The sequence below is a fragment of the Oxyura jamaicensis genome, chromosome 5 (genome assembly GCF_011077185.1).
Source record: "Oxyura jamaicensis isolate SHBP4307 breed ruddy duck chromosome 5, BPBGC_Ojam_1.0, whole genome shotgun sequence".
NCBI classification, from domain to species: Eukaryota; Metazoa; Chordata; class Aves; order Anseriformes; family Anatidae; genus Oxyura; species Oxyura jamaicensis.
The window spans coordinates 44,703,013-44,847,191 of record NC_048897.1 but is presented as its reverse complement, the minus strand read 5'-3'; the positions used below and the strand labels follow the sequence as shown (position 1 = coordinate 44,847,191).

General features: G+C 39.1%; 4 protein-coding genes and 1 long non-coding RNA gene across 6 annotated transcripts; 2 read left to right on the top strand and 3 right to left on the bottom strand.

Moving 5' to 3' along the window:
• Positions 1–3,600: 3,600 nt before the first annotated feature.
• Positions 3,601–49,037, bottom strand: ASPG (asparaginase). The gene is made up of 16 exons (XM_035326833.1): positions 48,841–49,037; positions 42,848–42,977; positions 39,018–39,129; positions 36,029–36,154; positions 34,471–34,554; positions 33,265–33,391; positions 26,500–26,612; positions 24,835–25,020; positions 21,810–21,923; positions 18,749–18,868; positions 17,551–17,646; positions 16,551–16,714; positions 10,127–10,213; positions 6,130–6,229; positions 5,748–5,807; positions 3,601–4,055 (listed from the first exon to the last, which is right to left on the bottom strand). Exons 1-15 carry the CDS (start codon positions 48,986–48,988, stop codon positions 5,754–5,756), a joined length of 1,761 nt encoding a protein of 586 aa, XP_035182724.1. The 5' UTR covers positions 48,989–49,037; the 3' UTR covers positions 3,601–4,055; positions 5,748–5,753.
• Positions 49,038–58,508: 9,471 nt separating this feature from the next.
• Positions 58,509–132,156, bottom strand: TDRD9 (tudor domain containing 9). Of its 2 annotated transcripts, XM_035326831.1 has the most exons (36): positions 131,902–132,156; positions 114,281–114,387; positions 110,512–110,609; positions 109,890–110,111; positions 108,282–108,404; positions 107,163–107,243; positions 101,919–102,083; positions 98,953–99,056; positions 97,237–97,295; positions 95,320–95,374; positions 95,081–95,165; positions 94,378–94,435; positions 93,651–93,755; positions 92,115–92,212; positions 91,525–91,656; positions 90,658–90,820; positions 90,511–90,574; positions 89,963–90,026; positions 88,044–88,088; positions 87,165–87,218; positions 86,006–86,122; positions 85,039–85,146; positions 83,169–83,269; positions 82,215–82,388; positions 80,842–80,953; positions 79,232–79,444; positions 77,476–77,565; positions 75,370–75,630; positions 74,796–74,945; positions 73,645–73,715; positions 73,154–73,263; positions 72,912–73,008; positions 72,102–72,240; positions 70,883–70,992; positions 67,763–67,835; positions 65,761–66,561 (listed from the first exon to the last, which is right to left on the bottom strand). In XM_035326831.1, the coding sequence occupies exons 1-36, from the start codon at positions 132,057–132,059 to the stop codon at positions 66,466–66,468; spliced, it is 4,062 nt and encodes a 1,353-aa protein (XP_035182722.1). In that variant the 5' UTR covers positions 132,060–132,156; the 3' UTR covers positions 65,761–66,465. The 2 variants fall into 2 exon arrangements, with proteins under 2 accessions (XP_035182723.1, XP_035182722.1); XM_035326832.1 differs by lacking the exons at positions 65,761–66,561; positions 67,763–67,835; positions 70,883–70,992; ... (2 more) ...; positions 73,154–73,263; positions 73,645–73,715 and adding an exon at positions 58,509–58,518 and having other exon boundaries at positions 74,787–74,945; positions 131,902–132,154.
• On the top strand, positions 126,686–128,885 carry RD3L (retinal degeneration 3 like). The gene is made up of 3 exons (XM_035326834.1): positions 126,686–126,753; positions 127,313–127,618; positions 128,382–128,885. The coding sequence occupies exons 2-3, from the start codon at positions 127,320–127,322 to the stop codon at positions 128,677–128,679; spliced, it is 597 nt and encodes a 198-aa protein (XP_035182725.1). The 5' UTR covers positions 126,686–126,753; positions 127,313–127,319; the 3' UTR covers positions 128,680–128,885.
• A 356-nt stretch (positions 132,157–132,512) lies between the features above and the next one.
• Positions 132,513–137,745, top strand: ATP5MPL (ATP synthase membrane subunit 6.8PL). The gene is made up of 4 exons (XM_035326835.1): positions 132,513–132,646; positions 134,810–134,933; positions 136,347–136,367; positions 137,563–137,745. Exons 2-4 carry the CDS (start codon positions 134,810–134,812, stop codon positions 137,580–137,582), a joined length of 165 nt encoding a protein of 54 aa, XP_035182726.1. The 5' UTR covers positions 132,513–132,646; the 3' UTR covers positions 137,583–137,745.
• Positions 137,746–141,482: 3,737 nt separating this feature from the next.
• Positions 141,483–143,611, bottom strand: LOC118167456. The gene is made up of 2 exons (XR_004751145.1): positions 143,210–143,611; positions 141,483–142,724 (listed from the first exon to the last, which is right to left on the bottom strand). It is a non-coding gene; the product is annotated as an uncharacterized LOC118167456 (long non-coding RNA).
• Positions 143,612–144,179: the final 568 nt, after the last annotated feature.

Sequence of the window (144,179 nt, the reverse complement as noted above, 5' to 3'; positions counted from 1 at the left end):
TGTCACTGCTGAACGCCCAAATCAGTTGTATGAGACAACTGGGGTGTGCAATTGTAAAGTAATTCCGAGTTAAGATGTGCAGAACTGGAGTTATTTGGGAATGTAAGAAGAAGAATGAGCAGATAGTGAAGCCTTGCTGAAGAGCTGATTGAATTCAGCAAGTAGTGATCAGACACAGCTAGTCAATCTGTCAGTGGGTCAGCCGGCCTTGACAGATGTCAACAGCTTACCAAGACAATGTGCAATGAGAGACGAAGCACATGCTGATTTTGCAAATAATTAAGAATACCCTTCCGTCACAGGCATTTTATAAGAGAAGCTCCAAACAGAAACTTAATGTTTTCAGACATCAATAGAAAAGAAAGCGGTTGCATTCAGGAAAGGAAAGCTGTAACTCAAATCAGACAGGAACTTGGACATACTAATTGTGCAAATAAGCTGCTTTTTACAGTGTTAGGGTAGTGCTGACATAGGGCGAGTAGTCCCTATTCCTTGGCAGCATTAGTTGGATCATTAGGAAAAAGAAACAAAGTGGAAGCTGGGTGTTGTCTTCCCAGTGAAGAAAGCTGTAGAATTGATGTCATGTTTGACTTTTACAGGAGGCATTCAGAGCGTCTCCTCCGTGGAGGAGAGGCAGCAGAGGTTCCAGCACCAGCATTCATCTCAAGAACATCTCTGCCACTTCAAAGATCCAGAGCTAGAAACAAATCTAACATTTGAACAGCACCTATGAGTCTCAGATTACTGATTATTCCTTTTTTTTTTTTTTTTCTGTTCGACAGTCACTGCTGAAATCGTGCACACACCCGTGCTGTTCAACAGGACACAGCAGCAGCCTCACTGACAGTAACACGCCAGCATGCTCTGTCAGGAGCCTGAGCACTTCCCTGGTAAGGCATTTCACCTGACGTGCTTCTGTAGGGCTGGGCAAGCTATAGCCCTAACCTCTGTGTTATTAGACAGCTTGGAAAAGGATGGCAGCAGCTGCTATTTTCTATCAGAAATGGAAATGTCATCTTTATGTTGTATTGAAAACTGATACTGAAAAATATCATGAGCTCTTCTGTGCCAAAAGACCGCAAAACTAACTTCTCTGGCCTCTACCCAGCCCTTCCAGCATGTACTGTGGTCAAAACACCAAGCAAGGATCTGCAGATGTTCCTGGCAGTACGTATTTGATCTAGCAGACCATAATGGGATGTAGACATGAAAGGGTGTATGGACAGCATTGGTGACTGGAGTTAAAGCTGTTAGAGAAGTTAGGAAATGGCCCCGCAGCTGGTCATGGCAACAGAATGGGCACATTGGCATTAGTAATGGCCCTGTACAGCTGCTTCACCTACAAACCTTTTCCAAGCATTAAAAAAAAAAAAAAAAAAAAAAAAAAAAAAAAAAGGACTGCATTTGATCTTTTCAGTGATGACCTGAAGGATAACAATTAGGAAGTCTGAAAAACTAAAGCTGCCCCTAGAATATCTGGCATATTTTAAATAATGAAAGACACTGGGCTGCTTACAGTAACTGAAGCAAATAGGTAAAACAAACAGGTACAATTTTCATTCCTTACTAATATTAAGATTTTGCTTTTGACCAGTAACTATGTAAAGCTGAAGTGTTACCATACGTAAATAGATTCGTCACAAGACTGGGAGTTACCACAGAGTATAATTATGATTATTAAATTCACTGCACTGAGCAAAGGGTATAATAGACAAACAGAACAAACACAGCATTTTGAAAGGTTGCCCCTGACAGGAATCAAGAGCTGAATTTTCTGACCCAGACTGGGCATTTGTTGCCACATTTTAAATCACAGCACCCTATACACAGTTTCTCTTAAAAACCATAGGCTACTACAGTTCCTGAATTAAATTTTAACGTACATTTAAAAGATTCAGTTCTTTCTCAGATAAATGATCAATTTGCGTTCATGAATTTGCCATTTAAACATTTTTTAGATATTGGTCTCTTTATAGGGCAAATTGCAAATTTCCTAGAAAGTTGTAAGAATATTGTGTTAAGGAAGATAATATATTAATGGGACATATATTTTTTGCAAAGATTTGTCAGCCAGAATCTAATGCAGCTTTATTCTCAGTGTAAACATGGCCCAAGCCATTTCATTTTAGCCTTACAAGCTTCTAAATCTTCTTGGATCACACTTCTAAATGTTGTCCTTACTGTCCTTCCTTGGCTCATATGCATGAAGAAAACGGTTGTCTGTTTTCTTAAAAAAACAACTTTTCTACTTCAGTGGCATGTTAGAAATGTAGGAACATTATTGTTTAGAAAGTTTTCTGTAGATCAAATCAGCCCTTATTAAAAGGTATAAGGACAATACCGATGCTTCTGTAGATATTGCAGTTCTGGTACACAAATAAAGAGTGAACGCTGATATAGACAAATTATTGCATCTGAGAATCCAATCCCAAATTGGTCACTTCCAGAGAAATTTATCAAGGGATTTCCTATTTCACTGCATCACCCTTAGGCTATTGACTAGCAAGAGTTAAGGTACTAAGTCTAAATACTGTAGGAAGAAGACTCTGTGCGTACTTTTTCTTCTGATTGTAAAAATTTCTGCAAACACGATTTTGTTACATGCATTCTATTCATGCATGTATAAATGAAGCATGAAAAAGATGTTGAATTTGAAGTCTGATTTTTGAAGTTTATCTTAGATCTCATTTACTTAATTCAGTATTAGTTTTATTCAATCTCAAGCATGTTTATTGCTATGTAACATCTATTTTTTAATAATGAGACAGCATAGTTGTAATATCTGTGACCATCGTGAAGAGGTGCACTACTTTTCACATTAAAATATCAATTCTTTTTTTTTTTTTTTTTTTTTTTAAGCCAAGGCACGTACGATGTTTTCTCAGACTTCACGCACAGTTACCCTGTTTTAGGGGAATCTGATATGCAGCATACCTTGGGAATCTTTTAATGCTAGCCAGCTCAGCAAGTAGTCCATGCAGCTTTTCTCCATGATAAGAAAAGCTGTGGGAAGGCTGAACAGTATAAAGAGGAAAAAGAAAAAAACTATCTGCACTTCAAAGATTCCCTTCAGATGAAGTAGATATAAAATCCACATAGATTACTGCAGAAGCTGTAGGTGAAATTAAAAGTTGCCATCTCCAACATATGCATTTGCCTGGAGTATTCTCCGTGTTTACATATTCTAGGGCGGACATGGCAGGAAAGACACATACTGCTTTTTGGTTTTTGTTTCTTGAGTCTGAAAGGGCTGTGACTTTAAACTTTGGGTCTGTTAACACCGAGATCACATTTACAGTCCAAAGAATTAAGTGTCCAGCATGTAGCAATCTTGATTATATTCCGGTCAGGATGTGGGAAAGATGCTATTAGAAACAAAACAATCAATTCACTTAGACAGTCCCACAAATATGCTTTATGGCATCTGCCTCCTACTCATTTTAAATGGGGTTTTATAGCGACACATTGGTGAAGATTAGTACACAACTGCAGGCAGATGCCCATGACTGATTCAATTGTTTGCACTGACACTCAAAATTGCTGTAATTGCAACTGAAGTGATACAAGCCATTGCAAAAATCAGACAAAGTGAAACCAACATTGTTCCTCAGAGATTTTTATTAGTTGAAACACAGAAACCTACAATGCACTGTTTTCTATTGGTAGGAATTCAGCACATCATATCCTTTTGCTATGCCTGCAATACTGTCCACAGTGATTCAATGTAAGATTTAACTGTCCACAGTGATTTAACAATGATGCAAAGATGTGAAGAAGATTCATGAGGTCTAAAAACAGAAGTTGCACAGTAAAGACAATACATTCCAGCCTCAATTGGTTATATTTTTCTTAAAAAAATAAAAACATAAAGCAGAAAATCATTTTTATAAAATCAGAACGTAACATGTTCCTAAAAAAATAGTATTTCTAAGCCCTGTAAGCTCCGTGTGCCACTAGCAATGTTTCTTTCCATTTTTTTTTCTCCCTGTAACTGCTTAACACCATTTCTGGTTCAAAGCTGGTATTTCTGAAGAGGAGTGACCATCTTCTGCAGCCTATGGATAAAGAGAAAACGGATGTGTAAGACTAGGCAGTATCCAAAACCCTCCTGGGACGACGTTACCTTGTAGCCTGTCAAACAAGTTCTCATGCAGTACTGAAGACTTCCTTCAGACTGCCTACACTACTGGTGGCTCAGTCCAAAGGAACTGGGATGATGCAAGTAGGAGTTGAAGATTTAACACATTCACTCCCCATCTGCACAAGAAAAGTGACTTTTGCAGACATACTTCACTGAAAACCAAAATCTCTTTGCAACATAACCCATATTGTAAAGGCATTTTTAGTGTCCTCATCCTGGCCGCTGGAGAGCTTCCATTTAAAAGCTTGAGAGTGTGATTATATCTAATCCTGCCATATCAGCTTAAAAGAAAGAACACCTCAAACCTTTACAGGAAAGGAAAAATGCCTGATTCTATCCTACGTTCTCCTTTAGACTGCCATATAGCGATGGAAAAAAAAAAACAACAATTGTTTCACATGCAACTTCCCACCTATATACATGAATTCACTTATATTTGATCAAATGGGACAGGGAAGAGGCAATGCAGCCATGCCTGCAGCCAAACCTTTAACTAAATTTTGTGTTAATTTTATTAAATAAAGGACATCATCTCCTCCCAATATTTAAATTGTTATTAGACTTGCCAATATATTGGAGGAGAGATACCTAAATACATATAGCATCAGAAAGGAGCACAGAGAAATTAAAGGCAAGTGATTTACATGTCTCCAGTTACAGCACAGCGCTTGAGAAGGTCAAACGCCCAGACAAGTTTACTATGGAGAGACTTGTCAGCTCTGATGCTTTGAACACGAGACTCACACCCCTGTCATACACACATAGCTAGGGAAACACACCTTGTGCATTAGCAGCACAAAAGAGACTCTCACTGGGAGCCAGAGACAAGCAGGCAGCTGGATGTAAGGTCTGAGTAAGAGAGAGGCCATGGCACTGCCCAGTCCTGTGCTCAGGGAGGGAGCGTGCCCTGGGCAGAGCTCTGTGTGGAAAGGGAGCCTTCTGCACCCTGTGCATGCAGCCCAGCTACTTGTGCCTCTTAAGAACCTGTCCCATGATTCTGGTGGTGGTTGTCTGCATTACACCAGGCAGAGGGTGGGCTGGTACAAGGTGCTCAGTGAAAAAGCTAGAGGGAGAGCACTCTTGCAAATGCCGTAGGTGCCAAGCAGTCCCTCCTGAGTGGGAGGCTGTGCAACCAACTGGCTGCGGTCACACCACAGCGCTGCTGGAGAAGGGGACGCGCCTGTGCTGTAGGAATGGCACCCTAAAAAACAGGCCTGGCACCCTAAAAGACAGGCCTGGCAAAGTGCCCAAGAAAAGGCACTTCCTCTCTAACTCAGGGAAGACGGGGGAACAATTTATTGCAAAAGGCCAACAAAACAAGACACTACTGCCCTCAATGGATTGATTATAGTGTTTGGATACCCAACCAAGTTCAGAACCATCCTACAGAAGGCACCATAAAAATCACTTATAGTTTCAGGCCAAATGAGGAATAAACTTTAGTCCCATTCGACAGACTAAGGCAGGGACAGCAGCTGAACCCAGATGTCATACAGTGAGCTAGGGCTTAAACACAAAGTCCCTCTTCATACATGTATCCCCCTTCATACATGTATAGGCTGACCCATACATTTCAGAAATCTGGCATCTGAAATCTGGATCTTACCTTCTTTTACGGAAGCCGTCTGAAGAACTCAAGAACCTCATTACGCCCTGTATCCTCTGCCTGTGAATAGAAACATGAATAAATCCTGCCATGCTGTGCACCAGGACATGCAAATACTTACTTGTGGGAAGTAAGAATATGTTACCACAATATAATTAAAATCCAATTTAAATTTTAATTCCTCCGACATAGATGAGAAAGTTCTGGCTCCAATGATTTATTACTTCAGAACAGCACCAGACTTGAGTTCGCAACATGCTCGAATCCGGTTTACAGTCTCCAAAGCAGCATTTACTTTTCCCAAACTAATATTATCTGACAGCATGCGTTATTACCCACAAAGCTGGAGCACCAGATGGAGTACAGCCATATGTACACTTACTACTTGTTGGGGATTTTTGCCATCATAGCCAGTTTGCTTCAGGTCTGCACCAGCTAGGTACCAGGCATGCAGCCCATCCACGTCACCTTTAGCTGCAAGACTGGAAAAAAAAGAGCAATTAACTTGGTTCTGAGTCTTTCATTCCATTTCATGGTACACCTGTGTCCTGTCAGGAAGCTCAGGGAGCAAATGCTGAACTAGAACAGTCTCAACATGGCTGCCAGGATAGAGAGGTGAGTAAAGGAACACTATTACAACAGCTTTGAATAGCTGAGCAAGCAACTCCGCTTGATGAATCAGTTCCTTAAATTAATAGGGCTGTGCTATAAGTACTTACAACAGGCCAGTTTCACATAGTGGGTGTGACTATGACCAAAGGGGAAAAAAAGTCATGCAGTTTCATATTTCACAACACAATATTTATCTCAAGAAATGAGTTGGGGGGAGGGCAATGGCTACATCCAGATGCAGCTGAAGAAGTGAGAGCACAGGCTGATGTGCTAGCAATTGGTGTGCCTTATTTAAAGCCACTAAGACCCCTTCACAAGTACACACTGCTATCAGAAGTTACGACAGCACATTTATGTGCTATCGCTTGGACAGTAACACAGCTATGCCTTTTGAGTGAAGGTAATCTGTGTGATTTAAATGGGCAGCAAGCAAAAAAAGGGTGGTTAAAGAGAATCTCTATTTGGCCATGTATAACACATGATAGAAGAGATAAAAAATAATATACAAATTAGTGAATTCAAGTTTTCTGAATGTACACTAAAATGTTTCTTTGCACATCTGCTAGTAGCCTTACCCATAATGCTTAAGGTTCATTTTAAATTTTTTTTTTTTTTGGCAAAAGAAGTGCTAAGAGCCTGCACATACACAAAAGCATGGCTGTCCGTACCAAACCTGTGGAGCTAGAGTCTAGCTGAACTGGCAGCACAGCTGCAAGAGCTACGTTCAGTTTTCTCAACATATGAGCACGTCAGGCTTCAGAACTGCGTGCAACTCCTTGCTCTGTACAAGTCGATTGTTTGAGCTGAAGTACCCTGATAATCATCAAGTGAGCCTGCATCTCATTATGAAAAGGAAAGCGCCCGCAGACTTACAAAGTTCACCATTTGCTGCCTTAAACACTCCTTGCCGTGGAGGAATGGCTTGTTTCTGGCAGCAAGAGGATGGTGACAGGCTCTGGATATGACAAACGAGCGAGGCAGACCTGATGGAGAGCAGCAGAGGAAGGAAGATGCAAGGGGCAGTCAGTCAGGTACGCCTACGGAAGAAAGCCTGAAAGCAAGTCTGCAACACTCATTTCTCTGCTAGACTGAAATCACTTCTGCTGTTGATTAAATCTCTTAAGTACCTGAAAAAAAATATTTCAGGGGAGTGGAAGCCTCTAATTGCAGCAGCCTGAGGAGAAAGTCAGAGAGAGGCTTTTGCTCACAGCAGTCCCAGAGGTTGGGCAGAAAAAGGGAACGCCAATGGTCTTCTTATTCTTCCATGCAACCCTACCAGTCCTAAGGCAGGGCCACAGACCCACAGCTGGGGCTGTGGGGGACAGGGACATGGCAGTGGGCTTTTAGTGAGGTTTAACAGTGGATCAGTCTGGTATCTTGAAGAAAAGGGTCAATAAATCATTAATGAAAAATACCATTACAAAAAAGGCCCCTCAGACGCCAAAAGAAAACAGAGGAAGCAAAGGCAGTCTAAGAGGAAGCTCAGTGGGAAGCCCTTAAGGAAACTGCAGGAAAAAGTAAGTGTTCGTAAAGAAGTATAAGCATTAGTAAAGCAGGGAAGAAATTGCTTAGCAGCCACTTCTGAACACAGAGAAGAGTCTCCTGATGTTGAAAGTGGAATGTCCCAGAATTAGGGAACAAATAAACATAAAGCTGAGCAAGTGAGTTACAAATATCTCAAGCACTGGACAGGAAAACTGTATTTACCAAACAGAACCTCACTCTTCAGCTATGTGCAAAGTGGAAACCACTCTGGACAAAGACAGGAACATTTAGAAATATTACTAACCTACATACTCAGGGCAATTCAGCTAGCATCACTGTAAGCAACAAACAAGGACTACTGCACTTGAAAATTAAACGCCTAGTAGAACCTGTTCAGAAAGAGCAATTTAACTCACAATGCCAGTGGTCAAAAACATGAAGTGGTCTCTTTCTGTGACATGAGAGCAACCCAAATATGCAGACTTGACTTCAATTTTGCAGCAGCCATTCACTGATAAAGTTAAAAACGTATTCTCTGGGGACTGCGGTGCAGAGATCAAATAATGGTCTCTGCCATTTGTTTAGATTAATTTAGACAAATTTAGATTGTAAATAGAAGGTACCTACTATTCACTAAGTTGATTACACTCAATAACACCATGAAACATTTTCTCCAACTCCAGATCTCCACAGCCAAGCTAAATGCATCTGTATTTCCTTCACACTCCGTAAGTATACTTCGTATAGCCAAACATACATATATTTGAAGCAGCTGCTTCACAGCTCCTAAGGTGACCAGGGAAGTGCCACTGCCCTGGCTCCTGCTCTGCATCTACATGGGAGACTGTTCCCCTCTCACCCCAAATACACAACGCCATGCCAAGTCTTCATTAAAGCCCCTGTACACGCATGTACTCCACCCCTCTGTTTGGAAGATGCATGTTGTTTTTATATTAAAATTATTATCATTAATACAAGTTTAAAATATTCCAAAACCTCAAATGTTTATCATCAAAATATTACAGCTTTGAACAACAAGAAATCATACAATACAGACACAGTGTACGATGGTCCCTCAAATGCTGTAACAAACTGCATCAGAACCACTTTTTGGTTAAAGCCCCCATGTTCTCTTTTCGGACAGCCCACTCTGTCAGCCAGCCAAACAGGTTCTGCACAGGGCATGACAGCTAAGAAAGGGGGCAATTTATTTGCAGGGGAATGTAATTCTCTAAGCCACTCCTCTCATCTTCTTGACAGATGGAAACAATGCAAACTAAAGGTTTAGTTTTGTTCTATTACCTGCAGTGCCCTGGGAAGCACATATTTTAATTGAGTGGTATTATCCAGTCTCCTCTGAGCATATTACGGCATCTGAAACAGAACAGCTAGTATCGCTCCATTTCAGAAGTACTGAAGGGACAGAGTCCAGTTCCTATGCAGAATCATCAGCTTTACGTAGACCTTACAGCTTTGAGAACAATCTGCAGCACGGGCTGGCCCTGTAATGTTGTCATGGTTTCCTGACAACTCCTGAAATAGAGGCTGGGATTTGGGGATTTTTTGTTGTTGTTTGTATTTGAGAGGAAAAGAAGAAATGAAGTAAAAACAACCAGTAATTTTAGGATATTACTACAAATTTCTCACAATTTTCAGAGTATCCTGTAATTCAGGACCATTAAGTAAAAACACAAAATCAGGCACCTTATCTATTAAAAGCAACTGTATGGAAAAACACCTTAATAGAGGATAATATCCTCTTACAATTAACTATAGAGATGGTGAGCACTTTTTCAACAGTCTTGGGGTTAAGCCTATTTGTGTATTTGATTTACATATTTTTGAGAAAGGTGCTAGAGTAGAAAATGTTCCCATATAAGTGAAAAGAGGATTTTCATAAAATAAAAATTATGCACTATGTGCAGCTTTATTCTCAAATAAAAAAAGACCTTGTTCTATTTCCTCTTTGCCCTTCCTCAGTGAAAGTGATTGGAAAAAACAGCGTGTTTTCTTCTGGTTCACTTATTCCCACAATATTAACTTACTTTGGAGCCCTCTTGAGTTACTGGTGCTGTGGCACAGAGTTGATACTTAATTTTTATCATTTCACTCATTTCCTCATTGTTAGTCTAGCACAGAAAGACTTGCATATCATGTGCCAGGGACCCAGCTATTTCTTGGAAGTTATTTCCACACTCTTCTTCATTCTGAGAGTCTCTTTGGAAAAATCATTCCCCTTCAACTCAATTTTAGGGCCCCACCTTACCGTGGATCACATTTACCTGCAGAGTGTTGCTCCAGTATTCTCCAAGTCATGTTTTGAAAGGTGTGCTCCCGTTTCTCGTAATAAACTGATCACTTGTATGTGCCTTTATGAAAGAAATACAAAACAAAGAGAACTATCTTGAGATAACGTGGTTTTTTTTCTCCCTTAAATCCAATATTACTCATGTACACAAACAGCCAGTGGAAGTTCTCATATGGTATTTGCCACCACCACAGAAGCAATGAGTCTTCTCCAAGGTGATGGATGTAGTAAGCAGATTTGCCGTCACTCGCAAAAACCACTCACATACTGAGTTCACAGAAGTGCTAAATTCAGCTCTAAAATGGAAAGGGATGCACCCCCGTCTCTTCAAAATTATTATTATTTAACTCTTAACACCAGCTTAATCTAACACTTGAAATACTGGTGATTGAAACCCAAACAAATAGTGAAAACATTCATTCAGTAACACCATTCCTGTACTTTACAAAATGCAATACCCATATATATTAGTGTTTTAAATGAACTGTAAATCTTGCGGGCAAGCAACAAATCTTTAGGTTACTGTGGAAGCTAATCGTGTTTTTATGGCTTCAGTATTGTGGACAATATTCTTACAAACCTCCCACAGAAGCACATTTTTCCCTAGCCCCCTTCTCCCACTAACTTTATTAGTTGTTTTGACCTATAGTCTTTAGGATGTCTGCTTTCTTTCCTTTCCTTTGAGATTGAAGGGACAGATAATTAAGCACTACCAGCCAACTTGTATTTCTTACATGATTAGGATAGAAAATAACATGATAAAAAAACTATTTTCAAAATACATTTTTCACAAGGGACCCAGTGAAAGGTTTAGAACTAGGTTCTAAAAGGACTTGACAGCCTGCTCCTCTGCTAAACAAATACCTAGTTCACAAATTCCAAAGCGTATTTTTTTTTCTCCAGAAAGAGCATGATGACATCAGTAGATCAGGAATAGTTTCACATTTCCTCTTTCTATTAAGTTGCCATACTGTAACACTTGAAAATGAAGAATGAGGCATAGCAGCCTAGTAGGAAATAATCGGAGCTTCACGAGCAACTACCTAAAAACTCATCTGTGTTAATTCAAAATAAATATAAAAAAAGCTCACCTACACATTCAGCTTCATCACTTGCATTTTCTTTTCATTTTAGAACTGAGCTAAACTACTTATCTAATCCCACTGCTTCTCTTTAGGAAGCTCCATCTTGAATGAGAAGTTACTTTAAAGTTACCCAGATTAAGCCTACGTAAGCTTCTACATCTAATGTAAGATCTTACTTTATGAATTAAAAACCCAGAACTGTACAGGTGCTGTAATAATCATTTTGCTTTTCCAAAGATAGGTTATCTACTCTGCCAGACATATTTTTTTAAATGTACTTCATTTCAATTGACAGCAATAAATAAATAAATGTATCTTTGTTTCATGCCAAAGCATTGCTGGAACAGCACACGCTACAAGTTTGTTCAGTTATCTAAAATATTTTCTCAGGAGGGTCCCGAGAAACGTGTCTAGTCATCCACAAGTATCTCCTTGAGAAAGCAAATAATGGCACTGCATCCTATTTTTCAGTTTGCAGTGGAGAATGAATTCTACATACATGAATTTTTTAGAACAATAATTAGCTGAAAATGAATCTGACTAAAATAGATTAAAGTAGAACATATTTGTTCACTCAAGCTCTTATTCAGTTCAGAACTGAGCATGGATAGCATCTGCTTGCTCTCCAGTGACTGCCACAGATTATCCCTCATTTCCCACCTTATACTTGAAATCTCAGCAAGCAACTAGTGCTTCTTTAAATAAAAGCTATGCTCCCTTTTATCTTTCAGTCCTGTCCCACAGCAAGACATGTAATGTTTAGAGGTATCTTCCCTCAATTCCAGCAAAGAGTCAGGATTTTATTTTCCATTACTGTAACCATTTACTCCTCACTGCCAGCAAGACAACCTCCAGAATGCACTTTGTGTCCCCTCTGTGCTCCAGAGCCACTACTGCTCTGAATGGAACTCCGTAAGTTTATGATACAGGCAGACCCGGGGGCATTTTTAAAGAATGTTTAAAGAAGCAAATTTTAAAAAGAAGTGGTTTAAAGTAAAATAAATCTTTAAGGACTGAAAATACCTGTTTACAATAAATGCTTACAAGACAACATTTATAAATAGAAGTATAATGTCTTGAGGACTGGGAATCATTTCAAATCCTGCTTCTTGGTACGGTGGGAAAAAGAGGAAGTGTTGTATATCACTGCTGGTTAAGAGGAGGGTAAAGGAGATCTTGTTTAAGGGAAAGAATTAACAGATACATTAGTAATGGGAACTTAAAGTGTTAAATTTAGCACTGTGACTAGGAAGAGCAGATCTGTCCGAGAAAGCAAGCGGACCACCTCTCACACTCCCATCACTCAGTGTGAAAGCTATGCAGAAGGTAAGCTGTGCAAGAGCTTGCTCCTCCTTGCATCCAAACGGTATCTAAACGGTAACCAAACAGAATCATTCACAAAAGACTTAAGCCCTATCCAGAGTACCACTTCTTCTGTCTTGCTCCTACCCACAAGAGCATTATTCATATTTTGAGAGGCTGGCTGTGAATTTTCTCATACGTCTTATGCACATGAGAGATTTGCCTTCAGATGTTGTTTCTTCAGGTGCTGCTCCACTCTGGCTTTACCAAAGCCTCAGACAGACCAGTTTAGCTGATCTGTAGTTCAGCTGATGTCATGAGACATAAACTTCTTGGGAACAGTTCAAATGCAATTCCCTTTCTACCATGACGACACATAACCAACAGCAGAGCAGCTGCTGAATAATCAGAGCTCACGGTCAGAGGAAAGGCCCATGTCACCACGTTAACCTGGGGTGCACAGCTGCCTGTCCAGTCTAGCCCCATCTGATAAGCAAAGCCACGAGGACACATGTCACCTGCAAGCTATTCCTGACTCTTCCTTTTCTTAGCTCCTTCTGTTACCTAACCATGGTTCTTGGCTAGACATAGCCTATAGAAACAATGCTATTTTGCGTATGTTACTTAAAAGTTAGCCTTTTGATACTACCGCTGACATTTTTTTGCTGTTTAAAGGACAAAGCAAATAGAGAACAAGTATTTCTAGTGTCTTCCCCTCCTCTGATTGTATTACTGATAACACTGGAGATTAAATAAAAGAAAAATGTGAACTAGTATCTTAATGGCTCAAGAACAAGATAAATGTTTTGGTGCGGTCTTCAAACATCCATTCCTATGGCTCAAACTTGAGTTCCAGACAAAGACATCAGAACTTCTACCATTTCATGAGCGCTCTGGATTTACAGCGACCATGGTGCTGTACAGTACAGATCATCTTAGGCCTTGACTTGGCAGACACTTAGAAAAGTGAATCAACTTCAAAAGGGATGAATCACACATGTGAAATGAGCACACATGTAAGAGTCTGTAGGACTGGGGCCTTAGGGTGTACACCTTCCACCAACTCTCTTTAAAGAAATGCAGGTGTAATGTATATCCAAACTTGACGGGCTTCATTCTTCTTAACGCTTGCTTCCCTAGCAACTGCAAGGGTTACAGCAGGATGAGCTCAGTTTCACTTGTTCACTTTTCTGCATGGTATCAGTAGGAACTGTATGCTCTAATAACGTCAGGACAAACTTCAGCGTACTTCTGGAATCATTAATGTTTAGATTTTCACTCTGCCTTATATTTCCTGAAGTAATGTAAATGTAACCTTGCAAAATATCAAGTATTTAAATTCTTATTTATGTGGGAGGTAATTTTACTACCTCTAATCTGATGTTCTCACAGCAGTACACCAGCAACTCCCCTTTTTCAACCTTTTACCACTGTACCGTAAGTAAATGGAAGTGCTTTTACTACATAAAATATACACGATTTTTATTCAAGACATTTACCTGCTTAGAAGAGTTTCTGTTATTAAAAAAATATTATTCTATTGTTTTGAAAATGAATTATCCCTTGGGGGTACTCTAAGAAGTTAAAGGAATGCTACTAATTTTGATATGTCAAGCAACTGGTCTAAATTAACAGTGGTCTGTTTAACTTCATGCACAAAGTGAATGAGACTACACACAAATTGCATAGTTACAAATGAAAAGGCGGAAACATACTTTATTTCCTATTTACAAAGGGACTCCACATTTTACGATCTAAAGAAATAAAGAGTCACTTAGAGTCAAAAATATTAAGAGACTGCCATTGGTATAGATCAAGTTGCTGGTCTGCAAGTGACAGTGCTATGTTAAGAAGCTTTTAAGAAGACATAACTCCTGATCATCTTTACAAATTATTAAATGGAAAACAGAAATCAGTCATCGTTATACAAATTTGCATGCTAGGTTAAAAAGCAAATCACTGAGCAATGTCACATGGAAAATTGAAAGAAACTATGTTTAAGATGAGTGGATTCTGTGCTGCAATTATATTCCAATTAAACAAATATTAATTCTCAGAAAATGGGATTAACCTGATGCAATATTCAGTAAAATTGAGAAAGTCACAATATGAAACAATTTATAACATTGACTTCTCATTAAGGTCAGTTTTCCTCCCTTCCTTCTCTGCCACACAGTACATTGCATCAGGATAATCTCTTCACTTTCAGTACGCAACTGTTTAATAAACAAAATTTAAATATTTCTGTAGCTTAAATCTTTTAGTGGGTATCTAATTACACTCACATAATGCTGTCTGATCTTTACCAATCCCCTTTGTGTGCTTATCAGGGTGAAAATGCAGTGTGAGTACATAGCAGATCATAAATTCAAATTTATGAGATGAGTTCTAAGTCAACTCTTCCTCTCATTCCAACAGTAGAAACAAAAAGAGAAACTGAAAATGGTTATGGTGCAGTTTCCTTTTACAATTCCCCATATCAAAATGTGCGTGCAGTTTTAAAGAGCTTAAGAGTCATAGTAGGAGTCTAATATAGGAGTGGCAATGCTAAGGAATCCAAACAACAAGCTCATGTGAAATTCCTCAGGCAGTAGTTGGGTGCGGTAAAAAAAAAAAAAAAAAAAAAGAGTAGGTGCTTGATTTGCAGGAACATCTAATGGTATCTAATGCTTTAGCATTTTCTCACATTGGACTAGAGCCACCTCTATTCAGCTATGAGGTTATTTGTTTGATTTGCTGTTGGGCTTGTTTTTGCTCTAAGACTTTCAGAGTTTGCTATTGAAGGGCTTATATGCTGATAAGATAAAGCAACAACTGTAAAGCCATAGGGGACCATGCAGTAGGTATGGCAGTAGCACAGTTTGGCCAGTCAGGACTTCAAATCCCAAGTTAATAGGACATGTTGAATTTTCTACATTTGGTGTTTGAGACAGGAAAAATAAATATATATTTCTGCAGCCAACGCAAAAACAGGCTTGTCAGACCTCCCAGGTATCAAACTCCAGCCTGAAAGACCAGGTGAACTTGTCAACATTAGAAAGCTGAAGAAATATCTGGGGACAGACACCCATGAAGTCCATTATAATTCTACCATTCCAAGCTCCTTTATGGAAAAAAGCTTCTCTCCTGCCATCACACAGACTGAACGTGAGATAAGGAGCTGAAAGTGGATCAAAGAAACAAGGAGAGGCTAGAGCACGCAGCTTCTAACATGTTGGAAGACCAATGGCTCTACGAATCCCCAGGCTATATAAAGTGTTTTAAAATTAAACTTTTGTTAACTGATAACTTTTATATTCTGTGCCATGACCATTCCCTAAGACTACACAACATGGAAAAGACCAGTAAATTGCATGTCCACGACTACCATTCAAGAGTTGTTGACATTCTGAACAACAGGAAGAGGAAATCCACAAAACAGGCAGAGCCACACAGCCATCCCGTATAATTATGAGTGGGTGGAAGAGAAAAATCAAAAAAGTAGTCACCCAACAAGAGAGTCAGGCAAGCATAGGTGGAAGGGAAAGATTAAAACATGTCAACCTACCAGTATATTTTCTGCCAATTGAAACAGTCTGGTTTCCCCTTGATGGGAAAGGGGAGGGCACAAAGAAAACAGACAGCCCTGGATCCTACACTTACACTTCTAACAGTCAAAATGAGTATTCATTTTGGCTCTGTTTTGTAAGGAACCCTCATAACAAAGTGTGGAGTCCTGAAATTATGGACAAAGACATGGTGGGAAGGCAGCAATAAGTCACCTTATGCTAAATTTTTGCATGTGTAAAAAGTTATTTTGCTTTCATTTCATGTTATTTCAAATATACTTTTAATTTAGGCTAGTCACATCCTTTGAAATAAAGCTGTTTTGTGTTTTTGTGTTTTGTGTTCTCTCATTTATATATGACTGCTGAGATAAAACAAGACCAAAAAACAGGGATGGACTTCAAATCAAAACTGATATAAGGTCTATAAACTTTACATGAAGTGGTATATAAATTATTTTGTTACCTGAACTTGATTGCATTCATCAGTGGCGTAGATCCATATCTGTCTCTAGCATAAACAGTTGCACCAGATGTCAACAAATACTCAACTAATGGCAAATGACCTTCAGAGGCTGCAATATGAAGTGGAGTTCGACCATCGTAGTCTTCACAACTCAAGTTTCCACCCTACAAAAGGACAGATATTTCACAAAAAGATACTGGCTGCACATTTGATTGTTGGTACAACAAACCACAAATTGTTGTACCACCAAAATATTAAGCTTGTCAAGCTTACAGTATTGATTTTACCACCAATAATGATACTTATTTTGCCTTCCATATGTTCCCCCCCAACATATTATCCCATTACAGCCCCTTCAGATAGGCTCTTCACTGCAGTATACCATACAGTGGCTTTGTGCCTAGAGTCTGCTAATTTTACTTGTCTTAGTTTATTGTTATTTTAAAGATACATTTATCCTTTTTCTAGGCCCATTATCAAAGCCTCAAGAGTAGAGTTAAAGCTAGGAAAAGAAAAAACAAAGAGGTGTAGAAGCTGATACAGGGAAATAACTATTTATTTTTTCAGGTATAAGGCAAGCTATCAGTAGAGCCAAAATCCTGATTTAGCACTGCACTATGTTTCACTTAAACATAATTTTCAAATTATTTTTTTTAATCATGACAAATTTACATCCAAAAGCTGGATACTATGAATATGCATAAAGAAAGTTAAATGAAAGAAAGCAGCATAAACCATTTTAAAGTGTTCCAAAGTTAGCAGATAAGAACTTGCATATTAATCCACCCGTATTTTCACAGTTCAAAAGAAAATGTAAACAGCTGAGAACCAGATAGGGGAAAGAACATACCAGTTTTGAAAGGCAGAGACTGAGATGCCTAGAAACCTATTCTATTAGTCAAAGTACCTTGACTTAGATAGTTGCTTCCCAGCTTCCTCCTATCATTTACAGCTGTATTTAAAAATTAAAGTTTTGTACAAACAGTTAATTTTACATTACCATTTCTGCTATGGCTCTTATTGCATCTATGTCACCCAGTTTCGCTGCAGCACAAGCCAGAAGTGGAATTAATGCATCTCTTACAGCTTCTAACTCCTGAGAAACAAATAAAAGTAAACATTTAAAATCAGCCTTGCCTCTAATATAATTGATGTCCAAGTTAAACAACACTGCCTTTGCACTTCCAGGTGAAGTTTCCAAGTAACTCATTTGTATATTTAAAACTGGTAGCATTAATTCTTGGAAGGAAAGAAGTCTCATGCTTATTTTACATTTTGTAGGTCTCCTATCCACAAAGATTTATCTTCCTCACTAGCAACACTACAATTAGCTGGTATCAATGTATACCGGTTAAGTGCACGTACTAATTACCATCTCTGCAGTGCCAAAGTTATACATCAGTACAGGATGAGAAACAAGGCTGGTAGAAGTTGGAGAAGATCCTATCGTTCCATTCTCCTCAAGACTGCAACAACTTTATTCATGTGAATCCTTGTATATTTGTGTAATCTGCACTTTCAAACCTCTGCTGCCAAGCCCCACAGACCCACTACATAACCTCACAGTTCTCATACTGAAGAACCATGAATTCAGTATTCATACAGCTAGTAAAAATCCCATCTTCCCTGACACTGAGTCAAGAGAAAGGCAAATTCTTTTATCTTAAAACCAGTACTATAGTTTCTGATTTTCCATCTAGGAGAGACTAATATTAAAAAGCACAAATTATCCTTCTGTAATGCTTCCCTAGTACCATCCTTCTATGTCTGCATGTACAATTAAGCTGTTTCACCCCTTATTATTTGGCTTGCTACAAACTGTCAATACATTTGACCACAAAAACACACAGCACTTTTTCATATCATTGATACCCTGAATTACAGCAACTGTCTGAGGCTTGCTATTGCAGCCAGCCAGCCAAGAAAATAAACTCAAGATGGGTCTACAAAGAAAAAAAAAAAAAACAACAAAGTTAATATGTTTTTAATTAAAAACATTTTAATGCTATGCTTGTCATTGTGTCCTTTCTTTTTACCCCAATTGCTTAGCTGGGACGCTGAGTACTAAAAAAAAGTAATAATAAAAAAGGTTTAATGTTTCATTTTTCTTTCAGCTTTGTTGCTCATCTTTAAGCTAGGTTCATTTAACTGAGTTTACAGATTTACATGAGTTTGGTTTTAAATATTTAAGTATATACCTCCTTGCAGCTCATACTTAGAGATCTGGCAATCGCTTGAATAAACTTGCTATCTCTCAGAGAGATCTTGGTTCCTGTGGGTACAACAGTCATTTCTCCTCTTAGATTCTCACTCAGCATCTGAAAAGCAAGCAATCAAATCCTTTGTTAGCAGAGGAAAAATATGGTAGCAGTCTAATAAAAAATCTTAGGATCAAGTTAGAAAATTGTTCAGAGGAATTATGGAAACTAACTGAACACAGACAAAAGATTAAAGAAATAGTTACTGTGCCATGAAGACTGCAAGTTTAAAAAGACAAAGGGAAGAAAAAGGGACAGGGAAATATAACTTTATTCTAAAGCAATGAAACCAAAATAAGCACATAACAAAACTCCCCCAATTTTTAGAGTGTGCAGACAAAAGTTCCCTAGTGGGGTATGCTGCAACCTACTTAATATCAGGAAGATAGTGAGTAATTAGCAGAGTAAGGCTGAAGAACAGAGTATTTTGAAATGCTGCCTTTTGCCAGCATTCCTGATACTCAGTACTCTGACAGACTGTATATTTAGGCCTCAAAGAGCCTAGTGCTGCCTGTGGACAGTCATCTATTTCATCTGATTTTCAAATAGCTCCATTAGCTCTGATTTTGTTAAAATTTGGCCATAGAACCTGTTTTAAAAGCAGAGGGTTTACTGTATTATTTGATATTAAAGCAGGTGTGTAACAGGGTGGGTGCATCCAATACAACCAGGAAAACAAAAAAAAAAGACAGCTAATTAATTTGTAGAAATTGCTTGAACACAGCAATAAAGAAATGAAAATACTCTAAAAGTCAGGTTCTGTGAAATCTGGAGAACAGAGAGAGAAGCCATGCGTTAAGAAAAAGCAACTGGTTTCCTCAGTTTTGACAATTTTACATACTGGCCCTCTTTCACTACAGGTTGCTGATGCAGCTATAAAGCACAGTTATTTCAATTAGAATTTTAAAAAGCAGGATTGGGAAAGTTTGCAAGAAACAGATGTGATGTTGGAAGGAGGAATGCCCGAGGTTTACTTATGTCTAGGCATGCCCGTTATTACAAAAAAAAAAAACACCTCCCAAGCGCTGACACCACTGTAGCTGTCTGCTGGAAGAGTCCCATCACATACGTGTAACTCGCTCAGAGGATACCAACTGCTTTCAGAGTTTGACAGGTTGAGATCATCGCTTTGCACAGGTAACCTTAGCAATTGGCACCTGTGCTAAATGAGCCCAGTGCAGAAACCATATGTGCCTTACTCAGCCCTACCAGCTCTGCAGCCATTTGCATGTGTCTGGGGGCAAATTCCTTGCTTCTTCGTATTGAAAGAGAATCCTAAAATAACCACGCCAGCTTCAGGAAAGCTTCCGTCTCTTGGGAGACTATTGTTCGGTGATATGCTTAGCTGAAGATATTGCCACAGACAACATGTTTCCAGGCTTTCTTCTTCTCCTGCTCTCTACCACTCATTCCTGCCCAAGCAATGTAGCATGCTGCTCCCTTAGTTGTGCCAACACAATGGTTGGTGGGTCTGTACCGTGTCAAATGAGGAAATCTATCCTGCTTAATCTAAAGAAATTGTAGAAGGGATTTTGTTTTTTATGCCATACACAGGAGCTGCCAGCACTGCCTCACAACACTGTGTAGCACATTACAATGGACAGCATGTGAAGATACAGGTATACCTTGTGCCAGTGGTACATAAAATGTAATGTCACCAAGTCCTCATCTGAGTAATTCAGCTACCTCACCTTGGCAAACTGGATCTCAAATTTAGTTTTAACCCATAGTCTAGGCAGGAAGCCAGCCGGAAAGTTTATCCGGTCCCAGGTCAAATGTTCCTCTGTGCAAGAAGATTAAAGTCTGCGTTAAAAAAGAGGCTAGTATATGTATATTCCAGGGTCAGTGAGTGCACCAATGGGGCACCAGTAAAGAGCCCGGGTTTCTGAAGTGTATATACACAAACACAAGCAATACCACAACTCGTAACATTATGCCGCCTATTAAGCGTGTTCTTGCACAGAGCATGTTCTTGCCATCCTCACAAAAAACACATAGCCCCTCCTCCTCTCATTTTTCAGAGCAAGGGCTTTAGCAAACAATTGCAAGCTCAGAGTCTGAAACTGCCTGTAACCACAGTAAGTGGTACTTCCAGCCACCCCACTTAGGATCACAGGTATCCTAACATGTTTGTCTCAGAGCTCCTACTGGTTGGAAGCTATTGAGCATGAAATTAAGATCAAATTTGTCTCAATTTTAATAAAAACAAAACACCATCATAAGATACACATGTGCATGCAGTGCTTAAGTCTAGAGAGTGACTCATCACGATGTCATCTCCCAAAGTGTCAGGGTTATGATTTCACTGCATACAAACACAGAAACACATGCATTCCTGCAGACTGCTGTTCCTCTAATTCGAAGTTGCATGCTCTTTGTATAAAGGAACTGTATCAGTTTGAGGGAAAATGCCGTTATTGAACACCAATAAACAGAGCACTGTTAAAGGAATTAAGATTTTAAAACCAGTTACAATTGGCTCTTAAAATAATCCTCTATTTTTAATGCATTTATAAAATATCTCTCTCACACTGACACAAGTAGTGCTGTAAAGGAGGAGGCTGCAGGTACCATTTATTTTCAGAATTAGCTTTCTGTGAATGGGTCCTGGGTCGTTACCACACTAAGATCAATGGCAAGATCTTTGCTGACATCAGTAGGGTTAGGATTCTGCCTCCCTTATGGATTTCCACAGATGTGCTTTTAGTACGGAAATGCCCAGGGTTGACTACTGCATTTTTGTGGCTTGGTCATGGTCTTCAACTGATTTATGCAGAGAATTCCTTTCTTTACCAATCTACGTATGTTTATTTGCCTAACGCTATTTTCCATAAGGAAAACAAAACAAAACTAAACAAAACAAACATGTGACATTCACTTTATGGCTCTGGAACCAATTGCTTTTAAATGCAAGGAAAAAGCTCAAGGCATTCAGCTGAGCAGAAGTTAGCTCAGTAGATGAGAAAGTTAAAGGCTTTCAAGGTCACACTGACATATTTACCTGCCTCTTCTCCTCCCAGCTAAGCTTATGCTTGCTAAGCGTGTATGACAGTTTAGTTAAGGCAGCCTCTGGTGTCATATCACCTCCAGGAATTACTCCAACATCAGCGAGAGTCTGAATAAAAAGGAATAATGATTCCAGTTACCATAGCATTCAAAAATACCCGTGTGTACAAAAAACATACATGAGTGATACATAGCAACACAGAACACAGTACGCAGTCATGCCTCCGCTCCCTTATTTGTACTCCCACCTGTGATTTCTGTAATTTTAGCTATCAAATACTGGGCAAATACTAGGGCCAGATGAGTAAGGCTGACTTGTATTTTAAATTCCTCTTCATGCAGGAACATGGAAGAATTCAACCAAACACTTGCCATGGTCACTCGCTGTGCACAAAGGGAAAGGTTACCGGTCTGTATCCAGCTGTCTGCAGAGCTGTCAGGTTACCTGTACTGAAAAGCTGCAGTTACTCCATTTTAACCCAGTGGCGTTTTGAACATTGCCAAGTAGGCTGTTCTCACTCAGACATATTTACCATTCTTTTATGGGGCATAACTTTGGATGAACTCCAGCACTACTGCGTGCTCACAGCAGGAGTATTTTCATATCCTTTCAGGCTGCAGTAGTAGTATATGATGGAGAACATAAAACTTAAATACGCACTTTACACAGTTCTGACGAGAAAAGCTAAGAAAGATGATCCAATATTTTAAACTGATCTTTCTGGTAGTAAAAAGCAGAAGCATCTTTGCTATGGTCAGCAAGCTTTGTAAGTGTATAGCACAGACAAAGGAGATTTCAGATCTTCAGATAAATTGTACCTGGGCAAACATTCAGACTTCCCTAAACTAGACCATCATCTTAGTTATTATGTGAGGCCTCACAGTTAAGCATCTTTCAGTAGGTTCTTTACACTGATTTACTTTTAAATGCTTTGTACATAATATTCAGCTTTGAAACTTGTTGTAACAACTAATATTTTTAGCAAAATACAGAGATTTAATCAGCATGTTAAACACCTCTGAGAGCCCCAGACTACATTTTTAAAAGTCAAACAAAAAAAAAAAACATATATAGAAAAGGTGAGAAATACTTAGGGCTTTTTCAGTGGGCTTGGGAAAGAAAAGGAGGAAAGGATTTCCCAGCTTCCTTCCCATGCATGAAGTCCCCTCAATTACAAGTTTCTGCTATGCAGATGGCTCAGAGGCCACACATTCAGTTAATTAAAACAAATACTTCAAGGGAAACCAGGGACTTAGCTCACCCACTGGACTAGCATGAATGGGTAAAAAATGGCCTAGCCACATGCAAAGACCCATGAAAGACTTTATTTAAAGTATATATACATATATATATAGTTAACATTCAGCAAGTTTCCAGCATTGATCCAAACTTCCTCCATTGAGCATTTCCTTATTAAAAGGAGAAGGCAATGAAAGAACAAGAATGAAGTAATTTTGCAGGACTTGGCTCTGTCAATGGCATCTCAAAAGATGCCAAGAAAACAGGACAGCCTCCATCAAAGGATGCTGAAGCAACGCAGTACATGCTCCACAGAAAAGATGGATGCCAGAAGCAAACGCATTTCAACACAGCATTACAGCGGTTCACTAAGACAAATGCTAGTGACCTGAGTAGAACAACAGTCTGGATTAAAGTGCAAAAAGCCATTTTTAGAGTTGTCCACTTGGAGAATCTTTTAACCAGAGACAAGTTGTTTGTTTTTTTTTTCCTCCCATACACTTCAATAGTTCATTTGAAGCAGAAGATCACATAAAGGCTAGGCTTCATTTTCATGTTTTCAAATACAAGCTTGGTGTCTTGTATTGACTTAACTGTTTTCTTTAATCCATGTATTCCTATTTTTATTTGCTACAGAGCATGAGATCTCTGCAAAGGTAGATACTTCTCAAAACACCCCCATTAAGTTAGGCAAAATTTTAGCAACACTCAAATGACTGCTCATTTCACAATACATCAGGTTAGAATACTGAACAGGAGAACAAAACATGAAAATCACCTTTGCTTTCTGCTCAAAACAGACTATATATTCTGGAAACAAATATAATCTAAAGCTGTGTCAAAACCAATGTTAAAATAGGCAGGCTTCAGCACCAATTTAGAGGATCTATGTTTGTCTTGCAATCGATGGCAAGACCAACCAACAACAAGAGCAGTCAATTAAGAAGCTCTGCCAGACGGGTGGTTGCTCCAAACACAAACAGGTGTCTAAAAGAGGGGGATGAGTCACCCTCTGGCAGTGCTTCTTGGATGTTTAATGGCTGGCCTTTTTATAAAGGCCAGTTAAACCAGCTTCCTTCACACCACCAGATGCAATACATACTCTCATATGGCTTTGAGCTCTTATTAGTCTTAGTGATGTCATGTCTTAATACACAATTAAGAAACTCACTACAAAATGTCCCGAATATTAAGAGCATTTACACAAAGTCTGCTTTAATCTGGCTGGGTTAAATACAACTGATTTCCATTCTGCAAGACAGATGCTTCCTTACATACTGTTCTCCCGGTTTCTCTATAAATTCAGTTGCACTTCCAGACAAATAAAACACTGATATTTGGAATATTGCTTGGAAGTGCAGGCTTTCCTGATGTTCTTACGTTGTAACTAAGTAACTGCTAGCCTATCAAATACTACTGTATTTGATCGTCTGATCCATCAAAGCTAGATTCTAGCTTGGTGAATGCCTTCAGGAGGGACTCTAATAATCTCATGCAAGGTATCCTGGAGAGCTACACGCCACAAGAGCAAGTAGTGATTTGGGATTTGAGTGGACTATTTAGACCATTCAGACTAGGAGTAACAATATTATGCTTGCAGACATGTATTTAAATGCTTCCAGCCTAAGATTTTTCTGGTATGGTTATTTTATGAACAATATCTTCAGTTTAACAATTTTGGTTTTACACACTGGGACTACTGACATACACAATCAAGTTGTATCAGTGAAATGTTTCTTTTAGATAGCAGTAGAGTCTGAAATCATTGCACAACCCTCACCTGCCCTGTTGCGTAGACTGTTGTAACAGACCCTCGTAAGCACTGGGTGCAGTTTAGAATCACTACTTTTCGTCCGGTTGCTTTCTTGAGTTCCTCTAGCAAGTCTTCTCTGTTATTTGGGGCATTGCCAGTTCCATATGTTTCAAGTACAATGCCCTCAATTGGAGGCTGAAGAAATGCTTTTACCTGTTTAAAAACAAGACAGGAAACAGAGACAAAGGATGCATTCATGTCACATTAAGATTTTCACATACGGCTCACTTTTAAAAAATGGGCTATTCCTGTTATAAGGATCTCATGTCTTACAGTCTTCTCATGCTCTTCTGTACATCCCATTTACAGTAACAGATTATAGAATAACTTTTGAGAGTTATTGAGAAATTGAGAATTTCACTCTTTAGTTTCCTTTAAATTCCTGGAGGGCTAGGCTTTAAAATAAACTATTTTCCACAGTCATGACCTTAGTGTGAGAAAGGATGCTATTGTTTAAGTGCCATTAACAGGCTATATGATTGCACCATGGAGGAACAAAAGGGTAGATTTACACTTACAAAATAAATACAGAATTATTAATTCAGATTAGAACACCCACCCCTGCCCAGATTTGTTACTTCAGCAAAGAGTTTTGCAAACAAACGTCTGCCTAACTAAGAGACTGTCTCACCTTTCAGGAAAGAACATTCTAATGAAACATGGAGTTTTTTAACTCAAAAAATAATTGGTTTAACTGAAAGTATTAAGGAAAAAAAAAAAAAAGGAGGCAATAATTCATTCTGGGACAGTCGTTAACAAAGTAGCTTTGTGCCTCAATGTAAGAAAATGCCTTGCAAATTTCTCTTTCTAGAAAGATGCATTTTAAACAACCTAGATGTTTCATTGCTGATTACATATGCTAAATGCAATACGCTGTAAGCCCCCATGAGACTAACTATGCAGTTGGAGTTTTATTGCAAATATACCACCCCTCTGCTTTCCCATCTGTTCATATTCACCTAAAAAGAATAGTAATATAATTGAGGAGTGCTGCTTAAACTACTGGATTCAATTTAAGATGGCAACAGCCATGAAAGACCTGTCAATTTAATGAAACTGGTATTAGAGAAAAATTTAAGGACAAATCTACCTAAAACCACAGTTCTGTGAAACTATTTGTAAAGGCTCAGAGCAGCAAAATCTCACTTCGCATCTTCAACTCTGTATGAATACTGAGGATCACGCATCAGTGTGAGATAAAACGAACCTTGAAAAAGAAGCTTGAGCTATAGGTCACCTCCACCCATCATATTATGTATTCTTTGGCAAGTTATCTAATAATATGCCTTTATATGCAGCAAGAAAGCATTTCTACAGTCATTGTAGCCTCTACCTCTGTAGAAAAGTACACTTGAGCTATTTATGAGACCTTATAAGAAATTAATTTTAAGTTCCAAAGCCCATACAATTTAGATAAAAGATATTTTAAAAGCTTTTATCAATAGTTTATGGTGTATGAAAATTGTCTTTGAATGCTCTGATACTACAGAAAACGTTTATCCCTTATACTTTGCCTTCCCTACAAAAACTCAACCACTGGCACTACTACAATGTAGCTTCCCTGCTTCAGTTTACTTATCAAGTATTTGAGCATCACTTCATCCACTTCCAAAATTAAGTGGTGACACTTACAGCAGCAGCAGTGATTCCTGGGAAGATTCGCAGAAGCCCAACGTTCCTGTTCATATTGGTGTGAACTCGAAATTTCTTTTTGGTATTGGCTCTCCACACCGTTTCCCAGTTTACTGTTAAAGAGAAATTGTATTTTAAATGTAATATTAAAGACATAATATTAAGTACCTTTGTAGCACCTTGTACTTAGAGCATTATTTTTAAAAATGTTTCTATATAGGGGACTCATGAAAGATGATGATGATGATGATTTTTTCTTTGTTTTTTGTTTCTTTTTAAGAGGAAATGAAGGCCCATTTAAGACGGCAGCTGTAGCAGCTGATCTAACACACTTTATTTACTAGGTGCCACAAAATACTTCAAGGCCGTATTCAGGTCAAACTCAACTGTGTTATATTTTAGCTTTTTTATTCCAGAATAGTATACATTCTGAGATAAATCAGTATTACTCATTGATATTTCTAAGTTAGTGCCCTTCAAAGAGATATTTAACAAATACACTTGTTTTAATGTAATAGTATTTTATAGCTAAGACTTCCAAAATGGGTATTTTAGTTCAATAACCATTAGTGAACATGTACTACAACCTCTTCAAAAGAAAATTCTTATAGGAGTAAAAACCGTTGCAGTTCATGACCCAACTGGTTCACAATGCTGACCATGTCCCGTTAGTGTCAAACTCCCACTCCAAAGTGCTCAGCAGGTCTCCACCACCAGGCTGTTATGCATACCTGGCATGGGTGAGACACAGACTTGTCACACATGGATCAGAACTTCCCTGTTACGTAGCTGGACTGATATCAGCCTGGATTAACGTTTAAAAAGCAGACCTTCGTCTTCTTAGACAAGAAATATGACAAATGCAGTTACTGTTGCTGCTAATCACCTCCTGAGTTTATTATGTAGTTACTAATGATTAAATAAAATAGCAAGGATTCAATTAACTCTGATTATACATTTAGAGCCAGAAGCCAGCTGTTTAACTAATAGTTTGTTTGTGCTGCATTATTAGAAGCCAAGTCATGCATTATTGATTTCAGAATTTTACTACTTCAGTGTAGGAGCCCCGTGTTGGTAGCGCAGGCAGCTGTTAGAAGTCCATGAAAGAAGTTTTACAAACAGCAGCCAACAGCTCAGAGCATCATGTTTCAATGGAAGTAGACCTTACTGTATAGCTCATCATGATCTAAGCTTTTTAGATTTTGGAGAAACCCCCAAGCAGCAAGTCAGATAAAAGACCTGGGTGCATACTACTGACGTGTTCTCAGCCATGTAGAGTTACTCTTGCCAATTACTGCTGCAATCTCTTGCCATCAGCAGACAGACATTTGCAAGAAAATTCGAAGTACATTTAAAAGCCTGCACTGAAGCCTACTCCATTGTTCCATTACCAGAGATACTAAAAACAATCAAATCCATTAAGTCAGGACAGACACTATCAGTCACCTGTAAGACTTTATGAACTTTCCCTTCTCGTGGTGCCTGTAAACATCTATAGCCTCTGTATGTTCCTTCTAAAAACTATTGAGCATAACAGTTGGCTTGGCACCCTGTTTACCCTATCCACCTGAGTTCAGCACATGGATTCCTAATGCCCAGGCAGTGAGAGAGTAGAAATATAGACAGCTTCCACCATTTATTTGTGAGAAGCATGGTTCTGAAATCACCTGGCTGGATTTAGTAGTTGCCCAAGTAGGTCTAAAAGCCCTCTAAGAGCTTCCCAGAGCATGTTAAGAGACCTGCAGGAGACAAATGGGCAAGTGCACAAAGCCATGCGTTTGTTCTACTTGAGGTTCATAGGACTGGCTAAGCACATTCACCCACGAGCATTGTGCTTTAAGAAGCAACAGTGTCTGGCAATACATTCAATCCTTTCAACTTTCCAACAGATTAATTCTTTAAAAGCAGAGAAGGGATGGCAATAAAACTATCAGTTTCTTTATCCTCCATAACCTAGGAGTCCCTGCCAAAACTTCATAAATGCGTACTAAGTTTGGCAACTGCTAGCATCCCTAAGTCTTTAACATACTTGAAGAATGAACTGAGGAAACCTGCCTTGGCATGGTTGACTAAGATACTGCCAAAAGTAGAAGACCAAGGCGAGAGATCAGAGGATAGTTTCAGAAATCCAGGCCTGTACCTGTACGCTTGGAGTACACTCTACCAAATAACACATCATCTTCAAGATAAATATAATGCATTCAGACACAGTACAGTGATGCAATTCCAAACTATATTAAAAAAAAAAAAAAAAAAAAAGAGAGAGAGATCATCCCTGAGTTAATATTCTCTTGGTCATGAATCTCCTCAGCCTGCATAATGTGCTCAGTACTGCAGACTCATTGCACTGAATAGACCAGTTGTTCTGCAGCCTTTGGCTGTAGTGCACAGCAATCTTTTTTGTTAAATCAAAGAAAAAATCATCTTAGGAATCACTAGCAGTTCTTAAGAAACTCATACAAACAAGTGAAGTACAGAAAGTTCTACGTGTTGGTGTTTAACATTTTTTCCTCCTGTGGATAAGAGTGACTAATTAGGGATATACAGGTTTGGCACAACAGCAAACAGTCACCTGTCCTGACTTGGATGGGCTGTGCTTGTGAAGAGTTTAACTCATATAGTGTGCTGCCTTATGCAAACAGGGATACAAAGCTAGGGAACAAACCTAAGTTAGCAACTGGTCCTGCACAACAGAGAGAAAGTTCCTAAAGCAATGTTGCATTAAACAGAAAGGTAATAGCTATTTAGATAGTGTATTGAGAGTGGCTTGGGGTAGAAAAGATTGCATTATTCAAGGACACTGTATTCAAGATATTAAGGCCTTTTGTTTATTTTCCCAAACAAAACAATCACCTAAACAATACTCTGCTATTCCCAATCTCTCCCTCCCTCCCAAGCAATACAGTTTTTCAAATTACAGGTCAAAACAACAAATTTGAAAGGGAGGTATATACCCAAGTCACAAAGTAAACTCTTTCAGGTTTGAATCCTCTGAAGCCTGACTAGCTTTTGTTCTCCTCCTGAGCCTCACAGAAGCGACTTTGCAATCACTGGAGAGGCAGCTTTAGTCTCCTCAGGATACTGGGCAAACTAGAGCTAAGAAAAAACACTGTCTTCCTTCACATCCCAGGGTTAAACAGGGAGGCAGGAGGGAAACAACCCAAAGTATTTTTCATTCAAGAAAAAAAAAAATAGTACAACTGTCCAGAGTCCTTATCTTATTCAGCTATGGTGATAGGGTTAGTATGGAAAGAAAATACCAACCTAACAGAAAAATAAAATAGAAAAGAGAAGAAGAAACTCTAAACAGTCTAGAAAGCAGCAAAGGAGGTTTCTTTTCTTTCTTTCTTTCTTTTTTTTTTTTTAAAGAGTGCCTATGCCACAATGCAGGTTTCAACTTATAATGGGAGAGCTATAACTAAGAGCGACACCTCCCTTAGGAGTGGTGACTGAGCTCCAAGTTATGAAATCAAACAAGAAATACAGCTTTTCTTGATTGCAGAGCTCCACAAACAGCAACACTTTCTTCTCATCTCTCTCTGCTGGGCTGCTGGCGAGCCGTACCATTATATAAGCTGCCCCAGCATTCATTAGAATTCATGGCGACAGCCAAGGGGTGGGGAGCAGAGGCCAACCTATGGGTGCAAATTTCTGAAGGAGGCAAGCAAACATAGACCCCCTTTTTTGGCAGTTTATTATAAAACAATTGACACACGCCTTTTGAAATGAATATTTAAATTGAATGGTATCACTGCAAGAACCGACATGCCTGTGTACTAGGGGGAAAACAAACCAAGAGCACTTCAGTGAGTGGAGCTGACATTTGCCTTAATGCTTAAATGACTTGGGCTTTTTACTATAAATAAGCAGAACTGCCAACCAAGACACAGACTTGGCCAGTGACAAATAGCTTCTCTTTAATAGGACTGGTGGACAGATGAGATCTAAAGGGCCTTCTAACCTGCTACTGCTGTACCATGTTTGCATATACAGTCACACGGGCTCTTTTCATCCCATACACAAGTTATGTTTCTAATCATATGGTTCTGTACATATGCACCACTCCCAGAAGTTACATACATGCATGTGTGATGAAGAAAGTCCAGCCGAGGAAACAAAGCAAGTTTCTTATTTGCTTCATTAAGAAGACAACAGAGAAGAGATTATAGTAATCAGTTATGAAATATACTGAGACTATTTACACATTTCAAGTGAAAGAGACCTCCTTGTCTCTCCTTTTTTCAAAACGTGAGAGAAACACAATAAAGTATTTTAATTCATAAGCTTTATGATTTTAGAAATCTTTTCATTCCTATATTGTCCACTTCATTCAGAGTTTTCTGATCCTGCTGCAAAAGCCCTTCCCATCAGCACTGGGTTTCCTATTCATCTGAGGAGTCTGCTAGAATTTTCACTTCTTACAAGAGTTTTATGTGCTAAATTTAAAGTCTTAAGGAAGCTGCCACACTTGCCAGTCTAAAACTGGAAAACAGGACTCCTAGGTGCTGGCAACACAGTTAAGGTCTGGCAGAGAACACAGCCAGTTGATGGGATCAGTGATCCTCTGGGAGTTTCACCTGAAGCAGGAAGATGGTAAAAAAAGGAATGGAAATCAAGAATGAAGAAGTGAGCTGTAGCTGGGGAAGGGAGGGGAAGAGAACTAAGCCTTTCTCTCTTCTCTCTGGCTCTGAAGTAGACTGTTGCTTTTATATGGTACTTCTAACCTCAAGGAGCATCTCCACTCCTCATTTCTGTGTACCAACCCAAGATCACAAGCTCCTATCCCATCACATTCCTCGCTCTCTCTATTTTGCCACCTCTCTTCTTCTCTGGAATTTTCATTCCCAGCTTTGTTACAACTAGGAAGCCCAAGGAAGAGTTTCTGCACATGGCCTATCCCTTCTGGCACTGTCAGACTGCTCTACATAATGCTGAAGCAGCAAGAGTCAGCCCTGTCTACAAGAAGATTAAGACATTATACAAAAGTCATTTGGAAAAAAAAATAATTAAAAGATGGTACATTTGTTTGGTTTATTTTTTCAAAGCCCTGAGTGATCCCTTGTCTCCAAGAAAGCTTAATAGTTTCATACTAGGATTGTATGAGCAAACTCAAGGAAGACAGCTATGTTTCATACAATTACTTTGGACAAAATAAAGCAGCACTAGTAGATTGCCCATACAATAAACTATGTTTTTCAAAATGAAACGATCCTTCAGTACTGACACTGTCATCTTGGATAAATGATGCCACCCTAACTGGGTAATCAACTGAAACAAATAAAAATAGAGCCTATCACACCTTCAGTTTTTAAATGAGAAATCCTCACTGACCTCAGTTGGGCATTCCACAGAAAAGATAATGGGACACAAAATGGGCCAAGGGAAGTACTTAGTAACTTTCTCATTTTTCTCCTATAGACAAGGAATCACAAAACAGGTCATTCAAATCCAAGAGAGAAGCAGTATGCAATTTGCAGCCTGATTTCATTATTGATCAGTCAGTAAACTGAATTTATTTATATCCTATTTGATGCAGCCCATAAAAACCCAAAAAAGATTTTCCCCAATTTACTACAACAATCCTCGAATAGCATTTCTGTTGATTTCAGGTACACAGGATTTGACACAGCATAGTAATACAGTAGTGGCACGCTCCCAACCAGAGAGATGTCTTAAAGACCACTACAGCATTTTACAGGCTTCCTCAGTTTGTCTGCCTGATACATACATAGGCCTTTGATCCTGTAACTTTGTTAAGTGACTCCCACTCATTAGGTTGAAGGCTAAGTTTATTTTTCCGTATTATAAACTGTCTCTCCTTACTAGTAGAAACCATTCAGAATGCCATGCTGCATGGCAATGACCTAGAGCTCCTAGTAAAGTAATTTGTGAACCCCCTCCTGTTTCCTATTTAATGGAGATTGTCACCAAGGCCTACTCCTTTTGAATATACCTGGACGATCCAAAAGCAGCTTGCACAACTTGTTACATTTTTGAAAACTGTGCTTTAGTATGTTATTTTCACAACAACGCATTTGGCTAGATTCCTAATGTGTCTCTCTTCTCCACTCTCCAAAGAAAGATTGACATTTATCCAAGAACAGACATCAGAACGTTAATGACTTTACACAAGGATACTGAAATCTTCATGTAGTTTTTCTCCTCCTTATAAAGCAGACACAAAAAATTATAGGGAATCTCAGTAAGTTAGGGGGAAAAAACTTCACACAGAGCATATTCCAAGTTTGCTATTTTTGGTGTGCTTGCAGCCTAGATGAGTCCTAAATATCCAGTAAAACGTTCTACAAAATGTCGTGGATCTAACAGACGATCTGTTGAAGCTGCAAGTATTCTGCAATGACTCTTTTGCCTGATCTCAAAGCCCAGCACGGTTGTTAATGAGATTAAGCTCTTTGTTCTTTCAGTCCTCACTCCTTCATTTTTATCTTCACAGCAAGCTTTTTCATGACACAGGGGCAGCATTCCCTTTGGTTAGTGTAGCTCTTAAGTCACAGTCAGTCTAGCTCACATTCGTATTCAACAGATAAATACAGTAGAGTCACAAATTCTCAGTCTTACTAAAATTTAAAGACTTTCAGGGCATAGAATGAGGAGTCAAGTGTTTCAGGTCATATAAAGTGGAGTGTTTTCAAATAAAATTGAGGTTAAAAACAGCATTTCAACTACATAAGCACATACTCTTTTCAGCTAGAGTTCTATTACATGTGGCATAAATTACAAGGCTTAAGAGATGATGTTGCTTACTTGTAATATCAACCTCAGCATTTGCAAGTGGAGGCAGGTTAGGTGAGGAAAAGGCATTGAAACTCCCAGCATCCACCTTAGTCACCCTATTTCCCCTGTACAGTTTATTATAAAAATACAGGCACACCTGCAAGACAAGTAAAGAAACAGGTCTATGAATAAGCCAGTAATTAAAAGATTCAGTAGATAAATACTATAGTCTGTCCTTTATAAAGTGTTTTCTAAATCTTTAAAGCAACTCAGAAGCTAGTAGATGTTTACAATTCTTCCCCTTTCAAAAAGAGTTGGCACATCTGTCACACATTGGTTTAAGAATTTAAGAACAAAACAAGTTAAGAACTAACTAGTTTCGTAATCCTCTCATGAGGCATAGTCCAGAAGACAGCAAATATGCCTGAGTCCACTTCAGAGACAGAGGAAAGGAAGAGCATGGACTTTTTAATAAGTGCATCAGTTAAATTCAGAATCCAAAATCTTAACAAAAGGCCTAGTGAATATGGAGGATAACTCTCAGAAAAGTCCCCAAATATAAATAATTAGACTCCTTTTGAAGTTCCTTAAAGTATGTCAATTGAAATTTGAAGGAAAACAGATACCTCAAAGTAGCTGTTAGTTATGAAGATCTTAGCCAGTCACCTATTGCTGTGATCCCACAAGGACTGGCTGTGTGAGCATGGCAGAAGTGAAATAACGTACAACCTGATCAGTTTTCTCTCAGACTTCTGGATTGCACAGCACTGGCATCTTTAAAGGCTGGGTGCTAAAACTATAGAAATGCTTCCTTATTTATTATTTATATCATCCTTGACACTTCAGTCGTCAGGTACTAGAACTAGAAGATATTGCAAATCAGTTCCAGACCAACTTGAGAATTTCAAAGCAACTTTCAGTTCAAAAACTGACTTAAGTACTTCAAATCCCACACATTTGCAAGGGAACCTCTGATTTCAAGTCTGCTGTGAGCTACATTTCAGACCTGATAGTCTTTATAGAAGACACAGGCAAAACGTGGTATTAATCCTGAGAAAACAGCATACGCTGCTGCTGGCAAACCATGGAAGGGTTGGTTACCTCCATGGAACCCATTTTTTTTTTCCTTTTCAAGTGCAATTCCCTACTGCCTACAGATATTTTGAGTATGTAAGCATGTGTCCTAGCTAGAAGGAGAAGAGCAGCTTCTGAGACAGTCTTCACAGGCAAACAGACCTCAGGAATCACAAACTGCCCAGCGAAGAGCAGCGCCCCCAGAAGGTTGGCTCGGCCGTCATTCTGCAACTCATATATGGGCACCTGAAGAACAGAAACTGAAATTAAACACTCTCCCTTCTGTAAAGCCTACACAGCAGAAAAAAATAGTCCAACTTATGAAACAGAGATACATGAATAATTTATGTAACAATGATTTATGATAAAGTTTCCTTCTTCATCCAAACTATTTTAGGCTGCAGCAGATGGTGGGATTTCCCTCTGTGCTATCAGACTTCTTTAAATTAAGTGCTTAAGCCTAATGTTGAGATGATTCTACTATGACTAAGCAACTGTTTTTAGAAAGAGAGTCTGATTCAGGAGAAATATCAAGAACAGAAAGCAGGTGTACTCAGTTTACGTGACTGAGCATCGGAGAAATGACTACAAAGAGAAAAAGCAACAGCCTCAGTTCTTACAGAACTGCCGCTATGGGCTTCAGAATGGCTCTCTTGCACCATCTTTCCTCACAGTAGACAAGAACTGATCCAGGAGGTTATTACCAACAGAAAAGGAAAAGATTAAGAACAGAAATCTGATCTGTTGAGTGTGATAGTGATGACTTCCATGCCTTTTCCGATTGCCTCTGCATTAACAGAGTCAGAGCTCCTTTCAGCAAAAAAATAACATGCTCTATTGCTGGATCATATAATAATAAAGAAAGTAAAACACTGAATATGATGTACCACAACTAGACTGCTCCATGTCAAGGCAGTAAGTGGGAGTCTGCTCCTTTCTAGACTTTTGTATTTTGACTTCAAATAGACCACATGTGAAAGGGAAGTTATGAAATGGGGGAGGGAAATTTTACAGTGTTATGTTTCATCTCTCTTTTGTGATTAGAGCTGTATTTTGCACTCAAGCAAGCTATTCTAGAAAGACAACCCCTCCCCCTCAGACAATATGCAAAGGTCTGATCTCTAGCTAAGAGAATGAGAATTAGTAAATTTAGCCTTTAGAGGAAACGAAACAGGCTATGTTGGTGCTCTGTGGAACAGAAATGATCAAAAATGCATACAATGGTTAGAGATTATTTCACTAATTATTTCACTAAAAAAATGAGAAATAATGCAACAATGAGTAACATAAAATGGGATAACAACTGATGAAGTAAAAATAATAAGCTTGAGGGCTTTAAAACAACAACAAAAAAAGACAACTAACAGCCAGCAGCCACCTGAGGCTGGAAAGATCCTCGTCATATAAACCGATTATTATACAATGGCCAGTGACAGGCTCTTACATCTTTCTCTGAAGCATCTGGTCCCAGCCACAATGAACTACTGGTCTGATGTGGTACAGAGTTGTAAAGTCACTAATGATAGAATTATGGGGCAGATCCTCAGCTGGTAAACTCATCAATTCCCACTAATTTCTATCAGCACTGCGACCACTCACCCTGGGTAGAGGCCTGCCCCGCACTACTAAATTAGATAGTGATGATGAGGATACTACATAGTTTTGCATACAAAACCAGTAAATGGGGCTTTTGACTTCAACTGCAAATTAAGTCCATTACCTGTGATCCTGTCAGAACAACGGTTTTACCCAGATTCTCACACATGAAGGATAAGGCTGAAGCTGTATATGCCATCGTATCGGTGCCATGAAGGATCACAAAACCATCATACTTTTCATAGTGCTCCTGGAGATGGAGAGACATTTTTTGTATTGTTAGAAAAGTGCACTAGCATCATCAAGTGAGGTACAAACTGCATGACTTTCACTAATGCAAGCAACACTACAGTACTTTAAATGGTACTACACTTGTAGTTCTTCCTAAAGTTATCCGCATTTTCAGTTTAATTATAATTAAGGGTTAATAGGACAATAAGCACTAGAGCTAGTGATTCTAATTATGGAACAGTCAAAGTGATTTGTCTATGTATACATATTAATGCAGCATTTTTAAACCAGAAGACAGCTAATTAAGAAAAGCTTAGCAATGGCTTTAAACAGGAATGTTAACATATTCAAATTAGTCACATAGTCTGATTTCTTGTTGCTGCTTTTACTTTAGGGATTATACCATTTACAGGAACAGATTAGGCAAACCAAGGCTATCATAATGTATAGAAAAAACAGTCCAGTTAATCCGGCCGGCAGACAGGCAAATTGCCAGGGTAAGAGTGCCCCCTTCTGTTCAGAAGCCATAATTTCTCAAGCAGTGTGTGACTTCTGTAGATTAGAGTTGAAGACGCTTGCTACTGGTCATAGCTAAGGTAGATATGCTTGCTGTTTTCTGAGAAGTCCCTTAGACTATCAGACATGTATGGAAGCAAAAAGGAATTTTATAATTATTTAAATCTACATACAATTCGACAGAGGAAGTTTTTCTTAATGCAAAGCCATGAACTGTACTGTTTGTCATAGAATGGCTCAGGTTGGAAGGGACCTTAAAGATCATCTAGTTCCAATCCCCTGCCATAGGCAAGGACACCACTTACTAGATCAGTGAGGTTGCACCTTGATATAATAAAGTCATCTACTGCCTTTCAGAAGAAAAAATAATTGGTTCCTCTATTTTAAGAATGATGCACATAGTAATCACTTCAGTGAGAGACATTGAGCTCTTTAATGTAATTTGGTCACATGGACATCATTACATAGAAGTGTGAGCAAATTAAAGAAGTGCCAGCAAGGGGAGGAAAGTTTGTTTGTTTGTTTCCATAGAATTAAATGAGATTTCTTTTTAATTCCTTTTATATTAGGCACACACACTTGACATCTCCTGATAATACAGTCATCTTCCAAATCCACCTGCACATTTCTACTTGCCCTTCTGTTTCTTCACTGATACTCATCCCTGCACGTTGCTATCTGCTGAAAGTTTTGATGGAGTTCTGATTATTTCTCACCAGTCAGCCAGCAGAATAACAGCCAGTGTTGCAAGACTTTTCCGTAGGCCAAACTACACTGCGATGCAAAAAGTGCGCTGAGTATTCACCAATGCAACAAGATAAGCAGATTTCAAGGGCTAAGAGCACAGAAATAGACATTGGTCCTGTCTAACTCAATCAAGACATTTCACAAATCTTGTCAGCCTTATGAACCTTATTAAATGATAAAGAACATAGCTTGGTGTAAGCTTCATAATATAAAAAATCTGCTTGGCGATTAAGAAATCCCACAGAAACATCTTAAAATGTTGCAGTCTGAGAAATCTCCAGCACATTACAGCTGTGCCAAGTAAGTGTTCACATACTCAGTGAACACAAAGTGGCAGTGTCTATACACAAGCTGGAGAATTGACAAATTTTTTTTTCCTTCTCAGCACTTTTCACTAGGATTACATGTACTAGGTATGTACATATAGAGAAGCCAGATATTGTGTACAAGAAAGAAGCATTTTTTTGAGATAAGAAGTTGTAATAAAACTCATATGCTGTTTTTGAAGAAAGGTAAGCTCTCTCCTGTTCAGCATGACATTCCATTTTTTGCCCTGGGCTTTTCTCAGCTGCATCCCTGCTCCATTCTAGAGGCTCCACACCCAGGCACTGCCTCTGTCTCTTTCTCTGCCCTGGCCAGATGCATTCCATAGGAGGAGCATCATCCCTAGTTTGGTGGTTTCAGGATTAAAGGACCTGAAGGTGAAAGCCTGTTACATAATCTTCAGCAGCATTCCCAGCACTATTACACTGTCCATGTAAAATTGTACAGCTTGGTTTAAGGAGATTTACTCTACAAAGCCCACTGTTGCAGAGCGAGCAGGAATGAGAGAGCAGTATCTTAGTAGGCCCATGATTTATTTATACCAGCTATGCATGAATTCCTGGTGTGAAGTATTTAAAATGTTTCCTCTTTCTACTTTCCCAAAAGCACATAGTTAAGCTCAGAAATGGGAACAGGAGCAGAGAAATGCTGATTTTTAATCTAGAGGAGGATGTAATTAGTTTATCTACCAATACAAAAATATCTAGGGCTTTAAACATTTCCCAGTGTGTGGAAGCTAACCAGGATGGCATTTTTTTCTATCAACTGCAAAGCCAAAGCTAGTCAAGTCAGTGTGTCCAGAGTAAGAAAGGTATAAGCATATGAAATTATTTTTTATGCTAATAGCCAGCCATTACACTACTAAAACATTAAAATGTTGTGTAGCTGACGTAACTTTCTGCTAAGTCACCTACCCCTGATTTTATTTACCAGTTTTGGACAGTGAATTTAAGCCAACATTTTAGAACATACCAATCTACATATTACATATCATATTTGATCACAGCTGCATTTTTTTTTACTTATTCTTTTATAGAATTATGACGGCTTATCATTGGAAGAACTGTAACTTTAATGAGTCTGCAACATTTTCGAAAGGAAAAAAAGTTTGCAAGCCTTGCAAGTGCAATACTTGTTACTTTGCAAGTAACTAAGGAAGATGCATAGCATTTAAACTTTAAATGAACAAATACTTAGGTATAGCACTCCTGCATTGTTACCCCTTGCTAAGTACACTGAATATACTACTGTTTTTGTTTAAGCAACAAATGAAATCTTATCCCACACTTCAGTACCTCAAGTTTCTTTGCAATTTTGGCCCAGTCTTCTGGTGTCATGTTCGAAGAATCAAGTAGTGGTGACAGCTCCAGAATTGTGTAGAAAATTCTTTTGTTTTGCTTAGAGACACTGTGGAGAAAGACAATTGGAGGGAAAAAAAATCACTCTTAGAGCTAATACCAGCTCATCACTTCTGATTTTTTTCACTAAATCAATAGTTCTGTTCCGAATCCAACCCCCCTAAAGTCTATGGAAAAAAAAAGTCTTACATTTGAAACATTAAGTTCCAAGTTTAGAAGTGCATGACTTGATGTGGTTTAAAGCACAAATGCTTTAATCTACTAACCTTAGAATTCAGGAGGCAGGGGAGAGGTTGGCTAAACCTAAGACAGGAATAACCCAGACTCACTTTGTTTAGAACTGAGTTCTACCAAAGTTGATACCAAGACTTAAGGTTTAAAAACACTTCATAAGCTACTGAGAGGAATCTGTAAAGCTCCCAAGGTATATAGGGGGTCAACAAAAGAATTGCAGAAATTTGTTAGTGCTTTGGTAACTGAATTCCCTGGCATGAAAGGCATCTTCTCTTCAGAGTCTTAAGACTGACCTTCATTTCTGTGGCCTTTAGAAAGCCCACTCTTCTCAGTTTCTAGGAAAGATTCTCGCATGGTTAGCCAATACCTTCAAGTAAACTATGGCCAAATGGCCCAGTAAAAACAGTATTGTCTTCTAGTTAGAGGCAAACTTCCTAAAGCCCCAGTCCTAGCCTACTAGGCCTATTAACACTTTGCTATGGAAGTTTCCTGTTTGAACTGAAACTTCGTGCCAGCTATCTCTGGTGTATGATGTGGAGTTTAAGCATGTAATAATATCAAAGATCTTAAAATACTGGCATAGATTGGAAAAAGAGACCCAGGTCTGTAAAATAAAACAAAACCCACAACTGACAGGCAGTCTGTTACCGACCGCTGAACAAGCACAACCTTGAAAGGTGGAAAAGGCTACCCTCAGTACAATGCAGACAAGACAAAGCAACTGTGCAAGAAAAAATAAAAAATAAAAAACAAGCAGTATGATGATGTACCCGTGAGGCTGAGGAATGTATCACATAGCATATAGACCAGCAGAAGACGACCAAAGATGAAGAATTGTCTAGACACTCAAATATCTTACAGAAGTGCAAAATCCCAACTTTGGAGGGGAATTTTCAATATCAAATGAGATGATGGCTGTGGAATCACTGTGGGATTGTCATAGCTGTCTGCTTTCCCTACCTCCAAGGACCACTGGTCTCCTTTACCCTGCCTGAAATCTGACCGTTCAAAGGCCTTTGAACTGCCAGCCAAATGGACTACATACAGAGCATCTGTTTTACCCCACAAAATATGCCCATTTCTCCACTCTTACTTTGTAAGCCCTCCATATAGTCAACTGCATATAAATTGAACTTTGCTAGTTAAGATTTTGGGTTTAAAAAAAAGAAAAAAGAATCCTACTACTATTTTCTGCTACCTTTCTGAAGATTTGAAAAGAACAGAATATCCAATATTTTCATCCATTCTTAAGTTAGCATTTTAAAGGAAATTCTCAAACTAGGAGTGAAGGAACTTTTGCTACAGTAAGACTAAGACTCATGTCACTAAAGTTAACTTAAAGGCATATGGTCTGTTACAAGGTTCAAATGACAAGGAAAATAAAACATCTTAAGAACCCTGAGACACAGACATTTACTTAATAGTTGGAATATATTCCTACTTAGCAATGCAGCTGCAAACAAGCAGCTAACAAACAAGAACTAGTAGCAGGCCAGCTCTGCCCTTCCTTTTTACTTTTTCTTCCAAGCAAAGCCACCCAGGAACATGGTTAATAGCATCGCTTTCAAAGCATTCTCAGTGCTCTTCCACTGCCAGAGGATGATGGAAAGTTTGCTGACAGCTGTAATTGTGACAAATACTTCAACATTTACTTTTTTCCACTGCAAGACAGTCAAAGGCTATAGCAAACACCAGGAGACTCCAAGATGTATGGATGTGTACAATAAAGTTCCTGAATGATATGCTCAGAGCAGAGAGTTGATTACCTTCCCTTCTCATCTTCAACAGTGTGTTTTTTCCCCCACTCGCTATTCTTGTATGTATGTGTGACAAAGTAAAACACGCAAGAGTCAATTCATCACCTTATAAAATCTGCACAACCACTCCTCTTATAAGGCCTCAGTGAGAGCTGCTTACAGCAGAAATAGCATTTAAACATTGTTTTTATTATTATTATTATTATTATTATTATTCAAAAGCAACTAACATACTGTAGCTACGTTGCTAGTTTTCATACAAAAATTTGCCTTGTTAGATAACACATTTACACAGACTAAGAGTAACTTTGGAAGTCAGTGGAAAATGAATGAAAAGAAAGCTCCCCTAGCGATGAGCTCTTCAAACAAAATACAACATACCGAAACCGAGACCAGCTTAGTCTCCTGCTTTTGATCTCTCTCTCTAAGAAAAAAGATCATTAGATTATATCTTTGTTCATTACAGAGAGGTTTTTAAACAGATATACACGGTTCACAAAATACTCCGATTTCCTCTCCTCAGAAACTTGCCTTATTTCTCAACTGCCTAGTTAAAATATCACCCAACTAGCACAAAAGAGAAAATGGCAAATTGCCATGACTGACCTCCATAAATGGCACACAGTAGTGCCAGAAAAAGAAGACAGGATTTTTTTTAAACTTCAGTTCTTGATCTGAATTATTGTTTCAAGGTTTTCTGCTTCTCATGGAAAACAGAGACCAGGAGAAGTGTATTTAGGAGTCGAATGTGTATATTAGTGCAGTTTTGTTACATTTTAAATCCCCTAAATATTTAAAAGGCATTCAGCTATAACACAGCATTGTAACAGTTCTACTTTTTTTTTTTGTATAGCCATCATATTTACCCTAAACTGTATGTTCACATCAATATTTTTCCACTAGAAATCCTTTTTTTCCCTCACCCCTGTTCCTGCCACCTGACTTTTAAGTAGGTACTTTTAAAAGCTTAACACCTCAAGACAAAATAGAAAGAAATTAATGAGCCTTGTATTTTGTTCATATGTCCTGATTTTCTCCTTTAAGATTGAAGAATATCCGTTTTCACTCTTTTAACAAAACAGCAATAGTCCCATTTATTTTTGAACAATTGTAAAATCATCCTTTGTGCAAAGTTAACATGTTTACAGGGGTAGTCATTCATCACAGCTGGGGAATATCTCAAATTAGCATACTGCCCTCTAAATAAAACCTATAAGCTTATTAATCATTGCCTAACGGTTAAGAAGCAATGCAGGTTAATTATAAACCCATCACTTATTACCATAACATTGCATAAATTTGGGGAAGACAAACAGCATTTAGGGTTTTTAGAAAAACAGAAGGCCTGCAGAATTAAAGCATGAGGCCTACTCATGGACGAATTAATTTGATGCTACTTTTTCTGATGTGCTGAAGATAACACACAGAGCTTTATTATCAGTTTTCTTAGTTGCTCTAGAATATTTGTGTGCTTGCACAGTAACAAATGAATGTCAAAACCTGGAAAAAATACAGGACTAAGCTGCACAGAATGTTTGCTTGTTGTCAAATTTAGAAGTTATTTCTCAAGTAGTTGTACAACACTTCACTGCAAATATAGGAAAACAGACATTTTCTATAGTAAAAGACAGGGTAGGCGTTTTCTGTTTAAGTCAACGTAAGCATTTTTGCTAATCTAATAGTGGATTCTTCAAATTAAATGTTTGGAGATATAATTACTTGAAAATTAACATGACACTTCCTAACCCTCCGTCTCCCCAAGGAAAAGGTACTTACGGGAGCACCAATGTGTTTTCAGGAAATTCGTGGAAGTTGTCTAATTTTGCTTCCTGGGCATATTCTTCGTCATGCAGCATTGGCATGGTCTTCAAGCTGCTCACTAACTTATTGGCCTCTGGAGCAAGTCCTTAAAAATAAAGGATAAAAGAAAGAAATAAAGGAGCGGGGATGGAAGGAAGTGAGTGGCACAATAAGGAGGGAAGAAATCAAGTTATGCACGTTTGCCTGCCCTTCCACGTGAAATTTAAACTATCGCCAGAATGTGAAAGCGATATAATCAATACATCTCTGTGCAGCTACTCTTTTCCTGGCTTTAAATAAATAAAACCTTCTTCTGGGAGAAATAATGTTACTAATCTCCCCCATATCAAATATTTATGTGTTACCTATTTTAAATTGATGTTTGTGTAGAAATACTGATAGCAAAAAGTTAGAAATCTCTTTTACATTTGCCACAGCTATTCGCTACCCAGCGGCATGGTATTTACAAAACCCTGAACATTAGTTGGTACTAGGGAGCTGTGATATTTTTGCCTAAGCTTCTTAGCCTACCGATGTGTTGACACAAGCAGCGAGGTACTAGCATGACTATACTGGAAAGCTGTGTGTTATGTCGGACTGTCAACAGCACTAGTATTTGCATAGAGGGGAAAAAAATAAAACAGAAAGCTAAAACAAACCTCACAGGAGGTACTGAGTATTGACAGGTACAGAGAAAGATCAGTATTTATAAAGACAGAGAAACCTTAGCTTCCCAGAAGGGTCTTCAGTGCAAAGTTATCTACCACTGTCTGGGACAGGTGCTCTCCACCAGCAAGTTTAGGACTGAACAGGCAGAGGAGGTGCATAAATTGCTGAAGAAAGTAAGTGGAAGCATGAATGCATCTTAATCTCTGTTCACCTGCTCCTGATGTTGTCTTTTGCTCTGTGGCAGTAGCCCTGAAGATGGCTGGGGCTTAAATCAGCCTAAACCCATTTAGGGTTTGCTGGATCTGCAGGTGTTCTGGCTGCAAACAACTATGTCAAACAGAAGCCAGATGCTGCTCTCCAGTAGACAGAAAGGCACCTACATTTTTCACGTTACAATTAGTATCATAGAACCACGTTCCTTTGTGAACCTCACTCGTGAGTGCTCTGATATTGATAGGATAAACAAGATGTTTGCATTTTAGCTCCTGGGGTTAGCTGAGAAGAGGGATGCTCATTTATAGTTCAAATGTTGTGGGGGAGAACTTTGCCTATCTCAGGCTTTAGTAACTCCCATGTCTTTAAGTGACAATAGAACATCACAAGTTTCAATATTACAATTACATTATAATATTTCAATTATACATTATATTGTAATGTTCCAGGTATTTTCTTATTTGCAGTTGCTTTTCCTTCACCGGAGCCAAGATCTCCTCTCCCAGTATCCTGCTTGATGCAGGACAGCCACAGCTCTAGAGTCCTGAGCACAAAGTCACCCTATATTTCTTAAGTCTGACTCTCAGAGACACACTTCATTCAGGTAGTTTTCACCAAAGGCATTTCTCTCCAACTTCAAGATTTCACAGGCACTACTGTCCCATTCTGTTTAATCTCAGTGAATGCTTTATACCACCCGTTCAGACAGGAAACAAATTCTCAAACCTCATTATTCAGCTTTTGCTATTTCTAGTTATTCATAATTTGAGGCTAGGTAATTCTCCTCTACTGCCTAGTGCTTCCACCTGTTTAAACGTGGTTGTCACACAAGTTCACAACTATTTTTGTTTGTTTGCTTCACCTTCAAACAGGTTTGTTATTTAAAATACTCCAAAATATGGAGAAACAGTGATAGCATTAGCTGAAGTGCACACACAGCCGCTTTACTTGGGGTCTGTTTACTTTCCACAAAGTGATGGAAAATCCTTAAGAGCTCCTTAATCTCTTTCCTGGCTTGCCCTAAATGAAGCAGCAAGCCTTTTCATAGCCAACTTCCTCACAGAATGGCAGCAGCACTTGAGTGGCTTCGGTTGGATTCCTGACAGAACACTTTGTTTTACAAAATATACTTAACATGCTTTACGCTTTGGATGTTTTGTTCCTTCACTTTTAATCCCTGCTTATTCCTATTAAAGATGTTCCTAGCTTATTCACCAATGGCCGCTGCACTTGGACGCAGAGTCATTCTGGCTCTGCAGCGCAGCCCACACAGTTTCACAGTGTTTTCTGTGTGTTTCCTGATCATTTTTCTGTTTGTCCAATACTCGTCTTGCTTGGACTATCGACAACGGATTAGATGGTTTAGTATTTGGTATTTGCTCCAAGCAGTGGAGAACTGATGTATGTTATTCTTAAGTCCTTTCCCTATTAATGGCAGTTCCTCATCTCTCAATCACAAACCTGACCAGATTTTTCTCTACCTGCTTTGGCTTTGCACTGTACTTAAACCTTTTTTTTAAGACATTCTGCAAATGTATCCAAGATGTCCCGCTTACAACCTACAAAGTCCCCTAGAAGTGCCCATGTTTAACAGTGCTTTCTGCTTCAAAAAGCAAAGGCAGGGAAACCCAAATACAACTGTTTTAAGAACACTTCGACTTGATTAGGCATGGAAAACATCTCCTGTGAGCCAAACTCATTAACCGAGTACTTAAAGCAACTTCACCCTTGCAGAGAAAAGGCAGAATGTGCAATTTTTCCGAGTACCTCTCATCAGCTTCTGTCCTTCCCTCTTTAGCTGGCCAACCCTTGCATCACAAAGCGGATGCACGAAGGCAGAACAGCAAACACTTAACTGGCTGAGGCGAGTAAGCATGGTTCTGTCTCACCTACAGCCAAGGACTCTGCTTTTCACTCCAGTGCTAAAGGTAATACAGCCATAGCTACTTACTGAACAAGATATCCTACGGCCTGTGCTGCAGCAGAGAATGGGGAGCTGAAAAATCCCGATGCAACTGTGTCTGTGGGGCTCTGCGTGCAAGAAACCACAGCAGTTGAGGGTGGGAGTGTACTGTACTCCAGATTACAGGGCATCACCCTGAAGCCTAACAAATTCTCCAACAGGAGGCACACAAAGGACTTCATCAAACCAGTTCTATTCCTATAGGAATATCAAGACAAAGAGCATATGAATCTATGGTGCTAGATCCCCAAAGCAGTGACATTTCTAAAAACGTACTTTGTAAAATCAGAGCAGCAGAGTGTTCTCCAACAAATTTATTTATTTTTTATTCTGTAGTGCCAGTCACTTTCAGAAGCAATGCCTACAGGTTTCAATTAGAAAGGGTTGCATGCTGCCCATTTGGACAACAGCAGTCAGTCCTTTGGCAGTCTCCTATGTCTAGAAAAGGCAAATAATTAACTGAGAGACTATTCCACGCACTCCTTCTAAGGGGATTTAACTTAGCTCTGCTTGAGTTGGTTGGGTGTTTTTCCCCCCCTCAATATTTCAGATAAAAGCTATGAAACAGAGCCCACACATGAGCCTGAAGAAAACACCTTCCTGAAGGTGTTGAGGCAGGGATTAGCATCACAATAACCTCGCTGAAGAGCACAGTACCATTCTTTCTGAACTAAACTATCAATAACCCAGAAGAAGCTATTGTAGGAGAAAAGAAGTAGAAGGAAGATATGTAAAACATGCACTGAAAGGGCTTATTTGACAGCTAAACATGAATGCTGGGAGAGTCTGCAAACGAGCTGTCACCTCACTGAGACGGAAAGAGACCATGTATTGCCTGAGAAAGACTCCTGCAGAGGTAGGCTCTAGATGTACAGTAAGTTCAACAACTCCAAGACATTGTCAGACGTCTTCTCCAGCAAGTGGAAAGAAAAGCTTGTAAGCCTAGATGGAAATTAGTTAGGTAGAACCAGCTTACATCATACTGTTCAAGAAGTTGCAGCTATAAAAGGTTTCATCATGCTCAAGGAAGCCACTCCTGTTTACCTTTCTTGAAATAAAACACTTACAGTTTAAGGTATGGTTGTAAACAGGTGCTTTCTGTCCATTGGTTAATAAAAGAAACAAGCATTGCTTTTTATTTATTTTTTAACTTGTTAAGCATGCTGCCTTTCCCAGGCCCTTTCACCAGTTTCTGCCTGGACACTAAGGACTGCCAAATATTCTTAAAGAGGTACTCCAGCTGCTCTGCTGCTCGATCTGTGTACAAAAAGCAGGGTGAAAAACTCATCAGCATGTAGCCCGTCATTGGATCACAACTGCTACGTTGTTTGCACATGCTTTAATGATTGACACTTGTTAAGCAAAATCAAAAAAAGTACACAAGATCAGAAGAGGTTATGGAGGTCGTTTATAACAGAATGAGACGTCATTTTTATTTTCTTTAAAGAGAAGTCTGGGGAACAGACAATAGAAATAGGAAATGATTTCAGTGTATGCAACTCAGACGGAGGAAAGTTACCACACGTCATTTGAAATGCAGACATTTTTCTTTGAATTGTCATACTCCAGGCTCGTTTGATAGATTAAATGCAATTATAACAGCCATAAAAAAACAAAGCAGAACAACCCCTTAACACATCTTTATACAAAAAAGATCAGCCAACCACCATCTTCAGGCAGGATATGCATTAGAAACAAATTTAGTGTAGAAAACTCTGAAGTGAAGCCCTAATGTTTTAATCTTACAAATGAGTAACCAAAATGTTATTTCAACCAATGGCTTGAAATTCCATAGCAGTTAAGAGAAGCACCCCCGTTTCTGAAACTAGAAACTTACAGACTCTGTAAGCTCTGGGATGCTCCACTGCCCGTGAAGAAAACTGAATGGATGCTCACCCAAATCAAACTGCTTCCATTCTCTCCGCCCTCATCTCTCCCAACTGTACATCACCCCCTTTCACTTTATGCCTGTGTTGGTAAATACGCAGCCCTGCAGGGGGTCAGATCTGGCTGAAAGCTGTTCTTTTCCCCAGACAAGTTACTCAGCTGATCCTTCTGGTATCCCCTGGGATCTGTGCCTACTGACTAAGGTTCTAGCAGTACTTAGATGCCACTCGCGGGGGGGGGGGGGGGGAAGTGTTTGTCAGGTGAATTCACGCACCTGCCCATTTATACATAGGGGCACCTGAAAACATAAAGCATATACTTATGAAGCCTTCAGATAAAATCCTGGCAATGTGTCTATCAAGACATCTCAGGCTTCAGTTGTGGATTCAAGCATTTCTCAGCTGGGGGAGGGGAGCTGGCATGCCTAACCTTTTCTTCAAGAAAAAGTCTGTCTGCTTTGGTAAAGTAGAGCAGAACCCTTCTATGAGTTCTTGAAGGAAATCAAGAGCTGGAAGGAGAGCAGCAGGAGCCTGCCCAGGGGCAGGTAAGCACAGATGCTGTGCCTAATCTTACTTGGCATGACACTTGGCAGGATGCTGGCTGCCGCACTCGCATCAGCAGTACGTTTCAGGTCACCACTTGAAAATCCTTGACGTGGCTGCCACCCACAACAGGCCACGCTCTTCCTGGTAGGAACGCGAGGCACATGCTCACCAGGTAGCCTGGGACGGTTACCCTCCTGGGACTAAAAAAAGGCCGTGTGCCTAGTAAAATCATGTTGGTTTCATTTTCAGTGCATGAGGAGAGAAGAGAAAGGACTCATGCTTCAGGAGACACACTGCTCTCTGCCAAAACCTGCTGTAGCCAGCTGTGAGGCTTGCTTGTCAGGACACCTACCAGCCGGGCTGCTGAAATAACCCGCTGATATGAAGATGGAATTAGCATAAGGAGAACATCCTTCTGATGCTGCTCTGAGCAGCCACGAGACAACACGGGATGCTGAACTATAACGCGTACCAGGAAGAGCAGCTGAAAGCAAAGCTGTCTGGTACAAAAGCGGCAGCCTCAGCCCCCCGCTTGCAGACCATTACACCCAAAGGGGCAGCAGGGGCACCCCACCGAGCCCGGCTGGTTCCACCACACACCCCAAAACCTCCATCCCCTCCCGGTGGGCGGCACCCACCGACCTCCCCGGTACCCAGGGTTCCGCCGCCCCGCTCCCCCCCGGCCCCCTCACCCTTGATGTCCTGCACCATGCCGATGGTGCCGCCCGTGTTGATGACCAGCACCCGCGCCTCGGTGGAGGCCTTACAGCCGCCGGCGGGGGGCGGGGGGCGCTCCTGGGGCTGGGGGGCGGTCAGGGCTTTGCCTAGGGTTCGCTGCATCCCGGCTGTGAGGAACCGCTACCTCCCGGGCCGGCCGGCCACAAGCGGAGTTATAGGGCGGTGCGGGGGCCGCCCCTTCCCGCCCCCGGCGGCCGGGCAGGCAGCGGGGTGGGGCGTCCGGGGAGGCGGGGAGAGCCCCGCTGAGGGGCCGGGAGAGCGGCCGGCGGGCCACGTCGAGCTCCCAGGGGATGGGGGGGGGGGGGGGGGGGGGACAGCGCCGGGGTTCTGCGGAAGGGCGGGGGGCGGGCCCCGAGGGGAGCGGGGCTGGGAGTCGCCCCCGCGGGGAGAAGACCTGGGTCTTCCCCTTCTTTGTACAGAAGGAGGAAGGGAACCTCGTGTGCTTACTTGTGTGAAGTGACGGGTTCCTAGCGTGTTTCCAGCAGCAGAGGGCCTGGTTCAAGCACCCACTCACACCTTCACTTTGAAAGAATAATTAACATTGTAAAAGAACTCCAAGATCCTCTGGCCCAACCATTCCCTTACTACCAACATCACTCACTAAACCATGTCCCTAAGCACAAAGTCCAACCTTTACTTAAACACTCCAAGGGACGGTGACTCCATCGCAAACCCGGGCAACCCATTCCAATGCCTGACTGCTCCTTCTGAGAAGAAATGTCTCCTCATTTCCAACCTCAACCTCCCCTGGCATAACTGGAGGCCATTCCCTCTAGTCCCATCACTGGTTACCTGTGAGAAGAGGCTGACCCCCAGCTCCCCACACCTTCCTTTCAGGTAGTTGCAGAGAGCCATGAGGTGTCCCCTGAGCCTCCTCTTCTCCAGACTAAACAGGCCCAGCTCCCTCAGACGCTCCTCACAGGACTTGAGCTACAGGCCCTCCACCAGCTTCACAGCCCCTCTCCGGATACGTCCTTCTGGTACTGAGGGGCCCAAAGCTGAATACAGTACTCAGGGTGCCATTGGCCTTCTTGGGCACCTGGGCACACTGCCAGCTCGCGTCCAGGGGAGCATCAACCAGCACCCCTAGATCCTTTTCCTCTGCACAGCTTTCCAGCCACTCTGCCCCAAGCCTGTAGCACTGCATGGGGTTGTTGTGACCAGAGTGCAGGACCCAGCACTTAGCCATGTTGAACCTCATCCCATTGGCCTCTGCCCATCGACCCATTCTGTCCAGGTCTCTCCACAGGGCCCTCCTGCCCTCCGGCAGATCGACACTACCCCCCCCCCCCCCAACTTGACGTTGTCTGCAAACTTACAGAGGGTGCACTCAATTCCCTCATCCAAATCATCAATAAAGATATTATTGATACACGTGTCTTGGGACAAACAAGGACAGTCTGGGACCATACTGCCTGCTAATGGCTTCATTAAAGATAAGGGTTCTTTGGAATGGTCTCCCTGGACCATTCCAAGAGCAGTGGAACAAGTAACACATCAGAAGCCTGCAAAACCACAGCTTTTCCAGATTTCTCAATTAAATCTAGCACTCATAAATATTCCACTCATGCAGTTCAGTTTTGAGGTATGCCCTGGTAATAGCAGCCCACAAACTCCTTGATCTGAGCTCATGCCCTTTAGCAAACATTCACTAGATTGTTCACTAGAGTACTAGGATCTGTTCATAGAATTGCCTGGTTTGGACCTCAAAGATGATCTAGTTCCAACCCCCCTGCCATAGGCAGGGATGCCACCCACTAGATCAGGTTACTCAAGGCCTCATCTAACACCTCCAGGGATGGGGCATCCACAACCTCTCTGGGCAACCTGTTCCAGCTCCTCGTCATACTCTGAGTAAAGAATTTCCTCCTAATCTCTAATATAAATCTCCCTACTCTTAGTTTAAAATCATTCCCCCTTGTTCTGTCAATATCCGATTGAGCAAAGAGTTGCTTTCCATCTTTTTTATAACTCCCCTACAAGTACTGAAAGGTTGCAGTGAGGTCACCCCAGAGACTTCTCTTCCGTAGGCTGAACAACCCCAGCTCTCTCAGCCTGTCTTCACAGGAGAGGTGCTCCAGCCCCTTGATCCTCTTTGTGGCCCTCCTCTGGACCCACTTGAACAGCTCCACATCCTTCTTGTGCTGGGGGCTCCAGACCTGGACGCAGGACTGCAACTGAGGCCTCACAAGGGCAGAGCAGAGGGGGACAATCACCCCCCTCCACCTGCTGGTCACTCCTCTGTTGATGCAGCCCAGGATGCAGTTGGTCTTCTGGCCAGCTGGCCAGGATGCAGTTGGCCAGAGCACTGCTGGCTCATGCCGAGCTTCTGATGCACCACAACCCCCAAGTCCTTCTCTGCAGGGCTGCTCTCAATGAGGTCTTCTCCCAGTCTGGGCTCATTTCGCCCCAGCCCGGGTGCAGCGCCATCCATTTGGACTTGTTGAATCTTATTAGGTTCACATGGGCCCACTTCTCAAGCCTGTCCAGGTGGCGCATATGAAGATACCATCTATTTCTGCGGAGCTGGGACTTCTTAGAAATAAACAAGAAGAAAGAGGAAGATGAAGCTCATTGCTTCACCCTCCGAGGCTAACTGCTTTGCGGATTTGTCTGTTTTACGATAACAATCATCTCTCTGCTGTCAGTAGCCATATCTGCACAGAGGAGTTATTGCCAGGAGCTGAATACCAGCATCCCTGAAAGGACCTTTCCCACGCTGTAGGGATACTTTATTTGCTGATGCAGGAAAGAAAGAAAAGATTTAGGAAAAAGTGACAAGTTAAACTCGCGTACCTCATTCCAGTGCACCCTGAGAAACAGAAGCAGTAGTACTGCCAATACCCCAGCGATGCTAACACAGCAGTGGAATTGCTAGTGCCACCAAAATCGGTGGAGCAAAGCTGGCATTTTTATGGTATAGTGTCTTCTGGCCCAGCAGTTCCTCCAGCCCTTAGCAGCTGCAAAGCAGAACTGGTGGGGAAAGAGCTGTTATTGGCAACCAATACCGCAACAGCAAAAGTGGTGAATTACCAGTACAGGGATTAGAAAACTAACCTCTATTCTAGATTCTAGGCTTAAATGAGCTCCAGTTTACATTTCACCCGTGACCAACAATGTGCTAGGCACTTCTCAACCTTTCCTGCATCTTCCCAGAACAGCCTTCCGAGGCTTTCCGACATACAAACCTTTCCTTCAAGTCTGAAGTGGAAGCAGTATGTTTCCAAGCTAAATACAAGTTGAGGACATTTTTTTTAGGGCTTAGCAACTAGGTAAAGATAGTCGACATCCAGATTAGAGGAAAGGAGAGAATTGCAAGGAAAGGAGCTGGGAAGGTGATGAAGAAAGTGGTAACAGTGGTATATCACAGGAAAAAGCTAGAGATATGCAGCTTACAGACTGCGGGAGATCAGAGAATCGTGGAATCATTGAGGTTGAATCACCTCCAAGATCATCTGGTCCAACCATCACCCTCCTACCAGAGTAACACACTAAACCGTGTCCCTAAGCACAAAGTCCATCCCTTCCAACAACTTCAACTGAGACGAAGATTTTAGCTATGGGAATGGGTGGGGGGCAGATGAATCTGGCATAAAACAAAATTATCTGCATCAAGTCCTGTATTGGTGTCTACCTCACATACCGGTTTTAGTTCTAAGACTCATGTTTGGGAGGTATAAGGTAGTTTCTCTGGAGGACCAGGTGTGGGAGGTCAAGGATGAGGAGGCTGAAGCTGTTTTCAAGGGAAGATGCTAGGTCTTCAAGTTGCCAATCTGTTGCCATGATGTTCCTTACCACTGGCCAACTCCAGAGCAAAATTGGCAAAGGGGCTAAAGACAATGAGGAAGTAGGAGAGTAACTGCTGAGAGGCACAGAGCATGACGCTGAGAATGAGCTGCTGCATGGATACTGGTGGGGCAAAACATCTAGCTCAAGTGCCTGAGTTATCCAGTAAGCCAAAGGAAGAACACGCTTCCTCTATTCCTCTATAAAAGTGGTGAGGTGTTTTTTTTTTTTTGGCTCTGGTTCATACGCACTTCAGTTGTACCCTGTGCTGCAACTTTTGAATAAACTTTAACCCAATTTCAAGATAAAATTTATATTAGGGGATAGTCCGAGCCATTTCTTACACTTCCTTCATTTGTGAGGTTTGTTTCTGAAAAAAAGAAAAAATCTAACAGAACAGTTTATGTTGGAAGAGGAGTCCATTGGATTGACACCTTCACTTTACAGAAGTTGCTGGAGAATGGGACGAGCTGAAGGCTGTGCTTAACACTTCTTAAACTATGTTTTTGTTCTAAGAGCTGTCTTAGGATCAAACGATTCACCTAAAACGCAATGTATTGCTTTACTTATCAGAGGCAAGCACCTCAGGCATAACATTACAGCTAGAGTAAAGCAAAACATATTCAATATTTATCTTCTACCAGACTGTGTCTAGAAAGTACTGCCCTGACATCCATAAAGACTCCTGGATAGCTTTGTCCCCTCCCTCCACGTTGTCTTCCCAGCAGCCGTAGGGGGTCTTCCCACCCTTCAGGAGGTGGCCTGCAGTAGGCACCCATCGTGATGTTGTCAGTGCAGCCCTCACTGTGATCCTGACTAGGATATCCACTGCAAAACTTTCCATATTAACAGGCATTTTGGTTCTCCTGCAAGAAACTTTTTTTTCTCTCCAAAAGAATGAAAATTGTATAGCTAGTTCTAATTACGTATCATCATCACAGAACAACTACTTCATTTTATTCATTTGTTTCTAACACAGATCTCAAAGGGTTTTGAATCACTGTATTTTTCCCTTTACAATGCTACTCAGAGTAATCCAGGAAAAGTCACAGGGAAAGAATAATTAGTTTAAAACGCTGCAGTGAGATCATTTTAGGTTTTGTGGGACTCCTCCTAGAAAGAGCATAGGATTGGCTGTCCTGTAGGTGCTCAGATACAATCAAACGAATCCATAACATTGTGAATAGTGTGTTCTATGCATTATATAATGCTGTCTTTCACATCTCTGATCCGAGACCAGAGACCCAATTCACAAAATTTAAAGCTCTGACTTAGAAAGGACTAATACAACACACCTTCCTTTTAACGGAATTAAAGTTCAAGCTCAGTATGATTACTGGAGTTGTTCAGAATCTCAACACTTCGTTTTACAGAATAACCAACTTTTGAAAACGTTTTTGGCAAGAAAAATTGTTGGGTTCCTTTCCAATTAAAAAATAAAATCATGCAGCATTGTTTATTTACGGGTGTGTTTTGTGGTGCCCCACCCTTTTTTTTTTTTTTTGAATCATTTCCAAGTGAAATACAATCCATTTGAAAATCAAAACTGTATCTTGTTATCTGCACACACCTTGAGATACAGAATTCTGAATGATATTCCTGGATTGGAGAAGTGGTCTAAAGTACACTGTAAAATAGCATACAAATGATGATTCATTGCACAAATCTATTGGTGGAGGATGGATGACTAGGAACCAGTTCCACAGAAACAATATAGAGAATACACAGGAATAACACCCAAACTTAAATAAAAGATGCTGACAATAGGAAAAAAAAAAAAAAAAAAAAAAAGGGTGTTCCACATGTTGCAACAGATGCATTTCTCTGGAATGACACAAGTGACAGAATATTACCTAAGATGGTAAGCAAAGCAAACTTAGAACCTTCCCTTCCAAGAATTTATTTCAACGCTTTCAGTAACTCAACAAAATTATTATTTACAACAAACAAACACAATCCAGGCTTTGAGTTTGTAAGCACTGTTGTTTTTGTTTGGTTTTGCTTTGTTTTTGTTTGTTTGTTTGCTGTAATGAAAAAGGGGATGACAGCAAGAGAATCTTGCAGGTCTGGACTTTGCTGTTCAGAAAGGGAAAACTTACAGCTGAGTTTCCCCGTCAATGTCATTCACTTTCACAAAAGTATCACATCAGATATTATAGGTTCCTAGAGCTATGGCAAATCATTGAAAGCTTTAGGTTATGTTAATTGTCTTAGAGACAAAGCTACTATCTGCCTTACAGAATCTTTTAAACTGGCCAAAGACCGTATACAACTTATATGAAACTACTGTACCTGTAGCGGGCAATGCCATTGATCTGACACCTCCTTCTCATTTTCCGTAACTATAGTGACCTGTGACAAGCTGAAACTGAAAACTGTCTTGTCAATTTGTTCTCTGTACTGCAGTCTTGTAGAGGAAATAAACAATCCCCCATTTTGCCATTATACAAGTTAGCTGAACTGTATTCCTCAGCGGAGTAGCACCGTATCTGTCTTTGACACAAACTGTTGCTTCGTACTTAAACAGTTTTAAATGTCCTTCACAAGATATTGCAGAGTTCTATCATCTCAGTCTTGACAACATAGCAGAAAACCAACAGCAAGAAGCTCAGGAGTCAGGATAGTTCAGCAGAATGATCATTGGAGGACAGATATTTCTAGTTTGTCAGCTTCGATGCACTAAAAGTCATTAGTGCCTGAGGGTTGCTCAATAGCCTAAATAAATGGGTGCTGTCAGTCAAATAAACAATATTACTATTACAACATTTCAAAGTATGATTTGATATGAACTCATGAATAGATTGAGGAATACTTGCATTTTACGACCTGTCAGTGAAGAAAAACTACACGTAAAAAATCATTACAGTACAATACAACGTGCATTTGTATAGCTGTTGAACATGTCCAGAGAAGAAGATGTACCTGAAAGGAAGGTGTGGGGAGCTGGGGGTCGGGTAACTACCTTCTCACAGGTAACTAGCAGTAGGACTAGAGGGAATGGCGTCCAGCTGTGCCAGGGGAGGTTCAGGTTGGAAATGAGGAGACATTTCTTCTCAGAAAGAGCAGTCAGGTATTGGGACGGATTGCCCAGGGAGGTGGTGGAGTCATCATCCCTGGGGGTGTTCAAGGAAAGGTTGGACGTGGTGCTTAGGGACATGGTTAGTGGGTGACGGTGGTGGTAGGGGGATGGTTGGAGCAGATGGTCTTGGAGGTCTTTTCCAACCTTAATGATTCTGTGATTCTGTAATTCTAATATGGCACTGTGTACCACTGTGACTTATTCTGTAGCCTTAAGATATTCCCAAAATGAAGTAATAACACAACAATCACAGTCTTCAGCAATGAAAATGTGAGCACATTTCATGTCATTCACTGTATGTGAAACAGCATATAATACAAAATCATACTCTGGATATTCATTTAAGGCAAGTAACAAACAGTCACTTGTCAGCAGAACTAGGACTTGGCCTTTCGTTCAGATATATAAATGTGAAATATGTATCTTCCAAAACAATTGCCTTTTTGTACTCCTGGTACACAGAAACAAAAACACAACATTAGCTGCTCCCACCTGCCTAACAGCGGCAAAATGGCAGACTACTAAATTCTGGGAAGAAAGACATTAGTTGCTGTAGTGGGTTTATGTGGCAAGGTTCTGGTAGCAGGGGGCCATAGGGGGTGGCTTCTGTGAGAAGGATCTAGAAGCTGCCCCATGTTTGGTAAGGGCCCCACTGCTGACCAGAGCTGAGCCAATAAGTGATGTTGTTTGCGCCTCTGTGAGAGCATGTTTGAGATAGGGAAAAAATATGCTGTACCACACAGCAGCTGGGAGAGTGAGAGGAGTGAGGAACAGCCTTGCAGGTGCCAAGGTCAGTGAAGAAGGAGGGGGAGAGGAGATGAGAGTGACTGAGAAGGAGCGGCAGAGAAGAAGCGCTATAGACTGACCATGACCCCCATTCCCCAGTTCCCCTGAGCCGCTTGGGGGGAGGAGGTGGAAGAGGGTGGATGGGGGGGGGGAAGGTGCTTTTGGTTTGTTTCTCACTTCTCTAGCTTGTTAGTAGTAGTCAATAAATCTTACTATCTCCCTAGGCTGAGTCTGTTTTGCCCGTCACGATAATTACTGTGTGATCTCCCTGTCCTTATCTCAACCCTTGAGCCCTTTTCATCGTATTTTCTCCCTGCTCCTCTTTGAGGAGGGGAAGTGAGAGCACGGTTGTGGTGGATCTCAGCCGCCCACCTGAGTAAAACCACCACAGTTGCTTAGCTGGACTCTAACTATAACTACAGTCATCTCTACGTGTACAATCCAGTCATTTAGAAGTGGTGTGTGATACACACAAACCAGTTGCTCTGGAGAAGTCTCTAAGTCTAGTGGCTTCCTCTCACACCAAGCTGCTCATGCTTTGGCAGTCTTTCTGTTGCTAAGGGAAGATGCAAGATTTTCAACGGGAAAAGCATCATAACTTCTTACCTGTTTTGGTTAGCTTTGACTTTTTCCCCAAGAAAATGCCACAAATCTGTAAATTGTAGACCTGTAAGATAATAACAACACAGTACATGCTAAATGAAAACAGAAGCAAAAATGTTTGTTACCCACACTACTACACAATAACATAAGTAAAACTGTCTTTGGTTCTGAGAAAAACGTAAGTATTTATATCAGTGTTTTGGTTGTTCCAAGATGTCAACTTCTGTTGCATCTCAGTAAGTGATTTATGTAAGTACAGGACAGCTGAAAACTGTCAGAAGAACAAGCCCAGCAAATATTCTTCCTGCAGTCATCCCAGCAGCTCTGGTTAACATGTATTATGTTAAACAATCACCATGACTACTGTAAACTAACTACATACCTCAAAAATAACGAAGTCTTCAAAAAAATCTCTATACATCTTTGGACCATAAACACAATAATTATTTTTCATGAATTAAGTAACTAAGAGAGCTTTGACCTTACGTGAATTTTCTCTGTGAATGGCTGACTCGTTACACAAAAAATATTCCCTTCCATGTATTCCATGTATCATGCTTGATCAACCTGATTACCCCAGTGGTCGGTAATGGCACCAATACTGCTCAACATCTTCATTAACGAGCCAGACGATTGGGCCGAGTGCACCCTCAACAAGCTGGCAGACGACCCAACACCGGGAATGGCTGATTCACCAGACAGTTGTGCTACCATTTAGAGGGACCTGGACAGGCTGAGCAAATGGGCCAGCAAGTTATGTCAAGTTCAACACAACCAATTACATTCTAAACCAAGCTAATAGTTGATAGCTCCTTAAAGAAACTGCAATTGGTATATAAAAAAAAAATATTAACAAATCTCTTTCAACATATCATATCACACCTAATATTGACCTAGTTCACTTTCATCTCTCAGCCCTCACTGCAGCTTAAGACATGTAAACGAACTTTCTGACAGGTCCAAGCTGAATCCTATTATGGTCCTATTATAGGTCCTAAAGCACTTCCTAGTCCAAAACAAAATTTTAGGTCTTTAGACTGGAAGACGACAGGCATTCTGCTTGAAATACTCAGAAGAATTATTGTGATTTTTTTTTTTCTTAACAATTGAGACAAAGTTAGCATAGAGCAGCACTCAAATGACTCAGTAAGGAGAAGCTTCTAGGTTTGAGTTTGCAACAAATCCTAGTAGTCAAGAGTACAATCTAGCAGTAGGCTGTAGACACTGGCAAAGGTACAGGCTGTATATAGCTTTAGGCAAGGTAACATAAATGGCTTGGCGTCAGGAACTAAAATAAAACCAGAAGAAAGCAAACAGGACACATGAGCACCATGCAGCATGAGTCAGAGGACTCATGACTGCAGAATCCCAGAGACTGCTAGCAAAATAAACCACTGACTTTTTTTTAAATGCTTTAGAAAAGGAAATAAAAATCATCCAGGCATACAACTAGGCAAAGGGAACAAATGCCAGCAAGTTAATAAAGCACGTGCATGTGATCCACCCCACTGAGGAAATGGAGCGTACCGTAGCTGATAGTATCAGCTTGTACTTTTAACAACTATCTGGGTTCTAGATTTGCTGGACCTTTTAAAAGTTAAGTTTAATTGCAACTGTTAGGGTGTTTACTGTGGATGTGTCTAGTTAGAAGGTTTTGATTTTTTTTTAATCACAATTGATGTTTAAGTAGCCACTGCCACAATTGAGAATTGCATAAATAAAACAGTCTGGAGTGCTTCTCAGGGGATACCCATATTCTTCCATCTAATAACCTGGAAACCTGGACCACATGGTCAAGATTCCTGTACACTGCTCCACTCCTGCTTGAATCAAGGAAATCCCTGCATCACATCTCTTCCTGACAGAAAGAGAGGAACCCACATTGCAGCCACTCCTCTGCAATGTACGCCTCCACAAGTTATGAAGTAAGAGCACAGAAGAATTACTGCGGAGCAAGAAAATGTCAAAGGTCCTTCTGTAAATACCTGCCAGCACTAACAGCCTCGCAAGCCCCAAAATTCCTTTTGATTCCAATTCTGCATATTGCTAATCCACAGAAAGTTTAAGTATACAACACTGTGGTGGTTTTACTCAGGTGGGTGGCTGAGGTCCACCACAACCAGTGTCTCACTCCCCCTCCTCAAAAAGGAACAGGGAGAAAATACGATGAAAGGGGCTCAGGGGTTGAGATAAGGACGAGGAGATCACATAGTAATTATTGTGACGGGCAAAACAGACTCAGCATAGGGAGATAGTAAGATTTATTGCCTATTACTAACGAGATAGAGAAGCAAGAAACAAAGGAAAGAAACCAAAAGCACCTTCTCCCCCCCCCCCCACCCCCCCATCCACCCTCTTCCACCTCCTCCCCCCAAGCAGCACAGAGGAACTGGGGAATGGGGGTCATGGTCAGTCTATGGCGCTTCTTCTCTGCTGCTCCTTCTCGGTCACTCTCGTCCCCTGTGCTGTGGGGTCCCTCCCACAGGATGCAGTCCTTGCTGAACTGATCCGGCATGGGCTTCCCACAGGCAGCAGCTCTCCAAGAACTGCTCCAGATATGGGTCCGTACCACGGGCTCCATCCCTCAGGAACAAACTGCTCCAACCTGGGTCCCCCACGGGCAGCAGCTCCTGCCAGGTCACCTGCTCCTGCGTGGGCTCCTCTCCATGGGCTGCAGGTCCAGCCTGGAATCTGCTCCGGCAGGGGTCTTTCACAGGCCGCAGTCTCCGTTGGTGCAGGTCCACCTGCTCCACCGTGGTCCCCTCCACAGGCTGCAGCGTGGAACCCTGCTCCACCGCGGTACTCCATGGGCTGCAGGGGGACAGCCTGCTTCACCATGGTCCTCACCACAGGCCGCAGGGGACTTCTGCTCCGGCGCCTGGAGCACCTCCCCCCCTCCTTCTTTGCTGACCTTGGCGCCTGCAAGGCTGTTCCTCACTCCTCTCACTCTCCCAGCTGCCGTGTGGTACAGCGTATTTTTTCCCTATCTTAAACATGCTCTCACAGAGGCGCAAACAACATCACTTATTGGCTCAGCTCTGGTCAGCAGTGGGGCCCTTCCAAAACATGGGGCAGCTTCTAGATCCTTCTCACAGAAGCCACCCCTATGGCCCCCTGCTACCAAAACCTTGCCACGTAAACCCACTACAAACACAATTCCTGTTCACCCCCAGCACTAAACAAATGAGAAGAACTGAAGACCATTTCCAGTACCTCAGGATACTTTGCAATTCTGGACAATTTTTCCACTATCATGTTGCATTAATCAAGCAGTGGCGCATATACCTGACAATCCTCTAGTACTTGGAGAGCCTATAACGAACAAAAGAAATGCCATAGAAAAATTTACACTGTAATCTATAGCCATATATACTTTTCTTTACAGCAGGTATTATAGTGATAAACCATTATCTCTGTATATTTCAGAACAGTTCACAGTAGATTTTCATTTGCTTCAGACAAGAACTAGTTCGGACTATATTAAAATTAGCTGTTGAAATGATTCTAAACTGAGAAAACTTTTACTGAGAGACAGCCAGCTGAAGTTGACTGCACATCAATACTTATTATGAGATTTAAAAAAGGAATAAAGCAACACTGTGCTGGAAGATCTAAACGACTAGATTTATAGTTATCAAGCAATCATAATATCTATGTTGCTATAGCTGAAAAAAATAAGACCATCTCAGTTAAAATAAATTGAAAGTAATAAAATTATTTTAATTAAAATCTGGCAGCAACAAAATGAAGACAGGAACTGGTATTAATAATTCTGTTGTCTTCACTGAATACCTTTAGCAGAATGACAAGTTTTGAGGTGAACTTGCAATCTAGCACACGTACCCAGAGAAGAGTGCAAGTCCTTTCTGTTTCAATTCTCATCTGTGATATGAACATTTACCACACAGTATTACGAAACATCTATTCCTAGTATCACTTTGTTACCATTTGCATTCTTTTGGTGAAAGCATCCACTCAGCAAGCATAAAAATCTGTTGTCTACAGAACCACTGTTATGTTCCCAAGTATCGCAGACTTCCCCTCTTGTATACTCCTCATCCTGTACACTGCCACTGAATTAGCTGCTGCACAAGTGCAGTAGCTTCCATAACTCTAAGACTTGCCATCAGCAGCAATCACATTCATGTTTACTGTCAACTCTCTGTATGCCTGCACTGTAAGGAAAAGCTCACGTAAAATACACGAGCAAGTTTTACAAATAGGTAGCTCAAATGCCTACAATAGCATAAGTACACTTGAAAAGATCAAGATTTCTAAACACGTTATATGCACTCACCTGTACCTCATAAAAGTCAGATGTAAATGAAAAAGGACAGTCCTGCTTCCTTTGCAAATAAATCCTCTTAAATCAACACCAATATTAGTCTTCATTTGTATGCTGATGCTCAGTGCAGAATGCATATACTGCCATATTGCAAGTGTCCACAGCCTGAGCAGGAGATCCGCACGGTTCATTTAGATCAGCCACGTCCTTACTGTCACACTGTTTGGGGAGTACCACATGAAAATCCTAACCCTGCTTTGAGTTCAGTGCTGAATTTCCACAAGGAAGGAAAAACTCAAAAAAAATTGAAATTGCTTGATTTCACAAGTACAGGTATATTAAAGCCTAGTATTCCTTCTGTCCTTGATGCTGTATGTCAAACCTGAGTGACTGCAATTTCACTTTTGTGAGAGGTTTGTCACTTTAAAAAAAAAAAATGGTATCCTTTTCTCTTTCACTGTGTAAGAGTGTTCATAACAGTATGATTATACTGACATAACCGTAGAGAATGTGTTCAAGTACTATAAAGAAACAACTTAGGAACCAGAGATATTTCTCTGATCTTTTAGTAATTTGCATACTTGGATAAACAGCTGGTGTGGTTAATAGACATGCAATTTTAGGTTTTGAACTACATTTTCAACAACCTTTTGAAAAGAAGTAAAAACTAAGTTGGAGCTTGGAAGAAAGCTGGGCACTCTATGCACTGTGTGACAGCCTCTGTCCTGAGACCCACAGCACATTTTTTCTGTTCCCCATTTCCCCTATGAAACTCAACCGAAATGCTTTATTGGTGACTCTTACAGATGCATAAATCCCAAAGCGAAACAAACAAAACAAGAAATCTCAAAGCTTAGCTATATGGTTCATCTCCAAAAAACATTTCCTTACCTTCTGCTGCTGTTCACCTTTTAAAACGACCAGCTCAGTAGGAAAGCTGTACATTCTAGTTGCTTTCTTGCTTTTTCTTTTTTTACACTGTTTTCCCCTTACTTGAACTGTGTTCATAATTTATCTTCTACAGTTATCCAATAATGTGTAACAGGTGGCTTCAGATCTTCCTATGCTTTTGGAAAATAAACAAACAAAAACTCTTTCACAATCACCGAAGGTTGAGGTTCTGGAGATCATGTGGTCCAACCTCTCTGCTGCCCAGGACTATATACAGCTTCTGAGCATCCCCAAGGATGGAGAGTTCCAGCTGACTGCCCAGTTCCAACTGGTTTCAGATAGAACACCTCTGTGTTCCAGTTTGTGCCCGTTACCTCTTGTCCTGTCACTGGGCACCATTCAGAAGAGCCTGGCTCCATCTTCTGTAAAACCTCCCTTCAGTTGATACACATTCATGAGATCCACCCTGAGCCTTCTCTTCTCTAGGCTGAACTGCCCCAGCTCTCTCAACCTTTCCTCATAGCAGAGACACTCCAGTCCATTATCATCTTCATGTCTCTTCACTGGGCTCTCTCCAGTAGCTCTCCGTATCTATGATTTTTTCATAGTCTAAAACTGAGTGCTAAAAAAACTGGCAAAAAGTACTCCAAATCTGTTCAATGCAAATCTAAGATGACACTGAAGTCTGGGCATTTTCAATACATTACTTCTTCTGCCATTGCTGCTACTGTCTAGACTACGTATTAATTGCTTTTAACATAGTAGCTTTCCTCAGAAAGGCTAGCAGATGTTTTGAATTATTATTTTGGTACATAACCCATAACACTGCAATTACATTAAGATCCTGCTCATCTCCTTCCTGCTCTGTCCTCTCAAAACGCACCTTTTTGGAAACAACCTGACCGATAAGGAGTAATTAATATACTTATCTGAAGAACAAAGATGGGTACTGAGGCTGACTGCAGTCAGCTGGCTTGGGCTGACAACACTGTTCATAATAGCTTAAAATAGATCGATTATGAAAACTGTTTTCCTTACATTGGGGATAGTAATGTTATCATTGTCTCAGGCAAGCATGACAGACTTCAGCTTGAGGCTACAATAGCTCCAGCCCAACGATTTCCCCGAATTCCACATCACTGTCTGTTGTGACACTCTCACTCCTTTAGAGAAATTCATAAACTCTCTCAGATTCAGCATTTTTAATCACTCTACTTAGGGTTTGCCAAATTTACTCAAGAGTCAGATGTTTCATACAGTTAACATATTGAACTGCAGTTCCAAAACTTCCCTAAGTTGTCTTTTTATTTTTTTTTTTTGCCTAGCAGGCAGAAGTCTTCTGCCTATCTCATTTCTATGTTCTAAACCCGATGTAACCAGGATAAGTAGTAACCTATGAAAATTGCAAGTCTTCAGTATAAACTAAAAGATCATCTAGGCTGTTTGCCAAATCTATTATCAGCTAAAATTATTCTTCAACAATTGAAATTCTTTTCAAATACTAATTTACTGAAATGAGAAGTCATAAATCCTGTAGCAACTAGTGACTGTTTTTTTTTTGGTTGTTTTAAATATATATTTGTCCATAATCGCATTCCACTGGACCTCATGTTCAAATTAGAGTCCTTTTGGCCAGGAACATTTGTTTATGATACATCTGCATTCTGGAAGTCCTACACCTAACAGAGAAGATCTGAGTGATTAATAGATCATGTTCTCTGCAATGTCATTTTAACTACAGAATCCTGCATAAATAAGAGTTTATAAACAAGAGGCCATAGAAGAGAGTAAGACAAGGAACAGGCTACATATCCTGACCAACCCTATTTAGTGTGTATACTTAGTTAAATGACATCTCACTACAGTAGTGCTCATCCTCACTACGTAATGTTACTATTGCTGATTCCGAAGTAAAAGATGAGGTTTCAATCTTAAAAGGAATTATTAGTTCTAGTTTTACTCATTATAGCATCTCTAAAAGGATAAGTAAATAATGTTCTTCACCCTGACATTTGCCAGAAGAAAACGTTTGGTAAAGGACAAAAACTAGGCATTCCTCCAGTGCATTTCCTCAAGTTCTGAGATTCAGTAGGGTAGGGAGTTTGAGTACCTCACTTCTAACAGCTATTGAAGGATCCGCCTTCCCTGGAGTTCCAATTATTTTCTGTACTTGTTTATATGCTTGGTTTCTAGCACAGCCTATAGCAGTTAAGTTCCAAAATTAATAACCTGTAATGGCAAAATATATATATTTAAAAATAAATACAACTGCTACTTGAATTCATTGTAGCTGTGGGTGAAATTATGAGTAACAATGAAGGCACATCTTCAGACTTGCACTTATTGATAGGAGCACTTATCAACACAATCATTTTATCATTACCACGGAAGGCTTTGAAATATGAATGGTTACTAGTAAAGAGTGACAAACAAGATCTCATTCTGACAGATGCTAATGAGCACCTCAAGATAAAAATTGGGACCTCTTTAAGAGTTAAAAACAAAACAAAAACACCACAATCAAAAAAAAGTTTGCACATATCAAGTTACTGATGGCAGATTCTGGGTTACTGGACCGGCCTGGGGCAAGTTATTAACTCTTCCCGTTATAAGGACAAGAGCAGAAACCTATCCGTTTTATTAGGACATGAGCCATTACAGAGGATCTCTTCTTTACTGAAGGCATTAATTACATCATGCAAGTGGAAGTTCAAAGGGTAACAAGCACATTAATAACCCCAGCAGATGGCAGCACATGCACATGAATCGACCAGGAGAGCAAGACACATTATCAATAGATTTTAAAAAAATCAGATTATAATAAATACATACTGTTCCTCTGTCAACTTCAGTATCCCTTATGAAGACTCCTTTTGAAGAAATTACAACATTTATATGATACATTTTGGTATTACAAAGTTACCTTTTCCTACAGAAATTCCCTTCACTAGTAGGCAGAGTAAAGATTTGCCATTCTGCGTGTTTCATTTACCCCCCCCCCCGAGGGTGTTTAGATGCAACGCAATTTGTTTACAACACTCGGTTGAGAAACACTGTTGTCCAAGAAACAGTGTTAAGAAAATCTGTTAAACCCATTTCACTATAACGTATGATAGCTTATGATTCACAGGAATTGCTAAAATGGATCTGAGGAAGTAATGCTACTGAATAGAGGAAATAAGATACTGAAATTGCCTAATATACAACTGCTTATTTTCACTCTAAGTACAACTTAAAATCATTTCTTTAAATTAATCATCACCCCATTTTCCCCAAATCTGCTTCCCTGTTTTTTTTTTGTTTTAAATTGTGACAACTGTTTCTGTCTAGAAGAAGACTAGGTATTACATTATCTTCAAATCACTGAGTTAAAACAGGAAAGATGAATATTCTTCCATATACTGCTTTTGTATTCACGTATTTCATGAACGCAATGACACACCATTAGTAACAATTTAACTTTTATTAAGCATGACTGCACAACGGAACAGACAAACCCATTTCAGTTCTACATATTACATTGAAACCACTAACCTCATTTTTAGGACTAAAGATCTCACGGATCAGAAAAACAAGCTGAAAAGATGAAACAAAGGTACAATGAATCAGTAACTCAAAAGCATTCTTCTGCCATACAAGAGGAAACATAGTAGGTTTTGTTGTATGAAAAAAAAAAAGTATCTAAAGTTATACTTTAGATCAGAACATAATCCAGATCTTTGTCTTCCTTTGACTTCTGTTTTTTTACATTCAAAGACAAGACCATTATATGACTTCAGAAACTAAGAAAACTAGACAAAGAAAACTAAAGAAAAAAATCATGACCCATTACTCAGGAGCTTTCAGACAGAAAAATAAGTAAACCCAGGTTTTCTCTGTCTTTCATGTCCATTGTGATAAACCTACTCAGCATTATTATTGAATTGAAAACTGCATCCTGCTTTAAGTAAGTTTGTTTTATGAATAGCCATCTGCTCTAGGTCAGCATACTTTTGCTTTTAAAGAACAAACATACACCAAGCTGTGTTTCAGTACACTTACACTAATTTTAAGGAACAGTCTTGCAAAACTAACATCCAAGGCTTATCTAGAAAACAAGTTTTTAGACTAGATGTAATACCTCTTCCTCTGAAAGACTTCAGGCAATACTTAAACATTCAACACAACAACCTTATGTAGCTGATAAAGACCATCTTCTCTTCCCTGCTGCTTTTCTGACTGGTCAATGATATGTTGTGAATCCACCTAATCAGAAGACAACAGATCAAAGTTAGAATTCAGTCTAATAAATGCTTTCCTATACAACATAGTTAAGCAAAATACTGCCTTGTTCTACTTCTGAAGAGTTTTTTTAACATAACGTGATTTGCGTGAATCAGAATTCTATGCCACAATCATTTCCAAGGCATTACAGGTAGTATGTTAAGTGATGACATAAGTTATGTCCTGAAACTGTTTAGACTAGAATGCCATCCTGATATAGGGTTTATACATTAACATGTTTCAAAAAGGTAAACACTAATATAGCTGAATTAGACATGATCTTGAAAATACCAAAGAAAAAAGCAATTGGAATATAAAAAATACTTAGGCTTAAAACAGTAAAACACATTCTACACCTTAGTGAATGCCTACTGGAAACATGCGCCCTTGATGTTTATCCACTGTTGTCAGTCTTTCCAAAAGAGACCTAAATCCCTTATTTACGTGCCTTGGAGTGAGAAAATGACATGGAAGGTGCATATGCAATTCTTATTCCTGCACTCCGCAATTTCTCTCACTCCTACTTAAAAATACACACTTTTTTATCATCAGAACCACACAGGTAATCTAGTGGCCTGCAGAGGCCCTTTTAGAAAGAAAGGTAAGATTTCTAAGAGTAGGAAGCTATACTCTTCAGGTTTAACCTTCCCAGATTTCAAGAAAACTGCCTTCTGATCCCATCACACCAATCCTAATATAGCACATCTGTCAGCTTAAGAGGGAAAAATCACCTGAAAAAACAGCAACCTAAAACCAACTAAAATATGCATCCAGACAAATGCTGAAGAAAAATGTATCTTTCTTTAATGTTGTAACTATTTAATAGGAACAATATAAAATTTTAACTTCCAAAGGTAAAGCTGCCCCTACAAGTTCAACTCAAATGTTGTGATGTGTTCTGTTTGAAATGGCATTTGTATACCAAAAAAAAAAAGACTATGAAAAATATGATCTCAATACAGGCAGATGCATACAGAATGATTTTTATGCCTAAAATTCAGTCCTACAGTGCTTTCAGTATCTTCAATTTTTTCCCCTCAGGTTCAAGAGACTTCCTTTCAAAGGAATTTCTACCTTTGACCACTTAACTAAGTATACTGGGCTACTCTATTCATTTTCATATATATATGAAAATGAAGATATATATGAATATATCTATATTTAATTGTATTTCTACACTTACTTGATTCCACTCATATGGCTTCTCATACCACTTAGGAACAGTATTATCTCGAGGTCGTGATTTGCAGATCAAACTGCAATTAGATAAAAATAACCATAAGAAATAAAGAAATAAACTTGCATTTAATTATAAATACAAAGAGATGTTTATAGCAGGTACAGCCATGTGTCTGTAAGGTGTCTATGCTGAAAGGAATCTTAAATTTTCCTAGTTAATCTAGCATAACTAGTTCACTTACCTGTACTTTGCCCCTTTAGTTTAAGTTGAAAGATAAACTTAAAGGGTCAGTAACTGCAGGGTTTTTTTTGTTAGTTTGAAGAATTGAATTATTTTTTTAATTGATCAAGTATTAACATTTGCAAATATCATTTATTCTGTAAGTTTTATGCATGCTTCTTCACTAGAATGTATAATAAAACTATTTTTAATGCATTTTGTTTTGCAAGACAACTCTATTACTATAGATTGTCTGTCTACTCCTGTTATTTCCTCAAGCTGTGCAAAGTACAACAGCAGTAGACTTCAATTCTGTCTAGATGTGTTTCTCAAATGCACATTTTAGTCTTAAGCAGTGGTGACATACTGTAAATATAATTAGCTTTCAGAAAAGCAATTAAAGATTGTTGAAGCTACATTTGTATGTATTTACTATTACTAATAAAATCTGTTTTTTTTCCTTCAAGTCCTTAAACTAAGGTGAAAAATATTCAAAATTATGAAAGATCTTAAACATAGGAATAGGACATGACAATAACCAGATTATTCCTTTTATTCTGGATTCTTTTTCTGAGATTTCTAAAAAAACATATTCTTTTACCTTTTAGAAGGAAGAGACAATCACTTTTAGTTTCTTGATAGCATGACACGTCCCCACGCTGCAGAACCCCTGCTGTAAACTCCCAAGCTTAGCTGCCTGTGTCCCAAGGCCAAACACAGAATGGCTATGTAACCTTGACTCAGACAGCCAAGAACAAACTGTGTAAAGGCCACAAAGAGGTAAGAAAGGTAGAAAAAACAGCAGTAGGACTGTTGGAACAGAATTAGTAGCAGCACAAAGATTCCAGAAGGGAAAACATCACCACAGAAAGGCTTAAATCCTAAAGAAAGACACCCAGAAGGTTGAGAATAGTTGAGAAAGGATGTCAGCATCAGCACTGACTGAGCCAGTAAAGACAGCAATGCCAAGGACCTGTGTCGGTTGCTCCTTCCCTTCCTGACTGGCTGTAAGTGTCTGAATGACCAACCTAAAAAAGGTCCTGAAACAATACTAAGTACTCATAAACTTCAAGAAATAGCAACTGGCATTTCTGTGTCCTGAATTTCTCGTCTTGGAGCTGATGTCCAAGTGTAAGCTCCTGTTACTGTCACAGACAAACAGGCACCTTCAGAAATGTTTTGTGGTTATCCTTCTTTCTGCCTCTCCACTTTCCTTGAATTCTCCCTGCAGTTGTTACCACATGAATCATGCAAGCTAACTTCATTCAGCTTTGAAGTCTAAACATGGTAGTAGATGACAGTGTCCAAAAGCAACACAGACACCAACTGGCCTGAGGTACTAGGACACAAACAGGAAATTAATTACTGCATCAGCAGTACATTAAACAGCTAGTACTTTAGCAAGAATTTCGCAGATGTGAAATACCAACAGGGAGCTGGCAGTTTGCACTGGTGTATGCAAGTACAAATAGCATACGTCTCCGAGGTACAGCTTTCACGAAGCTCTCCCATCCCCTTCTGGATGTACATACACACCACGAACAGCTAGCTTGATGCTGCCACATTCCTGCGAGAGATGTCTGCTGGTCAGCTAATGTATGCTAGATAGCATCTAGCCCGTATCTTCTGGCACTTCTCTATGGCTTTTTAATTCCATTTCCTCTTCAGTGCCTCAAAGGGTAAGACTGACTGCCCCTACACTTGTTAATTTATTATGAAATGCACCACATCTCATTTTCTTTCAAATATTGGAAATTAAAGTACCCATACTTCTTAAATAAAGGCAATGTTATCACATTTTCACAGCTGGAGGGGAAAAAAAATCAACTGAACAGGTACATTCAAAAAAAAACAAACAAGAAACACCTAATGAAAACTGATTTCATTAAATCAGTTGATTTAATGAAAACTAATTCAGCATGAACAGCTTGCTTTGATAATCGTTTTGATAACCTAAGGTATTAGCAGATAGGCTTAAAAGCTTCTGATCTGTATCAGCATGAGAAACCACCTCATTTTGGCACAGTTACTTTAGAAGAGCTTACTGTAGAAACAGGTCACATTTCCTAGACAGAAGAGCAATACTAGAGGGCACAACACCTTAACTTCAAGTTAATTTAAGTCCTGCCTGCTCTTTTTTGAAATCTGTTCAATACAGAGCCAGGTAAGGATGAAAAACGTCTAATGATGATGATGTAGACAGCACTAAGAATGCAGATGACATTTATAAACTAGGGAAAATTTTTCATGGCATGCTCTGCCGTCACAGATATTAGAAGGAACTGCTACAGGGAAACTTCATTGACCTTGCTCCCCTGAACACTTCTCACACACTGCAAACTGGAAGAATTCTCAAGACCAGCTGCACTGACAACAACCTTTTTGGAGTCACTACTTCAGTGATGAGAAGCAGGGAGGCCTGCCCTGCTGATGGAGACTTCTTTCACTTTGTAAATTAGCTTTGGACTTCCAGCAACATCTCTCCTCAACAGGCCTGTTGAGGGAGGAAAAGGTAAGGCACAGCCTGAATTTCATCTAGAGTGAGAAAAAAAACTCATTTTTTCTGTGCTCTTATGTCATAGGACTTCAGTAGCTTTGTCCTGGGCACTGACAAAAGCAAAGACACATCAGAACTGGTATCTTGTGGAACAGGTTTTACAGTCTAGGTTTTATGACTATTAAGTGATCAGGCTTCCCTGAAGAACCAGTGCTTCCACAAGCAGTCTAAAGTTGTTGAATACACTGCTTCATAAGTAAGCAAAGTAAATTAAATGCATCATTAAACGAAAACACCCTATATTATCATTTCCCCAAAGCCTAACCTGAGCTATGCTTCAAGCAATCATTTATTTTGTGTTTCACTTTCTCAGCAAAAGCAAGTTCTTATTTCTACAAAATGATTACCTTAGAAGCATCTGACGATTGTTTTCCTGCAGCTGTGTCATTTTCTCTTGTTGCGAGTACATTGCATATTCACAGAGCATCTTATTAATGGCTGTCCTTAGGATGTTTATCTGTAAAAATAACAATGACTGAATACGACGTACTATACACCAGTCCTAGTCCGGGGTTATAGCATACTGACATGTATGAAAGGTGGTTATGGCACCCATAAAACTCAATTTTAATTGAAATATTATTAACATAAGCAAAAACATCTGAAGCTTTAGAAAAATTTCTTCCTTCAGATGCATCACTACTGGTAGAAGAGGTTAGAATTCCAGCTGCTTGAAATCAATCTTCAAGTTTAATCAGCTATGTTATAGAAGACACAGGGTACTTACCACTTGTCTGGATATCCTCCACCACAGATTCCTTCCATAAAAACTTTAAGGATTTTCTGTGTCCATAATTTTTAAAAACACAACAGCTTGGTGCTACCATTATGGCTACGGTGCCATGATTACAGACATCACACACCAAGTCAATGCTTTCAAAAAATAATACTTCACCTCATCTGCACACTAGCATGTCCTCTATGTCCTTAAAAAGCCTCTAGAATACACTGGTTATCTACTACACCTGTACGCAAAACTGCTCAAGGTATGTGAGGTCCTTCAGTATCTAAAATCTGAACCACAGGTTAAATACAGCTTACTATGCTGTACAAGAGAGCGTACATACTGCCCTCTGACAGACCTCTGCCTGCAAGTTGCAAAAATACTGTATGGAAGAATATGAGGGCTTTTATCTATTGACTGATCTGCTCCAGGAGAAGGAGCTTACTACAGTTGACTTCTCAGAATTGTGAAGTCAAACTGAAGATAGCAAAGCAAAAACACTATGCTTGTCTTTAAAAAAACAGTAATTCTAAAAACATAACTAACAAGTATCGTTATCTGAAGAGTGTAAAACTGATGTAAACTTTTCTGAACAAAAGCAAAGTATTGTATTATAATATTTGACTTTATTTAGCAAAATATATAGGGGCTAACTATTTTTCTCTGTTAGAAGTCCAAGGTTCTAAACAAGCAGTAAACATACACACACACACACAAAGCTTCAACAATTTTCCAAAGGCAGCCAGCTGCTAGATTCCAGCTACTAGAACTGTTACCAAGTTCTGATGCACTAAATTCTACTTAATTCTAACTGTAACACAAATTAATATACATGTTTTTACCTCTGATATGTCATCTACTCCAAAATGCACATCAAATGTCAGCTCCATGTCATTTTCTGGAAGAAGTGGAACCCCACGAGTCTGACTCCAACCCAAGCCACACAGAACACCAGTAAAATTCTTTCCACTTTGATCAATCCTGTACAAACAAAGAAAACGGTCTCACTTAGAGATTAAGAAACTAAACTTAAATGAAAAAAAGACTTAAATGAATTTGTCTAAGCCACGCCAAAGAAGATAAGAGTTTTAAAAAAGCTAGAAGAACTTCTGGACATTCACATCTAGTCTCACTACCTCCATTTTTTGTTACGGTAATGAAATAAAGCTAAAGATCTAATTATGAAAACAGTCACAAAACTTAGAAGAAAATCACATATACGCAAAATGAAACTTAATTTAAGCAAAGCCAGTTTTCCTGTGTTGAAATGACAGTCTGCAGATATGAGAATTTAAACAAAACAGTAATCCAACTGCCGGAACTCAGCTTTCACAAAAGTCATGCAAGTTTCTCTCTTCATGTGGATTTAAAACTTGCCCAGTTCTACAGTTCATCTTTCTAGACTTCTGCACAATTGTCAGGAACTGTATGACATCAATGTGAGAATAAAGCCTGCCAATTTGTGCCAATTTCTATGTACGTGAAACGTGTTGTCTTAGCATACACTATAATAAAGCTGATAGATGATGATATAAGAATTATATCAAAAGGAATGAAGAGAATCTACTAAATGATGAAATCAGAGCAAGTCTGTCACCGATTTGTGAGGGTCCTAAACAAAATGAAGAGCCACTTCAAGAACACATGAATACCTAAGTTCTATAGCAGGAGCAAACAGCATGCTAAGGAGTGCAAGTAGGCCAGGAATAGGAGGCATCAAAGATGTTTCCTCTAAAAGCACGGTAGATCCTGTCAGCACAAAAAAATTAAGTACATAATGAAAACACTGATCTCAAGAAGATGTAACGTAGAACTGCAGTAACATATTTATTCATACAGCTATTCATATAAAAGAGTCCAGAGAAACCATCCAAACATTTGTATTAGGAGTTACCATTTGCATTTAATGACAAAGAAGCGGCAACCAACAACTGCTGAAAGGAGTCTTCTGGAGCATCATCGACAACAACAGAATTTATGCTTTCCCTGTGTATGAAAGCACTTCTGAGGAGGAAATAAAAAAATATTTCCAACATTAAAAAACAAACATATAAACATAAAAAATTAATCCTTTTTATTTCAGAGTACGACCTGAATGGATAGCAGTTACTGGCTTAAAATTACATGAATCTCTATTAGGGCATGTATAGGACTTAATACTAATTTCTGTTAAGGCATTTAGACATCTTTAATAAAAATACTCTCCTTAAAGCAGTAGTGTGCATTTGAACGCAATTGAGGCTTTACTACTTCTGCATTTTCAATGATTAAAAACCCTGTAAAAATCTGTAAGAGTAATGAGGATGGGTTTTGCCAGTTTATCAAAAGTAACAGTTAAGAACACGTCTATGCTTCACAATGAAAGCTTTACCATCATTACCATACCTGAACTGGGATACTTTAGTCATACTGTAGCATTTTACCTCATAAGGACTGAATGGGCCAAAAACCGTTACCTTCAACAAAAGAACAAATGACGTTCTCATTAGCCAGCATAGGGATCTCTCCCCATGAGAATACTTGATAAATGAAAAAACAGAATGCTTTTTAACATCCTGTGTGTGCACTGAGCAACACTGAATTGATAAACAAGTAACATTTTCATATCACCCATCTAAAGCAAGCTTTGCATGCTGAGGCACCTAAACAAAAGTAATGTCTTTTCACAGGTACTGGGAATTCACAACTTCCCACAGGCTTAAGAAATTTAAGTTCAGACTTCATAAAGCATCTAACAAAAATCAGGCTATTTTTATTTACACGAGCAGGTCTTTAATCTTGACAATATCACACTTTAGAAAAAGTAAGTAGTTAAACAGGATTATTCCTGTGGGTAACCTAAGCATGAGTAGGTGCCTGAAACCCTGAATTTTGTCAGGTTTGAAATGGGTGAAGTTATAATGTAGACCAGGCTTAACTTGTAATCAGAACGCAGAACAGGACACAATCCCATACAACCTTGTTTTATATACCAGCTTAGTAGTGACTAGATGTCTCAAAATACTTAAGTAGGAGTAAATTCTCAATTTTGAATTGACAGCTGAAGAACACCCACTGTTTCACTACTATCACACAGCACAGCCTTTTCTGCACCACTTACCCTGTGTCACCAAAGCTAAGGAAGAACTAAATACTCTGTATAGTTTTAACAAAGTTAAAGTTTCCAGAAGAATTGATAGGGTCATAATCCTGCTTTTTGCTGCAGCTTATGTAATGAAGATGTCTATACACTAAAACACTGGAGTTCACTTTTTCAATTTTACCTACATCTTGCAGTCCTTGAACAGCTGCCTTGGGATGTGCTAGACTATCCAGTTCAGTTAGCTCTTAAGGCTAAGCCTCAAACTTCATTAAAAGCTGCAATAGATTAGTTTGCAGTGGTCACATCATGGCTTCCTAACAACAAGATGTAGAGTGCACTATGAACAGCATCAATATGGTTTGGTTATTAAAGGTCCTTTCAGTCTTCATCTGTGTTCTAATAATGTGAGACAAAGGATCACATAATGCCATACCAGAACCACCACTCAGTTTACCTTATGGGTTGGTGCACCAGATCTACTGCCGGAAAAACAGTTTAATAACCTTTCAATGAAATGCTTTTCTTCCTCTCTTGAAGGTACAGATGTTTTCTCTTCTTTCTTTACTTGGTCAATAAATAATCCCTTCAGCAAATCATGGCTTTGCTACATAAAAATGAAAGCGTGTTAAAACCATTAAACATGTTTTTGTTGTTTTTCTTCTGTGTGTGTACACAAGGAACACAGATGTAGAAATACAAAAAACAATGCTTTCATCACCTTTCTGATATAAACCATGAAAAATGCAAGAATTAAAACAGTTTCAATGAACAGTGAAGCAGTTCAAATGATTCCATTACCTTTTGAAAAACAACTCTTTCAAAAGGTTTCTCAATACAGCAATACTTTTGACTAGGAACACAATATATATACACACACGAGTAAAAATATGTAGTCCCATTTAAGCATTTTTGTTGCCTAGTCTCATTTGGCACTGTTTCAAAACTTCAGCTCAACTTCTAAGGACTCGAGACAGTTTGAGCTAAAATACATTAGTATAAGTAGTCAAAGAAGCTTACTAAATACATACTTGTGATTTGTATGATTCTTCCGCTAGTTCAGCATAACGCTCTTTAATAAGCACATCTCGAATATTCACAAGGTCCTTGTGCCTCGAGTAACGGAAAGCATCCACGTGCAGAACACTGTGCACAACTGAATACACCTCCACCAGCAGAGTATAACCATTTACTAGCGAGGCAAATCTCTGGCTAGCACTGTAACTCCACCGTTCCCCACATACAAGAGATTTTGCAGACGGACGCATCTTGCATATCTTGAATTCTAAAGCCTAGAGCAAAAACATTAAGAACAATGTCTGCCTGAATACGTGCTGAGAATCAGCACAAAATTTTTTCGTTTTCTCCACAGTTTGACTTAACTACAAAATTATTTCATCGTTATTGCAGAGACTTATGTTAATTTCCTAAGACTGCAGTAAAGCTACTGGCAGAAATCCTATCCTGTCATTGCCAATGCAGCTACACACTGCATCTCTCATCACAATACTGTACATAGTTGCAAATGAGGCATAAACAAAATATAATTCACCATCCACATTAAAATCTTTTGAGACTAGAAATGCCTTTTCTGGGAAAACTTTACCATCTACAATTTTTCAACGAAGGTAGTAGGAAGTATCAGGACAGCTACAGCTATTCTGCCCCAAGCAGGCAAGAGTAAGTCAGTTCCAGTTTAACCCACTTACACAACCACTACATGTAATTATGGCTTTGAATGAATTTAAAACAAACTTTTTTTTTCTAGCCATGATTTTGGAAGTATAAGGGTAGGTCATTAAAAGATTAGGCATGGAACAGAAATACCTTTCCCTTTATTATAACTGAAGAAAACTCAAAGGATGTTTCTTGCTAAAATGGTAAAAATTTATTTTTAAATATCAATTATAAAAACAAACAAAATTAACCCTCTCAAGACCAGACAACAAGAACAGAGAAGACAAATTATGATTTCTCATTTTCATCATCTACTTTAGAGAATAAAGCAGCACAATACATCTGTTTAAATGAGTTAAAAAGTATCTGAATAAGGACTGAAGAGCTGGAAGTTCAAGTAGCTATTGTATTTGTAAATGTAACTCTAGAGAATTATTTTTCTGAAAAGCTAGCTGCGCAATAAAGTCCCTCAGACTTGCATTACAGATCACTCATTTTCAAGAGATCTTTCTGAAAAAAACTAATAAAGACAGTGTTTCAAAGAAAGCAAAATGGTGCAAAGCAAAACCAGAGCCTTCTACGTGTTTTAAATATATGAAAGTTTTCTCCTATCTATCTGTCCTGTGACTAATAATATAGCACAGCAGGAACACTGGTGAACAAAAGTACTCTGCATGCTAACGACATGCAAGATATTGTGACTGCAGACTTCTGCTATGCAGATAAGCAGAGATCCTACACTGCCACTTATCTGTGGCAGGAACAAAAGAGGATTAAGCAGAGGAAAAGAAATTGGACTAGTCACTGACAGCTTCTCCTCTCCAGGCTGTTTCCTAGGCTCTATAAATGAAGCTATCATTTGCTCAGTGCTTCTTAAACAAGAGCATAGCTGATCTACTGCTCAACCTGTTATTTGTGAGCTTGTCATGTAAGCAGGCAGTAATGAAAACAACACTTTCTAGAGAGGAAGTTCTCCTTCTCATAAAAACTGATAACAGCAAAGCAACTGATGACCAAAATCAACAAGCAGCATAAGTCAGCTGTTAGAGCTATTTCCTCTCTTCCCACTGTTCCTGTGATTGCAGGTGGGAGATAGAACCCAGTACGGTGACTCACAGACACAGGTTTAGTTCAAACATTCAGTTAAAGAAAAAAAATGACGTGGGTTGTATCCTACCCTGCACCCCAGCAAGTGCCCCTAAGGACAAAAGGGTAGGTAACATTTCTCTGCAATTAAATACAAAGCAGATCAGTTACGCACAAGAACTACTACATCTGTGTAGACATACCTGGGAATACATTTATCCACCTGAGTAAAGGTGATTTGCAGGTTGTAGGACATAACCAAAATACATGTCAGTTTGTTATTATGATGAAAAGCATTATGATTTGAAGTTCACTTCTGTTTGCCAGGTAAGACGTGAAAATATCCAGTAAGCAGCAAATAGCACCACCCCTACCTGGAAAGGAAGCTCTTGAAGATGGCTCGGAATCTCTTTCAGTTTTTTTAAAGGCACTTTTGATCTATTGCCATAATCTACAAAAAAAACCTGGAAAAAAAAAATCAAAAGCATCAGCAGAGATTCCACAGAATTAAAAATGCTAATTTGTAGCAAGGAAAGTGACAATTAAGTTTAATAATTACAGTACAATCTTATCAAATGACAGAAGCGAATTCAATCTGAAAAATATGCACGTGAAGATATGTGAATAATAGGTCAAATTTTATAACATATATTGTTTGATCCCTTTGCTTACACATTCGTAATGCAAATCCACTAAGTCTAGAAAAAGTAAATTTCTTTGAAAGTCTCTTGCCCTGCAATTAAACCCATGTATCATTATTTTTGACAATAAATAGCACTACCTAGTAACTGCTTTTAAAAAAGCAAATACAACAATGAGATTAGCACTATTATTCACTAGTTTTTCATGACTTTAGAGTTGATACTGAGCCTTGCTGCTTGTTTATAGCGGTGACATCAAGGTATGTTAAAAAAAATAAAAATCAAGTAATTCAGCAGAGAAATGGACTGTGCGAAGGTCAGTCTTACCAAAACTAAAGGTCTGTCCTTAAATGCTGAATAGAAAAATACTGGCCTGGGAAATTATGACCAGTCTTGAACTGTGGCACTAATTCCTGTTACTGATTTTGGCCCCAAAAGCCAAAACACTCTGATGAAACTTGCTGATGATCCAAAACTCAGCAACAAACACTGATACAAAAAGGCCAGATGCAATCAGCCAGAGAACTGAACAGACAGTGTGAAGTCATTTTTTGGAGACAACTGTAATTTCTGCTACAGAATTTAAAAATAGTGGCACATCTAATTAGTTGGAAATTACCAAGGAAACAGAACAAGCATAAGATGACAAGAGGTTGCCCGTGTGAAAAAGCTACCAAAAGGCAACAAAAATGAATCTTGGTATATACCAAAAGAAACATTTCTTAATGCAGAGGAGAAACAGTGCTGGAATGGGAATACTATATAAGCAAAGGTGGAACTGCACATACAAAAACCATTCATAATTCTGCTCTAGAAAACTGAGGTCAAAGCAAAAGAGAGGACACTTTGAGAAGACCAGAAGTTGTGTTATGTGAGATGAAAAACACTGCAGTGTGCTTTAGTCAGTTGAAAAACAAGGTCCACAAAGAAGATGCACAAGAAATTGGAGAGGAGGGAAAAACAGTAGATTAAGAAGAAAGTCTATATAAACCAGCAGAGAAAACACTGGCAAAACAATGAATTTAGACAAATTGCTCATGAATGACTGAATGCTGCCCATACAATGTGGGCAAAGACTTGCTTTTAATATGGAGCTCCATGTATTTTTAAAGACAACACTTGAGGTTGCCTGCCAACAATACAGCACTGGATTCTGATCTAGGCACTCCCTACCACGTTTTCAAAGCTAGAAGTTTTCTTCTTTATTTTGCTTTGCTCTGCTTCAGCATCCACAACACTTTACTGTATCCTCTAAATTTAAGGCTAAAATACTCCTGTCTTCTGGAAAAAAACATGTTGTTCATCTCTTTTGGCAACATTCTATTAAGATTTTATTTTAGCTCTGGCTTTCTAGATTTCTTCACTAGAATGTTTATAATTGTAATGAAAATAATGCTTAGTCAAATCGCTTAGTAGAAAACAAATTGCTCCAAGATTGTTAACCCAATTACATTGTACCAATTCAATATGACATAACATATTAGCATACCTCTGCAAAATCTCCAGAAACATATAGGATACGAGCTCTGTAGTATCCTCTATTTTCCAGACAAGTAAATGGTGCCAGACAAACCAATTCTGGATATGGAGATACTGACAAATCCATCAGATTATGGTAGTTAATTTCAGCAGTTAGAGCCTGGAGAACAGTCCTGTTTTTTTCATCTATCCTGTATCCCCAGAAGTGTCCAACTTCTACTATCTGAAAGTGTAAGAATTAGACAACTTCAGATATCTCGTTATTTCGTTCTCCTACATCAAATAATAAAACAGCTTTGAGCAAAATATATGAAAACACCCCTATTCCTGACAAACACAGAAGTGTTCTCATACTGCAGTAATGCAGTGAAGCATTTCCCTCTCATAAAAGGTTATTCTTCATTATATAATGTTGTTTTTAAATGTCTCTGCTGTGCAATTACAACACACATTTAATCTAAATAGGCTCTTGATATAAGCAGTAAGCAAAAAGTACTTAATGAAAGACCACTTCCAAACAAAATCAACACGCTAAAAATGTAGGGTATACGATAGATGAAATAGATGAACACAGCTATGGTGTACTTTCTTGTTAGCTAAAGAAAACCAGAGTTAGCTACATACATCAGCAAATCAGCATCATTACTGTCATGATTAGCCATGCTTCAGGAAACTGAAACGAACATCGTTATTTCAAATCAAGTTGAATAAAATAAGTCATTTTTTTCATATTGCTTACTGATATCATCTACCATTTCTGATTTTACATCAAATGTGATTAAAAAAGAATATTCACAGTGGAAATAAATACATAGCGCCATTACTGAAAGCTGATTATAGTGAACAAAACTGTACGGCACAGATCGTTAACTGACTGGAATGCATCTGATCATCAAATCCAATAACATTTGGACCAAGAGACTTAACTGAATAAACTGAAGAAAAAATATTTTCTGCCACTGCAAAATATATCACTTCCACCAAGAGCTGGTTTAATACTTCAGCCTATAATTTCCATTATCCTAATGGTTTAGATATATTTTTTTTTACTTTTTGAATTTCAGCAGCATATATATTGCTTTATATTATTCCGTTTGTTTTAAAAGACAACAGTTAACATGAGATTTAAAAATTCTCAGCTTCAGATTTCGGAAGTATTTGTACACATATGTAATTTTCTCCGAACACAACTTGCTATGCTTGCAGGGAGACTCATGTCTCACACCTGCGGTTTCTGAATAAAACTTGCCAGATAACAGTAACCAGGTATTGGCCCAAATATCAACCAATCCTCGTATCTGGAGAATACACAAATAGTTTACCTCTACCATTAATCTTCTCCCAGCTAAGACCTACTGGCAGTGAATGCTACATTTTTTTTTTTCAAGTGATACCAAATTTAAGTTTGCGGCATGACATGTGAGTACCATTTAAAATGAAACTATTCGAAGTTAGACAAGGAGTATTCTTCATGCCTCTTATGAATGCTGGAAAATGTTTTGCTAAAAAGAATTTTAGTATCCATTCTTTTCACTTACACTTGTTGATTATTCATCCCTGCTAAGTTAGCTAGGTACTGATTACTAGATATGACTTACATCAGGGGTATAACGTTCCTACCTCTGTTACACTAATGGACAGGTGACGATTTGGGATCATCTTTGACAGTTCTGAAGTACCGAATGAGATTTCCACAGGCTCTACTGTCTGCTTCTGATAGTCGACATTTACTCTAGAATGTTTATGGAATAAAAACATTAAGTACTTCAAAACCTAAATTCTGGGTTTTCTGCCTTCACTGCTTCTTACATTGATTCACCTTGTAGGTATGCATGTACAGCGCGAGGAAAAAAATAATTAACTGACAAAAGTCATGACATTTTGCAAGGAAAAGATAAGCACCTAGGATGCATTTATGTACTTAATGACCTTTGTTTTTAAAAATACATTAATTTGATTAAAACTTAAAATTACTAGAGAGAGCCAACGTACTACAGGAGAAACTAACATCTTCATGACCAAATACAGGAAGATACATACCAAGAAGCAACTGTGCAATCAGGTTACTAGAAATCCAAAGAATGAAGGTTAAATAAATAATGAGTTTTCTTTGCTATAGCATACTTTAAGTTGTTTTTTGTTTTTGTTTAATAAATTGAGTATGTTACAGCACTAAGATACATTCAGCGTATCATTTTTTCCCCTGAAATATAGCTTTCCTTTTACACGATGAAAGTCACCCTTCCGGCTTAAGAGACTTCCCTCGTGAATCCCTTAAAAATTAATTTTCATGAAGATTTTAAGTACAGTTTGGGGCACAGTGAAAGTGCTGTAAGTGTTTTAATAAAAATTAAGTACAATCAACTGGAAGTGAAGTATTCACCTGCACTTGAACCTTTACAGTTCATTCCTGCCTTCCTATTTTACATTTTGCATTTTAAAATATTTAAATGTTTACAGACCAATTAGGAGCTAGACAGATAGATTCAGCTAGGACATATGGCCAACTTGCCAGATCAGTAATGCTAAGATTCACAGACAGAATATAACAATGAAACCCCTGTGCCAGGTTTTTCTAGAACAAGCAGATACAGACAAAGACAACTTACTTTATCTCCCCCTTCATCAGTGTTTTCTGTTATTTTTCTCCTCCTTCACTTCTGTTGTTACATTACCTCCCTGCCCCTTCTGCTATTTCCCCAAACGTCATTCCCTTTTTTGTCCTAGAAATCCCCACATTGTCATGAACTAAAAATACTGTATAAAGCCATATTCCCATATGCCTAAGGCAAATGGTCTACAACCTTAAATAAAGGCAAAGTACGCTCAGATTTCTCTTGTTTCTATAAAACATTCTGTTCAAAGTTTGTCTGTCTTTTCAACTTAACACCTCTCCCTTGCTGACACTTCCAAGGAAAATCCCGCTGAATCCTATAAACCTCATTTCAACTTTCACTGCACAGAAACCCATTTTCCCTATGGAATATGATTACCTTAAAGATTCCATGCTTGCAGTTGCCACATGTTGCAACTGCCTTTTGATATCATCTGGATAATGAACATCCAGTTCAAGAGGAATTTTCAGCTGTGACATTTTGATTGACATGTACACTGCAGGAAGAATCTTAAAGCCCTCCATTGGGTTATGGGAGAATTCCACAAAAGCCCTGTTTCAAAAATTACACCGAATAAAACTAATAAATAGTTGAAGATTCAAAAACTAAACAACAAAACCAGAGAAGTCATAACTTCTTTTCCCTGTCCTTATCATAGCAGGCCAGAGAACTGTAAGAAGTATTTTTCTCGCATGCTTTACCTACCACTCTTAGGCGACTTGCAATTTACTTGTACTTATGGTTGCAAAAAAATAAAAAAAAAATTCTAGCCTTCTCGCAAGCACATACTAAATTTACTGAGCTTATTTAATACAAGTTAAAAAGAGTGTTAAAATATATGTGATTAAGAAAAGAATTAATGATTGGAAAAAGTACATGAATTATCTTTGAGCAGTTGTAACCCACAGTCAGCCTGCAGACCAGCTAAACCAGCCAGACACACACATTTTGTGCAAAGCAGTCTGACGGTAACAATGAACTGAATTCACTAAATAAATTGGAAAAAAATACAGACAGATCAGCTCCAGTTAAGGTCCCCTGTTACACAACAGAAGAAACAACAGAAGGTAGTCTCTAAGGAGATAGTTTATCAAATATTATTCTTATCAACACATATTGAACTTCAAAGCTTTAATCTTTCTTATAAAAGCATAATCTTTCTTATTCTAGCCAATGCATTTAAGAACAATTTACTGATTCCAAATTGATTAAATAATAAACTCATTTTGTCAGTATACCATTGACAAAGAAAGAATTTGATTAGCCTCGTCCATCTAGCCTCAGAACCGAGAGCAAGAGAAAGGCATGATAATTAAAATATTTTGTACTTACCTTGATCCATCATATACGACAGATTTTACCTGCCCACACTGTCTAAACAGTGACTGCAACTGTTTATGGTATAGATATCCATAGGGCGGAATATTCTTTACCTGTTAAGAAAAACAAGGTGAACTTGAATACATTCAACTATTGTAATACATTATTAACTTCACCTAAATCGTCAACTGTTAGTTTTCTCCTTCACTTGAGCTGCAATAGTAATACTCAAACTAAAACCCAAATTTAAAAACTGCTATACACTATATTAAATTCAAGAATCTGGAAAGACGTGAAAATCAAAGTTTGGCTGCTAATCACAGAATTGCTTGGGTTGGAAGGAGCTTAAAGATCACCCAGTTCCAACCCCCTGCCATGAGCAGGGACACCTCCCACCAGACCAGGCTGCCCAAAGCCTCATCCAACCTGGCCTTGAACACCTCCAGGGATGGGGCATCCACAGCTTCTCTGGGGAAATGCTGCCCTACCCTTCTCAAACCAGTAGGTAACTAGTTTGTCTAACTATAAATCAAAAATGCTTCTTTGGTAGTTACATTACTTGGATAATTTCTCCTAGAAGCAGCATAGTATCCCTCTTTTTGCTCTTAACAGGAGAGCTTCCTCACCTAGGATGTAGTTCCCTATGATGGACAATGTGTGCTACCTGGGAAACTGGAGAAGCTACGAACTTGAATGCCCTGGCTGAACTACCACATATCAGAGTCACTTTTAAAATAGCAAAAATGAGCTAGGGAACTACAAGCTGGTCAGCCTCACTCCAATTCCCAAGATAATCACAGAGCAAGTCTTCTTGGAAACCATTTCTGATTATATGATTGAGAAGGTGACTGGAAATAGACATCAATTTATCAAGAATAAGTCATGCCTGATCAACTTGATTACCTGCTATCACAAACTGGCCAGATCTGTGTAACAGGGAAGAATGACAGATGTTATCTGCCTTCAGGTACATGAGTATTTTAGCATGGTCTTCTTTCACAGCACGCTTGTATGCAAGTTGGGTTACCAAAGTCTGGGTATGTGGCCTACAACACAATCAAAACCTGGCAGAGCCACTGGGCTCAGAAGGTAGCAACTACTTTTTCATACTCTAGCCTAGGGGAATATGTAAACTTCTTTGTGTTCAATAAATGCCATGCCAGCAACTCTTTCTGTGCAGAACTAGCATCTTTTCTTGGATACATAGTAAAGCATGACAAAATTCCTCCTCAATATGCTTTTTCTCCTACCTTTCCACCTATTTTCTCCTATGCCAATGTAAGTTTATTCAATGAGGCTCACTGGCTTGTAGATTTGTTTTAAGTATAAGGCATGGTTATTTTAGTGTTATACCTACTTCAGACACATTGAATATTTTCTAGTTTAAACTGCAAGCCATTCATCAAAATCAAGCCAACCATTTCAAACTTATACATATTCAATTAGCTAAAAATATGTCTACAGAGAAAAAAAGGTGCAACACCTGAGTAACCTCAAAATAACAACCACACATCATATAGTACCAAGAAGGATATTACAAAGAAGTAATGCTGAAGTTACAACAGCTCGTTTTACAAACAGCCTAATGTACTCTTAAAAAAAGTACCTATAAAGTACACTTAAAAATACTTCATTACTTTTTTGGAATTGGCTGCCTGTGTGACACTACCAGTCTAATGCATAGATGCAGTTCTCAATAAGAATTCTTTTTAAATTGCCCACCCACACAGTATTTGTTACATTCAAAGAAAGGGAGATAGGAAAGAAGACCTCAAGTGCAGATCAGGGTAGATAATTATTTCTGTCCTGGCCCAAGACAAAACAAATGAAATTGAGAAATACTACTCTAACACTACCTACGACATTCACCATCTTAACATACCAACACAGTGGTTTTTGGATCTTTGCCAGCAAGGTCTCTCACTGCCACTTCTTCATTACATTTTTGAAAAGTGAAATAGTTGGGATAGAAAGCACCAGCCATGACAACCTGAAATCATGAAAGTATTTTGGAAGTTATAGCTCATTATATTCAGCTCCTCAAAAAGAGATATACTTGCAGTAAAAGAGGTATTGGCAGATCTTCATGTATTTGTCTGTCTCTTACCAAGAATTACCATAGTTTCAAAGTAAAGGTTAACTCATGCAAACCCTGTCCCTTAAAAACATACTTCCACAAGAAGACTTCAACTTCTGGAACAATAATTTTTCTGCAAGCAGACTTCGTCTATGAAAATTATAATGGTTAACCCTCATTTCAATTTTTAAGAAACTCACATAACATACTGCTATGACAGCTGTTCGCTTTTCACATTACATCATACCATATTTAACAATTCAGGTCTGTAAAGTTCACAGTTTACACAGTTAAGCCAATTGCCATTGACATGATAAATTAAATATATGATAAATAGGTCCATGAAAATAAGAATAACTACTAATCAGTCCAAATAGAAAAAGAAATGTTACTAAAAATTGACAAGTTACAGTAGCTGAAAGGAATCTAATTTTTCTCCCCAGTAACTAACCAAGCCAGTGGCAGTACAAACAGAGCACTCAAAACAAGTGAAAATATTTTCATAAATGTTCTCCTCCTTCCAACTCAAACCATCCACCTTCAGAGTATTTTTATGACTTTAACAAAATTAACCTATATACAAGTTTAATTTGTCTCTGTATCACTTTGCTTTGTTTTGATGTGCTGTCAGAATCAGAAAGGGTAACAAAAGGACCAGCACTCATTGTAAATTTTGAAACATCAGGTATAGCACTAATTTGTCAGTACTGCTACGTAAACATCCAGTTATAAACTTTGTAAATAATGCCCCGAAAAGTCATTAAAGCATTACCTGCAAAATGAAGCGTTGCTTACATACATATTCCTCATCCACAGCAGATGGCTGAGTATTTATAAACATGTTAAATTCTCCAACTCGCGTTTTCAAGAGGTTAAATAACTCTGCCACCTGAAATTTCAACTCTAAGTTATAAATTAAACAGATAAAAACAACTGTACTAAGATTTATTTTTCATTTGTGGACAAGTCTAAGCAAGTGGGCAAACCCCCTTACTTTTTACGTGACGCTAGTATGTGTTTCATCTAATATACTGCTTAGCATCTCTAATCTAGGTTTTAGAACAACTTGCAGTACTAGATATTATTCTTGGGCAGGCCTCAAGTTCTTAGATGACACCAAACAAAGCCCCCGGAAGTATTCAAGTTCAGGTTGGATGGGGGTTTAGACAACATGACCTAGTGAAATATCCCTGCCTGTGGCAGGGGATTTGGACAAGATTATCTTTAAAGTCCATTCCAATCCAAACGATCCTATAGTTCTAAGACTCTATGTTGAATGGTTAGAATCGTGGAATATCCTGAGTTGGAAGGGATATGCAAGGAGTCCTACTCCTGGCTCCACACAGGACCACCCAAAAATCAGACCATGTGTCTAAGAGCAGCGTCCAAATGCTCCTTGAAGTCCAGCAGCTCAGTGCTGTGACCACTTACATGGGCAGCCTGTCCCAGTGCCCGACCACCCTCCGGGTGCAGAAACTTTCCCTAACCCCCAGCCTGACCCTCCCCTGTCCCAGCTCCATGCCGTTCCCTCGGGTCCTGTCGCTGTCCCCAGAGAGCAGAGCTCAGCGCCTGCCCCTCCCCGCTCCCCTCGTGAGGGAGCTGCAGGCCGCCATGAGGCCTCCCCTCAGCCTGCTCTGCTCGGGGCTGAACAACCGAGGGACCTCAGCCGCTCCTCGCACATCCTCCCCTCCAGACCCTTCACCATCTCCATAGCCTTCTTCTGGGCACTAATAGTTAATTATTTAATGCCACTTTAAACATTTGTTGTTTCTCTGGGAACAGAAAGATGATAATAAGTGTTCAGTTTAAAGAAAATATATACCTAGATGCATACATACTAGTGTTTAAGTAGGCTTATTCAGGGTATTGACATCTGTAGGAAGTAAGAAAAATTTACATCCTATTTATAAGAATAATCTGTTTTAGCTTACCTCTCTAACTTTCTTGATATGAATATGATTTGATCGACCCCACTCAAGCTCATCCTGGAAAAGAAAGCAAAAAATGATTCTAGCAATATTTGCATATGCATGTTTCCTATACTACTAGGAAGTCCTCTCTCATATTCTTCCATGTAGACACAAATAGTAATTACAACGACAGAAGAATTTGATCTTATTTCAGAGCATTGCTTGCATCCAATCAAGTACTTGACATAAGAACTGTGGATTTGAATAAAGTCACTTCGGTCACCACCAGTGCGGCTGCAGGACATTAAGATTTTTTCATATAAACCGTTAAGTCCAACTCCTCTGTGCTGCTACTATAGAATCTGCTTGAAGAACATGACAAAAGCAGACGAACAGAACATCAGGATGAAGAACTTTAGACATTTGTTGTACTCAGTGCATTTTATGCACTGAAAGAAGTGGAAAAGTCAAAGAAGTTTAATCTTACATATAGAAAAAATACCAGAGGCAGTTATTGTGTGTATGCTACTGACTTCTGAAACTGTACAGCTGACTTTTGAGACTGATGCACAGATCTTCCACGTTCTATTTCCTCTCACGCCCCTTGACACCTATGATTATAAAAATGTCTTTCAACTACAGCTCAATTTCTCTTTTCTGCTTGGATTTCAAACTTTCTGGCCATTGTTGATCCTTCTATGAGAGGCACTACATAACGGGTTACCTAAAAATAAGTGACGCTGGTATCAAAGACTCGCTGTGATCCCTCAAAACCTGTGCTTTTATTTACTTATGAAAAACAGTAAGCATGAAAAAGACTGTCAGCTTACACTAAGAACACCAAATATGCCAATGCTGAAGTGACCAACCTTGAATGGAAAAGAAGGAAGTTTAACTAACCTTGGGATGTCTCAACTCTCCTTTTTGTCTGCAGACCTGCCACGCCTAAGAAAGAAGTGGCTTAGTATTCAGGTGTAAAGTGTTGGTAATAATTATTTCAAAAAAAAAATTCACACAAGATTGAAATCCATGAATTTGTTTCCCACATGACTACAATTACTGAGGATACTTTGGACACACTAATTTAAAAACCAGAGATGCCCTTGGGCTAATAGATACTGCAAATGTTGAAGAGTGTAAGGAAATCGGAATCACTGAGTAATTTGAGAGATTTCTTCAAATCTACTGTTTCGAAGTCCCACACAGCAGGGCCAACTTAGATCACATTTCTGAGAATCTTAACAAGTTCTGAATACCTCCATGAACGGAGATGCCCTAACCTCTGTGGACAACTTATTTTACTATCTGAATACATCTTACAGTCAATTTCCACCCCTCTGCACTGCAGCACCTCAGTAGAACCTTCCCTGTTGCAATTTCTGTCCACAGCCTCTCTTCCTATGGGTGTAGGCCTCCAAAAACATCTGGCTCCCTCCCTCTACTCTGCATTCTGCTGAGGCGTAGATGACATTATCACTCCTTTATCAACATGACATTATCAACCTAAGATCACCCTTTAAGCACCCTCTTCTTAGGGCTGAACAAACACACCTCTCAGCCTTTCCATCATGTGTCCCAGCACCCTAGTCATCTCAGGGCATTCTGCTAGAATTATAGTATTTCAGTGTCTTTTGCACTACAGAATTCAGAAGTTGACACTGTACTTAAAAGTGAGCCAGGAACTCACTTTTAGTTTAGTAATATAGCTTTACTTTTAATATTGGGTGTTAGGCAATATTTGTTCACAACTATGACAACCCCAGACAGATCAGGTTGCCCATACACTTTGCGCAGTCTCCCTCCTCTGAAGTTTCTTAGCTATATAAAACACTGAATAACCTTAAGTGATCTCATCACTGAACCTGCTTTGAGCAGGAGATCGGACTACAGACCTCCTGAGTTCCTTTTCAACCTCAAGTATTTTAGGATTTAGTCTCAATGTGGTTATTGCTTGGTTGGTTCCTAGGCAGGTAAGAATAACCTTCACTCTTAAGAGCACTCTTGCTCTGATTTTGTTGAAGGTTCACAAGAACCTTCTTTTCCTCAGCTGCAAGCATACCCAGCGATGTGGCTGCAAAATTTAATTTTAAGAAAGCATTACTGAAGGTCTGAAAAGTGTGGCTGGGTCAAAGTGTTACAACATGCAAGAAGAATTGAAAACATTCTGTGATTCAAGGCACTCATGTTAGTAACTTCACTTTGCTTACTGATTAACGACCATTTGCTCTGTTGGAAGTGGCATCAATTTGATAGTAATTGGGATTATACAGACACACCTTTTTTGTTGGAAAGAATCTGCCTCCCCATGGAAAAGAGCTCTTTCATGGAAAAGATCTCAGGGGGTCAAGAGAACCTAACTCCGTTTCATGTCTTGCTTAAAATTTGCTTCTACTTCTGGCAAGCAGAAGACTGAAATAATGGTGTGGCTCCTACTCTTTCTCTCCTCTTCACACTGTTTTCCAGATACTTAGTAGAACAAATACCTCAAAAGCCATAGGAGATTGTGTGATTGGTGGAGTGTTCTTGCTTTCAAGTCCTTAAAAACTTCACTTCATACCTAGCCTTCCAATTACTCGTATTATTATTAAATAGCTATCTTGCTCTATGTAACGCTATTAGTATTAGTATCAATTATAAGCCAAATTTTACTATTGCTGCACAAGTTTGCACTGAAGGCAGGCAGCAAGAAATGGGGTAAAACAAGTTGCATTGCTCAGTTTCTGGGTATGTTTCCTACTTTTCACAAAGGTAAAGCTTCTCACCTTCCAATGAAACCCGATAAACTGGGATCACACAGAAAATAAGATTTTAAGATTTACCTTAAATGCATTCAGAATTGCAATACAGTCACTCTTACTATTCCCAGAGAAAAACAGTTTGCTCCTGGCAATAAAAACAAAAAAAGAATTATCAACAATACTCTTATTCCAGTGTTGAATTTATTATACAGCTACACTATTAGCATTTTCCAGTACATTAGTACATCCAGTACAAGGTCAATACATTTATTGTAATTATTTTTCTTGCTGATTTCATTTCCTTGCTGATAGGCTGTGTGGGCAGAACAACAAGGATTTTTTGTATTTATTTTTAATAAACACTGCCACATGCCCACATCAGGAAGACAAAGCAGAGGAATCTGGCCTTCCACACAGAAATGGTTGAGTTATTTCTGTGATACTAGTTAGTTCACATAGCAGTATTTCAGTACATCAGCTGCTCTGGAAAAAGCCTCTCTTTTTTCTGTTAAAGTACCAGGAAGTAGAGTTAAACTCATGACATTTAAAATGACATTTTGTGGTCAGTTTCTCCCTCTGCTCCCAAGTGTAGCCAGGAAGACATAAAACATCAAGGATTATTATAATACCTGTATCCATCAATGTACTGTTTGAAAGGCACTGCAAAAATATTCCGCAAAGAGAGTGCTGCAGCTACAACAAAGACAAATCAAAATGAAAACCTGGAAGATACTTGTTTTTATAGAAAGTTGTTCACATGTTCTTCTTTTTGTTACCTATAATAAGGCATTCTTCTAAACAACCAAAGATATGTCCAAGGACTATCAATTTTCCAAGATGCAGATCCACTGGCAAATGTAGCAATACTCTTCCCAAATAAGTCAGCTCACCATCATGTGGATTTTCTTCTGCGTGCACACAAGTTGTAAGTGCTCCCAGCTAAAAAAATTGAAATTATTTTTACAAGTTCATCAAGTAAATCTAAGACTGGTTGTTGCTTGTTCTGCTTCTTACAAACCAACAACTCAAAGCAACATCAACTAGAGCCATATCTGATTAAGTTGACATTCTTAAATCAATTTGAAAAATTCAGTATTTCACAACTTTTACTACACATCCAGTATATACACAACCTATTGTATACAACCATCACTTCTTATGCACTTTGGAAATGAAATAACTTTAATGCAACTGGCATTCTACTCCATACCGAATTTACAATCAAAAAGCAAAGTCACCAATTCCCCCATTCAGGTGGAAAGGGGGCTGTTCACACTGATTGCTATATATCAAGGTGTAAGAGTGATTTTGCTACTGATTAATAAACAATTTCACCTATGGAGATCAAGTTCTCTTTTTTCCTGTTCTTTCTCATCACAAATGTTAGTTCACAGAGAGTATAATTTCTCCATGATTCTGCTTTTAATCCCCAATTAAATTATAATTCTCTATAAACGAAGCAACTGCAGAAATTAAGCCAAAGAGGATGTTAACTAAGTAGCAGCCAAACATGACAAAACATTCTGTAGACATAGTTCTTATCTTCAGTTCCAATTAAGGTTACTACTGACTTTTAAATAACAAAGAACACAGTATGTTTTTTTTGATTACCTTGATTTTAACAGCATTAAAAGAATGCCTACCTCTTTCAGATAAAGGATGGTACGTTCAATGTCGCTTAAGTTGGGTGGAGAAAGAGCTGATGCCAACAAGGCTTTTGGTTCCCCCATATCAAGCCTTTTTATTTTTAACACTGTAGCTCCCAATGGACAACACTGAAGGGAAGATGATGCTATTGTTACTTTTTGCTAAGGTGCATAGTTTATGATTTAAATTATGATATAATTACTTTTTTATAAAAATATATATATACTATATATAAAAGTACATATACATAAGCCGAAGTATATATAAGAACTTTTTATATAAAAAGTAACTTATGCTAAAATAAGTTTATAATGCAGTGAAACCTGAAAATAATTTTGTTTAACTAAGGATATTTTTACTTTGAAAAGAATGTTAATTTCTAGAGTCACATGCATTTTACTGTTATAATGCATCCCCCATGTCCAAAACTACATATGATCTTTATCAGCTGTTTGTCAAATTCAATTCTATTCAGTGGTGCAGCTACTAGCCACTATTTAAATATTACACTATCTTCAGGCAAAGTCTCGGCTACATCCAAACTCATAAGGAAAAAGAAGTCCTTTGTGTCTCCCCAAATTCTTACCAGTATTTCAGGTACTGACTTCTCCGGAATACAGTCTCTCCAAAAGTTCTTGTACACAAGCCTGTAACAATACCCATTGGAAACACGTCCAGCACGACCTTCACAGAAGAGCAAAACACTAATTTGAAAACTGCCTAAGTCCGATTGTTCAAAAAACATGTCTACAAGCTTTCTGGACAGCTGAGCAGCATGCAACAGTTGATGCTGCAGGCTGACCAGTGTTCTGCTCTCCTGCAGCAGCTGGGCCCAGTAAAGACTCTCTCTCCTTTCCCACATACACATCAGAGTAATTTTACTTTCATAGCAGCTCTAACAGAAGTTACTTATTGTACATTTCACCCAAATCTCTCTTCCACATAGATGCTGATTTGGGGCAGTTATTTTTCTTTCATCCATTTATCTCAGTTGAACAGATAAGACATGTCCTGCTCTGAAATACACTTCCTCAAAACCAGGAAAAGGCAAGTCCTACCAAGTCTAAGTCTAGTACAGATCAGTATGTCAGCGCAAGTTTTGGCATACCCTCAAACTGAAGATCCTATATGCAGAGTCAAGAGGCTTTAAGTTTATAGAAATACACGATGAGCATACTTGGATTTCCTACTTCACTCTATAGCTATCAAAAAACTTATAGAACAACACTTACATATTATGACAAACAGCAAAATATTTTTATGATCTTATAGACAAGACATGGATTTGAAGGTGTCTTCACCATTCCAGACAGCATTCACTTCAACAAACTGAAGGGTACTCTACTCTGTGGGATACTCCTCCGGAGTATAAGGCCACATTTTTAAGTCATATGCATAAAAAAAAATCTAAGTCTCCTGCTATACAAAATGCTGCTGCTGCTACCAGTTGTATAACGGTCAGCTGTCATAACCAACACTGACCCTGAACCAAAAGGCAGTGACTGTGAACCAGAAACACTGTGACTGAAGTCCTCATAGGTTTAAAAAAATGAAGATATAAAAGTACCTAAAAATGTCACTTATTTATTACTCCTTTCCATTAAAAATAAAGACTTTGAAATCAACAAGTACTAACTAGAATAGGTGATACAAGTTCTCGTTTAACCTTGTGCTACAAACACTGGTATACACTGAAGACACTGCTGTAGACCTTTCAGTAACTTGAGCAACAAATACACATGAAAGAATATTTTCCTGCAGAAAATGATGAGTAGTCAATACATAGCAGTAGCTTTCTCCCTTTAAAGAAAGAATGCACATGATTAAAAAATAACTATTAAATAACAAATCCTCGTAAGTTTTATGTCCTGAGAATTTTAGTATTTTTCAATAATACACAAAACTTACTGCCGTAAAAAATAGTTGAACAAAATATAACATTCAGGCATAGTTGTATAACCAATTTTAATATCCTGACATGGTAAGGAATAAAGTTTTTGTATGAACAACTCGAGACAAAAATCATCCATCCTTTACACTGAATAAAAAATAAATAAAACATAATAGTTCTTCATCAAGGTTAACTTCTAAAATTCCTTTCCATTCCCTCTTGCCATCTTACCTTTTCTTTGATAACAGTTTGTTTTAGATGCCCAGCAAAGTCTCAAACTTTGGTAATTAGTTTCCTCATCACAAACCAAAGTTCTAATTAAGCAGAAATCTATCACTGCAATTAAGAAAACAAAATCTTAATATTAAGAAATAATTCATCCTCACAGCAGTGTAATAAATACTGTTGATTTCGCATTATCAGAAAAGGAATGTTTCAGTCACTGACAAATCCATTATTATTTGTTCGCTTTCTAACAACTAGAACCAGGCTACTGCGAACACTAACAGTACTACAAATAAATTTAAGCTTCAATATATTAAATATCAAAGACGACGAGCTTTAAAAGGCAATCATTCTGCAGTTGGATATTCTACATTTGAGTTTGCCTAAACAGACAAGTATTGTAAAATGAAAATATATTCAGAATGTGAATAAAAAGCTTCAGGTACTTGTGTCATAAGGTACGATTCTGCTTGTTAATGCATCTAAAATAAGGGGTCTTTTTTCCCCTCCAGCAAAGGATTAAAATTAGCACCCCACTCATAGTTCTACTATTTGCCCATATATCCAGGTTTAAAACTGTTTCCTGTTGTAAAAGAAAGAAATAGCTGTCAAAACTGAACTCCAACTTAAAGGCTTAGTGAAACGGTGACGTGTTGCAAGAGTTAGGCAAGCACAAGTAAGGAAAACATTAGCAATACAACGCGCACACATTTTCAAAATTTAGAAGACTTACCATACTTAACATCAGGAACTGTTACAGAGCTCTCAGCTATGTTAGTAGATAGAATAATCTGGGTTTTGAAGCAAGAAAGGAACAAGGAATTTAATAAAGAAAAACCTACTTAACATGTCTACATGAAGAAATCCAACCCGATGTGAAATATAATTGTGGTGTCAACATAATAATTCTGCTCTGCATGTGAAAGAACAAGCAATACAACACAAGAAAGCCTTCATTTTATTTTCCTCATAACAGAAAAGCATAGGGAAGTAATATAGTATATGACAACAAACATGAAGAATGCAAGTATTTCCTCATGCCTCCATCCAAACAAAGTAACTCAGTATTGGCAACAATAAAGAAAACCAAGAGAATAACCAAAATGGGGGGCAAAAAGCAGGACAGAGACCTCCCCCTATACAGAAGGAGTATTCTGCTCTGTAGTGCCTCTGTCATGCAGGCAGAAGAATCAACACACACAAACTATCCTGAAAGATAAAAGCAGTGTCACAAAGTAATTTAAGTGTAACTTCCTGTTATTTCTCTTGAGGTCTAAATACTAGTTAAAGCAATAGCTTAGTAAGAGTAGCAGCTTACATCTTGAGGAAGAAAAAAAAAAAAAAACGGCTTTGCCCTTATGCAGTTAATTGGCGCAGTTAATATTCTTCATAGCAAAAGGATTTACACACTTAATTAATGATTCAACAATATTTACTTTTCTGTAGCCAGGAACTGGAGTCAAAAATACATTACTTTGTTCCTCTAATGTCACGCGTGAGTGGAGTGGGTACACTTGCCACCTAAAGAAAATGTATTAAATATTTAGTGATGCAAGAATATAAAAATTAATTATACCTCTATGCTAAGTCACCTGCTGTACTTAGGACTCTCCTAGATGAGGGATTCATGTTCAAGTTTAATCTACCTGAAATAAATAAATGTGGCTTAACTTACCTTTTGTTAAACATATTTGTGAGACATGAGTGCATGCAGCTTATTTCATTCAAACCTAGGGGAAAAAGTAATCAAGAGTTTTCTTATTAGTGATCATTAACAACTCTAAAACCACTTCTCACTTCCACTTAAATTCTTAACTTCCATCTGTTCTTTGGGAGTTCCACTGCCCGTTCTCTGACTAGCACAATAATCAATCTGTAGTCCAAGCAATTAATTAACAAAGCTCTAAGCAAAACGCCTTTAGCACCATAGACAAAAACATACGGAAGATACATTTTTCTATATAATAATTAACTGTAAATAATGCTATCTGATCATGAATGAACTAGAGCATGTAATTAAAGATGTAAAGAAAAGACAACACCATGATGTGGAGCTGTTTGGACTCAGCCTGCCAGACCTACTCAATCCCTCTAAGTACTGCTCGACTATCTTGCTGTTTAATGCTTCCTACTTGCCATTCTGCCCGATTACATACTTCAGTGCTTGAATCCAATTTGTTTAAAAATAATTAAGAGAGACTTCATCCATGATTGGCAGAATTAGACTGTGATTACTAGGCTATAAACAATATCAGCATTAGTTATTAATTACCTACTAGACTCAGTAGGTATTATCTGCTGACCAATTCTGGAAGAGATGAGAGCTCATCATGACTCCAGCAAAAAGTGATGCCAACAGGGAAAGCATATCTTAGAATGAAAAACTGACTAGTATCAAAATCTGGCAAACACACTAAGGCAATATGGAGAGCAGTACATTGAGAATTGAGAAAGAAAATAAAACAGATTAAGAGGTTGACATGAGTAGAACAGATAAAATTTAGGACAGTAACAGCACAATCCTTTGAAAAAAAAACAAACTAAAGCTTTAAGCCATGAAATTCCTGTCATCAGCAGGTATATGTGAAGAACAAAGAAATCAGGCCATCCCCAAGCTCCTGAAGAGGATGACAAACTACTGTTGCTTTTATTTAGCCCACCAGCTAGTCTTGCAGAAGCATCTCATATTACTTGAAAGTCTAACTCAGTGATGAATTGGTCAGCGCAGCCTAAGCTTTTTCCATCTTTTTTTCTGTAACAAGCCTGAAGAACCATACACCTAAGTATATGCTCAAGAAACAATTAAGAAGTCACCATGTCAAGTGCTCCGATGAAAATGCCAGAATTAAGACTGGCTGTGCAAACTTAATGTAGCCCACTGGGAACATATGTGTGTGCATACACATATATAAATACACAAACATTTATATAATCTGTTAAAAATACTACTGTACAGTTAACAGGGATCTTTGTATCACCTATTACCAGTAAAGATAGGAAGTGGAAGTGCTAAAGTAATTTCAACCTAAAACAAAGGCTCAGAGTACCAGAGGAAGTCTGAAAGCACACTAAAATGAGAGGCCAGAAGCAACATATTGTCTCCTTGTTAATGGCAAAGTGGAACTGGTCCTACAGAGACAATGAAGTAACTCCTGACTATCAATGTTACAAAGAGAGCAACCGAGAAGGGTATCTCTAATGCCATTTAGCTGGTTGGTAGCATCCTCCACTCAGAGATACACTGCAAGTACCTCTGTGCTGGTGTGCTGTCGTTCTAGCACTACTGCTAGCATGCCTACTCCTAAGCTTAGCACAGCAGGGAGATTCAGAAAGATTTACAGAGTTAGAAAGTCCTAGTAATGACAGACATCACTATGCCCAAAGATAGAGCTGCACCCCCCCAGCTCCAAGGTGCCTCTCCCCTTGAATGTGCCCAAGGGTCTTCAAAGTTTTCATAGCTTGCTAGTTGAGGGAAAAGAACACCTGAAATCAACCAGCCCTGGTTAAATGCATTTGACACAACTGGAAGAAGTGCCAGGTTAAAGCATGTTAAATGACAAGTAATACGGAAGTTGTTAAGACCTATACTCACCTGGTAAAAACACTAACACACTTCCACGCTCTGCTGGAAGACTTGAGGTGGTGTTCTCTCTAACAAGAATATCATTTCATTAATTATTACAACCTCAAGCTACTTTATTACCCGAATATATTTTACCTTGAAAGAACAAGAAAAACTGACTATCTTCTGTAATATGCATTGTTTGAACCTCCTCATGAAACAGAATTTAAAACATTTAAACTTATGCTTTCTGATAAAATATATATGAAAATTGGAACTAGATCATTAGGTTTAGTTTTGTCTTCAAAGCAGAAGCATTCTTATTTATCAATTAATCAAATATTTTACCCAAGACCTTAAAATGAAAAGGCAGTACAGTACTAGCTTGTAATCCATACAGACTGATTCAGTAATTTCTCAGGTATACATAAGGGTCTTGCATTTTAAAAACAATCACTAGATTCCTTTAACTAAGGTCTACCATGCAAGAAAACTAATCATTATCAAGAAATATCAAGAAGGTCATGACAATAATCAAAACCGTCATCCTCTAAGCTTACCGGTTATGAGCCAAGAGGCTAAAATCACCTTAACATAATACAGAGTTGTTATTTTTTAATAATAATCATTCCTGCTGTAATTTTTTAAATGAATCTTCAAAGTCTTTACTCTCAAACAATATAACAAACGGAAAGTACAATTTTCAATGGAGGGGAGCAATGAACATTCGTAATCATCTTTAGTATCTGAAAGCTGTAATGCTAATGTCTTCATGTTTGCTTGTAAAAGGTAGCTTACTAGTAAAAGGTAGTTCACATTTGGCTATTCTGAACTACAGTAAAACAGCTTCATTGAAAAGATCAAAAGGAATAGTCAACAAAGCACAGAAGACATTTATAAATATATTGTAAATAGTGTCTCCTTCTGGCTATATAAGCTATATAAACATACACATATATGCATGTGCACACACACTAACTTCCATGTAAATAAGTTGCTGCCAAATTTATCTCATTTATATAATGCCAGCAACACTTGCACTTTGGTAACTGCTTAGGTCAGCTTATGCAACACTTTACTAAAATTTCAAAAATTTAGGTAAAATTTGAAAAAAAAAAAAAAGCTTCCACAACAAAATCATTTCTTCAGCATACATTTACCAACAGTTAAAATACTTGGGACTAAACCCCACCCCTAACAAATACCCACCCAGTGTTAGACTAAAGTTGTAGAAGCTATTTCACTATATTTTATAGAAACTAAACATCAATTTACAAGATGTAGAGAAAGACAAAAAAATTACTTATTTCAGTAGAAGAAAGCATTAGATAAACAACCAGTGAAAGTTAATGTCTTGTTTATATTCTTTCTTCATGGCTTAATGTATGTATTATTTCACAACACAAAATATTTATATGAAAAATAAAACCACTACTGCTGTAAGATTAAGCTCTGATCAACAGCAAAAAGTGCAGTTTCTGTATGAAATGCCTGACTTGAATAGCCATTTCCACTGAAGGGTGTAAAGTGCATTTCAAGAACACAGAACATTCATTAAGACATGGAGTCTTAATATAGCCAGCCAGAGTAGAAATCACACCAACATATAAAATAAAAGCAGGGATGCACAGCAAAGTGAGGAACTACTAAGAGCTATACTATACAGGCTGCTTTGAGTCCTGTTCCCTAATGTGTGTCTCACGTTCCCAAAGGCCCACTGATAACAGATCTTGAACTGTATCTTACCCATTGTACTTCAGCTCCAACTCATCAAATGACTGAATCAAAGACACTGCTACCTCATACATTTCCTTTACTATCACTGGCTTCTCAGCTCGTTGAGAAGGAAGCTGTGTGGAGAAGGAAGCATAAGGTTAATGCACCAAAACAATACTCTCCACTCCTCCCTGAAATGACCCATCCAGGCAGACTTTCCAGGCGTACCATTGTCAAGCCCAGAGCTTCTTAATTGTATTTTACACTCCCTGTAGTAATGTTTTTCCACTGAAGCTTGATTAGTCCATGGGAAAACACAAGCAGTAGTTCAGTTAAGGAGTACTTGTTTTTCAATATATGCAAAAATCTAAGCAATTTTGTATTTTCTGGGCTGCTCAAACGTTTTTAGATTATCCATGCTTGAAAAATTGTCAAATTTGTCTTTTCCATTTTGTTACCTATCGTACCTTTACTATTCTTTAGATGACAAGGCTGTCACATCTCTCTTAATGAAAGGTAACAACGTGAGAAACAGCAAGTCCAAAAGCCCAGTCAGAACTGACTGAAATAATACATCATCATTGGGATTGCTTTTGACAGCAGTTCACTACCTTTCATCTGGACTCTGACTTCAGCTCCAGGCATGTGAAAGTTTTCATATTTGCAAACCAAAAATGGAGCTCTCTTTTTTTGCCATAGATAAGAAACAGAGACATGAAATTTCACAGAATTTCACACCAAAGACTAAGATCAAGAAATCCCCCTCACACACACACTTCAAAAATCTGCTTACAGAATTAAATTTACACTTTATTTGCATTTGGTATCTACAATGCTATACCACTGCAGTAGGTGAGCACTTACAGGACACAAATAGCTCTAAATATGGCTATAGATACAGACCTCATGCACTTTTTAATCAAAACCAGTGTTGATATGACAAAAATAATGATCTACTTAAATATCCAGATCAATGTGCTTGCTTAGAAAGGTCATTATACCAAGAGAATAACTACATTTCTGGAGTTTTACTCAAAAATTAAGCAGTAGCACCTATAAATGACCCAATATTTGGGCAAGATATTTGGGCAAGAGTCAGCCATTGATATATTGAAAAATGTTTCTCCCTTCCTTGCCTCTTCCTTCTATTCTTTTCTACAAACTAAGCAATTTGAGGAAAGCTTTCTTTGATCCAGCAACGTCTACTGAGCTGTAGAGAGGTGTTTACAGTAAACAGGCATAGAGGAGAAGACAGAAAAGTAACCGGTATTTCTATTTATGTTTCCGACCACGATCGGTACTGGTGAATTCCCAAATTACCCAAGCCAGAACTGCTCAAGGAAAAAATCTATTTTCAAGCATAGTTTCAAAATATTATCACCTACAGAAATGATAGACAAATATTCAAGCCAAGAGATCTGCAGAATAAAACATGTCTACATTAATACAGTAGCATCCAATTAGAATTAACTGGATAATGGGATTTTTTGAGAAGGGACAAAAGTGTCATACCTCACAGCAAACTAGACAGTTAAATGACTGAACTGATTGAAGTCGAGAAGCTTTACGCAAAGAGCTATGATTTATGATGCCTGATTTTATAGCTATGAATTTTAAAGCAAAGATGAAACTTGGAAAAAAAAGTCTGCCTAAAAAACGCAGAGTTTTTTTTTCTATTACATGCTCTATTCTATATGAATTTTCTACAGGCAAAAATAGAAATATTTAGAACTACAGCCTAAAGCCTGTATACCTCAGATAGCTGATTTAGCTTTTAGCATATTTAATATGACAGTGCTCAAATTATTAATTGCATTAACTCTCAGGCTCGGTCTTTATTTTGTTTTTATTTCAGAATGCTACATACATCATCTTAGACCTTCCATGTTTTTAAGCATTTTTCAAATAAGTCTATTATTCAGAGCAAATCTCTACACATAGCTCCGTAAGGAACAAATGCAATACCAAACATCAGTGCTTTCCAATTCAATTACTTTTTTCTTTTTTGGTAAATATTAAAAAAACATTCAAGAGCACTTCTGTGTTCCTAGGTTGCCCTAGGGTAAAATAAGTTCTTGAACAATCATATTCCTTTCCTCCTACTAAAAAACAGAATGGCTATAGGAAGGAGAACACAACATTAACAAACAAATGAAAACCTAAAAAACAAAGTTAAGTGCTTGTATACACAGAGAAAATTAAAAATACATAATATTAAAAGGCCTAAGGACTGAAAGCAGTTTCCTTTTGTTCGTGATCTTTGAGCTGAAAGGTATGGCAGCTGACCTCCAGCTGAAAATGCATCAGCTTTGACAAATATAACTCGACTTAAGTAGACTTCCTACTGAATTTCTTGGTTATCTTTTTGTTGTCATTTATAATCAAAAATCTTTTACAAAAAAATCACATTATTACATAAGGTCTTCCATGTTATCTATCCAGGCTGCCATACTAATGTACACATGTTAACAGGCCAAATGCTATATATATTTTTATTTCTTTATTATTTTTATTTTATTTGCTGCACTAAAGCTTAAAACAGTTGAGAGCATTCTAATTTGGCTTGCCTGTGTTCAGGCATAACCAATACCCGTACTGTGTACAGCATAAGCTATTATTTTCTTTTAAGTTTTCCATAAACTGCGGTGTGGTTTGTTTTGTTTTGTTTTTTTTTTTTTTTTTGGTTCTATAGGATCTATAAAGCCCTCAAATGCTACTTTCTGCAGACTTCTACATTGCTCAGTAGTTTTCTTCAAAGCTGAACAAACTGCCAGATACTACTGAAGATCCCCAGCCCTTTTCATTCCTATTCTACTATGTTAAGGAAAAACTAGGCTACTCATAGGCACAGACTCTTGTTATATAGTCAAATACTAATTGAAATCTAGAACTGTAATGTAAAATCAGTTACTTGTAATTTCGTTACACAGCTTTCAACTGACTATTCAAATTTGTTTCTGATTATGTCCAATGAAATAGAATGACATTTACCATACCTGGGAACGAACAATGTGCTTCAAATCATCGAGATAATATTCTTCAATATCATAACGTTTGCCTTCCACCTTAAATACATAGGCTGGATTCAGACCATTATGAACTGGAAGTGCAAAGTAATCAGCATGTTCTTCACAATTGATGGAAGCAGACATCAGTATTACCTTGAAAAAAATGCATAGCAAATGTAAAACATTCATTTTGACTCTAAATGTCATGCCACACTGCAATCTAGGCATCTCCACTTCTTTCTTCTAAAATGGTCTAATTTTGGTTACTATAGTCATGTATCCTATGTACATTTAAGACAACCCAAGCTAAATGTTAAAAAATTCCATTGTAGGATGTGGAGAAGAGTAAGCACTTTTAAGGGAACAGCTCGGGCTTGATGCCCAGGGCAGACAACATAAAGATCTTTTCCTGTGGTTCAAGTTCAACCCCCAAAAACTTAACACTCTTCCTTAACTTACGCTCTCTACACAGTCCTTCTACACAGTCCTCAAAACAAGAAAGCATACAATATTTTTTTAATTCATGTTTTACTACATAGATTAGACAGTGGTGCCTTTATCTCTATCAAAAGATGGGCTTACTCCTATGAGTCTAATACCTGCAATTATACCCCAGCCTTAAAAATTTTAGTATAATTATTTTTGAAATACGTCAGATTTCTCCTTGGTTTTACTTAATTTATGCAACTTTAAGCTTTCAAGGACCACATTAACCTCCTTTTTATTTGCTGACTCCAGTAAGATTCTTAATTTATATTCTTGCAAACAGAAAAGCAGAAGTCATATGTGCTACCTGGTGAAGCCTTTTTTTTTTTAATTATGAAATTTGTAATATATGGAGGAAGAAGGGAGAACAACGAAGTGAAGCACTGGTATAGTTATTTACCCTCTAACTCCTCTACGTGGAGTATTGTCCCACTGCTTAGCACAGCCACCTAGAGTAAGTTAGATTGATTCAACTTGGAGAAGGACAAAAAGGAAGGAGTTATAACAACCTGTGTGGTATTCAGTTCCTTTATTTAGGTCTTCTGAGCTACTTTTAGAGCACTACTTGTGAACTGGAACACTCTCAGCCCTTTCTTGCTCTCACAACACCTTCCATAAATTCAAAAATAAAATTAAATATTCACACCAACACCCAAAACAAAAATGCAATGAAAGAGTATTCCTCCTATGAAGTGACAGGCAGGTAAGCTAATGGAATGGGTATTGTACCGCAGTCCTCAGAAATCTCCACAGCACACACTCTTAAAGGCACAAGGGAAACACAGCAAAAAGCAGATTAAATAAATCACTATGTCTTTCATGATTGTGAAAGAAGGAAAAATCTGAAAGGATCTAATTGTGCACATTATGGAATTCCTCTCACTACAGTATGAACTGCTTCGTGGCTCAGTGGATAGGGGCTCACCTCTGCTAGGAAAGCAGGCTAATTATAACCTTGCCTGAAGGCTACTGAAACAAAATTCAATCTAAATTATTCTAACCACAGTTCCAGGCAAGGAATATTAAGTTACTACTATTTCTACAACATCTTCCTAATTTGCACTCATATAATAAACTGCATGGAATGCTTTCAAGCTGGAAAGAAAACGACACGTTCTCAACAGCGTGCTGGAAGGATCCCGTTACTAAACCAAAAGTTCTATCTACTCCCAAAGCAGAAGTTCAGCAAGAACCATATATTGTCAATAGTTAGAACACATTAGAGGTGCGCCAAGAAGAACTGCCATCAATGCAGGCAGTTCTTCATCAAGGAGCCCAGAAGTATCTGTGCAGCATGGCTATGTCTAATGCCCCATCATTTGATACCAAAAATATTCGCTATGAGAACAACTTCTCACTCTCGTGCACCCTCAGTAAGTTTGCAGATGACACCAAGTTAGGTGCGAGTGTCGATCTGCTCGAGGGTAGGAAGGCTCTGCAGGAGGATCTGGATAGGCTGCACCGATGGGCTGGGGTCAACTGCATGAAGTTTAACAAGGCCAAGTGCCGGGTCCTGCACCTGGGGCGTAATAACCCCAAGCAGAGCTACAGGCTGGGAGATGAGTGGTTGGAGAGCTGCCAGGCGGAGAAGGACCTGGGAGTGATAGCGGACAGTCGGCTGAATATGAGCCAGCAGTGTGCTCAGGTGGCCAAGAAGGCCAACGGCATCCTGGCTTGTATCAGAAATAGTGTGACCAGCAGGGCTAGGGAGGTGATCGTCCCCCTGTACTCGGCTCTGGTGAGGCCGCACCTCGAGTACTGTGTTCAGTTTTGGGCCCCTCGCTACAAGAAGGACATCGAGGTGCTTGAGCGGGTCCAAAGAAGGGCGACGAAGCTGGTGAGGGGCCTGGAGAACAAGTCCTACGAGGAGCAGCTGAAGGAGCTGGGCTTATTCAGCCTGGAGAAGAGGAGGCTCAGGGGCGACCTTATCGCTCTCTACAGATACCTTAAAGGAGGCTGTAGAGAGGTGGGGGTTGGCCTGTTCTCCCACGTGCCTGGTGACAGGACGAGGGGGAATGGGCTAAAGTTGCGCCAGGGGAGTTTTAGGTCAGATGTTAGGAAGAGCTTCTTTACTGAAAGGGTTGTGAGGCATTGGAACAGGCTGCCCAGGGAGGTGGTGGAGTCACCATCCCTGGAAGTCTTCAAAAGACGTTTAGATGTAGAGCTTAGGGATATGGTTTAGCGGGGACTGTTAGTGTTAGGTTAGAGGTTGGACTCGATGATCTTGAGGTCTCTTCCAACCTAGAAATTCTGTGATTCTGTGATTAAGATGTCCTTGAATGGACATTTTCTAGAACCAGGGAGAGTGTTCTATGAAAACACCACTATCTTTATCCTGCTTCCACTATCCTTAACTGAGACAAGGGAAAGCATGTCGAATTTGCAGGTTTTAGCTAACCCAGAGGTATGCTGTGTATCAACCACAAGGACAGGACTGAGGCAGGGAGTACAAGGACAGGACGACCCTAAAAGATAAGGGAAGAAAAGACTTCATACACACAAATAATAGAACCAGCAAGAACTGGCTTGGTCTGCTGAGTCTGTAAAAGAAAGAAACGGCAGAAGTTCAGCAGCGAGGAAGACTCCTTGCCTTCATGAGAAGGCCACCAGAGTATGCTGGACGACCACCCGAGGACTTTAGTACACACGCAAGTAGGGGCAGGAACATATGTTAATGATTCTTTGGATACCTAGTGAATATGCAAGAGACTTGGTGGGGGGAGATGAATATGTAGATATTCCATTAATATAAGCACCCTGGCAGTAACCCTTGGTGTGTGTGTTAGGTGGAGAGATCCCCCACACAGCCGGCGCCAAAATAAAGAGTACCTGCTTAATAACTTTGATGCAGTGAAAACTCAATAACCAAACAACTGCTTACGGAAATTGCCCTCTCTGGTTTGACCCAACAGAGCCACTCCAAAACTCTTGGGTTGTCTTTCAACGACCCCATTCTTTAAAATACCAACCTTAGAACAGCCCATCAAATGTCTGCTCTGAGATCTAGCAGCAACAGCCTGCCAAAAATTCAGAATATCTGGTAGGTACACCACAACAGGCAGATCTTCTACTCCACTCTCACCATCCTGTTAGCTGATAAAATACCAAATTATCTGCTACATCTGAAGCCTGCAATGCCCAGATTAAGAGACATGTACTTCGTATATATTTTCGTATGATCATGAACTGTAAATGTATTTCTCCCCTTTTAACAGGCCTCCTTGCACCCCTTTGTTTCATAAACCCAGGTTTTCCAGAGAGCCAGAAAATCTTGCATTTTCTAAATGAATCTGCCACATGATCAAAGCTCCCTTTAGTTTTTCAGAAGGAAATGAGGTAGGAGACTCTGCTTTGTGTATAGTTTGCAAAATGAATGACCCATTCCACTCTGCTAAAATGCAGTAATGAAGTGCAAGAGTTCCCATCTCCCTATCATAAAAAAAAATCCATGGGAGTGAATGGAAAGCACCCATAAATGTGAGATTGTCTCAGATTTATACAATATGAAGAATATTCATGAAGAGTCAACTACAGAACAGGATGTAAAAGAGAAACTATTCCAATAATAATAGAGAGATTTAATCAGAATTACGGAGACAAAAAAAACCTTTCAGAAACCTTTTAGAGACAAATGTTTTCGAACTGAAAAGATGACAGGACTTGGAGAGATTCCTGCTGTTGACACTAACCATAAAATCAGCATTGATAGTGAACTTCACAAGTTGAGTACAATCAAATCAGTTGCCATTCTTGGTAGGCAGAGCCAAGTTCTAAGTAATGCTGAATAGCTTTATGCTAATGTCTCTGAATTCAAAGAGAAGTAATGAGTTCTCTTATCAGCAAGAAAAAGGATAAAAAAAGGTAAAGTACACAGACATGTCCCGTGCCAACAGGAAGAGCACTCTGAGTGACAGCACACTTGGAAGATTCGAAGACCATGCTAGGAGTTGGAATCAATGCAGTTGACTGTGCAGAAGAACACTGATTGCCTTGCATTAGCAACAACAGAGAGAGCCTATCTTCAGATTGCCTTTGTGTTGAACAGAACAGTTTGCAGTAAGGCAACAGCTGACTGAAACACTTAAGGGACATGTACAGTCTTGTAAAAATCCTGCAGTCCCAAACATAGGCACAGAGATGCTCTGGGTTAGCCTAACTCTACCACCTCCTGTATTTAAATTTCTTACAGTTCACAAATCTGTCCCTTTGAGACCACAAAGACTGAATGCATCATAAGTCTCTGCAAATCGTTTCAGTAAAAAGAAGGTTTCCTAGAAGACAAGCAAAGATCTCAGCCATGTTATACTACCAGTTCTGCCTAAAATTTGCAATAAATTTCTAATTTTTGCTATTTTTAGAGTATGTTGTTCCACTTAAACAACCTTAACAATTCCAGAAGTTCAGAGTTAATGCTACCATATTTAACTAAGAATAAGCACTGTCCTCAATATCCAATACAGAATTCTAGTTAAAAAGACATCTTGCATTTTTCTAGCCTCAAGCAGACTTTAGAAGCTAATGCATTTTAACATGAGAGAAAAAAAAAGTCTATCAGAACACATTATGCTGGCCAGGAAAAAAATGCCCTTTAGCTTACTTGCTTATGAAGACTAGCAAACTAAATAATATTTTAGTTAAAATAATGACAAATATTAAAGCAAGTTCTTTAAAACCTTACCCTTTGTAAACCAAAAACATGTAGCAATTTATTCTTTCAGAAACTACCAGAACATGCTTTGAACCTACCTTTACAGACTGTGAATTTGTACGCAACAGTTTACGGACTACCAAGAGCAAGAAATCCATTTCTTCTGTACGCTCATGCACCTGGAAGACATTCACCATGTCATTTTTTACAGGTTTTCATTAGGTCATGCTCTTCTCTTTGATCATCTCTCCCTCTGCTGCTTATTTTTATGTTTCATGCACTACTCTAACTTGGAACAATGCATTTTCATAGCAGAAAATGCATCTTTTAAGACTAAGGAATTTAATCACGTTCTAAATTTCAACACAGCAGTTCAGAGGACTGCAACATCCTTTGTAAAAACTCATATGACACTGTTAGGTCATATAAATTGTAGCATAATGACTAGAAAACCAGTCACAGGTTCTAGATTTGACAGTAACAGCTGAAGTGATACCAAGGATGGGTAACTAAATTGTACTGGGAGGATCACAAATGATCCAGGCAGGGAATACATCTGCTTGTCTATCAGCTGAGCAGATCAAATAGATTCCTCTAGTTCCATATGTCTGCTAGCCATGATCTAAATACACAACTACTCTCTAAAACATTTTCTGTCCAATTCTTTATACATCCTAGCATCTGACTTTTTTGGCTGCTTCTTGTGTAGTTCAATAAAGACTTCCACTCAACATTGTCAGTGAGGAACATACCCCTTTTCTTGAATCATTATAGTTCATATACAATTAATAGCTATTTTTTTTCTTCAGAGCTCAACCTTCAGAAGGTCTGCACTCATCCCTGTTTTTCAGGTCATCCTTGAATGATAAAGGCTCTTTCTAAAGGCAGTGACAGCCAACAGAAACAAGTGGCCTCTTCCTCTTACACCTAGTCGAACACATTCTTGAAATCCAGGTAGTAGATTTCGGAAGTCATTTCAAGGCGCTCATACTGATGTCTAGACTCTCCCCAGAATCCTCCCCAAATGCTGAGTTCTAAGCTTCACCGCTCAAAGAACACCAAGAAAACGCTATTTCCAGAACCATTAGTTCAGACAACTTAAACAATCTTTACTCATTTGTAAAGGTACATATCTGTGTTTTTCTTTCTTTAGCACAGTAAGACAAAAGCTAAGAATCTTCTTAAAATTGAGATGAAATTTATTTCCACCAACTTACCTCATCAATGAAAATGTGCGTGAACTCAGTTAGGCTTTTGGCATAAACTGCTTTCTGAAGAAGGATCCCAGCTGTCATGTAGAGCAACCGTGTCTCCTTTGTGGCAATCTTCTCTAAACCTACCTAATACATTGAGAAAAAAAATATACAAGTGAACAAATATTCAATCTATTTCCAGGAATATGGATCTCAAACAACTCCAAACTGAAATACGGTGCAAAGTCAGAATTATTTACTTAAGCTTAGAAACACACTTGTTTAGAGGCTTTCACAACACCCAGAACAAGTTAACTCAGAAAACATTTTTATCTAGGAAAAAATCAAAAATCTCAGACATTTATAAAAGAAAGGATAAAAAATTCAGTTGGTCTAGCTATGGGCTCTACCCTGAAAATAATTCTTTACAGGCTTTTAAAAGGAACATACATGAATCTTTCTACTAATACCCTCAACGCAATGATGCTGTGTAGAGAAGTAGAGGCCTGGTACACTAGCAGAAGCCTTGAGGAGACATGGGACGTGGCACACAAGAAAGCTGGCATAGGACGAGAGCAGATGAGGCAGTGTTGGCACTGCAGACCTCACACTGAGCAATTCAGTAATGGTCTGTTAGTCAAGTTAAAAAAAAAAACAGACCTGAAGTTGTACAAAATGTGTTTTTTGTTTGTTTGTTTTTTAAATTAGTACCAGAACAAGAGTATCTAACTTAGGTAAATGGCACCATACATAGTAAATTCTGTTGTAACCTGGCACTGTGAACCACTGCAAAAAAGGAAGTGGTCATTACATGTTAGCAAGCATGACCCTAACCGGATGGAAGAAGGACGAAAAAAAGAAAAAGAATGAAGAAGTGAGGAAGAAGAAGCCATCAAGATGAGTATCATTCTTCCCAGCAAAGGACTCTCAAACAGACAACTCACCATAAACATGCTCCCCAGGGCCAATACCTGTGCAAACCCACCAGCCTTAGTACCCAGGGAAGCTACGTCCAGAGACAGCTATTGTCAAAGTACCATCAAAACCAACGATCACAGCATTTTGTTGCAGTTATTGACCATTAAAGCAGCAGTATTATTGTCAAAATTTGACAGCAAGTTTATAAATGGAGGGATAGAACAGCTGAGTTTGGCAAAGGGAAAGGTAGAGGTAGATTTAAATGAAAAACTGGTTCTGGTTGCTGAAATAAAGAAGAAACTATGGCAGGACATTTGTGAAATAATACATGCCAAGTTTTGTCATAGCTATAAACATGACAAAGTCAAGCAAATCAAGTGTGTTAATTCAGGATTTTAAAGGGGAAAAAATGACAATGTAGTTCTCCTGCAACAATTCCAGTGATTAATGATACAGATGCATCCAATTACCACAACACAATTATTTTTTTTTCCTGGAGTGTAACTAGCATTTCCATTTTTTTAAACTTTAAAAGCTTAAACATTTATTTATCAATGTTTAACAGCAGACAGCTAAAACCCTGCTATTCCATTTTAAAAGCACATTCCAGAACGTTTCTTCAGTGTGCTACATATAATTAAAAGGTAACCAAGAAAGAAGATAAGGTGCTCCTATTTTCCTTATTTTTAAATACAATTTGAAATGTTATTATACCTGGTAGCCTACAAATCCACCCAGCGTCCATGATCGTTCCTTGCTAATCCATCGGGCGATGCTGCTGGCACCAATTTTCCGAGGCTGGGTAACAGCAATATTGCAGGGGATAGATCGCTGAGTGCAATAATCCAAAACATATTGTGGAAGCTGTGTGCTCTTACCACTGCCAGTTGCTCCTTGTATAATCACAACGGAATTGCTTTCTATCAGAGACAGTATCTGAAACAATTTTTCAAGAGAACTCCTAAGTTTACGAAAACGCTTAAAACAGATTTCAAACAGATCTGAAGTATCAATAGCTTTCTGTGGCATAACAAGTCTCTAAAATATTATGCCTTATTTCTGTTATCTCTTAGGCATTAGCAGATCACAGAAAAGAACTTGTGCACACGCTCACATTTATATACTTGACATACATATCTATAAAAACAGTATAATAGTAATGGTTCTTCCTGAAAAGTTTTTTGTGCAATGAACAAAGCCTCTCCTACAATGCTTAGAACATGAACAACATTTCTCCCCCCCACCCCTTGAAGAAAAATAAAAAGAAACCAATCAAAACAACAACCACACGATTTTCAGTTTTATTCCACAAAAAGTGAAAGTACAATGAAATTACCTCTTCCTTGTGTCTGGCTATAGGCATATCAGCATATTTATAGTCAGTTATTGGCACAGAATTCCCAACACTTGGCTCACACTTCGGTAGTGCAGTATCTAGTCAGAAAAATAACCAAGAGTAAGTTTTTACAATACAGAAAGAGAAAGATGAGCAGGGGAATACTATTCACTGTACTTGAAAACCTAACTTTTACAACGGTTAAGTCATATACATATGGGTATTAATAGAATTAATAATTTTTAGTATTAACAGTCTGGAGAGATTTTCTGTGTTTAAGCAACTGCCATTTTACTGGCAGGTGCTCTGGAAGATTTGTGTATAAACCACGATCGGTGTCAAGGATATATACAGTTCTGTAATTCTCTCTGCTTTCCTCTTACCTCAAAACCCAACGTTTTTGCACAGTTTGCATCACAAGTGCAAAATCCACTCATGGTCCTGAATTTTTTTTTTAGTGATACTGAAGAAAACAGGCTTTATATGTGTACCCACCTTTATGCATGTTCCCCAGATCACCTCCTACATTCGCAGCATAAAATAACCCACCATTTGAAATGAAGACCACTATTTCTCTACTTCTTAGCAATTAAACATTGTTAAGAATCTCTATAACCTTTCAAAGGACACCACTGCCAGAAAATGCAAAACAGTCACAGATAATGCAGGACAAGATTTTACAGTATTATCATGATTTTCTGCTCAGAAATCTGCTGTCAGTCAGACTGAAAAATAAAACAGCAACTGATCAGGTGACAAGGGAGGTGTAGAATGGGAAAACCAGTGCAAAACTGGTAAGTCATTTTTGCAAGTTACAGTTAAACAATTTGACTAGAAAAATACCACACTGAAATTAAGAGGAATTGATACATATTTCAAGTGGCTTTCACCAGGTACAATAACTACTTGCATTCAAGTAGTGAGAGTTTAAGACTTCACTTTTTTACGTTGAGTCATTTTTTATGTAATACACACAGTAGTGAGAATGAAATGCAGTATTCTTTTTACAAAGGAAATAGATATTGTTAAATAAAGGCCACAGCCTAAATACTTCACTGCTCAGTTAGAGCTTCCTTTCTTAGGAAGGCTGAGTAATAATCTTGCACAGCAGTGAAGCAGAAGCCAGACTAATTTCTTTTGTCTCTGTAGAATGTGCTCCAGCCTCCCAAATTGTTGCTGAATGTCAGAGAACACAAAATGAATTATTCCCACGTTAAAAGACAAAGCCCCAGAACCCAGGCAGTTTTCATAAAACACTAAATTTTCATAAAACACTTTCATAAAACACTAAAAAACAGAATAATCTCCAACAAGATAGACTTTTAACCTTGATTCTGTATAATGCAACAACAGCTATAGGTGATCGTCGCACAGTTATTTACTTAGCACTAACAAACACACACTAAAGCAAACTTAGTATTTTCCAGGGATGATGATTTTAAGTGTCCTTTTTAAAAGAGACTTTCAGTAAAGATTCTTCATATATATCCCTGGAAAATTCATATATAGCATTCTGTCACAGCAACACTGTACAATGGATGACTGGCTTCCCTCTGGCACAAACATGTCACTTCTGAGACATCAGTAACTCTGCATGATTTGACCAATGCTGGAAGAAATCTCAAGCTGCTAGGGAAAAGATCCTGGTGTCAGCACAATCCTGCTAAAGCAGTGTTGCCTTCCCACCTCTGTCAGGTATTTCATCTAACAGTCAGTACGTGTAGTCAATGCTGTAAGGACTTAGAACACCCAGATTTGAGAAACTGTTTTCCACAGGATACCCAAAGTAGGAAAATGCCCCCTATATATGAAAACTACACGTAGCTCTCTAAGGTATCCCCTCTGCACATCTTGTGACCCCACTGAGTCAACAGGGCATAGAGTTCTTTCACTCAGCCAGCCAGTCCAATGTGTTAGGGAAGAACTACTGCTCAATGTTCTTCTTTGTTCAACTAATAATTGAAAGCATTTTCTGTTTCCTGATCGTGTCAACTTCCTTTTCACAGCGGTGTTATTTCTACTATGCTCTGTAGAAGCCAAAATCCCAAGCACACTTCCCTGACAATCTCAGTTTTCCCAACAGAGAAGCAGATAAGGCATCTTTATTTGTTCTCTCAGTTTAACAACACATGCTCTTTGAAAGACATCAGAAAGCACAGACTTTAAACTCAATGGAACTTTACAAAATACACCAACAGTATCAGTAACTCTGCAAGATTTAAAATAGGCTGTCCATTCCTACCCAAGCTAGGAACTCATCTGCAGTTAGAACAGCAACTCAGGAAGAAACAACAGAAGGGAGACCAACTCTGAAACCTTCATAGCAAATCATCTTCTGATTTCCACGCTGCGCAGCTTATTTCTTGACTACGTTTGTACTGGACGTTGCTAGAGGGGTAAGGCCTGGTCCAGATAAATTCTTGATCATTTGTGACAATTCTTGTTCTTAAATGGAACATGGACTTACAGACAGACAGGGCTGAGAGTTACATGTGGGTTTGGTGCTCTTACAATCTGCACGATTAACTGCATGAATCCACATGAAGGACAGAATGAATACTATAAGCTCTAAATGTTAAGGAGAAACATTTTATGGTAGGCCAAAAGAAAACAGGTATTTATAAAAATAACATACCAGGGTGACTGTACAGAAATGTTTCCTAACAAGAATGCATTTTAATTGTTTCTTTCACAGTAATAGTGCAAGATCAGTTCCATTCAAAACCAAGCAGGCCACCAGGACTGCTAGCCTATCTCAGGCACAAGACTTCTTTAATAGCTGAAAGACGTAACTGATTTATGGCATTTCCCTAGATTAATCAAGATGACTGTAACTCTTAAAAGTTGAACAGGAAAAGCACGTGAAAAACTAGAAAATACTGTATTACTGAACTAAACCTCTTTCAATCCTCTTATTTTGCATTTTCCATACCTCCTTGTCTCCCACAAATGTCACACCATTTGAAGTGGACCAGAGACAGCCAGCATGCTGGGGCTGGGACCTATGGTCAGATGCCCTGCACGTGCTGGACAGGCCAACAGCACCTACTGAGCCCCAGCTTATGACAAGCCAAACAAACGGCTGCAGGATCCACCTGAGTTCCAGAGGTCATGTAGTTTGCAGAAGCATGGAAGGAGAGTACTATCTAGAAAATGTCTCAATTTTCCAAATTTTTGGAAATCAAAGTAATAAAAAAAATATAACAGATAATATTACAAAAAATATTACAGATAATGACATGCAGAACAAACTACATGAGTGTCCTTTCCTTGGGAAATCAGATACATTAACAAATTTGGAAATTAAGAAGCCCAGTTAGAGTTTGAAGCTAAGCTGTCCTGACAACTAAGTCAGCCTCATACTGCTTTTACCAGAGCTCCTAGGAAAGAAGTGCAATCAAATTTCTCTCTCAAGACAAAGCAACAATCAAGTACACACAGAAATAACATGGAGTCAAAAATGGGAAAACAGAACAAAGAAAGAGACACACCGAGTCCAGACTGTTGTTTTTCTTGCAGATATGTTTCTGCCTAGCATATCAACATTTTTCAACACAATAAACCAGATGTATGCGCATATATCTATGCATCAGCATTATACACTGTTGATCCCAGAAAATAAATTATTTTTAACACCATGTCTTACACAGATGTACATACACAGCATTAAACAAACAGGAAAGATGCAGTTAGGTTTCACAGTTTTATCTGGGGGAGAAGACAGGAAAAGGACAAGTAAACCTGCGTTTAGAATAGGAATGTTTTTTACCTGGTTTATAGACAAACTGATCATTTCCAAAACCGTCAAGCTTTTGTGCCTCCACTTGTCTGTATTCTTCAGCATATTCAGTTCCACCTCTCTCTGTGCTAGACAACCTAAAGAAAAAGAAATGACAATTCAATACATGCTTCATATCCCAAAAGTTACAGATCTCTATGGGAATAACATTCAGAAATGCTCCATCAAGCAGTACCTACTTCAATAAACTAACTTCAGAGATAAAATTCATCTTTGCAGTTAAGGTATTAGCCTGAGTAAAGTGCCATATTAAATCTTGCTGTTTGGATTCCAAAGAACTACGCTCCCAAAGTTATCATCCTCTAAGTTTTCAATAGTTAGGAACTTGTCTTCTAATGAAAGTCTAAAATTTCTTTTGAACAAAGATTAAATAGATGACTTTCACAAGTTCTTGATACAACACCATTAAGAAAACACACATTATTCTTACATGACTCCCTAGAGACTGCAGAGGTGGAGACCAGCAAGCACAATCTTCTCGCTACTTCAAGGAAAAGAACTTTTGTCTTTGAACCAAGATTTGCTGGTAGTCTGGAAACAAACTAACCTCATCACTCAGTACTTCATACAAATTCAGAATTATGGCATTACACCTAAGACTGAAAATCTACCCATGACACAGTAAAATTAAATGGTGTAAAAAAAAAAAATCTGTTCTACATAAATAGTACGAAGAAAAACACATGGATTTCACTAGAGAATAAAGCAGCACACATACAGTAATTGTATTTATGAACATATCCTAAATGAACCTAAATATTGTAGAGTTGTGGGCACAAAAATGTCAGAACTATGGTTTCTCCAAATCTGTTTCTCTGTGGCTTTGAGACATTTTACAACTGGACAGAAGGCTCTATTCCTTGACCTGAATATGATTATCAGGCTGCCCAGAGAAGATGTAGATGCCCCTTGTGTTCAAGGCCAGGCTGGATGAGCCCCAGGCAACCTGATCTAATGGGTGCTACCCCCACACATGGTAGGGGGTTGGAATTGGGTGATCTTTAAGGTCCCTTCCAACCCAAGCCATTCCATGGTTTAGAGCAAGATTGACCCAAAAAAGAATTAAACTGAAAACAGAAGAGATTTTTAACAAGGCACACAGTCACACATTTCTCATCACACGTTAATTCACAAAGTCTTGATAACACGAGTGCCCACCTTCTCTGACAAGGCAAACTCTGGACTAGCCTGGCTCTGCCACAGATGATTCACTCGGATCAGTCATTATTTCCTCCTACAGAAAGCACCATGTGTTTATCACCATACTGCTGTCAACAAAATGTGAGAGGAACAACAAAGAAGCCTTCACAATGGCTTCATATCCTATTTTAACATAATTTTGTGTGCAGAATTAAGTCAACGTTTCCCCAGCTCTTGAATATCTCAACATAGGGTTCAAAAAGATTGCGTGCAGAACCACAATTGCCACAGGAGAAACAGCTGCCCACGTGCAGAGAGCAGCCTACAGCAGGGTTACCACCAGAACCCTTCCCAAACAGCAGGCCTCCATCTCAGGTATGCTTTCAAGGAGCTCATACACATCCTGTCAACCCACCTCTTAAGTAGGTTATCCCACTGAATATTTATTAAACACACACAAAAAACAAAATCGTAAGTCAAGCATTCAAGAGCTGAAAATACCATAGTTAAATTTGACCATGCAGTCTCTGTTTGGCACCACTGCACACACATATGATAGAGATTTTAGTCATGTAGCCATTTATTTTTGTTTCCCTGCGACTGCAGCCTCACTGAGCGCACTGGACGCACCAAAATAAACCTGATTATGCAGTAAATGCAAATTGCCCTTGAGTCATTCACAACAACAACAAAGCAGTGATTGAGACAGCAAGCATGGCCATAAAAGAGGGGGGTATGAATTGTCAGAACCCCAGGCAACCACAAGCAAACCGCCTCACCGAAAAGCTTCTGCTGAGAGGGAGCAGCCATGGGGGAGAAAGACAGGTCTGTGCTCCTCATCTCCTGTAAAGACCTTGCAGAGGCACAAGCACGTAAGCTGCAGATGAAGTCAGTTAATAAATCCTGTTTTATATAATACTGGATATATTCAAGTGAGCAGTCCTGGAGATGTAGGAATTAACCACTTCAAAATGGGCTCCCAGCTGTACATGCTCCTGACCTTTACCTGAGTGACTCCAGGAGAACAAGGACAGTGTGACCTCAGTGATTTGAGGGAATGCATTACTTTTTGTGTGCATATTTGGGTACTTCCTTTCAGATGTTTTCTGTATACAGAAAGCAGCATGCAGTAAATAAACCTGAGGCTATGCAATGAATGAAGAAAATATTTAATAGCCACTCATTAAGAATGAACATTGCTCACTCTTTGCAGTGAACCAGGCTACAGTCTCGAGGAAAATCACATGTAATTGGGAAATTGCATATGGGCATATGAAGTGAACAAACAACCTTCATTACATCAGTTCTCCACGTTTTAATGCTGAACTTTGCAGCTTTAATAAAATAAAAAGCTTACAAAAATATTTTTTTTTAGGCAAATTGAAAAAGAAATTCCTTCTGAACCCTCTGGCGCTCTCATGGGTCATCAGAACAACACAACCCTTCTGCGCAACCATTAATAACCCAGTATCAGGAAGCATCATCCTATACACGGACAAACAAAGGGATGGAGCACTTTTCTGATGAGTTTCAACAAGAATTTGCTGACAGCTGAGGAATGACAAGACATAGAAGTTTCAGATCCATTCCATGTAAGAAGAGGACAACAAAAGTGAAAGGATTTGTCAAGATTCCCCTACAAGGATGTGTCTGCCCAATAAACCATTTCTCTCTTCCCCACTTCTATTCCCTCCAGCACAGTGAGAGCCCGCATTTCAGCATACCTGCCCTATTACAGGGCATATTCCGTAGGCCTTCCAGATTCCAGCCTCAGCAATCAGCTACTTTAAGAGTCCCCTGGATCTTTTAATCCCCTACATAAATTACAATATAGGCAAACAAAACTTTTCAGCTGCATATATGAATCCGTAATTGTACCAAATTAAGAGGCAGCATTTCTTGACTCTAACATGATTATTAAAAAATAAGTCATTATTTCAATTTAAAGAAAACCAGGAGATGAGATTTTTTTTTCCTTTCCCCCTTATTTAAAATATGGGGGGGGTGGAGGGAGGAGGGGCTTGATCTTCATCAAATCCAAAGCACATTTCATCCTAGGCAGCAGCCAGATTTCTGCAGCTGAACCTGCAGGAAACGTATGACATTAAAACTCATCACCCTACATGGACAGAGGTTGATAAAAATGATAAACCACTGACAACACCACCAATCAGTAATGTCACTGCCACCAAGTTAACGAGTTAAGTCCTAGCAGCTGCTGAACATAACATGTCAGCTACTTATAAAGCTGTATGCAACTCAAGACCTACCTGCTCGGTTCTGCAAAATACTTCCAGAAAGAGCAGACACAGCAACTTCAAGCCTGAGCGGCAGTGGCCAGTAGAAGGCTTATATACAGGCAAGGAAGCAGTACACAGCACAACTCTGTTTTGCAAGGTAATTAATGCTGTTATGAAACGATGGGATACTTACCTTGTTCTTTAGCATGTAATTTAACCAATATACCCTTTCTTAAGTGTGACTGATCTCTGCACATCTGACTAATAAAACTAAGTTTGAGGTTTTGACTGCGAGAAAGTTTTTAAATATTTGGGTTGAAACATCAAATCAGTGTCATGACAAACCTAAATGCAGCTACTACTTCAGGGGAATTACTAGAGGGAAACATGGTTTAACACCAGAAATCGTTGACACATCCAATTATAAATGCTCTCAAATACACCAAGGGTGCCTTTCCTTAAATAACTTCAAGTAGAGAAAGGTCTTCGTTTTCTTCAAGCTATAGAGTGACCTCTAATAAGTCAACAAGGCCATCACACCAGAATACACTCAGTAAACTTAATATCTGAACATCATCTGAAGTATTAAACCAACCACTTTTGTATACGCTCATTTCTCAAAAACAGAATCAATCGCCAACCCTCAATCACAACTGACAGGTGATTTATTTGGTTCTTCACAGCAACATATGCTAAAATGCCAATACCTGCACTGAACACAGTTAATGTCTCTAGAAGTGATGTTTTGACAAAAAAAAAAAAAGCTTTTTAAATGTAGAGAAACAGACAGGATTATTCCCTGAAAAAGAGCACTGCCAACTCAGCAAACCTGGTTGTACACAGAAAATATTCCAGTATGTAATGATGCTCAAAAGATTAAGATGGCTGCAGAGCCAGTAAAGAGGAATTTCAGGTTATTTTCTATTAGCTATTTATTTTGGGGCTAGAAACTCCTATCAGAGCTATACAACCTGAAATGTATTTGTATTGCAGAGACAAACAACTGAAAAACAGCAAATCCACAGTGTTCTATGACAGTGTTCTTAACAATACTTGTACCTGTCCTTTCTGTTCATTTACATTCTGCCTCATTTGCCATGAAAGTCTCTGTTCACATGGGACTGGAGGTGAATGTAAAACCCGTGTCACTCATTTCCCAGATCAGAAGAGGGCTGCCCTCTTCTATTATGGCTTCTATCATACACAAGTCATCCACCTTCTTAGAGAACTTTGGGAGATGGAGGAAAATGACTTGAAAAGCCCCTTAGCTTTCTGGCATACAGAGGAATATTTTGCTGTACAATTTTAGTACAATATATACAGTAGACCATTTCAAAGTCTGTTCTCTGAAACTAAAATAATGTGACACTTTACATAACGGAACATTTGCCATGACAGTAAATAACCTTCCACAGACTTTACTGAAGGACGTACTAAAAATGACTCTCCTTTTAACTGGCAGTGGGCATTCTGGACTTGTAGAAGACTGGTCTTACCTGCAGAAACACTCCAACTTTAAAAGGAAATATACCGTCACTCAAAAGCTGTAATGTTTCAGTCCAAAAAAAATAGAAGATTATCACTTGGATTCAGAGTAAGTGAAGCTAAACCCTTAAATACTAAAATATGTATTTTGCAAAAAAGTTACACATCATTTTAAGAATCTAAGAATCAGTGGGGTGCACATTTTTTTCCCCACACAACAGCGCTGTTCTAAATAGCTGGGTAGCTGAAGTCTTCATACAAAGGCATCTTAAATACCTGCAGGACTCCTCCTCATCGCAAGCAGTTTGTCAGAATGACTGTTTTAAAACTCAAACTAGCTGGGGAGGGAGGGAGCACACTAGAACTGCTCTGAAAAATCCCCCCAAACTCCAGGGGAAACATTTGAATAGACTATGTAAACTCAACATTTCAAAAATATTTTTTCTCTGTCAGAGTAATAAATACCTATGTGAGACCTTCTGCCTTCTACCTCATCCACAGTTAAAATCCAAGAAGAGCAGTAACAACCACAAACGCTGGGATGAAACAGCCCTAATCCTCAAGTTTACTGTCCCTACAGGTCTGAGGTTCTATTATTTTTTATTTTTGCCAGTAGGGGAGACTGGGAAGAACTGCTGGGCTTCAGAGAACTCTGCTTTCACTGGAGGTTAGCTGTTTTATGAGCTACTCTCTGCAGATAGCTCAAGTAGGGCTGTGCAGAAGATGGCAACTACTACCTGTGGCAGACAGTGGCAAGCCACACATCCAAACCTCTCTCCACTAGTCAGTCAGTTCTGGAAATTAGCATTCTGGTTAGTTATGAATTATAAATAAAGATGGGTGTTCACATCAACCTAAACTGAAAACAGTGACCATCAGGCATTGCTTCTGATCCCTTTGCAATACCCACAAAGCAATTGTACTCCTTGAAACTTCAGAATCCATCTCCTCCCCTCTAAGCATAAAGAGAAGGAACTTGGCCAAATAGCCTCAAAATAAGAAAATTTAAAATAAATGAATTTGTTGTAAACCAACTAAAAGCTCTGAATTACGATGCAATTAAGAGTTTACAAATAAAACTGTATCAAAGTATCAAGTGCGGAATCCTCTCGATTTCTAACTAATGCCTGTAACTCCCCTGCCTATTAGTGATGTGTCACCAGCACCAGACATGAACACTACAGAAAGTGTGACCAGAAGAAATCAGCTTCAAGCATGCCCTGGTTATATTCACCACAGGAATGGTAGTACAGTGATAGCTAACACAACGCTGTCAGCTAACGCCATTAAAAGGGAATTATTACTGTTGTTAGCTGTCACAGCTTGTGGCAAGTTTTGTTCATAGTTGTTAACAAGTGAAAGCCATCCAATGCTGTCTGTAAGATCTGAGGAGGTAGACTCACCATCTGTCTGCAGCCTGAAACAGCTCCAATGAGTTGTTCTGCTATATCAAAAAAAATACACTGCAAAGTTGATCATTAAATCCAAGTAGTGGGACAGCTTATAAATGGAAGCACATCATCTCACCTGCTAGCTACAGAGAGCTACAAAACTGAAAACTCTTCTCGGGTGACTGGTAGTATTGGTGGTAACCATCGTATGTAACTTGAATCACCAACCCCTCACAAAATCTGACAGATGACAAACCACAATGTGTGACTATTACCTACAAATGCTAACAAATACAGAGCGCACACCACTACACCAAGTTGTTAAAACGTTAGCTAGCTAGCAATGGTTACAACCTGCTATCAATGCTTTTGGACAAACGAGACTTATGATGACAATTTTGTGGTGTGTTATTACTAGTCTCTCATTCATAAAAAGAACTATATTTGCCTCTTCCAACCCCAAGTCAGAAGCATCTCAGATCACAGATGGTACTGATGTCCTAAATCTTCTATAGTAAAAAATAAGAACCTTCTCCTCCACCTGTTCTTGCAATTTGTCACAGTGCAGTATTTGGTTAAATGCAAGTGTTTTTACAGTTTCCTTTTCTCCTGAATTCACTTCAGTGAGGCAGTTCAAAAGCCCAGCTCCATGGCACACTGAGTCAGGTGAGCTAACTTGCGTGCAGGGTCAGTTAACTTCTCCAACTGGCTTTCTGTCAAAGAATACTGTATTGCATCCTACAGCACACTCAATCACCACAAATCAGTACTGAAATTGTAGTTCATACAGACAAGCACAGCAGTAACTCCAGGTTTAAGTAGACTGCTTTCTTCAGTGCTGGACCAGCTTTTCAGTTTAGGAAGTTCCTTTATGTATGTGATGTTAAGATGTACAGAAAGATTAAAGCCTTCCTTCCTGCACTGAAAGCTGACTTGGATTTGCAGCTTTTTCTCCCAAGACAAAGTAGAACAGTTCCACTAGTTCCCAGAATATGGTTACAGAACAATACTTTTCTCAAGAAAACACTGCACTGGAAGAACAGCTGCTCCCTAGAGAACTTTCCTTCTTCATGAGAATTTCAGATTTTGCAAGAATGTTCTGATAATGCGCTTTCTACATTACATGATTGCAACATATCCTTTATTACAGTAGCATTGAAAGGTCATAATCAGAACTTAAAACTTACTTAACCACAGGCCAGTGCAAATATCCAGTGCAAATATCCAAGTTTACTGTGCTAAAGAGATTAGTTTACTTAGTTCTTTAAATAAGCTTTCTAAAGCTTTTGGAAAGCATCAGACACAGTAAAATGAACATTTGCTGTCACCTCCTTTTAGCTAAGAAATATTACCTTGCCATAAACAGTTCAATCTTCTGAAATAGCTGGTACCTACGAACTCACAATGCCAGACTCCACTGTTCACTTATTAAGTTCTAAGAACCCACCCCATTTTTTCCCCATGCTATCACTTAGCCTTAAGTATCCTGTAAACATCCACACAAGCTCCTCACCTTTATTCTTCAACTATTCCTCTGAAGTTATGCTTTGCCATGGTCTCAGTCAAACTCCAGGTACATTCAGCACCCTCAGAACATGCTGTGTACCCGTGGTAAGTATTCTATTGAAGTTCATGTTGTCTGTTGCATGTGCATTACAAGTGTATGCAACTATTCTTGCTCTGCTGTTGTGCTGTGCCTTTAACATGGAACCAAGGGCTCCTACTTGATAACATAAGCTGGAAGATACCTGACAAGGAAATTCAGAGATTTTAACCTTGAAGAACTTTAAAAGCAAACAATTCTTCTACTTAAGTGCTAAATAACTGCAGTCACATACCAGATATTTGATTCCAGAATATTTACTCAAGATTCCCCTCCAATTGTGAGAGCAAACGGAGACAAAAAAGGAACTTGCAGAACAGACGCTGGGCACCGGGCATTATCAGGTTGAACATGAGAGCAATGGACTGGGCTTCCACACCTTCACACCAAGCCACACACAACAAACAACCATTTCAAAATGGTGACGTTTGTCACAGCACACACTGAGCATGTGTCATCAGGACAAAAGATACCCAGGATACAACCCTGGTCACAGATGTGGTGCTGTCTTCGGAGGAATTCTTGACAAATGACCTGCACTGATACTGCACTATAGACCCTCCCTTCTCCCTTTCTAAATTACAGGCTGCACATATGCTTACTGAAGCCACAAAGGAAAAAAAGTTGCAACAGTAATCTATTCTGGAGTAATTTCAGGTAAACTATGCTTACTTTGTGCACGTAACTATGGAAATGTAAGTCAAGCTACCTCAATGATTCCTTTCTCCTGTATTTATAAACAAAATGCCATGAAACTAACACAGCTAGAAGACATGAAAAAAATCAAATGCATCCACCATAACCCATTAAAAAAATCCACCTCAAAGCAGCCATTACCACAAAGATTGGTTTCAGCAGTTCTGTCATTTCATGTGCAGTTGTCTTCACACATCTAGTGGTGCTAAAGCTTAAGGGTCTTACATATGTGCTCAGTCACTGAAATCTGTTTGAAACTGCCCAGCTCTATTCAGCCATCCTCGAGATGACGCATCTATTCTTCATGTGGTCTGACGGCACAGGAGACAAGTCAAGCCATGTGGTCAGAACTTCTTCCCAAGCCTCAATTTCCATAGAGAATGTAGGAAAAGGCTCCCAAGAAGTGTGGAAGTATTTAGCACGCACAGCAGGAGTAATCTGCACTGGAAACCATACACACAGTGCAACACTATCATTTAGTGATTGCTTATTGAATTGCTAGAAATAAGCATTCTGTCCTTTCAAGCAAGAAGAAAAATGTGATGTCCCTCTTCTCTCCACCTCACCCAGCATCTCCACCAACTAGCTATACAGACTCCTAGTCAGCTGCATATATAAGAAACACCACTAGATTTTACAGTTAGTTCAAAAACCACTAACTTTGATTTGGACCTCCTCTTTACTTGAGATGGGCGAAGAACAGTGAGTATAGCAGAAAGAGGAACACATTAAGGTTTTGGAGTAATTTTTTTGGTGCCAGGAAGTCCACAGGATAAATATAAGCAACCATCAAGCTTTTCAAGAAAGTCTGTTTTGTAGAAAGCCATTTCAAAATAAAAATAAATAATCTGTGTCTTATGTAAGGCTGCAAAGAAAGAGATACCATTTTAGCCACTGGCTGCTTCCCTTATTTCCTCAATTGCCCGTTTAATTTTCAATTAACTGTGCTCTTTTAAGGCTACTCCTTTGGAACAAGGCTCTTTGCTGATGAACCTGGGACGTGTCACAGCAAGCAAGGAAGGACTACCAAAGCTGTCTGAGATGATTTATGAAAGGAAATCTGCACTTTGGCTCCAGCACTTGTTGCTGCTCCCTCAGTACAATTTGAGAACATCAGAAGACAAGCCTAAAAACCCACTACAGAAAAATACTTATCTTAAGAACAAGTCTAAGAAATACATGTATGAAAAAAAACAATCTGATTTACCAGTAGATGAGGAGATACTGTTCACTGCAATTCAAAAGAAAATTAAGCTACAGAAACGGATGCGTTAGGAATTCATTACATTCTATGCCTAGAAAAGTAGAAAAAATATAATAGAGGTTGAAGGGAAAGCATGATTTAAAGAAACTTCAACTTCCATTTTGTATTTTACACACAAACCATTACAGCTAATTTACACAAAACTTACCAGTTAACAACTGCCCTGCTTCAATGGCAGAGGAAATTATGGTTTATTAACAAATGAAAAATTACTCATTATGTAACTGATGTTACGGTCTCTCTCAAGTACTACGATGTGTTTTAGCCACTAGTACCAGCAGAGGAAGATTCTGAGAAGGGCAAACAAAGGCAAGAAACTCAGAACCTAACTCACTTAAAAACACAGCATCTCTGAATTTACAGACTGAAGTGCAAGATTGTCACAGGAATGTCAAGGAAACCACACCATTTTCCCCCAGTAGTAAGTCAAAGAATGTATTTACAAGAAAACAAACACTGAAGGTAAGCAGTAATGACTTCACACCATTTGTATTTTTATTATAGAGCTGCCTAAAAATTAGTGAGAGGAATGAAAATCCCCCAGGCTAAGATGTAACAGCCGTTAACTACAACTAAGAGCACTCATTAATGCCTTTAGGGAACAGAACCACTATCTGCTGAAGTCAAGCTGCAACTTCCATCTCAATACAGCACTGCAAAACTCTGGTACACTGCAGGTTAGACAGAGGTAACTCTCCACGCAGCAACTGCACAAACCATTGCTTTGAAGTTCCAATTCCCAATGTCAGAGTCGCACAAACGTTCATCTCATCTCAAATGCAGATCTGAAATGTGCATGGAACCAGAAGCACCACGGTTTTCAACCTTGGTGTTCCCCTTCCAGTGAAGAGGTAAGCATCTAAGCATCATTCTCAGTATCCAGACTCACCAAATTTAGTGGCATAACCAAAGATTAGGTGAAATAAACAAAAGCAAAACAACAAAACCCACTGTTGTAGCTTTCTCATTTCATTAATTTGCACACCTTCGAGCACACATCTCCTTAATTTGCAGAGACACTACAGTGGTTTTCTGCTGTACAGCATTTTTTTCTCCACTGTATCAAATTGGAAAGTAAGCGGTGACATGGTAACTGCTGTAAAGGAGGTGGCAAGGAACATTTTAATTTCATCTGAAAATCTGTCAGGACAGTTCTGTCATCATAAACCTAGCTGCCTTCATTTTTCATAGTACCACATACAATGCAATGTGAAAACCTCCCACTTGAAGAGGATTAATACTGACATCGGAATGTTTCCAATATATAAGTAATATCAGCTTTAATAACAGCCCTACCCGTCGTTCTTTATGTTGTATGACATCTAGAACACATTTACAGAAGCCTTGTTCCTCCAACAGTTCCACACACCAGTGGAGGCAAAAAAGTAGGAAGGAAAAATACTTCGAAGAGCAAAGCTAGCCATTCTAACTAGGAAAACAAGGAGGGGAGGCACTTAATATACCATGCCTATCGCTTAGATTAATAGGAAGAGACCAGAGAACTGGAATGGAAAATGGCTGCTTCAGCGACCTTTGTTGCATGCAATGCCATCCCTGGAAATTCATCTTAAAAATGGATCTGCTCCAAACGCTCATCAAGGAACGCGGGAAAAAGCAACTGACAGCCAGTTGAGAGAGAAGCAAAGTCCATGGTAAGACTTTAAATTCTGGGCTTTTTACATTAGTTTGACCTCAATTTGCATTTCCTTCTCATTCCACTCCTTTAATTAGATTAGTGCGTCTTTCATGGCACACTGTAGGTGTTACAGACTGGCTTCTTTAAACACATTTGAAATGTTAATTAAAACTGCTAACAGCTATGTTATGCACGGTAACGAAGAAGTGTAGTACCATGAGATTGATGAAATTCATCTGCAAGAAGTATTTAATATAGCGACCAAAATTCTGAGCAACTGTCAAATAGCTCTGTTCTGTCAACACTCAGCGAACAAAGGCTTGAGATGCTCTGTACTGGAGGAAGCCTATTCTTAGCCGTTCAGAAGTGACAGTACAACAGCCTGCTCCCCCCTCTAAGGGGAGAAAGTCTTTCAGCATCTCACTGGCCTGAAAGTTTAGGTTGATGATAAAAGCAACAGAGCTATTTTTAGCACTCTACAGGCATAAAAATACAGCTCTAAACCGTGACCTACAGCTATGCACAGCCAAGCATCACAGCATCCGACAGCCTTAACTTCAGCTAGAAGCACGTCTGGAGTTGCTCCAGACAATCATTATTCATCTCACTGCCACCAATACCTTCGGATGGATTTAGCAACAAGCATTTGAAATTGTTACCTTTTTTTCTTTAATTGCTGCCATCGGCAGAACTCAATCCAAAGGTAGGAAACCTTAATGGACTTTGTAGAAAGTGTTTGAGACCATGTTAGGTTAAATGGATTACTGCTGCTCTCTGGTATAGAGGATGAGAAAGAACTTTAAAAGCAGAAAAACTTAAACTGTCATGTTCAGTACTCAAAGTCATTTTTCTAAGCACAATTTGAGTAAATAAAGAAAAAAAACTTGTTTCCAGGCTGTTACTACTGGTGGAAGGAAACAAGATATGCTAGAATAAGAGACCTTCAAGCAAACTCACCTGAAACAACACTGGTCAGACAACTGCAAAGGTAATTTATGTTTTTTCCTTCTGATTAGTATGCTTCTGTCTGCATGGTTTGTAACTAACTGCAATTTAAAAGTCTGTTCCACCAGATTTCTGTTTCCAGAGGTTACATCAGTAAGAATTTATGTAAAAATACAAAGCGATACAGAAGTTCTAAGCTGGACTTGTATGGAACTGCAGAACTTGACTTTATCAATTTATTTTTATAAACTTGCAAGAATTACTTCATTTTTTAAAATATTTTTAACTACCTCATATACTCTCAGAAAAAAAAAAACATGAAGTAATTTCATGATAAATATGCACTAACAACTCTGAACTTTACAGCATTTGAAAGTGTTAATTTGGAAAACAGATGTAAAATATCAGAAAATGTAAGGCCTGTCAGATTTAATTACAGCTTACCAATTATTATTGCTTCTTATATTGTAGTGCAAGAAATGTTACCATCACGAGTAAAGTCTCCTTTAACCAGTCAGCAGCTTAAAACTAAGTTTGTAGGTATAAATACTACTGATCTGACAGAAATAAGCAAAATACATTGTTTTATTTCTTCCTCGCAGCTTAAAAATGCCACTTTTCAGCTGGATGAAATGGTCAAAGAACAATTCTTACAAATCCACAAGGTATCCTGGATCAGAACTTGTTACAAAAACCTTGCTGAGGGAGCTGAAATGGCACCTGAAAGAGCGTGAAAGATTAGTGCAAGAGATTGAAAATGAACAGAAAGTCCAGAAACCTGGCATGGATTACAACTGGCTGAAGAACTACCAAAATCCTCAAGCAACAATTCCAACCACGGAGCAGCGGCAGCTGGAAGTTCTCTGTTCTCAAATCCAGCCCTGCCAAACCGGAACCGTCCTCAGCAGGTAACTACTCCTACTCCTCTAGCCTCAAGTACTGGAGCGTAAATAAGCTATTTCTTCTATCTTTTCCAAGCTTATGCGTGGCTCTGATCTTTCTTCCAGTGTAACAATGACCATCAACTTGAATGTATTTTATAGATGCTTTAGAAACTACACCTATGCTTTATTATGTTGTACAGGTGAAGTCCTTGGTTTTGAATATCGGGATTTTCCTGGTTTAATCCTAAACAAGGGAAGTCTCGCATGCTTAAAAATATGACCTCTCAATACTTTCATTTTTTCCTGTTAATTATGCCCAATATTAAATTGTAACCAATTACAATTTAATTGCAAATTGGTTGCAATCTACTAAATATGAAATGTTGGGGGGAATTACCACGTAAAATTCTCCTATACTCGTATTTTAAATATATTTTCTAGGGGCACGTAGAAATGACAAAAGAAGCCCATGTGCCTTTTAAAGCCCAGAATATACCTAAGGGCAAAGTCAGTTTAAATCAAGTTACCCAGATGGAGGAGGGGAAAAAAAAAAAAGCATACTGAATAACAACAATCCTCCTAATAGTTGGACAGCTTCCAGTGCATTGTTAGAGCTCTTCCTCCTGTAACCTTTCAGGGGAGGCGTGTAGGGAAATGTTGCAGCAAGGAATAAATGACACCAGAGCACAGTCATTTCCTCCTCCTTCCCCTTACCTCAAAACATGAGCGAGGAAACAGAAGAATTGTCAGCCCTGATGATTAGATCTCAATTCTTGTTTGTTTCTAGATTTCGTGAAGTTTTGGCCGAAAACGATGTTTTACCTTGGGAAATAGTCTACATATTCAAGCAAGTTTTAAAAGATTTCCTTACTACCATTGAGAGAGAAAACCAACAAGAGCAACTGGTAGACGTATGGAATACAAATTGCTCTGAACATTGCAGCCTGCATGGAGACACTTCTAACAGATCAGACAAAGATGAAATCCCCACTGTTTCAAGTTATGTCGACAAAAACACGCACAGCATGTTTCCCACTTTCTCTGATAGAATCTGGAACCTTCCGTATTACTATCCATCAAGTTGAGCAGGTTTGTGTTCCTTTCAAAAAGCTATGTAGTGTCCGTCTCCTTTTGTAGTGATTGCCATCCACAAACATAGGAATAGGAACTGTGACACGTTCCCTTTTTATACAAGTTAAGAAATCCAAGTCCTTAGTTATAGTGTGCATTATACAAACTTTAAGTATGAACCCTCCTCCTATCTTCAGAGTTCCTTTAAAGTGTTGTGTTTGAAGGCACCTTTTAACAAAAACCATAGCTGCTGCTGATAAAGCATTGAGATGTTTTCCTTTTAGCATACAGGTAGACATAGATGTATAAAAAAGACCACGTCCCATATTTTGAAATAGCACCACTCCACAAAGCATTAGGCACAAACTACTGTATTTGTCACACAGCTTTTAGGCTCTGTGGGAACTTCATACTGTGTAAGATTTAATTTAGTATCAGTTGTACTAAATAAAATGGTAAATACCCTTTGGAGCTGAACAGTTATTTCTCAACCTCAAGAATAAGTTCTAAAATGAAAACAAGGTAAAGTATGTGTAAAAAATACGGCACATTTCTGTAACAGGAAGAGATATTCAACAGATCATTGCAAAAGCAAGAGGCGATCTGTTCAAATTTTCAGTTGCCATTATTTATCATTGTGTGTTCATAATAAAGCCTTACAAGACTGATCAGACACACAGTAGTTATGGGCACAGCAGACAACTGGAGCAGAAAGTCAGTGAAAACACAGGCCACAACTATTCTCCACGTAAGAACGAATTTACTTGCAATGCAATATAAATTGGGTGAAACAAATTGCACAGTATCTTCCATAGAAGGTAACTATATGATTTTAAGAAGCCTTTGGAAAATTCACAGATCCTGAGAACATTTCACACAGGAGAGTGGAATACCAGATACAAAGAAGGCAAAACAATCAGAACTCTTGCATAAAGCTAGCTAACAAACTACTACAAGGCTAGAGTTAATCAGTTCCTACAGGTTTAAAATAATTTAAAAATGCAGCTCATCACCAAGAGTAATTGGTCCCCCCATTTCCCATAAGCTAAATATGGTAAACGTCATACGTATGTGCAAACTGCAATCTGCACTCAGAGATCGTATAAACTCTGTCCACCTTTTGCTTAGCTATTGGTTTAAAAATAAATTTTAAAAGCGTTCATTTCAACTTAATCTGCTCTATCAGTACAGAATAAAATCTTTCCAATCCTTTTCATGCAGTTCTAAAACAAGCCAGAAGTGGATCCCTGCATGAGCTCAGGGATGGCCTGAAAGTATTTTCTCACTGACAAAGCTCCCTCAAGGAGTTAAACATCTGCAACGCAGGCTCCAGAAAACATCTTTTATTTAGTCAGGTGTTGAAAAACCCTGCAATGGTAATTCACATAAAGAAACGGGTTTTTTAAACATGCAGCTTCACAACTTTTTATTGGAAAACAGGTGAAAAGAAGCCCCACAAATTTAACTCCCACATCTTAGTTTATGGAAGATGATAGGGCAATAAACACATAGGGTCCACTTACCTTCATGATCATAAAAACATGGAGGCTGCAGGTAGGGGTGTGTGTGGGTGTGTGTCAACAACAGTGACCACTGACACAACTTCATTGTTCATACATTTCACTTTAATACAAGCAAACACAGACTTCCAAGTCCAGAAACAAGGACCACCATTAAAACACGCTAAAAGGCAATTACTGAATAATAACAAAAAAACCTCAGCATCACAGTCAGTTATTTCCCAGCGCAATGCTAAGCAAAAGCACGGAAAGTCTTGCTTACTTTTACACACCTTTTACTGATTAAACAGATACTAGGCTACTATATCCAGCTGCAGCAGCAACGAACAGGGTGAAAAGGAGGGAAACCAACCTAAGAACTAGAGGTGGCACAGGAAAAAATTATCCAAAGATTGAAGAAATGTGGTCCACTAACACCTTACTTTGTCAATTTATTTTTTAAATATAGAATTGATAGTTTTACAGAATACGAGTATTTTCATCAGACCAAACTGCAAATGTACTCCTTCTTTAGTTAAATATCAGAGAAAAGCACAAAGGTAGAAGGAACAGGAAGACAAGAGCAAGAAGTTAGATATACTCTAAAGAAATCTGTTAGGCTTACTATAATATGCCACAAAGAAAACCTGCACCTCAGCCAGCTAAGTAAACTTCCCTGAAATTTTGCTTATGCTCTAGATTTCAACTCAAACAGCAGTATCATTGCAGTAGGTCAGCCATCATTTCCCTGCTGACAGTCACTGCCTGAGAACCAACTGTTTAAGTGCTTTTTACTTAGGGACTACACGATTTGCATGAGGCGATGTGGAACTGCTATTCCTCACACCAACCCTGCTGATATTTTTGCCACGAACAGGCAACTAACACAGATCATTCTGCTAGCAGAAAAGTGAGTGGCAGTAATATCGAAGAGCAGCAATGTTTCCCACCTGCACAAGTGCTGGGCAGAACAGCCTGTGATGTTTTTAGCCAAATAAAATGTCTACAAAATAAAAGGCTAACTTGGAGAGAGCTGGACATGTAAGTTAAAGACCACAGCAGTTTTTCCCACACTGAAACCTTTTAAATGTTTCACTGAATCACAAAATTATCCAGGTTGGAAGAGACCTCCAAGATCACCAAGTCCAACCTCTGACCTAACACTACCAAGTCCTCCACTAAACCATATCCCTAAGCTCTACATCTAAACGTCTTTTAAAGACCTCTGGGGATGGTGACACAACCACTTCCCTGGGCAGCCCATTCCCATGCCTAACAACCCTTTCAGTAAAGAAGTTCTTCCTAATACCCAACCTAAACCTCCCCTGGCACTACTTCAGCCTATTCCCCCCCATCTGGCCATTACTGTATTTATGCATTTTTTTTTAATTCTTTGTATAAAAAGCAGACCTCTGTCGTTAATTCAGAACTCAGTACCAGCAGCGCTTTTGCATGAGCGGTTGAGAGAAGACAAACATTTTGACGTGCCAGTTTTGTGCTCTTTTTGAGGCAAAGCCAGAAGCAGGCAGCCCGTGCAGCCCAGGAAGCCAACAGCAGCACCCCGAACTGCAACCATGACAGGCACAAGAAACTGAAGGGCAGCTGAAGGCACCCACAGGCCCTGAGGGCACGCACCGCTCACCCTGTTACCTCAGGCACGGAGCTGACTGAGAGAAGGAGCCGCAGGTATCCCCACACGCAGCCCCTCAACCTCACCACGAGGAGCCCCGCACTCACCCCGCGGCCACCAAGGGCTCCCGAGGGCCATCGGGGCAGCCGAGGGGACTTGGGGGGGCTCCGGCGTGCGCTTCGCCCCCCAAAAACTCGACGGCGGTCACGGCTTTGCCGACGGTGAACCAGTCGCGGATCTGCTCCGCCGTCAGCGCCCGCAGCATGATGGCTGCCACAGGGCCTCGCGCCACGGCCCCGAGCGGCTCTTTTACCGCGCTCGGGCTGGTCCCGCCCACACCACGTGACCGGGCGCTTCGGCCGGGCGGCGGCGCTGAGGGGAAGCGGCCGCCATGTTGGCGGGCGGCCGGTGTACCGGCGTACGGCCGGGTGTTGGCTCCTGTTTGCGCTTCCCGGGGCGAAACGCGCTCCTCTCCCGGTCCCTGCACGAAGCACGCTCCCTCCGCAGTCACAGCACGAAGCACAGTCCCCTCCCGGTCCCAAATGCGCCACCTCGTCCCTCCTTTTGCCCAGGGAAGCAGCCCCCAGGCGCGGAGCCGCCTCAGCCTGTCCTGGCAGGTGGCTGCCTGCCAGTGCCGCCCGCTCCCCGGGCACCCAGATTCCTTCCCCCGTGCCTGGAGGAGCGGCCGGGAGCCGAGCTCCGCTCCTCCGCAGCTGCAGAGGGCGCTGCTCGGCCGCTGCCGCCCCTCCCGGGCCGGCGCCTCCCCTTCCCGGCGTCCCCCGCAGCGGCACCGGCGGCTGTCCCCGCTCCGTGACCTTCGGCGGCCGCCGCGCTCCCCCCCCGGCCCTAACGGTGGGTGCCGCGGGGCGCACCCCGGGGGGCGGCGGGCGGAAGCCCCCGGGAGGTGCTGGGTGAGGGGGGGGGCGGCCGTGCCCCGGCTCTGCCGTCGCCCCCCGGTGCGGGAAGGGCCGCGGGGCCGCGCTGCGAGGGCGTGCTTGGGAGGGGGGAGCAAAAAGGGCATGCTGCTGTTGGACGGAGGGGTTTTGAGAAGTATTGTGCTCGCTGAGGCCTTGGGGGAAGGCCCCCCATGTAGCAGTGCAGGTTGGGGGGTGTCCTGCTGGAGAGCAGCTCTGCAGAGAGGGAGCTGGGAGGCCTGGCGGGCAGCGGCGTGACATTCGGTCAGCAACGGGCCCTTGTGGCTGAGAATGCAACGGTGTCCTGGGGTGCGTTCGGAAGGGTGCTGCCAGCAGGTCAAGGGAGGTGTTCTTCCCCCTGGGGCTCAACCCTGGTGAGGCCACGCCTGGAGTGTTGTGTCCAGCTCTGGGCTCCTCAGTGCGAGAGGGACATGGAGCTAGTTCAGCAGAGGGCTAAGAAAACGATTAGAGGACTGGAGCACCTGTAGTACGAGGGCAGGCTGAGAGAGCTGGGCCTGTTTGGCCTGGAAAAGAGAAGACTGAAGGGAGACCTCAGTAACGTATAAAAACATTTGAGGGGTGGGTGTTGAGGGGATGGGAACAGTCTCTTTAAGTTGTGCCCAGCCACAGGAGAGGCAGCGGGCACAAACCGAAGCACAGGAGGTCCTGGCTCAATATGAGGGGGCACTTCTGTACTGCGAGGTGACAGCACTGGCACAGGTTGCCCAGAGAAGTTGTGGAGTCTCCTGCTCTGGAGATATTCAAAACCCACCTGGATGCCATCCTGCACAATGCGCTCTGGGTGATCCTGCTCGGCAGGGGGTTGGACTGGATGACCTCCAGAGGTCCCTTCCAACCTTGGCCATGCTGTGATTCTGTGAACAAACACTAAAAACTTGGGGGGAGTGGTTTTCACTGCTCTTAATAGCACTGGTGAAAGCACAGCAATGTTTCAGGAAATACAAATGTGATTGAGATGTCTCTCCATAAACTAGAAAAGAGAAATGTGGACTTGTCTGTATTCATGCATTCATTTCCATGAAGATGCTTTCAATTAAGTTCCACCTAGTTTTTTCTAGTTGTTTTGACATTGGCTGCCCATACCTCCTTTTACCCTTGATGGTTGCTAAAGGATGCTTTACACTTAGCACTGGGAAATAAGTGAGAACGGCTTCACACAAGTTGGAAAAAAAAATACCTGTTTTTCTGTCCTGGGATGCTGACTTGACATACACTGTCCATATCTGTATATAACTGATTTTAATGGGTTGTATTGTATAGGATAAAGTGTTCTGCTTGTTTAAGTAGGAAACAGTAGAACACGTTGTATTGCTGTGTAATGTGGTGCAAATGGTATGCCAATGTGTTGTATGGGAGTTAGTTTTATTTTAAAACATATCTGACACAGATTTCTGTGTTTACCTGGACTAACAAAGCTGGATACAAAGGACAAAAAAAAATCAGTAGGCTCTCTATTCTCGGGACATATTTTTAAAGTAATATATTCATGATAAATCTTGAATTTAGGAGCTTATCTTGCATTTTGCTATTTTGAGTAGAGATTACCATGTTGGGAGCGAGGGAGGGAAACTGACTTGTTAGTGTAAGGAAAGAGTCTGTCTAGCTTGTGTGGAACAAGGTTTTGCTCCTGAGAGAGTCTGGAAAAAAAAAAAAAAGTTACCGATAAAGGGAGAGGAGCCTACATACTGCTGCTCTGCAAATGCTCCGTTGATCATCTTTGAGTCCTTTCATCAGCTGGAATATCTTTTTGTGTGTATTAGCCCATTAAGTTATAACCTTAATTCTGAATTTTCAGTGCTTTACTTTGGAATAAGTACTTTTGCATGTTGGGGGATTATTTTTTCAAACCCATAAACCGCTGATGATGATGTATCAGATGTGTGTGTGTATATATATGTGTGTAACATATATAAAGAATATATATACAAATATACATATAAAGTACAAATATATATAATACTTTGGTATGCATAACACATAGATGTATAAAAGCATATCTATACATGCATACACATGCATATATAGCAGGTAAGAATATAGTTACAAAACTCCTCACTGCAGAACTTCTTATACCTTTCAGATGGTGCAAGCCATGATTCCAAAGTCATGGAGAGCCATGAGGTTCTACTTCTCTACAGTTTATCAAGAAGTATGGGTCGGTATAGCATTAACAGCTTATACCTATTACAAAATTTCATATGGTGGTAAGTTAAACATTTTAATCTTCATTGGCTGTTAATTAGAAACATGGTTTATAAAATGATTGTCCGTAACAGTTCAAACTGTCCTTGAAAATATCCAGCAAATAAGAAAGTAACGCACTTCCTTAAGGCCAAGTTTTTGCCATAAAAGTTTAACATGTTCAGTGTAGAAGGCTACACTAACAAAATCACTCATAAACTAGTGTAACTGTGCCTGCTTTATGAATATTATATAATGTAGACACTGGTTTTAAAAACACACATCAAACTTGAAATGTGTAGCCAGAGGCTTCTCCTCTAGATTTTTCCGGAATGAATGTAAGGTTGTTTTGAACTAGAACTTTGATTTTTTTTCTTAATATTTGCAAAAAAAAAAAAAAAAGGCAACTTTAAGAATGGTTTCCCACGTGGACTGTATTAAGTACTATAATTTTGGGCTGGTGCACCTCAAAGTTTGTTTAAATGAACGTCACTGAACATTGAATTGTTTTATTTGGTGATGCTGGATCTCTTTCTTAGAGGAAAAAGAACATCTGATGTAAAGCTAGTACATTTGAGTGGGTCTGGTCCCTCAGAGCAGAAGATTACAACAGATGTTGAAGGTCCTATTCTTGAGTTTGGGTTATGCTGAAAAGTTGCTACCTGTCACTAAGCATTATAAGAACCTTGATATGAAGGAAGTGTAAGCTAAGCATTAATTTAAAGTGAAAATAGCTTTTAATAGCTGTAGCCCTTCCTGAAGTTTAGGGTTCAGTTTAGTATTTAATGCATTTACTTATAGAACAGTATGGTTACAAGGGACTTCTTGAGGTCACCTGATCCAAACCACTGCTCAAAGTAGTTAGATCAAGTTGCTGATAGCACCAGTCAGAATTCAAAGGAGTCCCTCCAAGGATGGAGATTGCACAGCCTTTTAGGACTGCCTGCCTCGTGAAGAATTATTTTCCATATATTTTTATCTGGTCACTATAAATCAGTCTTTTAGGAGAACAGTTAAAATGGGAATGTGAAATAAGCTATTTTAATTACAGAAGAAGATCTTTAAGGCAAATGGTATTGTTACTACTTCAGTTTACATCCTTCAGTTTTCTGTGTGTATATACATATATATATATATATACACACACACACTATGCAAAACTACCATTCTGTATAAATTTTCCTCGAATTCTAGTGGGAGTCTTGATGGCTCTGATTTCTAAATGCATAGAATCTTGGTTGATTAAAAAGAATTTATATATATAATGATTATGGAAATGTACCATAAAAAGTACATCTTGTACGCTTTTTTAAATCTTATTCACACTCAGGAAATTGTGAGTTGTGTAATCTAATTGAAATTTATCTGTAAAATATACACAGGATTTTTTTTTAAGTGTAATTGTTCAGCTTATTTTGTTTTTTCTTTTCCTCTAGGCAAAAAAGCAGTGGCAGATAGTAAGTATTAACTATATAATACCCTCTTATTTGTCATGAGCTGCTATAACTCAGGTTACTTTCTGCACTATTATAGATAGGTCATTTGCTCCCAGTTGAATTTGTATATGCAAACATTATTTACATTTTATATATGTAATTAGTGATGATAATTCTAGACTTAAGGATAATAGCATAAATAAACTGCAATTACAAATAACCAATACCAATAACCGTACCAAACCTGCGGAAGAGTTTGCTGCAATAGCATTTTAAAATGTGTGAAAAAGGATTCTTACTATTAGCTAGGTTTGTTGTATGTTTAGTTTGGTGTGGTAGATTTATTTACTATTAGCTAGGTTTGTTGCTGTGGTGGTTTTACCGTGCTAGGCAGTTGAACACCACAACCGCTCTCTCACTCCCCCTCCTCAGATGAGGAGGGGAAGAAGTAAAGGAAAGAACAACTCACGGGTTGAGATAAGGATGATTTAATTAAAAAGGGGAAATATATATATATATATATATAATTAAGGAAATGTTATTATTAATTAAACAATTCAACTAAAGGGAAAAAAGGGAAAGGGGAAAAGGGAGGGGGAAAGGGAATAACTAAACAAAACAAGTAAAGACTATGTGGAAGTGCAGAGGAAATAAATTACTCTCTACTTCCCACAAATGAGCGATGCTTGACCACGTCCTTGAAGCAGGGCCTCAACGCACGTAGCCAGTGTTCGGGAGGAGGACAGACGTTTTCGCAACGAGAGCCCACCCCTCCCCTCTTCTTCCTTTTTCCACCTTTTATTGCTGAGTGTGACATCATATGGTATGGAATATCCCTTTGGTTGGTTTAGGTCAGCTGCCCTGCTGATGTTTCTTTCTCACTTTTTGCCCACCCCCTAGGAGGGTCAGAGAGAGTCCTGATGCTGTGCCAGCACTTCTCAGCAGCAGACACAACACTGGTGTGATACCACTGCTGTTCTAGCTACAAGTGCAGAGCGCAGCACTGTATGGGCTGCTGCAGGGAAAGTTAACATCCCAGCCAGACCCAGTACAGTTGCATATTTAGTTTGGTGCGGTGATTTATTTATCAGGGCAGTTGAACCTGCCAAATACTATGCTCAGATTTAGATACAGTTATCTATTCTAGGTTCTGAACTATGTTCTTGAACTGGTTTACTGTACCGTTTGTACAGTCTAAATCGTGTCTTTTTTTCAGAGTCTTCTGACCATCATTAAAGATCTCTTCTTGGAGAATGAATTTGGTGTTTGATCATCTTTACTGTACATGAAGCAAGTTACGACCATAGGGAAGTTAATTCTAAAACTGTACCTGATATACTTCTGTACTTAGAATAAATCTGTTGAACAACAAGAAATTAAACATGTTGGACACGATATACTGGAGTGTATTGAAAATTAATTTTTTGTGTATATGTTTGTTTTCTGCAGTTCTTCCACGTTCCACATAAAAGCTTTTACAATAATACTTTGGGAAAAAAAGGTACTTCTGTAATTAAACTTAATAGAATTAGCAAACATTTCATATAAAAGCATTATGCCACTTTTCATAGCATCTTTTTCAGTTAGAATCTTTGAAACACTCCATTGCCTTTAAAAATCTCTTAACTGAGTGTGCCAAGTGTGATGGTGGAACTGGCAGCTTTTTGTCAGCTTGCAGCGCAATATTTTGGGGATGCAAAAACCTTAAGAAAATGAGTTTTCAGAACTGTACATACTGAACATCCATATCAAGGATACGTAGTGCATAAAACCAAAATTTCTCTTTGTCATGTTTTAAGTTTAGCTTAATCTGCTTTTGAGAAGATTAAGAGGCCTAAGTCATTTTAATGACTTCATGCTTACATACATCTTTTTAACTACATCACTGAAACATCTTAAATCTTTCAGCTTGATTAAGGTTTTGTGTTTCAGTTTCTCTTACTGTAATATCTGGCTGTAACTAAAATACTTGGTATCTGCATAGTCACGAGCTTGGTAACCTTGCCCGCTGACAACATTGTAAACATTCCAAATACTCGCTGCCTTTAATTTCTACGGAATTTATACTTCTGCTTCAGCTTGCTATCTACACCTATTAAGAGTAAAATTACTAATCATATTTCTCTGAAAACTCTGTTCAGTACTAATACTGACATGGGCTATGTCAGTTTCAGGCAGTGGCTTTTTTTCCCCTAAAGGGGCAAGGATGGCATAGCATTACTCGTTTGATTTGAAAAGAATAGATGATAGCTGTCTTTCATTCATTCTTGACCTTTCTTCCACAGTTCCTCTCTTCCACATCTCTCTTCTTGTTCTGCATCTTCCTTTGGTATGGTTTATCTGATTCTTTCCTCATTAAATCCATTTTTTTCTGTGAGTTTTCAATGTTTCTGCCCTTGCCATGTTTTCTAACCCCAAAAAAACAAATGAGAAGTTTATTTCTTTTCTATTTCTTTCTTTACATAAAACCAAAAGCCTCTAAAAGAATGGAACAAAAAATAAAAAGTAGAAAAGGGAGCTTCAAATTGACAGATATTAGCCAGGGGTGATTACAGGGTGGGTCATAGTTGTGGTATAGTTAATGAGTGGTTCAGATGGAAAATTTATGCCAGGTAAGAAGCTATATGTGCACTTGTGATGCAAATTTATGATCACTGAGTTAGTTCCTAAGATACTATACGTACTTCAAATAATGCTTTAGCCATTTTCAATTACAGAGCTGAGGAAAACAAGCTAGGGAAAAACATGAATCACTTCAGGATGTGCTTCTCCTTAGCTATAGAACCTAGCACAGTGGAACTGAGCTGCATCAACATGCTATCTGGTCTCTTAGATGTTAATGGAAAAGCAAGAGGAGCTTTTGCAAAGCTGCCCCTGGAGCACAGTTAACTGCACTTTTAGGTAAACTTCACCTACTTCAATTCTAACACAACATCTGACTTGCTTCATTGTCTAATAGGAAAAGGAAGTACACATGGGAAACACTGCTGGGTTATTGAAATTGCACTTTCTGCTGGAAATTAATGCTGTCTGCAGCTGGGTCTTCTATTGTTACATTTCTGTTGCAAATTGCTATGACTGTTTCAGAATACTCCTTCCTATTTGTGATCCTTAGCAGATGAATCTCTGCAAAGGGTAAGGGAAGTAAAATTGCTGTGTATTTTCCTTTTTTTTTTTCTACTTGAGGAAACAGAGTCAGGTGCTTGACTCAAAGAAGAAACCAACACACCCATAAGGTGATACATGTAGTACTACTGATACCCTTTCTGTTCCTCAGTGCTGAAGCATACTCTGGAGTATAGAAGACAAAAGAGGAAAGTTAGCCAAGGCATTTTATGTGCCATTTATTTACTGTGAGGTGTGAAAGGAGTAATTGGTTTACTTGCAGCGTTGGCATCTGTAATGTAGCCCTAGGTGGAGAACCACTACAAAATACTATTTCTGCAGTGAATACTCATTTTAGAATGTGGGTTTTTTGAATGTGCTCATTTTGTATGCAAATGACCATTTAAAACCAGGGGTTTTGTCCATGCAGGTAATACTAACCATCATTCACAACTCAACACTGGCAGAGGAAACATTTACTTCTCATTGTCAGGTCATTGTGTATTCATTTAGCTGCTGCCTCTTCATATTGCTGACATTTCTAAAAGGAGAGGATTAAATCCATGCTTTGTGTAGTGAAGTAGTTCCCAATTGCACTTTTCATTTGTTGCCTGTGATAAGGCACTGGCAATGACAAAAACAAGCTTTTGCAGTGTATGTGGAACAGCAAACTCCTACAGAGTTTGCAAAGCCTCATTCAATTACTGCAGCATCACCTTGACCAAGTTTTTCTTTGGTGTGCTGTGTGTTTTTTTAATCCATGCAGAACATGAAAATTCAGAACCAGAGTGCTAACATAAAAGACAGTGCTAATGCAAGATGTGTTTTTTGTTTTTGTTTGTTTTACTATTTAAGTAGTTCTGTATTTGTACCTTGAAGCTCGGTCTTAGAGCCACAGTTTCTCATGAAGCTATGAGATTTCTAGAACACAAATTTCCAACTCTTGTCTTACAGCTGAGAATCTGAGAGTATCCCTTGCATGCTAATAAAGTGTCATGGAATGCTCTAGAAGAGCAGCAAAATACAGTCAGAGCCAAGGAATCATTAGTCACAGGGCCCAACCTACTTAACCTCTTTAATGTCTACCTCAGGAAAAAAAAAAAATGTATTCAGGTTAATGGGGAGGATGAGTAAAGTTGCAGGAAATGATCCAAATTAACTAAAACAGCTGAAGTCGTCTCCTGTGTATCTTAATCATGATAGTAAATCACTGAAGTACAAATACACCCTGATATTGAGCTGGTATGCGTGTGCATTGTACTTTCATTTCAGCCCCCAAAGAACTATCAGGTGCTTGTTAGACACAGGTGATTATGTGTGATGTCACCACCAGATGGCTGCAATGAAACTAAGTGAGGAAATCAACATCTGAAATCTGTTGTTTCATTCACGGAAATCTGTAAAGCTACTAGGAAGGAAGGAATAGTAAGATAGGAGATTCCCTTAGGCATTAAATATGTCGTTTAACAATCTGGTAAACAGGAACAAGAAGAAATTACAAGATAGTTCTTGAACAGCAAGCTCTTCATACTAATTCCACTACCTTTAGCAACTAACATTTTGCAGCTAATACTCTATTTTATAAAGCCATGTGGCTGATTTGGTAATTTATGAGGAACTCACAAACAAGAAATTCCTGAATTCTGTTCTGTTGCTGCAGGCAAACTACTTAGGAACAATTAACTCTCCCCTAACTCAAAATGAACTGACCACGACAAGAATGGATTCTTTGGAAATTTTAATTAAATTCTGTTAAGTGTAGTGCACTTTCTTTGGCTGTGAATTAACAGAATGAGTACTCTGCCTGCGTGTGGAGTTTCCACCCTTATACCACAGTGCTGTGCTTAGTTGTGCTGATACAACTGTTTGTGAATAAGATTGGGCAATTTTTAATAATTCTAGGTTTTTCTCTAAGGTAGTAAAGCAAGCATTTAGTTTTTATTCTGTTTTACTTTGGATCTATCTACAGCTATTTACACCATAGTTGCTTTATAACTTTATAACTATTATAATACAGACTTTTTTTTCCCCAAGAAAGTGGCAGATGAATCAGAATTTTTATGTCCATTCACTCTACCAGCTCTCCTAAGTCAAGTCCCTTACAACAATTTAATGCAAGTTTCCTCCTCACAGCGAGTGACACACATGATCAAAGAACTGTCTCTCCTGTAAGAACTGTCATCACCGTCAACACTCACAGCAATAAAAAGAATGCAGAACTCCGCCCTGTATACAAATCAGGAATGTCAGCTTGTGCTTCAGCAAAAAGGTGGAAGCTCACATCCTTCCTCTGTGGCAGGATGTCACTTGCTCAAATTTCTACTATAACTTAACGAACAAAAGAAGAAACTAACAAGTAGGGAATGGACAACACCGTGATGCTCTACCCTTGCAGAAAGAATACTTTCAGTTTCAGTAATAAAGGATAAGTTTGCAAGTGTTTCTTCAAATCAGAAGTTATACTGGTTGTCATCAAATGAAAACACTTTTAATTATGACCTTCAGAAACTTAAAGTAACATTTTTTTCTAATTGGCATGACCTTTAACTACTTAATATCCATATATCATCACAGTAACTTCAACTATCTGCCGAAACAAACAATAGAGATTTCTTCAGAGCTAATGAACTGTTTGGTAGGAAACGATAATAAGATTCTGTGGGTGGTAGAACTAACAGCAGTATACTGAATGAATCCCATCTGTGATGACTACTTCTGCCTACACAGATTTTTCATGCAGTATCAGTTGTAGTCCTTTATTTCTTGTTTTAACCTGCTGTGTTTAGCATACTTTTGATAATATTAAGAATTACTGCAATTAAGGGGGAATTCTTTAGGTATTAAGTAGAACTGTTGTGAGTTATTTCATGTGGAATGCTTTATAAACAGCAAAACTGCAACAACCAAACTGTGAATACAATCAGAACATTATTAAGAGGGGAGAGGGGATTAATAGAATGGAATAGAATATGAAAAGGCATCTGATATAGAACCAAAAATACATGGAAGAATACTTTTTTTTTCTCCCTCTGTACTAGAAGCATTTCCACTCTTTTGATTAACTCCATACTTACCTTGAGTATGTGTATACCAGTCTCAAACTATACAGTTTTGCAGCAATGACTTTTTAGTCTTGATGCTTCAGATCTTTTACTTGAGTGTACTTGTACACAAAAATAGCCTTCTTTGAATTCCCCTGTATCTGAAATTACAGTTCTCTCCTTATAGTCCTTTGTAAGTCATATTGTATCCCATGCATCATATCAGACAGAGCTTGAAGAAAAAAAAAATGGTCCCAGTTAGAATCTCAAGACTTGTTTTAAGCAAAAAATAACTAGCAAAAAAATAAATTTTGCCTTTCTTTCAGTAGGCTAAGAATTGCAGACATACCAGTCTTAACAAAGGATCTCAGTCTGTTTCAGTAAACACTAAGACATAAATACTTTTTAGCATACTTTAATTAATTCTTATAATAATGTACCTTAACAACAATATTTTTACTTTGCTTTCAGATTATACATTCTTTCTTATTAATGCTAACTATCACACCCCTTTTGAAATGAAGGCTAGTAATTTAAACATGTACTCAGGCCTGTCTAGGAGGACAGAAGTAGAAGGCAAGAAAAAAATGTGTGGAACTTTCATATTGCAATGGGAATAAAAACAGAAAAGACGAGTTACTTTAACTTGTGCTGCAGCTTATCCTTTTACAGAACAGAAATACTGGTTTTGAATTGGGACATAAGCAATATACAAACCTTTAAAGTAGCATCTAATCATCTCCAAGCAAGTAGATGATTATTGTGTGTACTCCACCATGAACAACGGGGTCCTTTCCATTCTTTCCAATCTCCTGAGGTTCAGCTGCATATAATGATACCTTTGAATAAATCAACCTAAAATAGATTCTATGCATGTACTGGTGATACATTTGCTACTCTCACAATTTCTAAGGCTTTTAACTCAATCATTTTCAAGAGGGTTCCATCAATGCCAATACAATTCATCACCCTTTGCTGTTGACATTCTGTTTATCCAGTTAAGAATTTCAGTAAACCTTGTCATGGCATCATAACAGTAACAATAGGAATTATCCAGAAATATGGTTCTGGAGGATTATGAGCCAAAGGCACTTAGGAAAAAATGACAACCACCAACCTCTTTCTCATTGGTGTTCCCTGACCTAGAACATCATTACCCTACCTGGAAAAGCAATGTCTATACAGTTAGAAGGATGAACCTTAAGCATCAATAAGGTATAAACACTAGGTATTTTTTTATTTGTAACATGGAAGGAACACTGCAAATACATTAGCTTGCATCTGCTTGTCAGATTGAGAGTGCAGGTGCTCTTCAATCAAAATGCACTTCTAAAAGGTGTCAATGATGGAAAAACTTGGATTCAAAATAAATTGTATACACCTGTATAGAAAACAGTGATGCTCTGACAATCATTTTGTAATAATCATAAAAACTAATTTTTTAAAGATGTTATACATCACAGAAATGTTTTCCATAGAGGTGTATCTTAAACCATACCTATGTCCTCTCTGGGAACAGATTTGATAGCCTTTACTATTTTTTGGAGTCAACTTACCTTCTGTATTCAGATCTGTAAAATCTGTGATCAATGAACACACCAAAAAAAAAGGTAAAGAATGCTTTTATTTCCAGTACTCTAGTCCTAATAATTTGGTGGTTTAAATACCGAATGTAAACAGATTATTT

Excerpts from the sequence above, each read along its gene's own strand:
- ASPG (XM_035326833.1), bottom strand. The coding sequence starts at position 48,988 with ATGCAGCGAACCCTAGGCAAAGCCCTGACCGCCCCCCAGCCCCAGGAG. Across the intron at positions 34,555-36,028 it reads TTGTTCTGACAGGATCACAG|GTGCCCATATATGAGTTGCA; the intron begins GTAATGGACTTA and ends TCTGTTCTTCAG. Across the intron at positions 10,214-16,550 it reads ATGAATGCAATCAAGTTCAG|GCACATACAAGTGATCAGTT; the intron begins GTAACAAAATAA and ends TCTTTCATAAAG.
- TDRD9 (XM_035326831.1), bottom strand. The coding sequence starts at position 132,059 with ATGCTGCGGGCGCTGACGGCGGAGCAGATCCGCGACTGGTTCACCGTC. Across the intron at positions 97,296-98,952 it reads TTGGAGCTGAAGTACAATGG|AGAGAACACCACCTCAAGTC; the intron begins GTAAGATACAGT and ends TATTCTTGTTAG. Across the intron at positions 95,166-95,319 it reads ACAAATATGTTTAACAAAAG|GTGGCAAGTGTACCCACTCC; the intron begins GTAAGTTAAGCC and ends CATTTTCTTTAG.
- ATP5MPL (XM_035326835.1), top strand. The coding sequence starts at position 134,810 with ATGGTGCAAGCCATGATTCCAAAGTCATGGAGAGCCATGAGGTTCTAC. Across the intron at positions 134,934-136,346 it reads TTACAAAATTTCATATGGTG|GCAAAAAAGCAGTGGCAGAT; the intron begins GTAAGTTAAACA and ends CTTTTCCTCTAG. Across the intron at positions 136,368-137,562 it reads CAAAAAAGCAGTGGCAGATA|AGTCTTCTGACCATCATTAA; the intron begins GTAAGTATTAAC and ends TCTTTTTTTCAG.
- RD3L (XM_035326834.1), top strand. The coding sequence starts at position 127,320 with ATGCCACTTTTCAGCTGGATGAAATGGTCAAAGAACAATTCTTACAAA. Across the intron at positions 127,619-128,381 it reads ACCGGAACCGTCCTCAGCAG|ATTTCGTGAAGTTTTGGCCG; the intron begins GTAACTACTCCT and ends GTTTGTTTCTAG.